Below are 144,179 nucleotides of genomic sequence, written 5' to 3'. Positions count from 1 at the left end.
TTTTTGGTTGGAGCATTTAACCCATTTACATTTAAGGTAATTATCAATATGTATGTTCCTATTACCATTTTCTTAATTGTTTTTGGGTTTCTTATTGTAGGTCTTTTCCTTCTCTTGTGTTTCCTGCCTAGAGAAGTTCATTTAGCATTTGTTGTAAAGCTAGTTTTGTGGTGCTTAATTCTCTCAGCTTTTGCTTTTCTGCAAAGGTTTTAATTTCTCCATCGAATCTGAATGACATCCTTGCTGGGTAGGGTAATCTTGGTTGTAGGTTTCTCCCTTTCATCATTTTAAATATGTCCTTCCACTCCCTTCTGGCTTGCAGAGTTTCTGCTGAAAGATCAGCTGTTAACCTTATGGGGATTCCCTTGTATGTTATTTGTTGTTTTTCCCTTGCTGCTTTTAATATTTTTTCTTTGTATTTAATGTTTGATAGTTTGATTTATACGTGTCTTGGTGTGTTTCTCCTTGGATTTATCTTGTATGGGACTCTCTGTGCTTCCTGGACTTGATTGAGTATTTCCTTTCCCATAAAAGGGAAGTTTTCAACTATAATCTCTTCAAATATTTTCTCAGTCCCTTTCTTTTGCTCTTCTTCTTCTGGGACCCCTCTAATTCGAATGTTGGTGTGTTTAATGTTGTTCCAGAGGTCTCTGAGACTGTCCTCAATTCTTTTCACTCTTTTTTCTTTATTGTGCTCTGCAGTAGTTATTTCCACTATTTTATCTTCCAGGTCACTTATCCATTCTTCTGCCTCAGTTATTCTGTTATTGATTCCTTCTAGAGAATCTTTAATTTCATTTATTGTGTTGTTCATCACTGCTTGTTTGCTCTTTCGTTCTTCTAGGTCCTTGTTAAACATTTCTTGTATTTTCTCCATTCTTTTTCCAAGATTTTGGATCATCTTTACTATCATTACTCTGAATTCTTTTTCAGGTAGACTGCCTATTTCCTCTTCATTTGATTGGTCTGGTGGGTTTTGCCTTCCTCCTTCATCTGCTGTGTATTTCTCTCTCCTCATTTTGCTTACTTTACTGTGCTTGGGGTCTCCTTTTTGCAGACTGCAGGTTTGTAGTTCCTGTTGTTTTTGGTGTCTGCTCCCAATGGCTAATGTTGGTTCAGTGTGTTGTGTAGGTTTCCTGGTGGAGGGGATTGGTGCCTGTGTTCAGGTGGATGAGGCTGGATCTTTTCTTTTTGGTGGGCAGGACCATGTCTGGTAGTGTGTTTTGGGGTGTCTGTGACCTTTTTATGATTTTAGGCAGCCTCTCTGCTAATGGGTGGGGCTGTGTTCCTGTCTTGCTAGTTGTTTGGCATAGGGTGTCCAGCACTGTAGCCTCCTGGTCGTTGAGTGGAGCTGGGTCTTAGCGTTGAGATGGAGATCTCTGGGAAAGCTTTTGCTGTTTCGTATTACATGGAGCCAGGAGGTTTCTGGTGGACCACTGTCCTGAACTCGGCCCTCCCACCTCAGAGGCACAGGCCTGACACCCGGCCAGAGCACCAAAACCCTGTCAGCCACATGGCTCAGAAGAAAAGGGTGAAAAAAAGAAACAAAGAAAAAAATAAAATAAAATAAAGTTATTAAAGTAAAAAATTATTAAAAATAAAAAAACAATTTTAAGTAATAAAAGAAAGAAGAGAGCAACCAAACCAATAAACAAATCCACCAATGATAACATGCACTAAAAACTATACTAAAACAAAACAAAAAAAACGGACAGACAGAACCATAGGACAAATGGTAAAAGCAAAGCTATAGAGACAAACTCACACAAAGAAGCATACACATACACAATCACAAAAAGAGAAAAAGAAGGAAAAAATATATATATTTTTTTTTTAAAATGAAGAGAGCAACCAAATCAGTAGACAAATCTACCAATGATAATAAACTCTAAATACTAAAGTAAGAGAAACATAAAACCAGAAACAAATTAGATGCAGAAAGCAAACCCCAAGTCTATATTTGCTCCAAAATCCACTGCCTCAATTTTGGGATGATTCATAGTCTATTTAGGTATTCCAGACATGCAAGGTACATAAAGTTGATTGTGGAGATTTAATCCACTGCTCCTGAGGCTGCTGGGAGAGATTTCCCTTTCTCTTCTTTGTTCGCACAGCTCCCTGGGTTCAGGTTTGGATTTGGCCCTGCCTCTGCATGTAGGTCGCCTGAGGGCGTCTCTTCCCCACCCAGACAGGACAGGGTTAAAGGAGCAGCTGATTCGGGGGCTCTGGCTCACTCACGCCAGGGATAGGGAGTGGTACGGAATGCAGGGAGAGCATGCAGTGGCAGAGGCCAGCGTGACATTGCAACAGCCTGAGGCACGCCCTGTTTTCTTCTGGGGAAGTTGTCCCTGGATCACGGAACCCTGGCAGTGGTGGGCTGCACAGGCTCCCAGGAGGGGAGGTGTGGATAGTGACCTGTGCTTGCACACAGGCTTATTGGTGGTGGCAGCAGCAGCCTTAGTGTTTCATGCCTGTCTCTGGTGTCCACGCTGATAGCCATGGCTCGCGCCCATCTCTACAGCTCATTTAGGTGGTGCTCTGCATCCCCTCTCCTCATGCACCCCAAAACCATGGTCTCTTGCCTCTTAGGCAGTTCCAGACTTTTTCCTGGACTCCCTCCTGGCTAGCTGTGGTGCACTAGCCCCCTTCAGGCTGTGTTCACACAGCCAACCCCAGTCAGAGCCTCAGCTCCCAGCCACAACCCATCTGGAGGGTGAGCAGACAAGTCTCTCAGACTGGTGAGTGCTGCTTGGCACTGATCCTCTGTGAGGGAATCTCTCTGCTTTGCCCTCTGCACCCCTCTTGCTGTGCTCTCCTCCGTGGCTCTGAAGCTTCCCCCTCCACCACCCCACCCCCCATCTCTGCCAGTGAAGGGACTTCCTAGTGTGTGGAAACTTTTCCTCTTTCACAGCTCCCTCCCCGAGGTGCAGGTCCTCTCCCTATTCTTTTGTCTCTGTTTTTTCTTTTTTCTTTTGCCCTACCCATGTACGTGGGGAGTTTCTTGGCTTTTGGGAAGTCTGAGATCTTCTGCCAGAGTTCAGTAGGTGTTCTGTAGGAGTTGTTCCACATGTAGATGCATTTATGATATATTTGTGGGGAGGAAGATGATCTCCACATTTTACTCCTCCACCATCTTGAAGGTCTCCCCTCTTTCTATTATATTATCTAAAGAACCACCAGTGTCATCTTTCCAAATTGTAATTGATGTCCTGCTCTAAAAATATAATGGCTCCACATTGCTCTCAGGAGCAAGTCCAAAGTCCTATAAGTTTTTTAAGTCCATGTTTAATCTGCCTTTACCTAACTCCCCATTATTATCTCATGTCCCTTTCTCTCTCCCTAACCATGTTGTTCTACTGTTGTTACCTCTTCTCAACTAGAGTCTGTGTACTAGCACTGCCAGAAATGCTTTTTCTAACCCACTTCCCCTCTTGCAACTAGCTGGTTGGTGCTGGCTACACAAATCACAGTTGTCTTCGTAGTTCTACATGTTCATGACAGGCCATGTTCTTTGTAACGAATATCATATATTTGTTAATACACTTTTTTTTCCTTGTGGTATATTCTTCTTCCTCTACAGGATATACATTCCACAAGGTCAGGGATTTATCCATTTGCTTATCTCTATGTTCCCATTGTCCCTGAACATAATAAACACAATAAATATTTATTGGGAAAATAAATGAAATGATGGTTTTTGAGGAAAAAATATGCTATGAGCCACTCATAATTAGTACAGTTTTAAGTGATTTTCAAGGATGAGGATCTAGGGTCATAGTGCAGAGAAAAAAATCCAATTCTTTTTCAGTCTCCCACACATGCAAGTCTGATGGTCAATATTGTGGTAAGAAAGTTAGGAAAATGAAATTTTGATTAAATGAAGTTCTCAATGTTCTCAAGTTAATGATCTTTTAAGGTTCAATGTTAAGTAAAGAACCAATTTTAATGTAACAATATTGGCATCCACCTCCACTAAATGTAACACAATCACAGGTTTTGTCCATTATATTATATAGGATTATATAACCACATATAAATTTCCAGAATATTTACAACTTCACAATTTTAATACTGAATAATAATAATTTATTTTTTTCTTGGTTGACCTTTTATTTATTTATTTTTATTTTTTTATTAAAGTATAGTTTATTTACAATGTTGTGTTAGTTACAGGTGTACAGCAAAGTAATTCAGATATACATATATTCTTCTTCAGATTCTTTTCCCTTATAGGTTATTACAAAATATTGAGTATAGTTCTCTGTGCTATATAGTAGGTCCTGGTTGGTTATCTATAATTATTTCTGTTTTGATGACTAGAAGTTTTAATCAGACTCTGGACCCTCAATCTGGATGTCAGAAATTGCAAACCATGTTATACTAAACAATCACGAAAATAAAATAATTGAATGTTACTTTCAACAGTGAGATTGGGACCACCCAAAGGATTTTTTTTTGTAAATTTCAATGAACCAGAAACTGACTGTTTCTGAAGATCCCATTCCCCCAATACTTTTTGTTGAGGTTATGGCAAAACATATAAAATAAAATTTACCATTTTATCCTCAAATTTTAAGGTTAAATAAAGATGTAATGTACATGGTAGAGACTACTTCGCTGTTCTCCAAATCTGTTTCTTCTCTTTCTTGTACTTAGTGCTATCGTTTATTTCCCAGCTGTGCTATTAGTTCAGTGTGGCCATATGGCTGGATGGTAGCCCATGGAATACGGGGTGTGAGCGGAAGCTAGTATGCTCCTCTTCCACACTTTCTCTATACAATACTTCCGTCCAGAGTTCCTCCATGCTTTTTCCTCATCTAGTGGTTGAATGAAAGGACTAAAAGGGCACAGAGGATTGTAAACTCACAAGAGGAAAGGATGTTGGTTTCCTAAATGATCACTTGGAAACTGAACTGACAAAACGGAGCATTTAATGCCATCACTTAATGTGGAGTGGAATTTGGAATTTTGATGGTCACAGATATAGAACCTGGCATTACCCTAACAAATACTATGTGCTCTCCATAGCAGATGCAAATATTGACTGATAGGTTTTCCAAGTATTAAACTAGCGAAACATACGATGGGTGCTTTTTCTTTTGTTTGTTTTCCTCTTAATTGACCAGCTTCCGGAAGTTGATGGTAGCAGTTGAAGAGACAAATAAAATGACCCTATATTACTAATAGCAGGAAGAAAGGCTACGATGAGCAGTACATCCTTTTGGGGATGGCACAATTCTCTATGGAATGCTTGAGGCAGACCTGAGTTCACATCAGAATGTAATGATGGTTGCCATGGCAACAGGGTGGTGGCATTTATTTCTGTTGAAAATATCTGAAACACTTGCAGCACCTTTTCCAAATTGAATGCTCTACTTTGAAGTTATTTGCCCAGATTCCATACCCTAAACTGCTACAATTCCCTGCTGAGCTCCACTCCTTACTATAAAGGGCAAAAAGCCTCAGCACACACTTGCCATGTCACTGTTCACTCATTTTTCAGCTCATTAGGAAGACTAGATGGGAATACAGAAGGATTCCTGTGACTGGGGAGAACTTGAACCATAAAGGTGATAAGGTATAAACTGCTCCCTGTGAGAGGAAGGGAGGAAGTTACTGACTTCCTTCTGAATCACTGTATTTGGATGGATCTGATAGTGAGCTCTGCTAGCGTAACTTAATAGAAAATATAGCTCACTTTCTCTTCTTAAAGAGTTAAAACAATACTCTTAGGAAGACCTGGGGGATGGGGAGATCTCTAGGTTAATGAAGCTCACCTAGAATGATTCTTTTGTAAAGCAGCCAATATTACCAGAGAAATCACTCCCTTGCTTAAAATACTTCAGTGGCTCCCCATTAAGATAAATGTTTAAATTCTTAAGAGGCTACAAATACCTTACTCACTGCTACATACTCATCTCAGGATAACCTCCCCATCTCTGCCTTTACTTCAGCTTTATTTCTTTCATTTCTCCAAAAGGTCATGCTTACTTGCATCTCATAACATTTCCATTTGCTGTTTGTACTGCATGGAATTTTCTCTGTGGACCACAGTTTGCAGTTAATTACATCTCATCCGTTAGAACAGCACTGTGACAGTGCTACCCTCAGGCTTTCCTTGCTTCCTCAACTAGGCTGAGGATCTCTTTCACATGTCTATTGTGGGTTGCATTATTTGTTTAAAATATCCTCGGTGGGACCCTTCTCTGGTGTTGCTCTTTATAGGAGGAGTGTATTTCCTTTCCCACTGATGCTTGATTTTACGATGAGGTTTGCTTTATACAATGAAATGAGAGTGAAAGTGCTGATGGCATGTTCATGAAGAGGCTTCAAGGCTGGTATAGCTAAGATAGGAGATGATCTTTTCTCCTGGATTCTGGAAAAAAAGGACATGGAGCAGAGTTGCAGCTGACCCACAAGGGACATTAATATGAGCTCTAAATAAGTAATTAAACCTTTATTGTTGTAGGTCACAGAGACTTGGGATATGTTTGTTATTTGAATATAATGTAATGAAAGCTGAGTAGTTCACTGTCATGGTTTACTTTTTTTTTTTTTTTTTTAAATAAGAGGAAGTATAGCATGGTAGTATTAGACAGGCTCTAAATTCAAACTCCTATATTCGATGTCCATTCTGCCACTTGGTATTTTGTGTTCTAAGATATCACATTATTTAATGTCTTTGGCTTCTGTTACTTTACTTGTGAAATGGAGATAATACTAGTATATACCTCATAAGGTGGTGGTCGGGATTAAATGAGTTAATATTAACATTAAATGTAATTAAATATTACACCAATGTCTGGCACAGAACAAGCCCTCAGTAAGTGTTAATTATTAGTATTCATAGGACTTAGCAAGTTTTTCCGTCACAAGTTTTCTATGATTATTTGATTAAGGTCTGTTTCCCCTATTAGACTGTTAGAATCCTGAGAGCAGAAACCTCACCAACTTGATTCACGTTTATATCACCAGTGACTAGCATAAACCTGACACATAATGAGCGCCTGACAAATATTTGTTCCTACAATGAATTTTTAAAAATAAATGAATAAAATAATAGCCCAAAGCTAACATCAGTCACTGTACTGAAAGGAATAAAGAATACTATTAATATTTAAAATTACTTGTAAGAGGAGTAATATTTCAAGCAATGCTAGCTTTGTCCACTGAAATTATATAAAATCTAGACTGATGGAAAAACCAGACTTTTTGGTTGAAATTTGCAGAGTAAAATTTCCTGTGGTAGATGGCACTGCTGGTCTGGTGTCAGCACCATTGCTATTCCAAAGGGCACAATTGTGTGAAATATGAGATGGCGATCATTTGTTAAGATGTTTCTCAAAAAAATACTTCAATAATGACACATCTAATTATTGAATTTTATGATGAATAAAACCAGTCCTAGTATCTATATAATGCTTGTTCTCAAATTCTCCCATTGCCATGTTCTGCCTATCTTAAAGGACATTTCCTGGTACCCCATGTTGGCCATCATTTTTCATATTGTCTGATGTGACTGCAACTTCATGCCCATCCCTCTCTGATAGCACCACCATCTCCCCATTTCCCCTAACCCTCAGCCCCTGACAACTATTCTACTCTCTGTTTCTGTGAGTTTGGCTTTTTTAGATTCCACATGTGAGATCATACAGTATTTGTCTTTCACTGACTTAGTTCACTTAGTATAATGCCCTCAAGCTCTATCCATGTTGTCACAAATGGCAGGATTTCCTTCTTTTTAATGGCTGAATATAATGGAGTATATATATCACATCTTCTTTATCCATTCATATATAGACAGTCACTTAGGTTGTTTCCATATCTGGTCCGTTGTGAATAATTCTGCAATGAACATGAGAGGGCAGATATCTCTTTGAAATCCTGATTTCATTCCCTTTGAATATATATACAGAAGCAGGATTCCTGGCTCACATGGCAGTTCTATTTTTAATTTTTTGAGGAACCTTCATACTGTTTTCCACAGTGGCTGTACCAATTTACATTCCCACCAACTGGGCCCTTTTTCTCCATATCCTTACCAACACTTATTTTTTAACTTTCTGCTAGCAAACAGGTGTGAGGTGATATCTCATTGTGGTTTTGATTTCTATTTCCCTGATGATTAGTGATATTGAGCATCTTTTCATATACCTATTGGCCATCTGTATGTCTTCTTTGGAAAAATGTCTATTCAGGTCCTCCGCTCATTTTTAGTTCGATTGTTTGATTTGTTGCTATTGAGTTGTATGTGTTCCTTATATATTTGGGGTGTTAACCTGTTATTAGATAGGCAGTTTGCAAATATTTTCTCCCATTCTGTATGTTGCCTTTATATTGTATTGATTGTTCCTTTTACTTTTAGTTTGCAGAACTAAAAAGTGCAGAAGCTTCTTAGTTTGATGTAGTCCCACTTATCGATTTTTGCTTTTATTGCTTGTACTTTTTGTGTCATATCCAGAAATTGCTGCCAAGACCAATGTGAAGGAGTTTTTTTCCCCTGTTTTCTTCTAGGAGTTTTACAGTTTCAAATCTTATGTTTAAGTCTTTAATTCATTTTGAGATTATTTTTGTGAGTGGTGTAAGATAGGAGTCCAATTTATTTTTTGCAGGTGGTAATCCAGTTTTTCCAGCAACATTTATTGAACAGACTATCATTTCTCCATTAAGTATTCTTGACTTCTTTGTCAAATATCAGTTGAAGTGTTCATTTCTAGGCTCTCTATTCTGTTCCATTGCTTTATTATGTTTTTTTTTTTGCCAGTACCATACTGTTTTAATTACTATAGCTTTGTAATAAGTTTGAAATCAGGAAGTAAGATGACTCCAGCTTTGTTCTTCTTTCTTAGGATTGCTTTGGCTAGTAGAGGCCTTCTGTGGTTCCATACAAATTTTAGAATATTTTTCTATTTCTGTGAAAAATGTCCAGACTTGTGGTTGCCAAGGAGGGGAGGTAGAGGGATGGACCGGAAATTTGGGGTTGGTAGATGAAAACTATTACATTTAGAAGGGATAAACAACAAAGTTCTACTGTATAGCACAGGGAATTAAATCCAATCTCCTGGGATAAATCGTAATGGAAAAGAACATTAAAAAAGAATGTCTGTATGTCTATGACTGAGTCACTTTGCTATACAGCAGAGATTAGCACAACATTGCAAATCAACTATATTTCAATAAAAAAAGAATATCCAAGAGAAATCTAAATGACTGAATAAAATTTATTCAAATTATTAAAGACTATATTCATTAGATAATAGATGAGATTCATGTGATGGTAAATGTTTTTCCTTGAGTAAAGAGCAGAGACAGTTTATAACAATGAATAGAAATATTTGATTTAAAGAAAGTTTAGAGGTGTAATAAGCTTTGGAGTCTAAATTTCTTGCCCTGTTATCCCTATAAATATAGATCTGACTTCCTTAGAAAAACTGGGTGCTTGTTTTCCTGTATCATATTTTCCTGTATCATATTTTTATCTCCCCAAAGAAAACTTTGATATCTCTGACATATAATACAAGCTTCCAGTGCTCCTCTTTCTGTGAGATGCTGTCTCTTATGGGCTTCATTCCATTGGTCCTGTGTGGATTGTGGGCACACTTAATCTGGGCAGGACACCGAAGGGACAAAAGCACATTCTTGAGCTTTTACATAAAGCCCTTCATTTGTCTAGCCCTGGCACCAAAGGGTGAAATATCAATTATTATAAACGCATTTTGGGCACTTAGAGGCATTACTCATTCTTCGATGTGGAATGGGAATTTGTGTTTCTAGGAGAAGAGAGGGAGTTGGCAGGTGCAATGAGAAGCACTGCAGTAAAAATATCCCTAAAAAGAGAGATGTTGTGTGTAGAGAGTGTGCGGGCAAGACCTCCTGCATTGCTTAATTCATTTCTCTTGGGTAGAGAAGCCAGTTTACATTTTCCAGTGAACCATAACCACTGATGATTGCTTTGATTTCACTGTACAGGAGGCTTAACAAACAGCCAACGGATTTACGTTTTAGTGGAAAGCATGGCATAACCTTCAGCAGAAAACCTCCTTCAGAAAGAACCAATGTACTTAGACTGCCAAATGCATTTAAGTGTTGCAACAGATTAAGAAAACAGGACATATGTGTGCCATGTTCACCAGGCTGAGTGTCCTCTGAATAATCCCCTTGGGAACAAGTCCACACACAATAGCACTCACATGCTTCTTGATCTTAGCAACATCTGCATCTCTCTAGTTGGTGCTATAGAGGTTGGAAAGAAACTATTTGATGGTAAGATTGTTTTATTCCATTTTAGGGATTTGTACCTTTAAGAGCTGTTCCTTTTTTTTAAAAAAATAAATTTATTTATTTATTTTTGGCTGCGTTGAGTCTTCCTTACTGTGCGTGGGCTTTCTCTAGTTGCAGCAAGCAGGGGCTACTCTTCATTGTGGTGCTCAGGCTTCTCATTGCAGTGCCTTCTCTTGTTGCAGAGCACGGGCTCTAGGCATGCAGGCATCAGTAGTTGTGGCACGCTGGCTCAGTAGGTGTGGCTCATGGGTTCTAGAGCACAGGCTCAGTAGTTGTGGTGCAAGGGCTTAGTTGCTCCGTGGCATGTAGGATCTTCCCAGACCAGGGATTGAACCCATGTCCCCTGCACTGGCAGGTGGATTCTTAACCACTGCGCCACGAGTAAAGTCCCAAGAGCTGCTCCTTTTTAATTCACACATTTTGCTCTCTGTTGAGGGCAAAAGCAAGATATGCTGGTTTTTTTTTTTAATTAATTAATTTATTTATGTATGGCTGTGTTGGGTCTTCGTTTCTGTGCGAGGGCTTTCTCTAGTTGTGGCAAGCAGGGGCCACTCTTCATCGCGGTGCGCGGGCCTCTCACTATCACGGCCTCTCCTGTTGCGGAGCACAAGCTCCAGACGCGCAGGCTCAGCAGTTGTGGCTCACGGGCCCAGTTGCTCCGCAGCATGTGGGATCCTCCCAGACCAGGGCTCGAACCCATGTCCCCTGCATTGGCAGGCAGACTCTCAACCACTGCGCCACCAGGGAAGCCCCAAGATATGCTGTTTTAAATGATATGTGTGGATAGTACAACATATCATTAAAATATCATTTTCCCTTGTAAAATTTGAATTGCAAACAATTACAATTTTAACTGCTTTACTGAGGTATGAGTAACAAATAAAAAGCTGTAAATATTTAATTTATACAACTTGATGTTTGGAGATAGGTATACACTCTTGAAACCATCAGCACTATTAGTGCCATAAATGTATCCATCACTTACAAAAGTTTCCTCTTGCCCCCCCCTTATGTTTTTTGTTTGTTTGTTTATATGTTTTCCCTTTTTGTGATCAGAGCACTTACTATAAGATCTAGCCTCTTCTCGAGTCTGTTGGGCCCTAATTGTCTTCAGCTAGAAATAACTCACTTACCAAAGTGGCACATTCTGGGGCAGCCTCCCCTGAACCCCATCACATCATAATAGTAGGCTTTATTTTTCAAGCAGGGATACTGCCTTTGGGGAAGTTTCAGGGAAAATTATGGGACCAAATATGATTTCTGTGGCTAGTTTCTATGTGGGTTAATAGAGAGACACATTATTTTATGCAGTATAGATGGAGGGAAGGAAGACTGAAGCAAAAAACTTGTTGGTCCTTGATTTACAAGCTTTCTCTCAAACAGGTCCTGCGAGCTTTATCCCAGCTCTATTTCATTAGTGGTTATAATTAGAAAGTAACTGTTCTCTGTTCCTATGGTATTCTGATATAAAATTTGGGGAGAGATGTGCTTTATTGATTTTATATTAGTGCAATGTATGAGACTTTTAAGAGAAAGGTTTTTTCCTTATTTGTAAATAATCTTTAAAATTATTTTTAAAGTCACTTATTGCTCACAAGCCAGCCTAGCATCTTCAACCTGTGCGGCACCATGCATTAGAACTTGGCCCCTGCTGTTCCATTTGTCCAGAACACATCTTCAAACCAGCTCAGGTCTTTCTCCCTTTCTTCACAATGTTGTTCAGATATCATCTGCTCAGTGAGGTCTTCCATGGTCACTCTATTCAAAGTGTCACCTCCATATCTATATTTCCTGTTCCCCTTCCTTGTTTTACTTTTCTCTCCAGAACTTAACACCTTATAGCAAAGTATATAATTTTTACATTGTTTATGTGATCTCCATCCACAAGGATGAAAGCTCCATGTGGGCAGAGGTTTTCAGCTGCTTTTTTACTAATACTAACCAGAACTTAGAACAGTCTTACATCTAATATATACATTTTTTTTTAAACATATTTATTTATTTATTTGGTTGTGCCGGGTCTTAGTTGCAGCATACGGGCTCCTTAGTTGTGGCATGCAAACTCTTAGTTGCAGCATGCATGTGGGATCTAGTTCCCTAACCAGGGATCAAATCCAGGCCCCCTGCATTGGGAGTGCGGAGTCTTATCCACTGCGCCACCAGGGAAGTCCCTACATATTTGTATATATACAAATATAGCATTAAAAGCTATTAATACAAGAAAATTTGAACAATATATAAATATAACTACATATATCTTATATTCATTTTAGTAAACTACACATAATCAGGGACTCTAATAGAAGCAATAACCAAGGATACTTGTCTAAATACTTATAATACTATGATTCCATATTTAGGGAATTATTTAAAAATTAAGAAGGCTGCATTAATTTTAAAAGGAATAATTTATCATGGATTTAGGCATCAGTTCCTGAAATCTTTCAAAATTTGTTTTGCAAGGTATATTTTAGCCTAAAGGATACTATTGCTTTCAAAATATTTTCCCAGTAACAAAAGAGGAACTTTTTTCCTTACATTTTAAAAGTGTCCATAAGAAATTATAATAGAGTTTTACCTAATTTCAATCATTAACTGAAAACTACTAAAACAAGAAAGACCAAAAGCAAAACAAAACAAAAATTACATCTTGAGAAAATAACAACATTGCAATCTCACATATTATGGACTTTTTTTTTCTCTTAGCACCATCTCTCCCACCTGTGTTTATCTGCCTGCATTTACTGGCAGTGGGTCCAGCTTCATAAGATCTGTTTTCAAAGAGACGTTAGCAATCAAACCTCATGTATGAGTTTGTTTTCCATGTTAAACCTGACTATGAATTAATTGCCAAATAAAGGATTACATATTAATTCATCATGCATTTATTCATTCAGTATGCATGTATGTGTGTGTGTATTTAGCAAAAGCCCACTATGTACAAAACATTAGGCTTTGTGCTACCTGCAAGAAGAACAAAACACAGTCTTGGTCTTCAAGCAACTTACATGCTATGGGAGATAACAACTTGAAAATCCAAGCTGTGTGTGGCGATACCCTGATGACTCCCCTGGGGGCCTTTGTAGTATTGCTCCCTCCGTGGGGATCCCTAGAACTGTGAAGTGCACAAGTGGTCATAAGGTCTGAAAGTGTAGGATGTGATGGAAACAATTTTATCGAAGGCAGGACAGCATAAGTGTTCTTCAGGAGGTGTAATCATTGTGCCATGGGAGTAGTTAATTCTGCCTCAAAGACTGGAGGGTGGGAAGCGGGTGGCAGGAGCTGCAAATGGTGTAATGTGATTTCTTCCAAAGTCAGGAAGATTACTTGGCTTAGGTAGACTGTTACAAGTAATTGGACATAAGAAATAGAAAACATTTTACAGATCACTTCTAGTTCAATATCTTTGTTTTATTGGTCAGGAAACTGAAGCTCAGAGAGAGGAAGTGACATGCCCAAAGTTACAGAGCTAGTTAAATGCAGTATGGAATACTAATCGCATTTATTAGCTGTTACTTACTATTAGATATTATTTTCAATTTAGAATTTTCCTTTACTTTTTTCAATGAAACTCATCTTTCTCTCAATCTCTTGATTATTGAAATGGTCTTGGATCAAATATTAAAGGAATTGTAAGGTGATATAGTATGGAAGACTTTTTGGATAAGATCATGTGTTAAAAATCTACTTCAGGGAAGAAAACTATTAAAAAACAACTTTGTACAGTTTTCCTTAACTAAATGCACTTAAACTTAAGATTCTATATTTTTTAGTTTCTTCTCATGCTTTAAAAAAACTGTGACCATAGCAGGAATAGCATGTCATGGCAATACTGAAGCGGATTTATATGTTATTTAGAGATTGTGAAAAACTCTTTCTAACAAAACTAGGAATTTCTTTAAATCCTTTAAGTCTACTGTGACTAAAAGAATTAGAGTTGGAAAAGTTTCCTCAGCAGAACATAAATTAGAAAGTGTATGGCCTCAGTGTGCGTTCCATTTCTCATTTCACTCCTACTTTCCTCCCGACACGGTGGCTCTACTGGTAAAAACAATTTCATTTAAATACTATTTACTTAAAATTGAAAAAATGCTTGTAAAATTAAACACAATTTAAATTATCTTTTAAATTAAAAAAAAAAATCTGTTCTAAAGCCTTTAGATAAATAGCCACTGAATCTTGAATTTACATTTACCTGTATTTGTAAAAGTTGAGAGTACTCATATTCTATAAGCACAGGAATTTAAGGGTAATGGTATAGTACCCTTATATACCCTTTATATATGTGTGTGTATATATATGTGGCTAATATATAAATAATATATATATTTTAGCCACAATGTGATAAGCATACAAAAAAATTTAAAAATGATGTTCTATACTTAATGATTTGTATTTTCCTTGGCAATTAGTTAGAAATTAGTGATTAAACTGAATTGAAAACACCATTTGAAAAGTACTAAATGGGACGGTTAACTAATCAAATAAATTTATATACTTGAAAAAATGTTATGAATTTGGAATATGAATGATAGTAACTAAATTTTTGAAAGACTCTAGTTCTGGTAAAATGTGCTTAAAATCCAGAGGCATTATGAAAATATTAATTAAATACAATCTTTAAATTGCTGCCATCCTAAATATAAATCTATCCCATTTATGGAATATTGGATTAACTTTAGTGCCAGGTTAATACTGATCACTAACTTGAATCTGGATTTCCAAAAGTGTTCATTATTTTACAGCATTTATGAAGAGGAAAAGAGAATAATGTTTATGTGTGGGTATTTATTTTTCCATGGACAACAAAAGTTAAAGAGAATGAGAGGTAAAATATTAATGGTACACATACTTGAACAATGAGATTATCATCACATTTTTCTATGCTTTAAATTTCTAAATTTTTCACTATTTTTGGTTTAGTATGTATTGTATCTGTCATTTGGAGAAACAACCATGACTTAAAAACAGACAAAACAACAACAAAACTAAAGCAAGTGATTTCTCATAAGATTCCTTGGTGGGGAAAGTGGTGGGGGGTGGTGGTGGTATGAATTGGGAGACTGGGATTGACATATATACACTAATACGTATAAAATAGATAACTAATAAGAACCTGCTGTATAAAAAATAAATCAAATACAATACAAAAAAAAAAAAAAGATTCCTTGGTAGATTTTTTTACCTATAGGTAATATAGAACCAGATAGAAAAGGCCTGAGGGTAACTTGTAAGAGAAAAACACCACAAAATAATTAAAAATCCATAAGTACTGAAACATTTGTTGAAGATGACTAATTTAGTGGCTTAATTGTACACTGAAAAAACGGCAGTGATCCGCCATGCCTTTGAGTTTTATGGAATATGGATGTACCACATGATCTTACTCTAGAGTTCGCTGTCTCCACATTATAATATAGGCCAGCTAGGAAACATAGGCAATAACTCAGCAGATGGCACTCCTATCCTTAGGTCTAGACTAAAACCAAATCTAAAGATGTTTGTTTCACACTTCAGTTTAGAAATGGCACTTAAAAACATGTAAAGACTATTTATCATAATACTAACATGGATCAATGCAATCCGCATCAAAAGCTCAGCAAGTCATTTTGTGGATATCAACAAACTGATTCTAAACTTTATATGGAGTGGCAAAACACCCAGAATAGTCAACACAATATTGAAGGAGAAGAACAAAGTTGGAGGACTGATACTACATGACCTCAAGTTTTACTATACACCTGTAGTAGGCAGTTCAGATCAGGATGGTGGAGCTAAAGGAGCGTGGCGCTCACTTTCCCCCATGAACACAACAAAAACGCATCTACAGGTGGAACACTCCTCACTGAAATCTAACTGGAAACTGTCAGAAGGGTTTCTGTACAACCAAGGCTGTAAGAAAGATACACACCTAATTGAGTAGGAAGGGAAGAAAGGCAATCGGGTCAGGACCTGTGCCCTTGGGAAGGGACACAGAGGAAAAAGGAGATAACACGGGCGGACTTCCACCCTGGGTAGTGTACAGTTTGAGCCACAGACTGGGCACCCGGATCCTGGGGCCCCATGAGAGGGAGACTATCCCCGTTGGCTGGCTGGAGGACCACTGGGCCTAACAGAAGGGCTGTGGGAAGCCTGGACTCCACTCATGAGGGGCCTACATGCTAGCTTGCCCCCGAGGCAGGGTGGAGAGAGGTCTGTTCTGAAGGCTACTGTATTTCCAGCAACTACTTCTCTGTGTATCCCAGTCTGAGCTGAGCAAACACTTCGGCCCCACTCACTCCACGTCACAGAGCAGCACTAGACCTGGGGTGGCTATGACAGGGGAAAAGACTGGACCATGGGACACAGAGGTGACCCGGTCCTGAGACAGAGCCTGAGTGGGACAGTGGCCATGGTCGGTGCTTATTCAAGCAGTGTCTCAGAAGCAGCCCAGATCTCTGACGGCGGCCGCACAACCACAGCTCCCCTCCTGAGGCATGCTGAGAGCCCACGTGGGCCCTGCCCACACTGCAAAGCAGCTCTACAATGGGGCAGGGGCAGCAGAGGCTGGGGTCAGCGATCAGCTGTGTTGGACAAAGGGGACTTGCATCCAAGGACACATCTGAGAGAAGGCACCAGTGCCTGCACACTGAACCTCTGTCTGTGGCTGACACAAGCTGAGAACCTTCCGGGGCCCCACTTACTTCAGCACTACCCTCGCCGGGGCAAAGGTCCCGGTGCTGGGAGAGGGAAAAACACACAGTTCAAGGGAACAGAGCCTGCTTGGGCTTCAGACCGCACCCTGATAGGGTGGTGATAGTCACTGAGCAGAGAGGAAGTCCCACCTCACACCTGGCTCCAGCTCTAGCCCCGCCACCTCCAACGCCACCTCCTACCAAGGTGATAGCTCTAGCACACCCTGAGGAAAGATGTGACTTGCATCTGCATCAAATCCAGCTCTCCCACCAAAGGCACTGGGCACACACGGTCTGTACAGGAATGCTCCCACATAAGACACACATTCAAGACCACAGTAAGTAGCTGTTTCACTCAAATTCATAGATGCAGAGAAAGTTAAGCAAAATGAAAAGGCAGAGGAACTACTCTCAAGTGAACAAGTATGAGAAAACTCCTGGAAAAAATAAATAATGAAACAGAAATAAACAATTTACCAGATAAATAATTCAAAGCATTGGGAATTAAAATGTTAACTGAATTAGGGAAAATAAGTGATGTAATCAGTGAATACTTTAACAAGAAACTAGAAGATAAAAAGACCCAACCAGAAATGAAGAATTCAATAGCGGAAATAAAAAACACACTAGAAGGAATGAATAGCAGACCAAGTGATACACTTTGCTTGATTCCCAAAACAGCAATGCTGTAAAATGGACTCAGTAACTACACATTTTAATCCGGGAGCACTCCAGTATTGTTTCTGGATTGGTGCTTGCTGACATTCTGTCTGCCCCTAATTTTACTTTACACCTAGTGTAAAGAGAAACATGGCATTGTCACTTTGCTAAAATGCCGTTTCTTAAGAAAGACAGAATTTTCTTGATCAAACTGTGGAAAACAGGCTCCACCCAAGTTATATCACTCCCGGAAATTGTAATATATATTTATAAACTGTAACTCCCATCGTCAATAATGTGGAGGTATTGTCTGCCTCAGGCACTGCTTAAACCCCGGTGTTTAGAACAGTGCCTGAATGAATGAATGAACCTGTGAATGCAAAACAGAATAAAGGAGGCTAAGAGAAATGTATTTTTAAGGAATTCATCCAAAGACTCACAACTTATAAGTTGTACAACCAGAATTTTAACTACAGATTTCAGTCCAAACCCTGTGGGCATTCCACTGGGCCAACTGTTTCCGTCTTGCTTCCAACGGTTAATGTCACCATGTCCGTGGAGAGCAGCATAATGTAGTAGTAGTTTGAGCCATATGGAATTTCCTTTCTGAGTTGAGTGCCATTTAATCTATAACATGAAGTATATAAAGGAGTCACTCTGCTAATAGGTAGGCTATGTTATGCAGAAGAATCAGTAAGTTCAAGGGCCCATATGTCAGGGAAGAGTACGGATTATTCCAGAAACTGACAAAAGGCCAACATAGTTGGAATTTGAGTGACTGACAAGGAAAGTGTTTGAAATGAGACTAAAGAGTAGGCAAAGTCTAGATCCTACATGGTCCTGTAGGTTATATAAAGGAATTCAGATTTTATTCTAAGCACAGCAGGAAGCCACTGCTTTTAAGTTAGAAGAGTGACATGATCTAATGTGAGTTTTTGAACAGTCACTCTGGCTATTGCATAGAGAAAGAACTAAGAATGGGTGAAATCTACACACATGCACTACACCTTCACACCCCACATGCCACCTGTGGAAGGGTGTAAAGGATGGGGAAAGAGTATTTTGCACAGCATTAGGTACATGGTGACAGTGGAGTTTATGATAGCATTCCACGTCTCTGAACACCAGATATAGGTGTGTCTCCCCCTCTCTCTGTCCAAGCTGCCTGCCCCTGCAGCAGTATGAGAAACCTCATGGGGAACGGGACCCTACCCTACAGATGGCAACTCTGATATGAATGGAACACTAAACTAGATATAATTTCATATGCGAAACATTCAGTGCGTAACAACTTACATATTTTCTATTGTTAAGGTGCATTTTATTCCTGAATGCTATCCAATTGTTAACGATGGTTTTCTTTAATTTTTTTCTATGGCCAGGTAATTCTTACCTCTAATTTTTTTTCTTTTTTTTTTTTACCAGCTCTCTGTTTTCTTTTATTTTCTAGGATAAAATTCAGGCATTTAAAGTTGCTCATGGAAAAGGGAACCTTCCTACACCGTTGCTGGGAATGTAAATTGGTGCAGCCATTATGGAGAACAGTATGGAGGTTCCTTAAGAAACTAAAAATAGAGCCACCATATGACCCAGCAATCCCACCCCTGAGCATATATCCAGAGAAAACCATAATTCAAAAAGAAACATGCACCCCAATGTTCATAGCAGCCCTATTCACAACAGCCAAGACATGGACGCAACCTAAATGCCCATCAACAGATGAATGGATAAGGAAGATGTGGTGCATATATACAATGGAATAATATTCAGCCATTAAAAAGAATGAAATATGCCATTTGCAGCTACATGGATGGACCTAGAGATTATCATACTAAGTGAAGTAATTCAGAGAAAGACAAATACCATATGATATCACTTATATGTAGAATCTAGAATATGACACTAATGAACTTATCTACAAAACAGAAACAGACTCATAGACGAAGAGAATAGACTTCTGTTTGCCAAGGGGTGGAGTGGGTGGGGAAGGGATGGACTGGGAATTTGGGATTAGCAGATGCAAACTATTATATATAGAATTGAGAAACAACAAGGTCCTACTGTGTAGCACAGGAAACTATATTCAATATCCTGTCATAAACCATAATGGAAAAGAATATGAAAAATAATATATATACGTATAACTAAATCACTTTGCTGTACAGCAGAAATTAACACATTATAAATCAACTATACTTCAGTAAAATAAATTTTTTTAAAAAGTTCCTCATGATCTGGTCCCTGTACCTTTCTCTATTCTCACCTTTATAAGCAATTCCCGTTCATCCATCACACACATACAAACATGCATACACACATACTTTGTGCTGAAGCAGTAATGAATATAGTCATTGCATTCTATGATTTTTTCCCATGCTTTTATATCTTTTGGGATGTTTGCTTTTTGATTTGACAAACTTGTATTCAATCTTAAAAGCTCATTTGCTGTCGTATTCCCAGAAAGCCATCCCTGGTACTCCTTTAACTGGAGGCAGTTATACTTTTCTCTAAATTTTCTCTACACCTTATTTATGGATATATTAATGAATTCACTTATCAAATTGGTATTTATTTATTACCAGAATGAATTTCCTGTTAAGGGATTACTTTTCATTTGTTTTATGCTTCTTGTGTCTAGCAGCATTGGGCTTGAGGCAGTTTGGCCATTCAAGGAATATGTTCTAGATTGAATTCTACTTTTCATCTATACAGATATTCTGAATAACTACTATGCATGTGCAAATAAAGTAAATTCAGATTATGAAGTAAAAGTGGAAACCAGGATAATTATTATTAGTCATTTGTCCAGTCCCCCTTGCAAAAAAGTATTGCAACTTGACAAAAGGAAACACAACATAAATTCTTAGTGAGATTGCAAACGTTCTTAGGCATTTTATTTTTTTTTCTTCGTGGTTTTGTAAGTCTATATTTATGAAAGAGATAATGAAGAATAAAGGATAAATTAAAAGTCCAAAACAAGCTTTACTATTTAAAAAAACTGAACTTGGAAGAAATATGTCAGTATACTGTGGATACCACCTTTTTATGGTTTTGATTTAAAGCACTTTAAAAATAATGTTTCCACTGAAGGCCTCTACCACAATTTATAAAGGTTTTTGGTCTTTACTCTTTTGTTCAGAATGCTGCTGACCTTTGAAATTCAAGGAACTGGGAGGGAATCAGTATTTATTATTTGAGGTGGCAGTGCACAACCCGGCTGATTTTAGCTCTGACAAAAGAGATCAGAGCTTGTGAAGGTACAGGAAAAGTTAAAAAAACAACCAAACCAAACAAACAAACAAAAAACCTCATCCATTCATAATCCTGGTAATAATAGAATATAACATACTTTCTAGACTCAAGATCCCAGAAATTAAAAAAGAGAATACGTTTGCCATAAAGAAGAGGTTTAGGTGGATAGAGTTTTCTGTTGAATGTTATTTCTTCCTCAGATTTCCTCGTCTCCTTTCACAAGGCCACTGGAATGTCTAAAAATAATATAAATAAAGATAATGTTCTAATGAATTAATTACTTCAGAAAAAGAATCACAGACCTCACATGGTTATGTGAATTCCACTAGATTCTAGATATTTGTGGGCAGGATCTTTGTTTATATCTTGCTCCCCCTATAGATCCTGTACCTAAAACAGCGGAACAAAGTGGAATCTCAGTATTTGTTGGACTAATGAATGATATATTGAACACCCAACTTAAATATAAATGGAGATAACTCTATTCTTTCCAATGGTCATGCAAATATATACATATATATGTATACATATATATTTTTTAAAGTTTTTTTGTTTTGGTTTTTAAATTTATTTTATTGAAGTATAGCTAATTTACAATGCTGTCTTAATTTATATTGCACAGCAAAGTGATTCAGTTATATATATTTATACATTCTTTTTCATATTCTTTTCCATTAAGGTGTATCACAGGATACTGAATAGAACTCCCTGTGCTATACAGTACGACCTTGTTGTTTATCCATGCTATATATTTATAATAGTTTGCATCTGCTAATTCCAAACTCCCAGTCCATCCCCCCACCATCAGTTGAATGATTCTTATCTCATCCCCCACATCTACTTTGTCACCAAATCTTGACTATGTCTTCCCGTTTCCATTGCTACCTTCTTCTTAACTCATCATCTCTCCACTGTAGGTCCTCCAACTGAACCTTTTCTTCCTACTGCTGAAAGAGTGTTTTTATTGAAAACAGCTCGGATATTTCTCTTACCCAATCCTCTGATTGTTAAGTTTTGCCACATTTTGTTCTATCGCCCAACCTATATATAAATATATAGCTATTATCTTTCATCTTTTCCTAAACTTTTCAAGAGTAAGATGTAGGCAGAATGTCCCCTCACTCCAAACAATACAGTATTTATGTTCCCTAAACAAGGATACTTTCTCGAATAAAAATCATATAACCCTCCCTCAATTTAAGTTCCTCAATCAGGAACCTAAAATTGGTACAAAATTCAAGCCCACATTCCCATTCAAATTTTATCAGCTGCCACAATTATGACTCCTTTCCCATTCTGGTTCTCATTCTTATCCAAGACACCATAGTGCACTAAATTGTCAGGTCTCTTCTGATTCCTCCATCCTGAATCAGTTCCTCAGTATTTTCATGTCTTTTTGTCTTTGATGGGTTTAAAGGGGACATGTCTTAAACTCTAAAGCATGACCCTCAACCTGGGTCCACCTGATGATTCTTCATGTCCTGACGGAGGTCATGCATTTTTGGTAGGAATTCCACAGAAATGATGTTACACACTTCTTGGTGCATCACTTCAGGAGACACTTGATGTGTAACAATCCTTCCTTTGGTCACTCTAACTACCTGGTAATACTGGCCTCTGCCAAGTTCTTCCCCTTTACAGTCATCATTTCCCCAGTTTAATTGATTAGTATTATATTGTAGGAAAGTATTTAAAAATAATTCCATAAACCCATTCATCAAACTACCACCAAATAATTTTGGTATCCATTAACAGCATCTTCTTAATTAACCATGATTTCTGATGTTTGCCAAATGGCAATTCTCTATTTCCATTATCCCTACAAAATTTGTTGGCAATCTATTGTAAGGAAGAATTTTATCTCTACATAGGTTTATTTATATAGCTATAACATAATATATAGGCTATCTATAATAGAACCCACAATTCTATTCATTCATTCATTCGTTCATATATTCTATCAGTATAATATCATGAGTTAACATCTGATTCAATGGGGTTGCAATCTATCATTATTGTTATTTATTTTGATGCCAAAATCATCCCAAACTGTCTCCTATGTGCTTTGACATGTCCCAACATTCACTGAGCATTACATTAATTTCAGGTACAATATGATGTTCAAGGCTTATCTCATCCTTTCCCTGCCTAGTCCTAGGAATAGTTAGTTCTCTCCAGGAAGCCCTGGTTCCTTTTAGTAAAGACATCATTGAGATGTCTTGGCACTCACTGTACTCATTGTTATAAGATTGCTGTTGCCCTATTAATTAATGGGCAGAGCTTGGAAATATATGTATATGACTCCATATACAACTACAATTACTTATATGTATAGTTGTATGTATATGTTACAAAATCATGAGTCCATAGTGAAATCTCCAGTTTTAGTCTAACACGTCATGCTTCTTTTCATGCTTTACTTTTCTTTGTTAATATCTTCTTTTGCTTCCAGAGGCTTCATATTATTCTCAATGCATGTATTTATTTGCTCAACGTAACCACACTCTAGCCATGCAGGTCATCTCTTCTGTCATCTCCAACCTTCTCACATCACTCCCATTCTTGGTCATCAAGTCTTCCAGTCTGCTGAGCAATGTGTATCTCTAGCCCTTCCCCAGTGCCCTGCCTCCCTGGTCACCATCAATCCTACCATCCCACAGCTCCATGCAGTTTTGCAACTCCCTCTCCCCTCACCACCTCACATGCTAGGTGACATATGTTCTCCTTTACACAGGGAAGAGAAGGAAAAGAAAAACTACACATGAATTTTTAATAGCATTTTTGTCCACTAATGAGTACTTCACAAAAGATTCATCATAGCTCACACTGTACATTCTTAGAATACCAACAGAAAGAGAAAGGAAAAGAAGAGGGAAAAAAAACATAGCTCTTTCTGTTTGCTTTTGGGGTTATATATGTAAATTTGAGTCAACTAAAGAAATAATTCTACAGTGGTACCTAAGACTTTGTCTCTTTGCAGTTCTATCCCCAGGGGAAAAAATTAAATTAAATTAAAAGGTGTTTATTTTAGAATTCAAGAACTCTATCACTTGTAAACCCTGAAATTAGAATAAAAAAGGTTGTGGTGCAACACTAATTATATAAACAATTCTAAGTTTCTTTATAGAGAATACTCACGTAAAATCTTATGATTTTAATTCAATAAAGGCAACTATATATATTATATGCAAAGTACAGCCCTTATATAAGACCATATGTAGGTAGGTCATATTTACTGTCACTATTCAACAATAGTTTTATAAGTTCTCAGAAGTATCAAATTCTCCCACTTTCACTATACCACGCAACTGACTTTAAGACAACATAAAATTACACTCAGAGTATTTTGCTCCTCTCTTCCAAAAATACACAGTATTGTGATAATATCTTGATGGATGACTTGAGCCATAAACAATAAAATATCCCATGTCTAGAAAACATCCTGACTACAGACCTACAAAATTAGTAAGAATCATGAAATCTCACAGATCCTGAGATGAATCAGTTTATGGAATGATGATTCTTAGAGGGCATTTAATCCAATGCCTGAAATTCACAATAAGGGGTAATCATTGGGGGATTATACTACTTCACACAGCAGGAAGCTTACTGTCAATAACTGTAAAGGGTCTGAGATTTTGCTCTACCTGTAAAAAAACTGGCCTGTAACAGTTTCATGAATGCAAGTGAACACAAGACTCTGGGTCAGAAACAGAAGGCTTTATTAATCACAGCAATAACACGGGCCACAGTATCAGCTTTTGCACCACTCCCATGAGTCCCACTTCCACAGGGAAAATCAAAGGGCTGGGTGATGCCTGTTCATAAAGTTGGTTGCATTACAGGAGAGAAATTCTAAGCTTAGGAAACCAGAATCTTTTTTAACAGGCTGTAATCTTGCCTAAGCTTTATCTTAGAGGTAAATATTATCTTCATCATACTGAAAAGTAAACAAACCAGCTCTTTGTTGCAGAAGGAGACTCAATTTCTATCTTCCAAGCCTGTTCATTATACAAACATCCTTGAAAAATTAATAAGAAACAAAGGCTGTCAGTACCACTGCTTGCAAGATAGGCAGAAATGCAGGAGACCCATGGGAAATTGTCTCTCAAAGCTTAGCTTCAGGTTGATTCCAGGATGGCTTTAGCAAGTCAGCAATAGCATCATGGACCCAGGGCCCAGAGAACTTTGGTTCTCTGTTATCCTTAGCAAGTTGATGTTTTTACTCATGGTTGTAAGATGTTTACAGCAGTTTCTTGGTATCATATTGATGTCTGGCCTGATATAGTGAAAAAGAGATGGTTCTACTCTTGCTTCTCTTTTACTGGTGAAGCCACATTGACAGATTTACATGCCTGTTCTTTTGGTCAAGATTGGGTCGCTCATTCATGCCTAATTAATGACTGCCAAGGGGTAGAAGACCATCAGAATTCTTCCCCTCTATTTCCTTTTGAGTCATATGAAGGGGAACATCCAATCAAATGGAGATTCTGCAGCAAAGAAATAGGCAGATGGGGCAACCAACTGAGACTGCCAGGCTCCTGGATTCCAGGAACATATCTACTTCTCTGCTTTATAAATTTTAAACTTTTTTTTTTCAGTGCAAAGGAGGAATGTGGTCTTTCTCTTCCATATAGAATAATAGGATATAAGCAATTGCAAAGTTTTTACATTTTGGGAAAATCATAATGGTGGAGCTAAGCAGAACACACACTTTCATCCTATTATCTGAGAATCTGTGATTCTTACTCAGTTTATGAGATTGTAATTCAGAGATTTCCTTTTTTTTACCCTGAGGATTAGAGACAATGAATATCAACGTTACTACACCTTTAAGGAACCCTTCTCAAGCTTCTATTCCAAAGTGTTTCTTCTTATTTACAACTTGAAAAAAATATGAGTAGGATTGCTCTTAAAAATTGAATTTTCTTAAATTCCTTTGAGAGCTTATCATTATTATCTTCATCAAGAAGTCATCTCCTGAATTACCAGAGAGCCAATTAGCATGATTATGAGAGCAATTTATATTTGAATGGTACCTAAATATGTATTTTATGGAAGGAAAGTGAAAAATATCTATTTGATTAATTTAATTACTAAAGGTGAAATTCAAGAAAAGAGAGTACTTTCCTTCCACTAGATTGGCTTTTCTTTTCCCCTAGGCTAAACTTTTACATCCAAGAGCTCTCAAACATGCACCCTGCTGTGATGTAATGGAATCTTATGAAACTGGATTACCAAGTACTTCTAGAAACCTAGGGAAGATTCTTTAATCTTTTAACTGGTGGAAGCTTAACTGAATATAATAAAGGCCTTTTTTAAATTATTATTATTTGAAGGAATGTGTTCTCATGTCTCCCTTCTTTAAGAGAAGTAATTACATACAGTGTTCTACCTAGTTTTTAAAATCTGATTTGAAATATGTCACATTTAGTTTCTAAACGGAGGACGCTTCAGTCTTTGATTTCTGACACTGGTTCAAATGTTGTTTCTTTAGTTGGTTTTAGTTAGTTTTTTTTTTCTTTTTTTAAACCAGGATTGTACCTTCTATCAAAAATTCAGGAAAATAAATGTATCCTAGTTCATACATACACCAGTCTACATGGTAGAAGGGGCAAAACTAGAGTCCTGGACCAGGGCTTTCCCCCTAGAATAAGTTGCCTGGGAGCACTTCACATAGTAATAAATTTGAAGTAAGGTTCAGGAAGCCCTAGTTAGCCTCTATTACTCTGTGACATTGGAAAATTTGCTTAACTGCCCTGGGATCTTTGTTTCCTTATTGTGAAGTTCAGGTACTGGATTAAATGCTCTCTAAGAATCATCATTGCATAAGCTGATTCATCTCAAGATCTGTGGGATTTCATGATTTTTACTAATTTTATAAAACTGTAGTCAGGATGTTTTCTAGACACAGGGAAATGCCTTTAATCCTTGAAAATTTTTGTTTTATAAATGTTTTAAAGGTTCAGTTCCATGATTTTTATCTCATTGTTTTCTTTTCCATTTGTGAAAAACAAACACTAAGCTTCCTGGCTCTTTATCTTCCTAATTTCCAAATTATCTAAATATTATTGTCTTTTTTTCTCATTGAATATATTTCTCTTATGGAAATAAAGAGATGAATTTAATTGATATAAAAGAGAAGCTTCTACCATGTGCAATAATGTCCTCTTCTTCTGAATTTGTGCTCTAGGACATCAGTAAAACTTTTAACAGAATAATGATAATAAAGCAGAGGCAGTGAACACCACAAGCCATGCCATATTCTCTTTGAGAACTAGGTGGAGTCCATATAAAAATAAACAAAACATAAGTAGACTATGTTCTTATATTATGTTCAATAAGTAGGCTACTTTCTTGAAATATATGTCTAATCTACCTAATCATTATTTTCTAGTTAAACTATTTATTTATTAAGTCCACTGGGTATGCAACAGCATGATGCAATTTTCCACTCACTCAGCCTCTGCCATAATCTGATGGAGGTTAGTGTTGCTTTCTGCCAAAAGGTTTGTGAGTAGTGGTTCTTGGATACATACTCTTGCATGAGGGTATGTATTTCATGAACTCAAAAGGAAAAAGTTTCCTAAGGGAATAATGTCAGAGGTAGAACTCTTTTTAAAGGAAGATAGATGGTAGGCGAAAGCAGCATTGATGAACTTGAGTTCTACTTCTTCATATGCTGACTGATTTCTCCCAGAAATCTAGCTGGCAGGGTGGATGGAGGTGATGAGAGTTGTGGATGGGATATAAATAATTGCAACATTGTTGTTTTAATTTTAGAAAGGCTAAGGGATCCTAAAAATGTTATTGTCTCCCAAGGAAATAATCATTTTCTCTGAAATTGGGACTGTGCAGATTTTTGTTGATGCTGTGGTCACTGGTTCATTAGCTTAAATGGTACTACTTCAGTGAAAAAACCCCTGGCTTCAGTCACAATGCTCAAATGCCACAGTGGCCTGTTTCTCAGCATCTTCTCAATACCAGGAATGGTGAGCCCTGGAAAAATGGAAGTCTCCTTGACTACAGATATGAAGAGATGCGTAGATTCTGTGCTCCTATCCTGGGATCATGGGAGGTCTGCAAAGTGGCAGAGAAATCAAACCCATCTTCAGCATGGAGCAAGCTGAGTGTTAGTGGGAGAACCAGTTTAGATCAAATAAGCATCAGCATTTTGTGCTCTTAAAAAAGAAAAAAAAGTGGTTCTTTAAAAAATTGGAGAATGGAATTTTTTTTAAACTTTTATTTCATAGAATCAGTTTCCTCAAACATGGGATTTCTATTGGTAAAATGAGTCAGCATGCCTTTTTCTCCTATGACTGTTGGTTAGGTTCATGGAACTGGCATTGCTCCATGAATAAATACTAGTGGCCTGTTACTAGCCCGTCAAAGAAGTTACTACTGCAGCGGTTTGTCCCCTCTTGATATCTGCTCTGGACCATTCCAGTAGATTCCAACTTGGCTTTCTAATATCTAGTTTCGTACCCCACCTCACTTACCTCCTCAAATTAGCCTCTCTTATGCATTCTTCACAGTGACATCAGAGAGGTCTTTCAAGAACACAAATTTGATCATGTTTCTTTTTGCCTAAAATTGCTTAAGAGTACCACATTGCCTAGAATATAAAGCCTAAGTTCCTTAGATTTGCATTAAAAGTCTTTCACAGTTTTGCCTTTGTCTACCTCTCTAAATGTGTAATTCTGTCCCAGGACCAGGTATCTACTTAAAGGCCAACTCACTTTTATTCTCTAGCTATAGCAAAGATGCTGAAGTTCTTGGGAAACACCATACTGCTGTCTCTTTTCACTTACTACATTTTCTACCCATCCTGTATTTCCATTTCTTCTCTACTTGCAAAATTCCTATTCAACCCTCAAAACTTAAGTGAGCTTCTTTTGGAAAAACTTCCACGACATACTCAGAGTCAAACATTCTCTCTTTTCCCACATCCTCAACATTCGCACAGTAGCCGGTACATGGTAATTTCTTTTTTTTTTTTTTTTAATTTTTATTTACTTATTTATTTTTGGCTGTGTTGGGTCTTCGTTTCTGTGCGAGGGTTTTCTCTAGTTGCAGCGAGCGGGGGCCACTCTTCATCGCGGTGCGTGGGCCTCTCATTATCGCGGCCTCTCTTGTTGCAGAGCACAGGCTCCAGACGCGCAGGCTCAGTAATTGTGGCTCATGGGTCTAGTTGCTCCACGGCATGTGGGATCTTCCCAGACCAGGGCTCGAACCCGTGTCCCCTGCATTGGCAGGCAGATTCTCAACCACTGCGCCACCAGGGAAGCCCGGTAATTTCTTAATAGTTGTTTTATTTATGTATGTAATGTTTATGACAGTAATTTTCAGGATCTTTAATAAACAAATGTGCCTGCAATCCTTTAAGAGGAGTGTGGAACGTACAGGGTGTATCAGGAATTGCATCCAATTGCTGGTAACAGAGACCTGGTTGGAATGGCTTAAACACATTAGGGATTTATATTCTCACTGAAATCAAGATAAGAGGTAGGGCTGATGTGGTAGTGTCACAAAGTAAACTGAAGTTTCATTTATAGAGTTTTGTAGAAAAGAAAAAACTCTGGCAGTTTTTCTTTTTGTAATGCAAGTGCGTGATTTAAAATCTGCCTAGGCATCCACTTCAATGATGGCTATCTGGAATGAACACAATGCCAACCACAGGGCCAGATAAAGAGCCAGGCCATGCCCCCTACCCGCTTTGTTTTAGAGGTATTGGTTAATTTCAATAACCGACTATTTGGGACATTGTTTTTCTCTTCCTGTGCCTTAAATTTCCACATTTAGGTTTTAAATTCACCAATACAGAATGAGCCTTTGAAACCATAGGCCCTCACCCTAGACCCCAATCAAGCTGAACTCCAAGTGCGCTGGCGCTCTCTCTCTCTCTCTCTCTCTCTCTCTCTCTCTCTCTCTGAGACCTGCCGTGGGGCCCTAAATGTGCCATGTAATTTCCATGACTTGTAAGTAACAAACATTTTTTTTCCCTCTAAAGTTTCCTGATGGTTATTGCTGGGGGTGTCTTGCGTAGGGAAGCAAAAGTGGCATGAGGATTTGCCTTTGACATGAGGATTATTTTAGGTTGATTATTTTTAAGAGAAAGAAGACTCAGGAAGTCTTTCTTTCTACTTCACCCTTAGCTGCCTAAAGAATTAGATAAAAGGGGCTGCAACAGGAATGGAACTATCACCAAAGATATCTACCAAGAACCGGGCTATGTGGGGAGAAGGAACTTGGCAGGGCCTGGAGAGTCCTTGGCAAAGTCCTGCCTGTGTCCCATTGTCTCTGCGTGGCCCAGCAAACATTTGTTTATCAAACATTTGTTTTTCCATCTCCATGTGAATCGCCTTCCTTCCCTTTGAAGTCCCAATCCAATACCCCCAAAGTTCCCTTTTGTCTTTAGCTGTAAATAGATGGTGTTTAAGGTGAGGGCTTTGGCCATTTTAGTGAGTTACTTGGTTTTCCTGGGTCTCTTGCATGTGAGAGACCCAGGAAATGAAATTAAAATTATTAAATTTTTTGCTCATTTTTCTCCTGTTAATCTGTCCCATGTCAATTTAATTCTTAGATCAGCCAGAAGAACCTGGAAGGGTAGAGGAAAGTTTTTTCCTCCCGCAAACTTGCAGTCATAATAAGAACCACAAGGGCTGGTCCAGCCACAACCCTGGTTATCAGTAGGCTGAGACTGGCACAAAACAGTGCTATCATGCTAACTTCTTGGATTTTATCCTAAAAACAACCCAATGTCACACGAGTGTGAACTACTGGAACTCCAGCCATCACATATAACTACCAACCAGAAAAGTAAAACAAGAAAATGGCAAAATGGATCCCTTCCAATCTTACTTACAGCCCTCTCTAAAGAACTTTTCTCATAACACAATCCAAAATTAGATTTACATTTCATTGGCCTCCTCAGTGAAATAGAGGCTGGGAAATATAGTCACCTGGTTTTAATATATATATATATATTACCCTAGTTCTACTCCTTCTTCAACTAAAACATAAAAAACAGTGTTCTGTTACTAAGAAGGAAGAGATGTGGATAAATAAATTCTGCTAGAGGTGTTTCAAACTATGAAACCCTAATTTCATAAAACACTAGCATTTCTAGAAACGTGCATTCTTTGCAACACAGTTTCAGAAACAATGGTCTAGATAATCTCTTTTAAACATTTTTCCCAGTGTAAAAACATGTCATTAATTACTAGGTACCCTAGGAGTGAATTTCAGATCCCCTCAGATTTGATATTCTACTCTTCTATTAGATCAAAACCTGCCTTTTTAGTTAAGATAAATTTTTGTGTTTCCTTTGGCTCTGTGCATTTGTGAAGCATTTTCTCTAGGATGATAATGATCTTTTCTCTTTACAGATATTTTCCAGAAATGCATCATTTTTCTTCCAAAGGACCATAGTCTAGAAGCACCTGGAATAAAGCATGGGTCAGCTATTTTCTTATGCTAGATGATCAGTTTTGGCACTTCTGCCCATCTTATTATGTAGACAATCTGTTGTCTGCTATGGCATCCACTGGAAGAAAAAATGTTATGTGCTGTATTTCAGCTGCTGTATAGAGCCAGGCTTTTCAAACAATGCAGATAAAAACCACCAATCATCTTGTCCCATGACTGAACCTAACAATCGTTGGGATACTACAATTCTCTACCAACTGATGACAAAGCTGCCTGCTTTATAAGGGAAGAAACATCTGCAGCATAAAAGATGCTGCATTAAAATACAGGCTGCTTATTCTGCAAATATCCTGGCTCTGGAGCCAGATTGTTCCAAGGTTCAAATCCTGGCTCAGGCATTGGATAGATGGAAAAATCTCAGGCAAAGAGCTTTACCTCTATGAGCCTGAATTTCCATCTCTGAAAGGAGCATCAAAGCATTTTGCAGAGTAATTTCAAGGTTTAGAAAAAAGCCAGTAAAGCATTGAGCATGGTTCTTGGCACACGTGCTCCTCCATAATTTGTTGTTTTCCTTGTCTTCTTATTCATTCCCCATCCCTTCTCATCCTTTTCCTCATCTTTAGATTATTTTTAGTAGCAGTAGAAGTATTAGTGTTTTAGTAGTAATAGAAAGTTAGTTGCAAATACACTTCATCCTGTTCTACAAACATTTCCAGGTAAAGGCATTTTTTTTCACACTCCGTACACCTGCATTCCACTGTGCAAATGTATTCCTTATTTTCAGAAAACTCATGGCATCAATAGACTTTGTGTCTTTTTAAAAATAATGAGGAACGTGAGCAAATTTAACTTCACAAAGGAACAGAGACAGCATCTATCCCACCTGACTGCCTACTGTAGTCTATAATTTTCAACAAGATCTGGCTCCTGCACAAATGGCTCAATTCATCCCGTATCCCTTTTCTAATCACTCATCATGTTCCAGCCACACTGCCTTTCCTTCTCTCTTTCAAGCTTCAGTGTTTACTCTTGCTGCTTCTCGCTCTCTCCCTCTATCTCTTTTTCCCTCCTTCTCACTCTCTCTCCCTCTCCTTTTCCCTGTCCTCCCGGAATGTTCTTTCCCCAAAACTCTACATGGCAGATCTTATCCTAAATGCTATCACTTCAGAAAGGCCTTCCCTGACCTCCCTAATTAAAGAAGCTGTCCTAGTGACATTATCCTTTTCATTTAGCTTCATAACATTTATAACCATCTGGGATTTTAAAATCTATTTATTCACCTATTTATATTTGTCCCTGCTCACTAGTAGGCATGCAGCGAGAGGAGGGATATTGTTAGCCATGGTTAGTGCTCTATTCCTGGTACCTAGAATAATACCTGTCACCCGCAATGTGCTTGATATACGCTTGAATCAATGAATTAATGCTAAGTAAACATTTATTAAGCATGAAGAAAGGGAATCACAGGGTATTGTTTGCTCTTTTATCCTGCCACAGTTCTTTTATATGCCGTATCTCTTTATTTTTCTATGTTCTGTCAAGAACCATGAAGTATCTAATACTTTATCCTACTTGTAAGCTACCACTTTATTCTGCTGCAGTTTCATGGATGCTGGCAGAAGACATAAGACTCCTAAATCAAAGATGAAGGACTTTATTATTCCAGGCACAGCAAGCAGCACGACCATCACGTTTGCATCAGTGCTCCATGCCCCAATTTCCACAGGGTGACACGAAGAGGGCCAGGTAACATCTGCAAATGGAATGGGGTGCATTATGGGAGAAGAACTTTCAACTTAGGGAACCCACATCTCTTACTATGAGAAGTGAGCATGCTTGCCCTTTGTTCCAGATGGAAACACTATCTCTACCTTCCAAGACTATAAGAAAATATGCTTTTTGCTCTGAAGAGAGACACTCTCTTATAAGGATGTTTACTAAAGAAACACCCAGGAAAAAATAATTTGGAATAAAGCAACGATTGTCCTCTGCTCATAAGATGTGCAGAAATGCTAGAAAACAACAGAGGATTGTCTCCCAACAAGTCCCTCTAACTCTTAACTCACATTTCACCCCAATGTCTATTTTGCTCTTCTAGCTTCTCTCTTGTATATGACTTGTTCAATCCATTTGTCTACTCTGAATGCTTCTGGTTCTCAGGGAGCTTATAGTCTAATATTAGTGAGTAAGGAAACTCTGGTTTTCCAGCTCCAAAACCAGTATTACCTACCCCACCCCATGAGTACAGCCCCCTAAATAGTTGAAGTGGCGGCCACTGTTTCTCAGGGCTATCTCCCAAGGTACTAGACAAAAAGTAGTCATGTAATGCTTTTCAGTGAGAATAGAAGGCTGGCTATCTTCTGAAGCACTTAGAAATATTAAACTCAGCAGGAGAAGTTTAAGAATGATTGCACTGAGGGAATACCCTGGCAGTCCAGTGGTTGGGACTTCGCCTTCCAATGCACGGGGTGTGGGTTCGATCCCTGGTTAGGGAGCTAAGACCCCCACATGCCTTGTGGCCAAAAAACCAAAACAGAAAACAGAAGCGATAGTGTAACAACTTCAATAAAGACTTTAAAAATGGTCCACATCAAAAAAAAAAAAAAAAAAAACGACAAAAAAGAACCGCTTCATTAAAAAAAAAATAATAGGGCTTCCCTGGTGGCGCAGTGGTTGAGAGTCCGCCTGCCGATGCAGGGGACACGGGTTCGAGCCCTGGTCTGGGAGGATCCCACATGCCGCGGAGCAGCTGGGCCCGAGAGCCACAACTGCTGAGCCTGCGCGTCTGGAGCCTGTGCTCCGCAACGGGAGAGGCCGCGATGGTGGGAGGCCCGTGCACCGTGATGAGGAGTGGCCCCCACTTGCCACAGCGAGGGAAGGCCCTCGCACAGAAACGAGGACCCAACACAGCCAAAAATAAATAAATAAATAAATAAATAAAAAAGCAAGCCACTAGTGTGTATTTGGACCAATTTAAAAATAATAATAATAATAATAATTGCACTGGAAAAATCCCCTCATGTGAATTGTTGATATTTGTAATAATCAGAATATCCCTAATCAGCATGGCTCCAATACTTTGGAGCTGGAAATATGCCTGTCATAGTTCGCAATGTAATCTGTCTATATTTGTAAGGACAGGATTAGGGGAGGAAGTTTTTAGTCCAGTAGAAGCCTAGGCACCAATACCTGAGTGTCAAGTTTTTGAAAAGTTTTTGAAAATGCTCTTTTGCCTTATACATAAGGGATACATGGGCTGATATATAGGAAAACAATCTTCTTGCCTAATAATTGCAATGAGGGACATAGCCTTTAGAATTCAAAAAGTAAAGAAGGGGATGGGGGCATATACAACTTGAAAACTGCAACATTAACATACTTTTACTTATGCACAGATTCATGGAGCCAAGGAGAAGCAATTGTGCATTCTGACTGATCTAACTTCAGTGTTTGTATGATCTTGATCTTTCTAAACATTTATCACTAGAGTGTAGTCTTTAAAATAGGGTTATCTAAAGCCTATGACTGCCCATGCTGATATACATTAGCATCACTTCTAGGAATCTTGAATTCATCCATTAAATCCTAAATTGTACAGTGCATTCAAAGAGACATGTGTTCCTTGACATGTGGCATTTGCATGCTTATTTTGTAAATTCTCAAGTGATGGTGACACAGCTGTGTTCCTTAAATAAAAATCTTATAGTGTCACTGTCTCCAGTAATGGTACCTATGGTGAAATTTCCCTCAGATTATTGATTTCTAACCTCACTGTGAGGAACAAATATTAATCTCAGTCTACAGAGAAACTGAGTCTCAGAAAGGTTTCTTATAGTAGTGATAATAATAATATTAATAAGAATAGAAATAATATCAGTTACCTTTTTTAAAATGTTTATTGAGCATTTATTATGTGCTAGGCACTGTGCTAAGCACTTTATCTATCCAATCTAGGCCTCATAGGAAAAAATTTGAAGTGGCTCTTATTCCTAATTATCAGGCAAATAATCAGAGACACAGGAAGGTTAAGTGACTTAGCTCAGTAATTAGCTGAGCCAAGACATGACCCCTGTTTCCCTGAAACTGCTCTGCTGTACCTCTACTTGGACATTTATTTCATGGAGTTTATTTTGAACAAAACCTCTAAGCCACCTTTATGCCCCTCCAAGATTGGACATGTAGCCCCTACCTGGAAACTCTACTCTATCTTCATCTGAAGAGCAGAAGGGAAGTCCTCTTTATAACCAGTCTGGAGACTGATGCACGCCTTACTTTCCTGGACCATGCTACTGTTGACTATCAAGCTAAGCTTTACTCACTTAAACTCTTTTGAAATGTAAATTTATTTAAGTTGGGTGGGAAATAAGAAATGCTAGTCTCATCTACCACGATGCAATAGTAAAATGTAATAGAGTTTTAAACTTAGAAGTGTTTCAATAAAATCCTGCAGATATATTTATCAATAATTAAGCCTGATCCTTTCATCCTTTAGACAGAAAGCTATGCTTTCAATCCATAGAAAATAGATGCCCAAAATGTAATGTATATGCATTATGGAAGAATTGTTTTCTTTCCTTGTACCAAGATGCAAAGCAGAATTATACTTTTCTCTTGACCATGAGGTTAACTTTTTAAAAATTTCCATAAGAAATGAACTTATGATGGTACATATTTTAGGAGTGAAAACAAAGAAACTTGAGACATTTAAATTTACTCTCTGTTTTAAAGCTTACTCTCTTTGCTGAGGCTATGTGAAAACAAAAACAAAAACAAAAATAAAACCTTCCATATGAGGGAAAAGAACATGCTTGATAGGGATTTGGAGTTGTTTACTCACATACCTGTTATGCAAAACCACAGAACCAAACTTACACATCTTTCAAAGTAAGGGATAAAAGGGGATTTATTTAACAATAAGCCTATGAGAATTACATACTAGTGAAGAGTTCCAAAGTCTGCAGACAGAGAACTAGGCGAAGAACTCTGGTTCCCATCAATGTGATGCTAACATATTTAAACATAATGCTCTCTAGGGTAAGTGGCAAGCACAAAATAAATTCTGCCTGAAACCCTGAAACCAAAAAAAAAAAAAAAAAAGAAAGAAAGGCTGGGGGGCTGTAAGTCTCCATATTGGTGATACTGTAAACTGATCTGGTATTTATAGCATGAACCCCAGCATCTTTCCTACTCAACCATGTCTGTTGGTTGATTGACAGCCTCTATCTTTCCATCATTTGTTATGGAGTTTACAGTAAACCTATAAGCACATTATTTGGAGCAGTGCCTAAGATTCTGAACAGGTTATCTTATTTCTGAAGGGAAGTGTTACTCCTGGATAACTAGGTAATTAGGAAAACGGAGAAAGTGAGTTTGAGCTTCTAGCACTAGGCTGCCACTTCCTCCTCAACTTCTAAGAGAAGTGAATGAAATCTCAGCAATTCTGAGAATCCAGCTCTTTCTGGGTGATAATTATAATAACAAACCTGTCTCTGTAAACACATAAGAGTCAGACTTCTGGGGTTTTAAGTGAACTCAGGTGTTGTTGACTTATTTCTTCTGTATCCAGGCATTTGTCTTACCCTTTTTCTTTTGGTTATTGTTTTATTAAAAATTTTACAAAAGATGTACACACTTACTTAAAAATTGTACTATGTGGAAAGGACAAAATAAAAAGGTGTGATCTCTGTTGATGGTTTTAGGTATCTGAAATGTGTGCCATTTCAGACCTATATTTTATCTTGTTTTTATATGTATTTTGCAAAACAGAAATCATACTATTTACATGTTTGCTTTTTGATTCAGCAATACATTGCAAGTATCTTTCTGTGTCAATGGGTAAAGATTTACTTAGTTCTTTTTAAACATTGCATATAATTTCATGATGTGAATACACCAAAATTTATTCAACCATTCCCCTATTTTTGAACTTTTAAGATGCTTCTAATTTCAGAGGTATTTACAGATGATTCTACATTAAATCTCCATCTACATTATACCCTTTCCCACTTGCACTAAAATATCTAAAGAATGAATTCCTAGAAATAGTATTATTTAAATTTTGTATATATGTACTTATCATTTGATATATACTAACAGAATGCTTCCAATTTTATTACCAGCAACTTTTCAGATGAACATTAAATAAGAACATCAAATTCTTTAAAACATTTTTATTAATCTGGTAACCAGGACATTATCTTGCTTTAGTTTGTATTTTCTTGATCACAATTGCAGTTAAATATCTGCTCTCATGTTTCTATTAGCAGAATTTCCATACTGATGTACCATTTCATCCTCTGTACTCATTTTTCTGAGGTGTTTGTGTTTTATTATTGATTTAATTGATTTATAGGATTTGTAGATTCCTCCCTTCACCAGGAATCCATTTTTATTTACAGCTGGAGGTGTAAATCTAATTTAAAGGTTTTTGTTTGATTTTAATGTATGATTCATAATCCTGTTCATGTATTAAATAATAAACGATTTCACTGATTAGGAATACTACCTTTTCATATAAAATTTCTCATATGTGCATGAATCTGTTTCTGGGCCAGAAATTTTGAGTTTATTTACTATAGCTATTCATGTATATTTTTCTATGTGGTAGAACAATCTCTATGCCTAGACTTTTTCTCCCCCCCAAAATTCTTGATGATTTTGTTCACATATACTCCTTCAGAAGAACTTGTGAATTGACTTCACCAGTTCTAAAAATAATCTGACTAACTATTTAGTACATTTGTGAAGATTTTATATGAAATAAACTCTGGAAAGTCCAAGGCAGTAATATATATAGATTGAATTCTGCAAATGGGCATGAGAAAGCAAAACTAGTAGTCCTAAGCAGATGTGTCCTTCAACAGAGTATGCTGTTAAATAAAGAAACCTCAAATTTGAATTTGGAAACTAAATAGAAATTATGATTTGTAAAAAGGGTGGTTACTGAAGCCTCTTCAGATAAAAATGGCATGAACAAGTCACTACTTAATATTGTCCAGGTGTCATTTTTTAAAATTTCATATAAAATTTTATTTTTCCATATATTTGATGTGTTTAGCTCTGAAGACATTACTTATCTTTATGTCTTAATCACTGTTTCAAAAGAGAAGGGATTTTAGCAACTTTAGAGTAAGAATGATATTTGAAAGGGCTACATTTTCAAATTTTGCAAACACTTTCTCTACCTGTATCCCTGCATTATAGTAGAGGAGTTACTGTAAGGTTTAAACAAATTTAGTCCTAAAATGTTTGGGTCTTTTTCCTCCTACATTTTCCTGGTGCCTCACAAGCACTTCTCAAGGAAGGTATTAGCCTGTCTCCTGTTTTTATTTTTTATTTTCCTTTGTTCTTATATATTGCTCAGGGCCAAGTTATACACTGATGTGGAGAAATGTGAGGGGAGGAGGCCACAGTTTGTAATGGATTTTTTTTCATAATTTATGGGGCCTCCCATGAGCATATATATGGGCTATAGATGCCGCTCTGTCTGAGAACAGGGCTTGTATTTGCATCCTCCTTAAGCCTTTGACAAAGACTTTCTGAACCCTGACTGACCTTCCCCAGCCCTCTTCTTCCAATGCCACGGGGCAGTTCTGAATTCGCTGACTTGCTTGGGAGCCTGACAAAAATTTCTCTAGGCAATGAAATCATGATTTAAACATATGGCTGTCAGACTAACTTAGGACAGTTCAATCCCTGAAATAGCTAGTTTTCCTAGAGGTATGGAGTCTCTCAAGGTCACCTAAAGTGTAACTATAGTATTTTTTTTTAAATTATTTATTTATTTTTGGCTGTGTTGGGTCTTCGTTTCTGTGCGAGGGCTTTCTCTAGTTGCGGCGAGCGGGGGCCACTCTTCATCGCGGTGCGCGGGCCTCTCACTATCGCGGCCTCTCTTGTTGCGGAGCACAGGCTCCAGACGCGCAGGCTCAGTAGTTGTGGCTCACGGGCCTAGTTGCTCCGCGGCATGTGGGATCTTCCCAGACCAGGGCCAGAACCCGTGTCCCCTGCATTGGCAGGCAGATTCTCAACCACTGTGCCACCACAGAAGCCCATAACTATAGTATTTTAACCTGGTTCACCGAACTAATAATGAAGGATAAGAACAGAACATCTGTCTAGTAAGCTGCTTTTCAGACACTGTTTCTATGTTCTGGCTTTATACCACTTGGCTCGTTTAGAAGCAATATAAGCACGCTTTTAATTCAGATGGATCTATTGAAAATTGTGAAACAAAACAAAATGTTTTGCATGATTTTCAATTCAATAATAGTTGATATTTGTGTTTAACTTGAATTTCAGAACATCAATATGATTTGTTTGGTTTATCAAGGAATGAACTTCCCTGCTGAAAGATTCCCACACACATAAATAAAAGAAAAAGCATGGTATAAAAATAGATCTTCATAAGAGTTTTCCCTGATTCCTTATTTGTCTAGTAAAGGTTGCTTTTCAATTTCAGAATTTGCTGAATCCATAATAGATGGCTTGTCCTTCAATGTTTCCTTCTAGAGTTTCTGAACTGCTTCCTACTTCAGCAGCATCTACTCCAATTATCAGACAAGAGTAAAACATAGCAAGAATAGATAATTTTCCTCAACCTTTTATTCATTAATTTTCACCCCATTTATTTTGTATTCCATTTCATCTAATTTCAATATTAAGCCATCTTATATTTTCACTAAACGTATATTGTCTTACTGGCAAAATAGTTGAGCAGAAGTTGGATGGGGAAGAATTTTTCATCTCCTGTTGTGGGGTTATGGCTGAGTCTTGCAGATGCTTCAGCCTTAAGCATTTTATGTCTCATGTCCTACCACCTACTGAGTCTAATTTCTCTGAAATAATGAATTCACTTTCCTTGCAAAGGCCAATGGTTTCTTACTACAGCCTCCAACTATATGAGGAAAAAGACTGAATGGTCAGTCTGGTATTTGATACACTTTGGCTGTACTGGTTCAACTGCAAAGCTTCCACTTAATTGTTTGCCATGTGCAAAACCTTAATTTCAATATTTGAAAAACTAAGTTACTGGAAAAGTCATATGTTATCACAGATTATTACATTGCAAAGACTGTGTTAACTACAACTACCAATTGTTGAAAATATTTTGTAGGTATTATATCATGAATGTTCCATGTAAAATAAAGTTATTAATCATTAATACAATAAAAATAAAGAAACTGAAGTTTAGAGAAGTTAGGTGACCAAACAGTAAGTCATTGACAGGGAATGAAAATGTCCGACTCCAAATTCTACTTTCTTTATATTATTCTGCTTCTCTATACCAAACATTTAAACATTTTACTTCATAAGAACTACATTTCACTGTCACAAACATTTGTGGTCAGAAATATTTTCATCAGTCTCTCATGACAGTTCTACCCCCAGGCTACACAGAAGGGACCTACCTTCATTGCCTTATAATTACGAATTTTTGGAAGCCACAAAATCTATGCCTCGGTTCAAATCCAGGCTCTGATTTATACCCCATGTGTCTCTGGGAAAGTCCCTTATTCTTTTTGAACCTAGGTTCTCTATCTGTAAACAGCATTATTGTGAGAATGCAGTTGCAAAGATTATGTTGAGGGGGGAGAAATTAGTACAGTGTCTTGTATATTATAGCTATTAAATAGGCGATAATCTCTATTGTGAGGGGAGAGAATAGTATTGTGGAGCTCATTATCTCATCTCCTTAAATGAAATTTATGAAAGGTCTACTTTATGTTGAAATTCTAACACTGAATATGAGTAGTGACAAACAGTAAGCCCACTCAACTGCTTTCAGAATCACACTTTACATCTTTCAAAGGCAATTAGGAGCTGTCATCTTTATAAGCAGTTGAAGTGTAAGACAAATAAATATTTCTTCATTTGTCATCTTGAGTCTTTAAGTTGGTATTGGACTATATGGTTTCTGATGTATCTTTTCACTCATCAAGAGCAATGCTCACTGGGCCAAGTATCTAGTTCTCATGGTGAACAGCCTACATTTACAAGATTTGCATGGGTTTTTTGTTTCATAAATACAATTACTCAAAAGTGTTTATCATTCTCCTTTAAAACTCCTTAGTTCCTCCCTACCCCTGCCCAAGCTCATATGTATACATGTGTATATACATACATATAACTGAATATATATAATTGAATATATGTATAATACAATATATATAACTGAATATATATTATATTACAAGAGTACATATAATTAAAGGAGGTTTTGAAATATTCTCTTAGAAAAAGCTTGGTGAATGTTATTTTAAGCAAAATGGAAACGGGTTAGGTTGAGATTCTTTAGTTGTAAACGATAGAAAAAAAAAGTCTAATTAGTTCTATTTTCTACATTTAATACAAGGACATAAGTTACATTTGGATACATTTATTAACAACCTAATAAAAATGCGTTCATATCTACAGACTCGTTTTCATTTCACTGTACAGAGCACAATTATTATAAACATCAAGAATTGGGAGCTATTGAACAGATGGGGCATTAGTGTCTTAATTCTTGATCTTTGTTCTAGTAAATCCTTCTGTTTCATATCCTTTCCACAAATCCTATGGCCATTCAGGGCATGATGAATGATTTTTTAAATGCTGCTTTAATGTTCATGTCACTTTTTGTGTTTTACAATTTCAAACAAATATGTAAACACAGGTGATCAAACAGGATAATGAGGACACATTAAAATCTTCAAATATTCCAAACTAGGCATATCCTAATCCTGCCAGAAGATTCTGCATAAACTAAATGCAGTTTCTTGGCACCAACATGTCTAATGTTTTTTATTATTTCTGATAACTAATATCTGAAAATTGATTCCTGACTCAGATCTTTATTTTTCCACGCTGCATGCTAGACACTTAATAAATGATACTGATTATCTATTCATTATGTTTATCTTAAAGAAAAATAGGAATATATGAACATACTAATGGTTTATAGGACATTACACAGAGACCCTGTGCACACATGCACACTCACAAAGCTTACTGAAGGAAACAGATAGACATCGCAAATGCCTTAATTTTGCCATAAAAATAGAGAATGCATGTTTCCTCAAGCAAGTCACATAGGATATAACATTTAAAAATATCGAATCGAGGGTTGTGACAGTATTTTAACAAACTATGTTTGTTTTCTTACTTCCCTCCTGGCTTACATTGCAATCTTCAAGCTGCAAATGGAATCTACAGACGCCAAAACCCTTGTTCAAAGTTTTAGAAATTATTGATACTTATATGACATTTGAAAATAATTTCTTTCAACTATCAGCATACTATAATTCCTCTTAACTTTGAATAAAACTGCAGTTTCCTGCTTGGATTGACGGGATTGACATCTATGCAAAGAAAAGACTTTGAAAGAAAATGGGTGAACCTAAGTTACACATGAGTTGCTGATAATTGAAAACTGCCACAGAAGAAAATTGGACAACGGTCGGTTCTATCTTGGACGATATTCTCGTCAAATCCTTCTGGTTTGGGTGAGAGCAGCCAGGATGATGGGGAAAGACTCTGAGCTCACCTCCTCTCACAAGCACACCAAAATCACAACTATGCAGAACAACCATCAATGAAAAAGACTGGAACCTACCAGAAAAGACCTTCTCCAACATAAAGAAGGAACCACAATGCGAAGGTAGGAGGAACAGACTCGCAAAGTAATCAAATCCCATCCCCTGCCCCCCAGGTGGGCGACACACGCACTGGAGAATAATTACATTGCAGAAGTTCTCCCACAGGAGTGAGAGTTCTGAGCCCCACGTCAGGCTCCCCAGCCCGGGGGTCCAGCCCGGGAAGGCGAGCTCCCAGAGCATTTGGCTTTGAAGGCCAGCGGGGCTTCACTGCAGGAGCGCACAGGACTGAGGGAAACAGAGACTTCACTTTTAAAGGCACACATAAAATCCGGGGGCAAGAGCAGTCATTTGATAGGAGCCTCGGCCAGACCTACCTGCTGGTCTGGGAGAGTCCCCTGGAGAGGCGGGTGGCTGTCCCTCACCCTGGGGCCGTTCATCCACGTGAACATGGCGGCTGCGTGTTGGCCTCGTCAGCACCGATACCGCACCTGGTCCCACCCAACAGCCTACAGGCGCCGGAGCTGGAAAGCCTCGGGGCCAAACAAGTAACGCGGGAACAGAGCCCAGCCCATCAGCAGGCAGGCTGCTTAAAGACTGAAGAGCGCCCCCCCCAACCCCCCACCCCGCTGTCTCTACAGGCGTCCCTAGACGCGGCCCAGCCCACGTGAGGGCCAAGGCCCGGCTCCACCCACCAGGGGGCAGACACCGGCCCCTCCCACCCGGAAGCCCGCGCAAACCTCAAAGCAGCCTCGCCCACCAGGCGGCAGACACCAGAAGCAAAAATTCTACACTCTTGCAATGCAGGTTAGACCCTACCCTGGGACCACCTGGGTCCTCACTCTGTCCACGATAAGACCAACGCAACCTTTGGGACACCCCCTACCCCTTACCCAACTGTGCAGGAACTGTCTCCCACCACCAATTATCTGAATCGAGCCCTGGGATCCCTGAGCCCTGCAGCCAGACTCCAGGAAGCAGCTCTGCCTGCCAGTAGACTGGCACTAACCCCAGGACGTAGCTCTACCTGCCACTGGGTGTGCAACAGCCTGAGTCTTCAGGACCCTGACTCTGCCCACCAGTGCGCCAGCACTAGCCCTGGGACTCCTAGGGTTCCTCAACCGGCCCCCTTGTGACCAGCCCCCACTAAACAGCAGCCGCACAAGGCAGGGCCTGGCAACCAACCAGACTAGGGGCCAAGCAAGCCTACCAGACAGCCCACATAGTCAGCCCCACAATAGAAGGACTCGTGCAGCCCTCTTAGGGGGAACCCCCAGAGCATAGAACTTGGGTGACTGCTGGGACTCATAGAACGCCTCCTACAGAGGGCCACTTCTCCAAGGCCGAGAAACATAACTAACCTACCACAGACATGAAAATACAAATAGCAACTTAGACAAAATGAGGTGGCAGAGGAACATGTTCCAGATGAAGGAATAAGATAAAACCCCAGAAGAAGAACTAAGTGAGAGGCTTCCCTGGTGGCACAGTGATTAAGAGTCCGCCTGCCAATGAAGGGGACACAGGTTCGACCCCTGGTCCGGGAAGATCCCACATGCCACGGAGCAACTAAGCCCGTGTGCCACAACTACTGAGCCTGTGCTCTGAAGCCCACGAGGCACAACTACTGAAGCCCGTGTGCCTAGAGCCCATGCTCTGCAACAAGAGAAGCCACCACAATGAGAAGCCAGCACCGCAGTGAAGAGTAGACCCGGCTCTCCGCAATTAGAGAAAGCCCGCACATAGCAACGAAGACCCAATGCAGCCAAAAATAAATAAATTAATTAATTAATTAAAAGAAAAAAAGAAAAGAGCTAAGTGATGGGGAGACAGGCAATCTACCCGAGAAAGAGTTCAGAGTAATGATAACAAAAATGATCAAAGAACATGGAAGGAGAATGGATGCATAGAGCGGGAAGTCAGAAGTTTTTAACAGAGAGAAAATAAGAACAACTGAGATGTATGGTTTGGATTGTGTATAAAATCCTCTATGCTTAGGGCAGGAGTAGCGAGAAGCATTCTTTTTCTCGGAATACCTTAGAATTAAGAATATGGGCCTAGGATTTAAGGTGGCATGTGAGCTAGCTTGCCATAGTAGCTTGTCTGATAACTGAGAATTTTATGGTTCCGTTAAAGCTTATGGAAAATGTGGATAAAATAATCAGTATTGCGAGTTATATGAACATGCTGTAGATAATGCACTAAAATGTTTGATAAATAATGAATTTGTGTTGAGATGAAAAAGAGAAGGAAACTGGCATTCACTGGATACCTACTAGATGCTATGCAAGAGGACTATGTGATTTGCATTTGTTTTCCCATATTATGCCACAACCAGCTAATAATAGTACCTCATTTTAAAACTTCAGAAAATGAGATTCAGGAAAGTTGAGTAACATACCAATGGTCACACATCTATTAGGGGTCAGTGACTTCAGATCTATATCCATGTATGAGCACTCACGGTGCCATCCTAACCTGGGTTCTTCTTCTGCAAAAATCTTGGGGGAAATTACATAATCTTTTGGATTTGTCAAAGAGGTTGGAACAAACAATCTCTACATTCCTTTAGAATGTCAAACATTTATGACTTAAGTATGAGAAAAGTTTGGTTTTCTTTTTACTGTACTCACCAAGTCTCTCACTATGCTGAGATGTCAAACTAGCTTTCCAGCCTGGGAAAAAGAATTTGTCTAACTAACCTGATGACAAAGAAGTCTTGCTTAAGGAATAAAAATTACTCTATTACTTATCACAGTTCTTTTCTTTTTATGAACTGAACTATTAGTTCAACATCAATTATAAGAGAAGGGCTAGCCCTCTGGACACGTGTATTAACAAGATGGTCTGTATTATATACAGGGAAATTAGAAAAAGGGGAGCTAGTTTAGTGGGTGAAAATATTCCACATAAATATCCAAATATATATATATATATATATATATATATATATATATATATATATATACATAAATTGGGGTGAAATCATATTTAACTGCCACGTGTACATTTCTTGTTACAGATTGATAACCATTAAAATATATTTTCAGTGTATATATCTGAGCCATGCAAACACATTTAAAAAGACCACTTTATCCTAGATTTCAGCTGAAGCTTATTTGGTATTTTATCATTTTACTTATCTCTTCTCCCTCATCTCAAATTATTGTGTAAATGTTAAAAAGCCACACTGAATTAATGAGAACATGCTTGCTATTTTTTTCTCATTTGGTTCACATTTAGTTGGATAAAGTAAAAACATTTCTGTTGAAAAGAATCCGTACACTTCTTCAATTAGGTCAGGGCTTCCTGCCATTTAAAATTGACAGAAAAAGCAAAATGTACCAGTCTGCAACACTGGAAATAGAGCTGTGAGGCCTCCCCAGGATCCCTGGTCCTAAGTTTGACCTCAAATCCCTTCTGCCCAAAACTAGTGACTGTTCAAAGGGCCTTCAAAACTGGCCTCATGAGACTGAAGGAAAACAGCAGGAAACTCCAAAATACTAAAGTCAGCCTGACACCCTGTTGCAGTTGGATGCACTAGATCATCAAATGGAAGAATCTCATCATGAATAAATACCTTTTTTAAATACTCAGAGGTAGGTTTTATGTGACTGCTATTAAGATAGTCGAACATAGATATAAGAAGAATAAAACGGATCTTAACATGAGCTCACAACCACATAGTAAGGAAATAAAGTAATGTAGAAACATGGTTAAGAGAATAAGCTTTGAAGTCAGAAGATCCGAGTTTGCATTCTAGCATAAACACTCACTTGCTGTGTCACCTTGACCAAATCTCTCGCTCTCTCTAATCCACAAATTATTGAGTGATTTGTAAAAGAGGGATATAAGACTATCACAGACTTGTTTTGAGAATTAAATGGAATGATTTATGCAAATTGTTAGCACATTACTTGGCACTCAGTAAGTATTTTAAGAATATTAAACATCATGGTTATTGTGATTTCAAAAACTTAATTCAATCAGATGCACACTTACTTTGAAGAGATTTATCAAGAATTTCAACAATTATATAAAAGAGTCAATTTAATAAGACAATATAAAAAAGTGATTTCCTTGCCATTAATTTCTTATGGTTTATTCCCTAGTGTTATGTGCATATGTTAATGATACCTTAGATGGAAAATAATAAGCATACTCATAATTTAGATTTGCAATTGCTGTTTTTGGAATAGTCAAATTACAATATTTTAAACACCCACAATTTATTTATTAAATTTATTTATTAAAAACATACATGTCCCAAAACAAATTATATATACATCATCTAGCAAAAACTACCTTGTGAATATTGTATCTTAAATAAAGAATCAGAATATGGAATTTTCATTTCCATATTTGTACCATAGTTTTAAGATAAACCCATAACTATTTATAAATATTCATTTGTTTTAAAATGTATGGAAATGCTGTGCAATTGTATCCTGTTGGATAGTCACATAACACTTTTAGTCTCAAGTAAGATGTGACTGGCATTGTTTTCAGAGATTATTTTTCAAATGATAAAGTTTCAGCGATTGTGCTCGAAAAAACAATCAGTAGCGTGATTTAGTTGTATGTCATTAGGTATAGGATATAAAGTCATTCTCAATTTGTAAAGGGAAGTCAAATGAGCTGTGAGAATTTAGTCAGGAGGAAAAAAAAGTCTAAAAGGTCACTTTTAGGACTATTAGTCTTTGTTGAATCAAAACAAAACTATGGAATTGCATTTTATATTGCCAGGTAAGAAAATAATGTTTTCTAATTAACTCAGGGTTTCAAAACCTTACCAATGTGAGCTTTATTCTCACAACTGCTCAATAAATAAGTAAATTAATGGATAAGCACATAAATAAATAAAAATTGGGTAATGTCACATAAGGAAGCTCTGATGTTCCTTCAATGGCTATCGTTAAGAATATATTACATGGGCTTCCCTGGTGGTGCAGTGGTTGGGAATCTGCCTGCCAGTGCAGGGGACATGGGTTCAAGCCCTGGTCCGGAAAGATTCCACATGCCCCGGAGCAACTTAGCCCGGGTGCCACAACTACTGAGCCTGCGCTCTAGAGCTTGCAAGCCACAACTACTGAGCCCACGAACCACAGCTACTGAAGCCCGTGTGCCTAGAGCCCTGCTCCACAACAAGAGAAGCCAGGACAATGAGAAGCCCGTGCACAGCAACGAAGAGTAGCCCCCGCTCGCCTCAACTAGAGAAAGCCCATGCCCAGCAACAAAGACCCAACACAGCCAAATATAAAAACAAACAAATAAATAAATTTATTTTAAAAAAATACATTACATTTGTTGTGTCTGAATAGAGTAGGCGACTAAACAAGGATATTATAAAATGATCTTCAAATCTCCCTTCCTTGAAGATTTATTTCTAAAATAATTTCCCAATGACACTTCCCTTTCAAAACTCAGAAGAAACAAGCCCAATTCTAAATGTGATCTTCAATTATATATTCCTTATTATTTCATTCACCTGTCTTAAGTTTTATTCATGTAAGCTGACTTCATTGCAGCACAAAGTCAACGAACGCTTGTAGAATCAAAAACGCATGAGTGGTATGGACTGGCCATTTAGATTGTTTTCTTCCCTTAGCCAAGATCTGACCCTATCTGAAATGTCTCCTCTGGTAGAAATCCACGGAAAATGACTAGGGAGCTCACCACAGTTCAGCCCTTATTCACCAGAAGCACTGCACAGAGGCACCCCATCTTTTCTTTTCAGCACCTGCTACGTAGTCCAGGGGAAAGTGCTAAAGGGACAATTCCCAGAGCCTCAGGTCATTTCAGTAAGCGCTCCCAGGAACACAGTACCCATCTCCTCTCTGCTACAAACACCCATTCACAAAATCTGAGGAGAGAACTACAGTCGTCCCTGATTCCTTGGAAATTTAGTTAGACTGATGTTGAAACACACCCTCCTTGCCTCAGTGTATAATTATTCGTGGGTGAAGAGCCACCAGGGAGGGTAACAGAAGAGGAAAGACGGAAAAAAAAAGTAAGAAGCGGGTTTTGACCTGACTTCTAAACGGCTTTCTGTTAATCTCTCGTCCCCCTCTCTCATTTTCCTAATCCCGAGGATGATGGAGTTATAGACAAGGGAATGGTTCCGGAAATGCAGATATGACTCTCAAACCTAGAAATGATCTGGGCGATTTATTTAAAGTTAAACCCTCCTCGTCCTAGGAACCCAGCACAAGTCATATTTAAAGGAGGCCGTGTTTTCTGTCTCATGACATAAACAAACAAACAGTTGCCTCCAAAGATGAAAAACCCGGTTCCGGAGCGCGTTCTTGCTGTCCTCTAAGCTGCAGACTGAGGGCCGATGGAGAGCGCTCACAACCTGTGAAAGTGTCGAAGACTCTCTCAACCCGGTGGCCAATTCCCCACCGGCCAGAACTCTTCTCTACCAGCCCTCATCATTCGTGACTCTGCAAGACGCAGGGACTCAGACGTGTGTGGGAGTGCGTGTGAGGGAGACAGGCGACAGGAGAGTGCGCTTTCCACATGTGGAACCCTGCATCTCCCTGTTTCAGAGCTTGCGCCCGTTCATATGCGTGCAGCGGTTAAATATCTGATCAAAGGTGGAATAGTTATACTCATCAGTTGTATTTTTAATAGGCACGCCTTAAAATAGAAGGTTCATCAATTGAAAGCGTGAAAAGATTCTGAGTATCGTCCCTGTGTCTCTAACCCTTTTCTACTCTTCCCTCCCCCATGTCTACTCCCCCCCCCAAAAAAGGAAAGCTTGCAGCAGATTGTAGAAGGATTTGAGTCTGCAGCTAGAGAGAAGGGGATTAGGGCCAGAGCGGTGCAAGTTAAATTGTGCTGCCTATAAAAAATGGGCGGATTGGTCTCCAGATCCAGAGGCTGGTACCACCTTCCTTTCTAAAATAAAATCTCTCTGGCATGAAGTCACCGCCTATTTCACATCCGGTTTGCCCTGGGACGTATTACTACTGTCTTGGTAAAGAAAAATCTTTTGTTGTATAGCTGCAGATTGGATACTGGGAAGCAAATTTGGGTGTGAAATCTTCAGCAAAGGAGCACGCAGAGTCCATGATGGCTCTGACCGCTCAGAGCGAGTGAGCGAGCGGCAGAGCGAGGACGCCCCTGCGCTGCCGGCGCGCCGGGACTCGCGGACTCGCGCTGGCTCCCAGCTCTCCACGATTTTCTCTCGCAGACTTTTCTCGGGTCTTGAGCCATCCTCTGCCCAGAGGGGGCCCGAGGTAAGTGCGGCATCGGACCGCCACACACAAGCTTTGAACGTGCCTTTTCCTTGCTGGAGGGACAGGAATGCAATAGAAAAAAAGAGAAGGAGGGAACAGGACAAGAGCCTGATCCCACAGCAGGTAGAAAGAACGAATGTTTTTCTTTCAGGGTGAAAACCGCAGCGATCTAGGAGCATTATTATTATTACTATTATTATTTTCTCCGTCTCTCTTCTTTCCCTCTTTCTTAGGCGGATTTGAATGTATTCCGCGGGGTGGGTGGTGACATGTTGTTTTGGTCTTTTTTTGTTTTTTTTGTTTTTTTGTTTTTTGCAAGAGGGAGCTGGGGTGAGGTGGGGAGGGGCGTTGGGTGCATCGTCTAAAGTTAAGACGCTGGGATAGAAAACCTATCTCAATGTTCCATCGTAGGGAAGGCACTCTCTCTTTCTGGCTGCAAAAATGCTTCTTTTCTCCTTTCCAGTGGACGCTGCTGTAATGCCGTCTGGTGTAGGGGTCTCTCTCATTCCGAACACGAAAAACTCAAGTTATCATTTGCTGTGGGTGGCACAGATATGGGTGTTCGGAGTGTGTGTTTGATGGGGCGAGGTTGAAGGTGGAAAGGGGTAAGGAGACAGCTTAGCGTTTCTTTTAAACTATTAGGTTTGCATTTGCAAGAAACTTTCTTACTCAACAACTCAAGTGCCATGATAGGCTTGTTTTTCTCTTTTTAAAATGTCAGAGGAGGACAAAAAGCTATGGTATCTTGCTTTGGGGTTTTGTTTTGTTTCATTTACCCCTTTGGGAATTACCCTTTTTTATAAAGACCAACAAATATTAAAACGGTACGAGAAGTTGTCTTTCCTTCATAACGGATGTTGAAGGTTAATAAAAGGGTGAATTATAATTATGCAATTTAGGTGCAATATTTTAACATAAGGATATTTACCCAATATTTCTTGTCGTATTCAACTCATCTACGTCAAAAGCAGTCACTAAATTAGGGAAAAACTATGAAGCTCACAGTTCCTACCTCTAGGTCTAGACCATTTCACTCTAAACACTTTATGTTTCATTGCTTACATGCCTGTTTGGAATGGTTTTTACTGATATAAATGATCCTGGAGAGTGCGGAAAGCATTTGTGTAGATGTATTTAAAGGCATACCACATTAAACTATAGAGTGCCTAATGAAAAATATGCTTTAAAAGACTTGCAATCCATTAATCACTGACCCAACTAAGGAGTACAGATTCAGGGAAGTGCTAACAAATTTTACCTTGAACATTTCTCATATTATGACTGGAATCAGTTATAGCACATTCAAATAGTGTTACCATGTCTGCTCTTTCACCAGGTAGTGCTCTGATTTTTAAGAAGTAATTACACAAATAGATTATAATTTTAAAAATTCTCTAAGCTTTCCATGCTCCTCCATTCCTCCAACATCCCACTACCAAATCTAAATTCAACAGAGGGTGATTGATTGCACTTTACCTAAGAGGGAAAAAAGATTCCCTTTTTCATGCAAAGCAAAGCACTCCAGCTTCCATCTGTTTGAGATAAAACATTTTCTAGCAGCAACCTGGCAGAACTGAGAGGGCTTAAAAGACATGTGTGGGCATGCTTGTGTGCATTTATGTGAGTGTGGTTTGTATGTGAGAGATCAGCACATGGCTTGACTATAAAGTGTGTCCTTTAGCCTCACAGAAGCATTAGCGAGCATATTTAACAAGGCAATCACAGACAGAGAATTACAAGCATGATTTCGGCATTCAACTGAGTGTTTCCTATGATTTTATTTTTTAAAAAAAAAGATAAATAGCAGTTGCTTCTGAAATCAAGGTGCATCCAGAATCCAAAGATGAATTCAGTCATCAAAGCATATTAACCTACCCCATCACAGCCTCCAAACATGCTCTCCCTGTTGTAGACACCAGCTGAAAATTTTCAGTGCACAGTTCAGTTGTGGGAACTCAAATCAGAAAGGTCAAATTTTTCAGATGATAACAAGAAGAGAGTAATTCAAACTATATTGTAAATATAAAACCTAGAGAAAGAACAACTCACAGTTTTTATGTTGAGCAATATTGTCACCTGAGAGAATTTCAACTTGTATTCTTTTACAGGAGAAATTTAGACACTGATATTTCTGAATGGAGAAATGGAAGTGAAAGTGGAGAATGGATGGTCCAGGTTTCCATTGCTTCCAGTGAGGTGTCATATCCCAGTGAGGTCATTTCCTGACTTCAAAGCGTTTATCTGAACTGCCTCAGTCAGCCCTAGTGGTTATAACCTGATGTTTCTTGCAAGAGACACTGATCTCTACTTGTTCTACTTTTCAGCTGCACAAGCCCGCAATGAAGAAAAGTCCGGGTCTCTCTGACTACATTTGGGGCTGGACCCTCCTTCTGAGCACATTGACTGGAAGAAGGTGGGGACCTTTATTTTAAATCTGCATGAGAATTTCTGTAACTTTTCATTTATTCTTTCAGGGGGAAGAAAATTGTCCTTGGATGAATTCATGACTAAGGGAATTCAAAAAACTTAACTGCAATAAAATTCCAGCTCATAAAGAAGAACAATATGAAAAAATAATCAACTTATTTGCATGTTGGTTAGAATACACTTAACACGCTTTTGTTAAGGAACATATTAATTCAACATTTAATTCTTAAATTGAACTTTTCACTGCTCAGTTGTAACTGAACAAAACATGTGGTTTCCTAATTTACAGAAAAAGTTACCCCAATTAATGTCAGCATACTGTGTGAGTTGATTTTCCAACAAGAAAAGTTCTAACCAGTTGCAAAGATCATAGAGTAACTTCTAACTATGTAGAAGTGGAAAGGTTAGAATAATATTTGTAATTTGAAAGTCATAAGTTTTTATAAATGCATGTGCATTATGTTTTGAAACTTTTATTTATATAACCAATAGAAGTAGAATATACTAGACACATATTTAAGAACGTTAGATAAAACTGAACTTCTCTATTTAAGTTTAACTACTGTGGAGACAAGTTATGAGAAAAAATGTAATAATATGATTAACCATATTCAAAATATTTGCTAATGATCCCATCAAATGTATAGACATATTATACTAGCAAAGATATAAATAACCAAATATTTCAGATTCTCCTTTATCTGCTTTTATATTTTTTTGTGCAGTCCACTCCTGTGGCCCCAAAGAAAGTCTTAGACATATTACAAAAATCTAAGATTCTCCATAATGTAATGAAAAGTGAACCCTTATGAGTTAAGGCAGAGAGATGGAATAGTCTGGAAAGATAAGGACTAAGGAGGATTTTTTAAATTGAGAAGTTGTCTATTTTTATTGTTTGTTATTGTGTATGACCTTTTAAAGCATATGTGTATTGGTAAATAATGACCGCCAGATGAACAGAAAATGCATTACTGCCAGATACTCTTAATCTGAGGAGTTAAATGTTCTTCACCGCTCTTGAAAAATTATATGAAGTGTTGCTATTGTAATGACCTGTAGATGGAGTTAGTGCACAATGTTTTATTATATAGTGGTTCATATGGAATCAAAATCACGTACTGTAACTGACATTTCTCTACAAATTATATATTCAGTTTAGGAAACATTACATTGGCATGAGTGTTTAATAGCAAATAAATAATCTTGATCTTTATCCTAGGGTCATTGTCTGACAATTACATAGTAAATTAGATTTAAAGATGAAGCATAACCTGATTAAGAAAAGCACATAAAAGAAAGATTATCATTCCAATTGGCAGAGCAGAACTGGTTCTCTGGGAGGGAGGGAAAAGTCTCTTTTGGCATTTGTATTCCAACGCAAACAATTGGTGAGTACAACATTTATAAATAAAACCAGGGGGAAAAAAAGCATTTCCTGAATTTGACATAAGCTATGAAAACAAAGAGAATGCAGGTAAAGGTAGTAGATCACCCCATATGTTGGGAATCATATTAACAATCTAGTTTGCTCTGTCATGTCACCCCACCTCATCTTTTTCTCCCTTCTTATTTTAGTGATTCTTCCTTAGACTACTTGGTCAGGCTCTCTTCACAACTCAAAGTGTGTTAGCATTTCTTTTCCACCTTTATCAAGATGACCTTCCAGTATCCTTGAAAGATGCATGCATGGCAGTAGGTTTTGTGACAAGGAGTTTTTATAAATAATTGTATTCAGAAAACTATTTTTGCTTTACTGCTATCATCTGCTAGCAAGACATCCTGGAAGACACAGCACTCGTTGAAAATTCGATTTCAAAAACTAGTAAGATCTTTAATTCTGCCAAAGGAGAGTAAACCCTCAATCTGCACAGTATTAATGTTGAATTTAGGAGAATGGAGAACTGTTTCATAGAGGTACATTTCATATATTTCATATCATGAATAACTTTTAGTTATAATAGCTTATTAAATTAAAATTTTATCAGAAAAGTTTTGCATTTTGCCAGTATAACATTATTTCCCAAACAATAGTGTTTGTTTTTGAATTGATACTTTGATTATATTTCTTGCTTCTGTCAAATCAGTGAACCCTGGTTTCAAATGTTATTATCTTTCTTAGATTGATCAGTAATATAAACACACAAGAGAGATGCCAAAAGCATATTAAATTGAAAGTATGAAAGTGACAGTCTTTTGTGTCAGTTTTTTAGTTTACACTCTATATTCTTTTTTTTTTTTTTTTTTTTGCTCAAGGTCAGAGCTATCATTGAAATATATCAGTAAGTGTGATCCCTCCTAAGACAGAAGACTCTTCTCTCAAAGGATTTTGGAGCTGTCATTCTAATAATTACATAAATATGATTTAAGGAGCATAGATAATAATGTGATTGATGTAATAAATACATAATATGTGAACTGCAGTCATTATGTGGTCAAAATTGAAAGACTAGTAATGATTGGTAAGGGATAAAAACTGGACCTTCACATAGAAAGACTTAAATAGGAACAATTACTCTGATATAGAAGAATGAAAATAAAGTTTTAGACTAAAAGTTAAAGAAAGCTGGATTCTAGTTCAAACTCTACAAATGGCTGTGTTTTCTTAAAACACTAATCCTACATTAGTTTAGTAAAACCATAAATTAAGAATACTGGACCATATCTTTTCCAAGGTATCTTTTACTTCTAAGACCAGAAATGACAAAATTCAATTAATTAGAGGTTTGAATAGACAAATTATAAAAATTAGTTCATAAACCTTAAGAGAATGGAAATTACACACTGATGTGAACATGTAATTATCCTCAGAAACAAGTTTTATCTATTTTTCTCATCTAAATACCAGAAAGAACATCAAAAACACAAAACATAGGTATATATGAAGTGGATAAAGGGACGGTTGTTGGTAGGTGAAATCTTAGGATTATGCTACGTGTTAAATTAAATGAAAACAAAGCTATTAAGTATTTTGGTAGCTCAGAAATACATTTTTTTTTAATTTGGGAAGAAGTTTCCCAGATTTAGGTTTTTTACTAAAGTACATTAATGTTCTTGCTTGCCCAGAGAAAACATTCATTACAACATTGTATACACGCTGAGAATTATAAATGTAAAGAGACAACTCATTTCCTGTAATTTTCCTTCCATAGTTAGAAATATTAGAATAAAGAGCATATCATCTATGAGAACAAATATGAGAAAATGGTAAGAATTAAACTATGACTTTTTTTTTTTACTTTACCAGAAGAAATTTTCAAATTAAGATTCAATAGAAAGGAAGTTGGAAAATTGCGGAAGGTTTTATTTGGAAAAAGGTTTTAGTAGAAATGTATAATTTAGATATTGCCTCCCTTTACTTTTTTTTTCAGCTATGGACAACCCTCATTACAAGATGAACTTAAAGACAACACCACTGTCTTCACTAGGATTTTGGACCGACTCCTAGATGGTTATGACAATCGCCTGAGACCAGGATTGGGAGGTGGGTAGCATTATTGTGTTTTTATTTTACAGAACAATATTGAACATTTACTATTAAAGTATTGCTTCCCTCTACATGTTAAAGTAATAAGAATGGAAGCATGTAGTGTAATGACATCCTATTTTTAGTATATTGCTCAACATTAATCCAATTTTCCACGGTCATCCCATGCACATACCCATACGTAGTAGAAGCAAGATTCAAACTTCTCATAATGTCATGAAATAAATGTTACATTTACTTGACAATCAATCTTTTCCATGTATGATTTGATTTTACGAAGGAAAAAGGGGGGTAATATTATCTCTTCCAGCCCAAATACTGCATCTCTGTTTCATTAGGCATAGCTATGTTTGCATTGAATTCAAGTAGAATATCTCTGAATCTATTACTCTAAACATTTATTTTGGAATATTACATATTGATCCACTATTTTGTGTTAGATTACCCCCACCTCTAGGATAAAAGGTGAATGAGATAGATGATAGTGTGTTTTTTTTTTTTGATTGTGAATTTAAAATTAAACCCTAATTTTCTATAGTTAAAATGTATTTTTTTTTTTTTTTGTATGTCAGTTCATTGGTTTTACTAATGAATTTCTACTCAGGGAGAAGTTAGCACTTAATAATACAGTATTTATAACAATAAGAGTAAATAGTGCAAGGCATTACACACTTGTTTAAATAATCCTTGAGTAAGATAATCAACCTATCTTATTTAGTTAAACAAAGACTAATGAAGCCAAAACAAAATATTGATCTCAGAGTAAAACAAGTGAAGCAAGGAAATAAATTATTGTTCAAAGTCACATAGGAAACCAAGGATAGAATCTATGACTCCCAACTATAACTTATGCTGCACTTTCTCCAGAGCATTTGTTGAAACTATTTAATAGCAATATTTAAATTACAATGAAATAACAATATTAAGAAATTTATCTCTTCTTCATCTAGACAGCAAAGTTATGCAAAGAATAAGAAGGTTAAGAATTCAATTTTTGATTTTAAAACAGAATGGTAACATGGATTTAGAGTCTTCCTGTTAATACTCTGGGCAGTGTAATGACACAGATATGGATCATAGGTCTGTTTTGAGGCTGCCAAATGTCATTAGTGTCTCAGAGGTTTAAGGGAAACTCCCTTATCGAAGACATGACTCAGATATATGTCAAAGGTCTTACCAGGTGTCCTTTCCTATCAATCTCAAGCATTCGTTCTAGGACACACTATACAAATTCCTCCAGGTTTGTATTCCACTTGGTTTCCTTTTACTAAGTTCTTTGAAAAAATATTAAGGAACAAAATGCATTGGTCACAAAATGGAGTGCATAAATGTGTATGTGATGTATTAATATAAGGTCTGTGTATATCTAAACCTCTGGAGTGGTTTCAGGAAAATTGTTCTTGGTTCATAAAATTTGAAATAAATTACAAAGACTGCAGGTAGGGGAGGAACGTACAAAAAGAAGAATTTCAGGACAGTGGTAATAACTTTTAAAAAGAAGACTTTTAAAGTACTAATGGGCATGCATCTGATTTCTTTACTTATTCTTCTTCCTTCTCCATGATATCAATCCTTAGAAAATCAGCAGAATTGTATAACACATCTAGAAAATCTTATCTTCATCCTAGTTTAGGAAATCCCATTTAATACTTTACCTTGTGAATGTGAGTACCCTCTATAAGTTCTGTGCATAGTTTTCAGTTTGTTAAACAATTTGACACACACACACACACACACACACCCCTTCTTTAATAATCAGCTGTTTGGTCGTATTGTTATTTGGAGTACAAATAACAAGTCCATGACTGCTCATTTACATTTAATTATGTGTAATAACTCTTTAATGAATGTATATATTAACTCTTTAATCAAATATTGTGTAAGCAGGAAGCATTTCACCTACTCCTCATATGCATACCTACGTCTTGGAGAGCCACAGACCTTGAGGATGTATAATATAGACTAAGAATGGGTCGAAAAGCTAATTTTCAAGACTCAAGATAATGGTGGATTTATTAACAGAAACAACTACATTAATTCAGGCTGCAGTTTTGGTGGAATCTACTTTATTACCTACTTAATCCCTCAAAATAACAAAAATAGATATTTAAAGAACAGAAATAGTAGTTGGCTAAATATAGACAGGATATATTCTTTTTAATTGAAATGGATATAATATGCTACAGTAATAGAGAATTCAAGGGCTCAGGAAAATCAAAGAGAATGGATATGCTTTAATTTTTGCTAAAGATGATTTTTCTGATATTTATGATTTCTGGAAACAGTGATTTTGAGATTATGATAGACATGAAAACAAATTAAAAAGTAGCCCAAATAGTTTCCTCTATTTCTATTTTATGTATCATCCTGGAGCATACTGCAATTAAATCTGATGGATTTGAGATTTATGAAAAAACTTTAATACTAACTAAATGTTTGTCATTTTTTTGGCATGCTTTTTCAGTCTTAAGGGATATAATGGCATGTGTTTATTACATATATAGCATGTGTTTACTACATATATCTCCAGAATCATTAACACGTTTAAATACATTTTGAGAATGTTTATCTGTCTTCAGAAAACATCTTAAATATTAAGCACAGATTTTAGATGTTTTATAAAACATAATCAGCTACAGAATAGAGAAAAATGTTAACACCATGATTTTTAGATGCTATAAACTGAAATTATCTAATATATATATTTCTGCAAAATTATTTAATTTTATTTCTTTATCATAGATTTCTGGTAAGCTAAGTATGACATGCATTCTAGTAGCTCTCCATTATAAAAATGGATTTTTTTACATGATCCATTTGCTTTCAGATGTTAAAAACTATGTAGAGGCAATACGTGAAAGATTATCATTAGCTTATAAGGCGGTAAAAATTTCCTCTTAGAAGGTTCATGATCACAGCTGGGATAATCTTCTCTCGCAAGAGATAGGAGCCCACTCTCTTCTTTATTGTGATAAAAGTCTGGTTTTATAAAAATAACAACATTGTGCAGAAGGCAGGGATATTTTGTTCTGAATGTCTTGAGAAAATATAGAAATGTGATAAGCTAAGACTTGAGACTAATGTAAGAAACTCTTGTACATGCAGATTCATCATGACCTGTTTTTCAGAAACACACACAGCATCCAAAAGTGTAACATTATTCTTTGGAGATGTACACCCTGGATCCAATAACTAAGAAAACAGATATATAACATGGTTCATCCAGATGATAGGAATCAGTTGCAGATATTGTAACACTATTTAAAAAGGCTATCTTTTCAGGGTCAAGAGCAATCCTGAGAAAGTAGAAAGAAAAGGGCAACATAAAGAGAGATATCCTGGAAGACACTTATCTTTTTAAATGAGATAAAAGAACTAAAAAGGATAGACTGTGTGGAATTCTAATAATATACTCTATTCAGGGATGTAAACAGAAAAATATGTTGGCAAGTTCATATTTTAAGTATAAAATTAATGAAGAAACCTTTAAATAGACTTGAATTGAAATAGTCAGTACTCAGAAAATACAAATCGAAACTGTCAGTGATTGTTGGATTCATTCTCATTTAATATCTCTTTCTTTGAGGGCAAGATGTGGAGGGCTGGTTCTTCCTTGCAACCAGGGCCTGAAGAATTTGAAAAGCTCTTGCCTAAAGCATGGTCACTAGAGAAGAATAAGATGGTTGAGGGAGGGGAGGAGGTAAAATCCAGAAAAAAAAAAAAGTGGCAAGAGAAGAAAGAAAAGGTTACAGAAGAAAGGAGAGCAAAAGAGGGTATTGAAAATAAGGAGAAAGAACAGAGAAAAGTGAGAGGGCTGGAGAAGGCGAAGGAGAGCAACTTAGAGAAAATGGAAAAGGCAGCTGTGGTAGGAGGATGGGTAGGCTCGGGTGTTCCTTGGTTAATCAAGATTCCTCTTTTCGTTTTAAATCAAGACCAAACCAACCACCTTCTGAGAAAATCCATTTCCTCAAGGTTTCTCCTTATTGACTCTGAATCTAATAAACGAAAGAAGCCTGAATTTTCTCCAACTTCCTAAAAAATTAAATGATGCTCCCCCTGAATTGCACCTATCTGGGTAAAATTTCAGCCACCATCATTTTGGCTTTCCCTGCACTCTGGGAGAGGGAGTAAGAAAAATCCAGAAACATAGATCCAAAACTACATTCTGAAGAAAGTTTTCAGATTTTTAAGAAGTAATGCCCTTCCAGTGACATCTTTCCCTTCCGTTCTGCCACACCATATATACAGGCTACATCTCTCTTTCTTTTGAAAGAGTGCATGTGTGTACTCATCATGTGACAAACCCAGATGGATGGGGGGAGAAGTAAATAAGTAAACAGGTAGGTAGGAATGTAGGTAGAGAATGGGCTTTATTCCTACTAGATGCTTAACACATTTAGTTAAGATTTTCTTCTTTCTCCTAGAAGTGTTATAGAATTGGGGGGAATTTTTTTGTTTGTTTTAGATTTTACTTAATTGAAGCTATCAGTTAGGTGAGTATTTGTGACTGGAATGTAGCTGGGATTTTTCTCTCAAGGTATTTTAGCAAGACATACTATTTAACAAACAATCTATGCTTCAAAGCAGACTTACTCCTTATCTTCTTAATTTTCCCAATTTTTGATTTTTTATGCCTGTATGAGACCTTTTAGACTTCATTTAGCCCAATTATTGCCAGAAATCTTAGCTTTAAGATATAAGCATCTCCAACAAGGCAAGGAGACTGGGTTGGATATGAGTGCTACTGGCAAGGCGGTACGGGCTCCTTGGGGAATTAGCTTGGGATATTGGGTTATGTTTCTTTAGGTCAAAATAAGTAAAGGTGGGAAACTAAGAGTGTTCTGGAGAAAAAAAATCAGATTAACTTGTGAAATTTTGTGCAACTCTAAACTTTAGGTGACTAGACTTTGTTCTATCTCCAGATGATACCTGATATTCATGTGATCTTTTATTATGTTTTTGTATCCTGTGTGATGTTGAGATCAGAGGCAACCATTTTATTCATGTTCACCTAACTTAAAACACACATTTTGTATTTATATTAAAAAGCCAGAATTTCTAAAATTTACAGGGCAAGATATCTGTGTCACAATGTGTTCGCCTTCAATAAAATAAAAAGATTCTAAATTACTGACAATACCCCCACCCAAATTTAAAAAGGTTAGATTTATCCAATATTTTTTTATTGTTGTTGTTACATTTTCTTTACCAGATAATGGCTTTTCGTATCAGCTTTTGAAATTCTACTCTGGAACTCTTCTTTTTGAATTTTCTATAGGTGTATCTGGTGCTTTTAATGCAAGGTGTGGAGCAGATGCTCAGACTTTGGCATAATGCAATCTATTTCCACTGAAATACTATATCTAGACATTCTATAATTCAGTTGAATTTTAGAGAAAAAGCAGTTACCAAAAACCCAAGAGGAATTGTTAAAATGAACAGAGAACACCTTTTAACCTTTACTGGCTGAGAAATCCAGTCAGCTCATGAAGCCAGCTCATCTAATGAATCCAACTGAGATGCCCAGAGGAATGTTCTAGCATATTTAGAAACTTTCTCCTTCCATCTTTTCCTATTGTATATAAATCATCTTGCCAAGCATTTCCTAAGATAAAATGTAGCCACTGAGATTTTGCTGAAGTTATAAAGGCCAAATTATTAGTAAACAGCTGCAGTTTATATTTTGTGCAGTTACTTTTGGACTTTTTATATAGTTTCCATTTCCTATCTTGATTCTAGAACCAATGTGAAATATTAAAAAATATACATATATATTTTTTCTGTATATGATTTTTTTTTGCAGCCTGAACTTGAGTTCTTTATTTGAAAAAGAGTGTTTGTAATGTTTCTGAGGTAAGAATCTCATTGTTAATAGTCATGGACTCTGCCATTTTGAAAAACTTAAAACCGAGTCCTAAGTGGATGCCATATCCCTCCATAATATATATATAATATATAATGATATTATATTATTATTCTCATATAATTAAAATTCAATAATAGGAACAGAAAGTAGGATACCTTAAAGCTACTGCAGGTTAGGCAATTTTGATCAAGACTTCTACAGACCAAAAGAAACCTATTCCTCCAACACAGCAATCACATTCTTCTCTACAGCTTTGCTCTCTCCCAATAGAAAATGCCATGATATAAGGAGGGAAGGAGGCAAATTCTCAATCGAGATGAAATAAATGTCTCCTGTAATAAACTTTACCTTTTTTTCCCTGGGAGATTCTTGTATCATCTGAGTTCTTGGAATCTGAAAACACAAAGGACCAGGAATTGGTTAGACACCTCGAAATGTGATTTTCTACCCCATATCCAGGTTTAGTAGCTGAATATCACCAACATTAAGTTGCTCTACGTTATCAGGGAGGGGAAAATTGCCAACTATTCTAAAGAATTAAGGGAATGGAAATGAAGGACAAGGAGCAAAAAATGTTGCTCCAGGCAGACTGGCAGGGAGCTGAGACATTGTCCCATCCAGGAGTATAAACTGATGGTTATGTAGGGAGCTCAGGATATTTTCAATTTCCAAACAGGACCATTTCAAAGCAGGGTTTTAAGAAATACTTTATTATGATGACTAATGTTAGCCAATTCATTCTCCATATAGTGACTGCCTCTGTGAATTAATAGAAGCAAAGTAGCTTGAAGGAGGCAATAAACCTCCTTCATAAGTTCTGAGTACACGGAACTGGGCCCAGTGAATATTATTCTGAGTTCCTCAATAGACAGCATTTCCAGTGAAAATAGGGCCAATGCCATATTAAATAAATTGTTGTAATAGGGATTCCTAAGAAAACACCACCTACCATTCTTCACTATTGATTCCCTCTTCCATTATTTTTAAAATTACAGTCACTCTTAAAATCCACCCTTCACACATCAGCTGTCCTCTTAAACTGCAAGTAACATTCCTTCACTTCATTACCCAAAGACTTCTTATTGCATTAGAACAAAGGTCAGCTGCTTCTATAAGAAGCTCTTTAGGTGTGGCCCCTCTTTCCTCTAGAGTGTCATCTTGTACCGTGATCATCAGGATCACCAAGCTCCAGATGTACTGGACTTTCTGTTTCTTAAGTCAAGCGCATCTATTCTCACCTCAGATCTTTGCCTTATTCTTTCCTCTCCCTGAAATGTCTTTCCCTGTCTCTGTTCATCCTTGAATTTTTCTCACCTTTTAGGTTGCAGTTCAAATGTCATCTCTTCAAAGACACTCTTTCAGAACATTTATAATGATCTGACATTAACTAGTATAGTTTGTGCATATGTGTTCGTACACAACTACGTATGTAATTCTTCCTATCTATCTATCTATCTACCTACCTATCTATGTTTCTAACCTATTTACCTAAAATATGTTTTACCTAAGATTGTGAGATATGCTACAGAAGAAAAGGAGCAATTGTACTTTTGCTCACCAATGTATCAATATTACTATTACCTAGAACAGTGCCTTCCTGGCACATAGAAAATGCTCAGTAAACATTTGTTGACTAAATTAATGTACCCAGTAAATACATCTCAAAGTGTTTTTCGCATTACAATCTTATTTGACCCTCACTCTAATGCAATGGAGTTGGCTTTGCGGGTATTATTTCTTCATTGAAGAAGTGATGAAACAGTCTCAGGGACATTAAAGGATTGTACCTAAAGTCACACAGCTTGTTCTCTAGGAAAATCAGAGTTAAAATCCAAGTGTTTTGACTCTTAATCCAATGTGCTTATTACTCACTATACTGCACTGCTTTTCTCATTTCTGCCTCAAGCACTAATCATCTTTTTGAATTATCACTTCAAAACATCTGTTACTTCAATACTTATCAGCAGGATATCAACATTGTAGGAAATCCCCAGTAAAAACAGATTTACTGCTGTCTAGCTGTTATAGAGGGATATAATATAGTGTGTATATATATGTATACATATATGTGTGTTTGTGTACATATATGTGTGTGTGCTCATATATGTTATATAAATTATATATATATATGTTGTATGTAAAACATGTCTTTGAAGAGTGTGCTTGTTCAAAGACTGATTTTAATTAATTTATCATCATAAACTTCATTTACATTGATGTACTATCTTAAGATATTCTTAGTCACTGCAATAACAACCATCATCATCATAATCTCATTTTATATAATTCCATTCTATCTTTATCCTTTGAAAACTTGAACATGTGTATTCAGTTATACTAATTTGGAAGAATCTTGATTTTTTTACATTGGACAGAGAAGGATTATTGTGATGAAAATATTTGATTGAAAAAAATTATTTGCTGATTAATCTACTCTCTGAACATTTCTTCCAACTGAGTTATTTTAATTGATTTCCACTTGCATACAATTTCCTCATTACATAAGAGGTTCATTCATGTTTAACTTTGGCTAGGTGTATAATCTTCCTAGCTGAACTTCATCAGAAGTTCCTGACTCATGCTGTATGCTCTTAAATAGAATATATCGAAGCATAAAAATATTTTGACTTTCCCTCATGTGACCCATAGAAAGGCCTTGAGTACTTTATAGGTATTTCTAATAACACTTCAGAGTCTAATGCTAAGTCAATAAAGTCTAGTATTAGAGCAGGTGATTTAAATTCTGTTTCAATGTTCCTTAAATAATAAATTATATATGTATATTATATATATATATCCCCCTACAACAGGGATTTCATGTTGGCGGGGGGGATGACAAAGTTTTTCTGGAATTGGGAAAAAATAAGTTTCCTCAGCAATTGCCCTAGCTCTCAGCCAAAGCACATAGGTATGAGCTCATCTTCCATTTAAGCCTGGTACACCTGAAGAGCACTTGATTTCAAACCACCATTTCTTTGTCAAAAAAGCAAGTTAACCATGCCTCTATTTACAGTTTGGTTGAAGTTGATTCACAACAACCCTCTATCTTGAACCTTTGCACTCCAGATTATAAACTTTCTATCTTAAAGCAGAACGACTTCACATGCCACTCACGGACTCCCTGGTGAGCTGGAGTGAAAGACACACTTTGGTCAAAGGATCCTATTCCTTGTCTCTGAGACTGTACTCAACTGAGTGAGAATGTGGTTTGAGGATAATCATTAAGTATATATTTGAATAGAAAAAAATATGTAAGGGAATACATCAAGATATTAACAGTGGATTTATGTGGAAGGTGGTATTTCAGGGAATTTAAATTTTTAAAAATATTTTTCTGAAGTTTCTGAACTTATACTACGAACTTTTAAAATTTTTTATAAACAACATAATATGTTATATGGGCCTCATGCTTACCCTAAAGCTTTTGCAATGTTTTAGAGTAGCATTCCCAAGTAAGTTTGGGAAACACAGGGGTAGATGATGTTGACCACATTTATTTAAAACATGGTTTCTTAGAGACATTAGCATGCTAATGTCCAAGACAAATCTTTCGGAGGCATACATAATAAGCAGAGTTTTACAGCAATGGAAACTTCTTGCTCCACTGCATACTTACTAACAGCTGATGACAAATCAAAGAAAACTGTTTGGATATGTGACAAGGGAAATATATTAGAAGGGAAAATATAGAAAGTGAGTGTTCTCCTCTTCTGATTATCTTACCCCCACAAGTTAAAGATGGAATCATCTGCTAACAATCTAAAATCAGCAGAGGGAAATAGTCCATATATTTGGCAAGTGGATAGCTCACTTCTTCAGAGCATTTTATCATGCTAGATAAAACAGATTTGTGGTGTGTATGTGTCAATCACAATCTCCCAATTTGTCCCTCCCCCACCTTACCCCCTGGTAACCATAAGTTTGTTTTCTACATCTGTAACTCTATTTCTGTTTTGTAAATAAGTTTGTTTGTACCCTATTTTTTAGATTCCACATATAGGTGATATATGGTATTTGTCTTTTTCTGTCTGACTTACTTCACTCAGTATGACAATCTGTAGGTCCATCCATGTTGCTGCAAATGGCATTATTTCATTCTTTTCATGGCTGAGTAATATTCCATTGTATATATGTACCACATCTTCTTTATCCACTCCTCTATTGATGGACATTTATGTTGCTTCCATGTCCTGGCTATTATAAATAGTGCTGCTATGAACATTGGGGTGCATGTATATTTTTGAATTATGGATTTCTCTGCTGGATCATATGGTAGCTCTATTTTTAGTTTTTTAAGGAACCTCCATACTGTTCTCCATAGTGGCTGTACCAATTTACATTCCCACCAACAGTGTAGGAGGGTTCCCTTTTCTTCACACCCTCTCCAGCATTTAAAAAAAAAAAAAAGAAAAGATTGGTTGCCCCTAAAACATCTGGTAAGCCAAGTTTTGTAAAGCTAGCTACCTTGGGGAGTTACCTTAAAGTGCAGAAATTATACGCTCCTTACACCCCCGAAATGGATAATAGTGATAAAGGAGTCCAAGAGAACCATCCCGCACCACCAAGCACTTGCAAGTGTGCAAACTGAGATTCGTGTATATTTCCCAAATGATTATGCATTTAATGACAGATCTCTGCCGTAAAAATAAAAATGAAAGAAAGGACATAATTTTAATTCCATAAGTGTCACTCAAATCTGTAAGATATTCACCATAAATCTTATAGTTTATAATCTGGAGAGAACCAAAACTCAAACTTGGGAACAAAATGAGGTTTTTTGCTTGATCTAGAAGGGGAAATCTTGAAAGAGAAAGATGAAAGTGAGCTCAATTAATAAGATAGATTCTAGCTTTTGTGACTAGATAGCATATATTTTCTTTTCATTATGGTTTTTAATTGAAAGTCATTCCTGACATTCTAATAAAGTGTGAGCTCTTGATGGAGTCTTAAGAAATAACAGATATTTAAACTAAGAAAAGAATCAGTCTAGTAAAAAAAATATATATATATGGAAAGAGAGTGTGCAGTAGAGAGATGTATACACTGGGGAAGTGACTGCTGGAAGGGGTGAGAAGGGGGACTGGTATGAGAGGCAAGTGGTTATTACAGCTGAGACTTATTGCTGACAGCTGCTCTTCTTAAGCGACGCAGTTGCTGCAGGATGTTGGATGTTAAAGCTGAGGTTGGAAATGAGTTCTAAAAACATATCTCTATTCTCTTTGTCTCAAACTACCTCCTCTATTTTGAAGCGTTAAACAGTAAACCCCACATAACTATTTTGTCAGGGGGCTCATTTAAGCATTTTGGAGCCAGTCAAACTGTTGGGGGGGAAATGGCCTAAAAATATTAGATTGGTTATTGAGGCGACTATCTCCACCTCAAAATTATTATATCATTTGTTGAGCCAAATTTATATTGAAAGTATTAACTGTTTACAAGTGAATTGCTAAGGGATAAAAGTTTTGATTTTCAAAAGAATTCTTATTGCATGTATTGGATCACCTTTTTAATGTCCTATACCAAAGATACAAATGTCCTGATAAATGAAATGAATTGCTTAAAATACTGGACTGTTATATCTCAGAGCTAAAGTTGAAAATTACGGAGTCATCTTTTTTCATTTTCACCTCTTAACAAAGTGTTTCCTTTTATACAGGCAAAATTTTTTTCTTTTTTTTTTTTTGGTGAGTGACTGTATTTCCTTGAAAATATCTGTGTTGAGTTGTCACCAAACTATAATACATATGTTTTATTGGTTGAAATATATGCCTCAGAGACCAATAACATAAAATCACATTGAGCTTGAAATGGAATCTATTAAATGAACTTTTGCTGTACCGTAATATGTTCTTCTCATCCTCAAAATTGAAGAAACTTATATAGGTTGTCAGATTTTTTTTTCCCAGGGAGTAATTTGGATAATTAAGTTATGATTTAGTGCCAGAAAGCAATCATTTATAAAACATACCCTTGAGTCCTTAAACAGTTAATAAAGCTCACTACAGTACACTATATACTTCCCAAGAGTAGCCGAAGTACCTGGAGCATCTGGAGAGCTGTATAAGACTATTTAAGCTCAAACCATATCCATACGCTAACATATTTTTATTATAATATGAAATGGCTTGGTATCATTCAGGAAAGTGTGTCCATTCTTAAAGAATTCATTAAGCATCATCTGACCTCTCCATAAAATCCGTCTCCCAAAGTGGCATATTTAGGCTCCGTTTTTCCATTGAAAGATATTCACTGTGAAATTTCATGTGTAAGCAGTAAATTATCAGGACTACACAGTGGACTAATTTTAGAAATAGCTAATCAAAGCCTATAAATTTCCCATTTGGGTGTGAGTTTGTGGTGGTGAGATCTAATAAGGGCTGTTGATAGACGTTCACTGTCCCAATTTCCTGCTTCATCAGAGCGTGTAACTGAAGTGAAGACTGACATCTTCGTCACCAGTTTCGGACCCGTTTCAGACCATGATATGGTAAGTGACTGCATTTTTGGTTTTTCTGGGGTATTTTCTAAATTTAACTTTTGAAAGAAAAAATATAGATTAGGTATTTAGGAAGCAGCTCGCGATGCCTTGGCTATATCTTTGTGTCTCTCTGTGTGCATAATATGTAACATGTAATACATATAATATTTATGTAATAGAAAATACCCATTTACTTTCCAGACCAGGCCTATTTATGGTTATCAACCACTGCAGTCTTCTTTTGTTCCATCCTGAAATTATTCCTTTGCCTTGGTTTATGTTCTGCGAGACAAGTACTGTGAATTACCTTATATTTTAGTTAGGAGGACATACTGATTGAAGGATGCTAGGTTTCTGGCTAGCCAGAGCTATTATAAAACAGCCATAAACACTGCAATTGCTGAATTATTTTTGGTTAAAAAGGAGAAATGTGTTTAAAAGCTGAGTGAATACTTGACCAGAATTAGACAGAGAATGAAATAACACCTGTGGGAAAGGTTCAGCTTCATTGCAAAAGGCAATCGTTAAATTATTACCAAGAGTGAGAATAAAATGAATACATACCTGTTCTCTCTTTTCCCAACCCAAATGAACTAACATGAATTTCTCTTCTGTCTGATGGGAGCTGGTAAATCCGTAGAGCTCTGCAGATATTGTATAATATTTCTGAACTCATAACAGCCAAGCTCCTGTATAAGCAAAAAATCATAAAGAGGCCATGAAGATACATCGTTATGGATATTTTGAAGATATATTAATTAAATACTATTTTTGAAATGCCTTTTTGTTGATACCACCTTAACATTAAAGTCTTCTGATTTCATAGTAGCTCAGATGATTCAGAATAAAAGTTACAGAAAATATCAATTTAGACCAGCATTTCCCAAAGGGTGGAAATTCACAGGGCACCCAGCTTGGCAGGGTTAAAGCTCTGACCAGCCCTGAGGTAAGGTAAACTGTTTAACTGCATTTAATCTAGTGTGTTCCAATCATATTTGTCCAAAACCCTTTCCTTCAAGTGATACTTGTTGACATTCTGTGAGTCATACATTGGGAAATGCTGGCTTAGGATAAGAGAGGTTATGAAATGCACCAACTGTACAAATTAGAGTCAGTGGAGCATACGAGAGACAGCAGAGTGCTAGGTAAGAAGACAGATCTCTGAACCAGAATGCCTGGGTTTATAATCCCAGCTCCTCCATTTACAAGAGCGTATCCTTGGGGAAGTTGCTTAATATGTCTCTGCCTCAATTTCTTCATATGTAAAATGGGAGTAATAATAATAATACTTCATGGGGTTATCACAAGTATTAAACAAATTAATACATGAAAAGCACTTAAAAATCATTGGCGTATCATGAGCACTCAACAAATGTCAGCCATTATTACTATGTAAGAAATAGAAATATAAAAGTTAGCCATAATTGTGGATTTATTCCTCTGGCAATTCATTTTGTTATTGTGGTCAGTCTGTAGACCACTTTATTGAAATACTGTGTGATACAATTATTTTTGCTAAATTGATTGCGGTCTGAGGACCTATTGTGATTCTCCCATATTGGAACTCAGTCTTCCCACCACCCTACTCTCTCATGCTACTTTTCTAATCAAGAACATTTAATAGATCCTAGTCAAGTTTAAGGTCAAATTTAAACTCCTCTTCCTGTATCCCATACAATCCATACACGATTTACCACTAGACCTCACTTGTTCCCAATATTTACTATTTAGTCATTTACGTTAGTACTACTTTCTGTGAGGCATAACACTGGGGGTTAGCAGGATTGGCTCTAGGATTCAGGCTGGCTGAATTCAAATTCATCACTAACAGCAGCATGACCTTGGGCAAATCAGTTAAGGTTGTAAGGCTCAAAGTCTCTAAAGTGGGTATATTATTATAATTACCTATCCTTGTAAGACTGTTAGGAATTTTAAATGAGATATGTAAATAATGGTCTATTGATGGTGCTCAATAAATAGTAGCTATTATTATTTTGCCTCTGAACCCTTTATCATGCCATGCACTCTTTGTGGAAATTTCCTCTATTCTCCACCCATCTAAATTCTGTATTTCCACAAAAGCCCTAATCAGGACCCAAATGTTTGATGAAAACTTTTTTTTTAATTAATCCAATAAGAAGTTAACTTTTCCTTTCTGCATTATAATCACATTTATTGACTGTAAAGTACAATTTAGCTTTTGCACACTGCTTTGTAAAGTTATTTATCTTACATAAATATCTTATTTTCCTAAAGTGATGCCAAAAAACATAAAGGCACTCTTGTTTTGCATCACTCACAGTAACAGTGCATTGCTGTTTTACAGTAAGTGTTGAATTTCTACTTATTTGGTGAAAGGCTTAGGAGTCTATATTATCTTTTAAAAATTAAGGTCTTCTGAAACTCAGTAAATAACACCCTCTTTCTTACCTGAATCCTGAACCTTTTGAGAAATAAGGGCACAGTGTAAGGGATATGGAAAATGAGAACATCATCTTTATTACTAATAATGATGGTATTGCAAAAGGTGGCTTCTATCTGCAGACAAGTGAGCTTCCAGAGAGTAAACATCAGTCAGATTAACCCACCCCATCAGCAGGCAGTGTTGGCTTCCCTCTGCGAGGGTGTAGACTGTCCATGTAAAACTTCTAGCATAGAGGAACACAGCTGCATTTGTGAGTCTAATGGACAGCCAGCATCCAAAATGCAGAAGACAAGAGGAAGAGGCTGAGATAGGCAAGATTGATTTCTCCTTCCAAATTCTGTCGAATTAAATTATTCCTCCTCTCTCCCCTCCCCAAATAGAAGAGTGTGAGATAAAGAAGAACTTTTGGAAGTTTTACACTGGTGAAGCTCTCTTCTCATAGATGGAAACACTGAGAGAGGGGATGAAGCATTACAAAGAGCACGTACTGATAATGATATTACTCCTAATAATAATAATAAATAACTTTTCTCTCTCTATCTCTGGCACCTAGCATGATGTCTCACAAAGAGTAGATGCTTGATAGAAGTTGTTAGGGACAGTGCCCAAATAAAGCCACATGCAATCAAAAAGTTTTCTCTTAAAAATATTTGGCATACCTTTGAGTTATTGGTTCAGATTAAGTATGATCTTAGGAACCAATGATGTCTTTTGTCTTAGAGAAAAGATGCACTCTAGGATTTTGGATACACCATTAACCCTAAGATTATCATGAATTACTTTTTATTTACGGCCTTTGATCAAATATCAGGTAGGAAGAAGGGAACAGAGTCTAAACCAGTGATACTGTTTTGCCAAAAACTCTTGAACAAGACAATATTTGAATTGTTCTATCAAGGGATCAAATTAGCCATAGGTCTGCAACTGGTTTCCTAAGTGACAAGCAGAAACTGTACCTTACCACTTTGAGAAGATTAATCATTTAAACTACATTACTGGGGAATTATCCGTAAGAAAGAGCAGTACGATTTAGAGGTTATCAAAATTAAAAGGCAGAATGACAAAGCTATTTTTCAAGACATGAAATGTAGTTTTTAAACTGAGTGCTAATAAAATATCTAATTAATAATAATAACCATAACAACATTCAACACTATTGAATGCTTACAATATGTTAGGCACTGTGCTAAGGGTTTTATTGATCATATTTCTTCTAATCCTCCTGCCAACATTTTAGCTAAGTGTTATTATTACCCACATTTTCCAGAGGAGAAAAGTGACCCAGCTAGGTAGCAACTTGAACTCGCCTTGTCCGTCCTTAGAGACTCCACAGCTCCCAAGGCATTTGACTTTATCTGGAATAGAAAACAAAATTAGGACAACTCCTTAACTTTATTTTAAAAACCATTAATTGGCAATCAAACCTCACATTCCCAGGGCACTAGGTTCTGACAGAAATATCCAGGCAGCACAGTCATACAGCCCTGTTTTCCATAGCGCTTAAAATGTATTAAATCAAAGCACACACAGACGGTAATAAATGGTACAAGCGGGAACGCTTCAGTACAATATTTATTTAGGAATATAACGGATGTTTTGTCCCAGTCTTCAGAAAAAGGCTCATATTCTCTAGGGTCCTACTCTATTGAACAGGGTAACTTGGAGAGAATTTTCACTCAAGTGGTGTGGGCTAGAACACTGAACCCTGAACAAAGTGTTCACCAGAGCTTCTTATTTGTTCAGGCACTTTTCTGTGGAGTCTTCTGTTTTGCCTTCTTCTTTTGTTTTGCTTAGTTATGACCACTTTCTCACTTTCTTCAGGTTTTCTGTCCTACCACCCTTCCAAAGAAATAGCACTTTTTCCATTCCCAGCTACCTAGAAATCTAATATAAATTTGTGTTGATAAAAAAAAAAAAGGGAGACAATAACTTTTAATGTTTACTGAGAACTTCTGTGCTCTAGACTAGGGGTCCCCAACCCCCGGGCAGCGGACCGATACCAGTCCGTGGCCTGTTAGGAACTAGGCCGCACAGCAGGAGGTGAGCAGCGGGCAAGCGAGCGAAACTTCATCTGCCGCTCCCCATCGCTCCAATTCCCGCCTGAACCATCGCTTGCGTTACCGCCTAAACTATCCCCCTGCCCCTCACCCACCATGGTCCGTGGAAAAATTGTCTTCCACGAAACCGGTCCCTGGGTGCCAAAAAGGTTGGAGACCACTGCTCTAGACATCTTGTAAGCTGTTCACTTGTGTTGACATTTCTCACAACAGGAAAGTGAAGTAAGTATTTCCATGATCCCCACTTTATAAATTGGCAACTAGGGCATTAGAGAAAATAAGAAAATGACCTAAGGCCATTCATCTGGCAGAGGGACGATTCAGTTCTAGTTAGCAGACTTAGAATTTACATTTGTAACCATTATGCTCTGGCTCTACCCTCTCCTTCTTGTTCCAGCTTCCTAAAGAAGGGGCTCTGGCCCATCTTGGTCTAATGAATTTCAACCATGGGGAGATGTCACACTATACAAGTAGCTGCTGGGAGCTGCATGCTGCTACCATGGCAATATTGCAGGGGCCATTCTCAGAATATGGGAGACCAAATACACTCTTTTTTAGGCAAGAGATGATCATGATCAACTGCTTTATATCAGTTTTCATTTCCACTTCTAACAGAGGAAATCATGGAAATGGAAGCTAATCTAGTTAATTTTGCCCCTTGTACTTGTGTATGTGTGTGTGTGCACATGCATGCTTGTGTAACTAGGACAGTATTCGAAAAGAGAGCATCTTAAATGAATTTGGGGATTTCATTGTCCACCATTATCACAGGTAAATAAAGCTAGCTGTAAATATGATAAACTTGTAAACCTTAGGACCTTGGCAAGTTTTGACATAAGTTTTTGGAATCTTTGCCTTTGGGATATATCTTGTCAAACACTTGATGATAAATATATTTTAAGTTTATTTTATATGTAACATTTATTTTATATTCAAAAATCTCCTTGGAGCAAGCAACAAGGGAACAAATGTTTCAGACTCATGGGAATATGGTCAGTTTAGACATCCTTGGAACCTTGGTTTACGAGAGACTGTTGCCTCCACTGCTGACCAGGCTAAAGTTGTTCAGGTTGTTCAGTTGGATAAACTATAGAGCACTGATTGCTGAGTAATAGAAATAGCATCATTATCATAGCCCTATCTCAGAAGCTTCTCTATTGTCCAGAGAAGAGAACATGCACAGCCCAGAGTAAACCCATCCGCTCTGCTTCCCTAGCAAGCACTGCTACTCTGGATCTTTTCCTGATATAATCCACAGGCACTCCCCTCATTTCTCTCCTCATGGAAAATACTATCCTAAACCCATTTTACTCCTCCACAAGTTTTTCCTATAGCTTCCAAGTCCAAACAGTTTCTCCCTCTGCCGAATTTAACAGATGCATAATAAATGTTTCTAAGTAAATTCCTGTGCCAGGTATCCCAGTGCCTCTCATCTGACACTTCCAGACAGAAAAAACAAACAAAGTAACTTCTCTTGCCTGCAAAGATAGACTGGTGTCCTGTTACACTTTTTTGTTTCTATCTCAATTGCATTTACCACTACGCCTGGTACATTACAGACTAACCAATAATAATTCTTAGTTACCTGATCAGTAAGGGCTCATCAATGTCAAATGTGTGCTTTGAAAATCGTCATTCAGTCTTTACCCAAACTTGCATTAACCCTGGGAAAGAGACAGGTAGTAAAATTCGTGCACAAAAAGCCTGAACACAGACACTATTGTGCATGTGCTAAAGACGATGTGTATAAAAGATTTTAAAAAACAGCTTTCTGATGCATCAGGGTTCAGGGGATTAAGAAAACGGAGCATGATGTTTTCAAGTTAGTCTTCCTTCCAGTCTGGAGCATTCTAAGATTAATGGAGAATGTGGTAATCTTTATTTCAAACCACTGACTTCCAATTTTAGTGTCAGTGTAGCAAGTCCTGCAAGGAAGATGGATATTATTACCCCTTTCAATTTTAGGAGCTGGTAAATCACATTGCTTGTTTTCAGATTAGCAGATGTTTGTCTCTGGGTCTTGCCATGAGGAATGCTGTGCTTATTCAAATAAATAGATTCCCTGGCTGTGAATGATGATGAGCTTCACACATTTCTCCTGTGTCTCATACACACACATATATATATATACTCACAAACACACACTCACACACACCCGCGTATTCTGCATTCTTTTCTTTTTTTCTTGGGAAGTATGCAAATTACCAGTGAATCAATTTCTTATTTTCATAATCTTCTTCACTGTGTAGAATTGAAAATCTATATACATTATTTGTGGAAAAAAATGTTCACTTAGCCAAAAAGAAGATGGGATTATCACATCCACATTAGCACCATGGATGTCTTGGGACTGGGTGTGGGGTTTTCAGAGACCGTGAGAGGGCCCCCACAAATGCTTTATTTTTATAACTATAATTGCCTAACTTAAACATTTTCCTGTATGTAATAATCTGTAACATGAGTTTTGTTTTCACTTGCAATATATTTTATCTCTTCGAGTACTGATGTGGTGGAGGTGGTGGTGGGAATAGGGTGCTAGTTTCCTTTCACATGTCTGAGGAGATACTCAGCAGAAGTTTTCTCACCAAAAAGTAATTCAGGCATTTAGATATGTTTAAAGTGATTATGTCAACCAACGATTCACCTGATACCATTATGTACAGGCCCCCACAAGTTTACTTCTAGGAACATCATCTAGGTCAAATTTTGCTTCTAAAGTTGCAAAAATTATGCATCGTCTGTGTAAGCCATTTGCATTGCAAAATACAGCACCGTGAACTCTTTGCCATTTTCCAAAATTACCTAGGAATATACAATAGATGTATTCTTCCGTCAAAGCTGGAAGGATGAAAGGTTAAAATTTAAAGGACCCATGACGGTACTCCGGTTAAATAACCTAATGGCAAGTAAAATCTGGACTCCGGATACCTTTTTCCACAATGGAAAGAAATCAGTGGCACACAACATGACCATGCCCAACAAGCTCTTACGGATCACGGAGGATGGGACCTTGTTGTACACCATGAGGTAAGGATGACTGTGCTTCCATTCGTGAATTTTTCTAGACCTTCTCTTCCATGTGTAGGCAATCATCAAGCTGATGGGCCATTGTAGAGCATCTGGTTTCCTGTTTTCCCTGTTTTTCAACTTTAATAATTACTCTACTATGAAAACTAAACTGGCTGAAATATTATGCAAGTATTAAAGTGTTAAGTAAAATGATTAGACAAAATGAAAAAAAAATGTTTACAATGTATAAGTAATGCAATATAAAAAAAAATATATATATATATATATATCTCCAATATGTTCTAATTCAATAGAGGAACTTCTCCCTACTATTAACCTCGTGGATTCCTGCATTCCAGTAAGGTCTAGATTAAATTTCTAGAAGCTATCTCATGGTATATATCTGAAAATGTTTCTATTTAAAAAGGAGAAAAAAACCAGAACATAGAAAAAGTTCAAAATTTTTAAACATAAATTCATGTGGAAGTATACATTTTGAGGAAGTATATTAATTCACAATGATGTTAATTAGACTGAGAATATAAATATTCTTAATTTTGCTCAAGTTGAAGACTACATATATATTTTTGCTCCATAAACATTTCCCCCATTTTGAGATTACTGTAAGCCCAGAATCTGGATACCACTCATTCATTTATGGATGAATGAAAGAAACATGAATTGAATAAAGGTTTGAATATTTTTAGAAAAAAAGTTGTTTAAAAATATTCCTAATTTATGAGAAATTAAGAATTATCCACGACCTGGGACTTCCCTGGTGGTCCAGTGGTAGAGAATCCGCCTTCCAATGCAGCGGACATGGGTTCGATCCCTGGTCGGAGAACTAACATCCCACATGCTGCGGGGCAACTAAACCCGTGCGCCACAACTACTGAGCTCGCGCACCTCAGCTAGAGAGCCTGTGTGTCGCAAACTACAGAGCCCGCACGCCGCAACTAGAGAGAAGCCCACGGACCGCAGCGAAAGATCCCACATGCCGCAACGAAGATCCTGTGTACCACAACTAAGACCTGACACGGCCAAAATATAAAATAAATAAATAAAATAAATATTAAAAAAAATTATGTAGGACTCATTCTGAAGAGCAGTTTTTTCATATCCAGATGACTTGTTGGAATGTTGTTTTTGTAGATCTGGCCAGCATTTGGTAATTTAGACCATCCAATTATTCCTTTGTTATGAAAAGGTAATGAAGGCAACCCCCAGACTTGGTGGATTGTGTTTCGAGTGGGAGTAGAGTGATATTTTGACTTTGGAGAAAGCTGCCAGAATTCCTAGCTTTTTATACCCAAATGAAAGAAAAACTGCTTTAAGGGCCACTTTAGATAGATGTTGGACTCAACTAGTAAAAGTGTAATAGGACTGAAAGAATGAAAAATCCAGGAAAGAGAGAAAGCAGAGGATCAGTGGACAGATGTGTTGAGAACGTTCCAGATCATCTAAGCAGGAATTATTTATATTTGAAATTTGAAATATTCTCCCCTTGTAAAATAACCTACACTTGTTTTTGAGCCTAAATCTAGTATCCTTCCCTGCCAGCTGGTAATTATCTAAGGAGGGATTTGTGTATACTGAAAAGTTTATCAGTTAATAGTTCCTGATATATGTAATATTCTTCATCAGTAACTAACCTATATCCCCCTTCTCCTACATTTCTCATCACCTTTGCTAATGTGTTACCACTTCCCTGAATAGTTTGACTTAAGTATATGAGTTTAATCATTAATTTACACATTTCATATTTACTTTAATTAATATTGTAATCACTTTATGATTTTGTTATAAAGCCATCTTGCCACATTAGAGTTACTTAATAGTATGGGTAAATATATTTTCTGAAAATTATGTGAGGAATTTGGGTGTAAATTCTCCATAGTTCCACCAAATGAGATCAAATATATTTCAGTGAATTCCTTTCTTGACTACCCTTTTTAAAACATAAATAGAATTCACATTCCCATTCCCATAACATAGGGACTAAAAAGAAGCTCAGCAGAGTCCTGGCTTCAATTAGGCAGTAGATTTGCAGGTAAAACTAAATGGTTGGAATATAGTGAAATCACTTATAAAGGAGACTTTAAGCAAATGTCAGCTTCACAGAACCTGAGGACAGTTCCTCCCTCACCTATTCCTTTGCTGTCTTATGCATTTGGTGCTATATTAGGGAAGGAGGTGGGGAGAGATGCACTTAGGAATGGAGAAATTTGCCTCTCTTCCTTGTTATCCATGTCTTCTCAACCAAGGGTGAATTAGTATTATTGCAAGTATTTATTTGCTTACATCCCATTTTATTCTCAAAGGATTTGCTCTGGTAGGTGGATTAGTTGATGATGCCTATTTTGGAAAACTTGGGCAATGCTTGCCCATCATACGAAATCAGGTGTCACCTATTTTCTCAAAACAGACCAAAAAATGGATAGAATCCAGTCATTGTTGTAAATAATTCTTTTTATTTTTTATTTTATTTTTAAAAATTTATTTATTTATTTTTGGCTGCATTGGGTCTTCGTTGCTGCGCACGGGCTTTCTCTTGTCGCGGTGAGCGGGGTCTACTCTTCATTGTGGTGCTGAGGCTTCTCATTGTGGTGGCTTGTCTTTGTTGCAGAGCATGGGCTCTAGGTGCGTGGGCTTCAGTAGTTGTGGCTCATGGGCTCCGTAGGTGTGGCTCGTGGGCTCTAGAGCGCAGGCTCAGTAGTTGTGGTGCACGGGCTTAGTTGCTCCGCGGCATGTGGGATCTTCCCGGACCAGGGCTCGAACCCATATCCCCTGCATTGGCAGGTGGATTCTTAACCACTGCACCACGAGGGAAGTCCAATAATTCTTTTTAGATAGTTTGATTATTAACAGCTCGGTATAGCATTGCCATTTGTGTTTGTCTCTCCTGCTTTCTTAATATATTTGCTATAGTTAATAACATCCCACTTGTATTTATCAGAAAGTATCTAATCTATAGGACTTTTGTCTGTATCCCATATTTCCCTTAATCGATAAGGCTGACGGTGAGAGCTGAATGTCCAATGCATTTGGAGGATTTCCCTATGGATGCCCATGCCTGCCCACTAAAATTTGGGAGCTGTGAGTAAATTTATTTTATTTTTATTTTTATGAGAGGCATGTCTTTAAGCAAGAAACCTCCAGTTAGTTATGAATGTTCAAGAGACAGATAAAGAACATCAAGAAAGTTTAAACAGTGATTTACTGCAAGTGCTTTCTATAAGTAATAATCTTTTACTTCACTTTTTAATATTTTTTTTAGGAAGGGGTTATTCCCTATCTGTTGAACTAGAAAGAATGGATTTAACTATTTAGTGGAAAAATTCTATTTTTGTTCAAGTAGTATTCATAAAAAACCAAATGGAGTATGAATGCTTATACCTCATAGATAATATCTTCTTTCCAATAAATGGAGATCACTGTGTTTATTTTATATCATTACTGACATTTGTTTGTTCTTAAGAATAATTTGACTTGTTGATCAAATGGAAATATTGGTAGGTGGCAAAGGACAATAATTAGGTTTTCTTAATAATGAAGCCTACACCCAAAGATGATGCTAGAAAAGAATTTACTCTAATTATTGTCTTAAAACAGTTCTAGATATATTTGAGTATCTCATGAAGTTCATGTATATATTAATGCTTTTGAAGCTATCTTAGAAATCACCTTTATGATAACTTCCAGGGTTTCTGCTACTTGAAAATATGCAGGCACACACGTTAGAGGAGCCCAGAGAACAGTGGTCAGCAGAGTTAGGTTCTCTTGTCTTCCTCTACTTTTCTGCTTTTGATTACTGTGCATGCATAAAGTGAGGAGGAATAATGTATTCCTGGTTTCCTGCAGGGGAGTTACGTATAAGGACTGAGTCAACCTCTGGACTAACCTAACCAGCTTTCTGTTCTCACTAGACACGCAATCTGAGCAACTATTTTGGTGAAGGTATGATTCACAGAAGAAAAATAGTGGTAGTGTAGGAAGACAGCAAGCAAAGAAAATAGCAAAGGGCCTTCGGGTCCCTAGCAGCGCTAGTCATGGAAAGACAACTTTCTCTATTTATAAATCTCATTCTATACTGAAACCCAAGGGTAAACTACTTTTAAAAATGTCAGCTAAACAGGCCTTTGATGATAACTCCCTCCTCTCCATTTTTTTCCCCAATTTAATGTATGTTCTATACCATGAACTATTATTTTTTTTCTGATTACCAGTTCCATTTTTAACAATGATATTATGTATTATGTGTTACTTGTATGCCAGGCAGTGTACTAAATATTTGTATATGCATCAGCTCATCTAATCTACAAAATAATCTTATAGTTAGGGATATCATACATCATAGTTTGCCTGAAACAGTACTGATTCATGCCTAAAATCTTGGTATAACTAATAGTGCCTCCTTTTGGCTTCAAAAATATCTTGTTTTAGACAATTAATTTTATGTTTAGTATATTAGTTAGCTCACTCACTTTTAAGCAGTGAGTATAGCTTAAAAAAGAGGAGTTTATATTTTTATATAAGATATATGAAGGTAAGTGACGGTTAATTGCTGGTTAGTTCAGCATCTTAACAAGGATGCTGTCTTAAGATGTCCTTAGAAGTTCTTCCTGATGACAGAATGTTTGTTGCAACTCCAGCCATTGCCTCTGCTTTCAAGATGAAGAGGAATAGTGGGAAAAGAAGAAAAGAGTAGTGCCCGTGTCAAAAAAGTAAAATCTTTCCCTAAAATCCTAACAGGTATCTTCTCACATCTTATTAATTAAAGCTGTGTCACATGACCAATGCTAACTGCAAAGGAGGCTGGGGAAAAATATTTTTAACTAGGCACATTGTCATCCTGAAGAAAATGGACAGTGAGGAGAAAACAAATAATGTCTCATATAAGAAAACTGAAATTTAAAGAAAAACATGTAAGCTGTTTTCCACCTCAGAGCCTTTGCACATGCTCTTTTCTCTGCCTGGGTTACTCTCCCCTTGGTTCTTAGCAGAGCTGGTTTTATTTTTTAAATATAGGATTTTTATTTATTTATTTTTTTGGCCATGCCTCGCAGCTTGTGGGATCTTAGTTCCCCAACCAGGGATCGAACCCTGGCCCTCGGCACTGAAAGTGCCGAGTCCTAACCACTGGACCGCCAGGGAATTCCCCGTGGCTGGTTTTATTTATCCCCTACATCTCAGCATAAATATCGGTTCCGAGGGCCTTCCTTGAAGCCCTTATCAAAATTGTAGGTGCTCCCATCAGTCTTCTTGATCACAATACACATTTATTTTATACTATTTATCACAGAAATAATTATTAGTTTTGTTAACATTGTTATTGTCTGGAGACTGTAAACTCCATGACAGCAGAATCTATTTTGTTCTACATTTCCTAGCACAGAGCCTAATACAATGTAGGCACTCAATAAATATTTATTGAATGGATAAAGATGATAATAATCAGGTTTTAAATGCCCCTTCAGTGTTTAAGCCTCAGAAATGATGGCCTCAGAAAAGAGGGTTTAAGAACTGTGGGGAATGAAACCTCAACATCAAAGACTTAATATTGAAGGACAGGCTCAGAAGGCACATGCTCAGTGGAAGAGAACACCATGGCGAATTACTGTTGCCTGCCAGTGGCATGGGAAGATGCAGCAGTGGTCCATTTATTGTGCAGTCATTTCTCAAACGTGGCCTAACTAGTGTATTTCAGAGATAAAGAAACTGAGGCAAAAGTGAGATAAAAATGCTTTGACCCAACTTTTAAAGCAAACACCTTGCCAAAGTATCAGAGAGAATAAGGAAAACATAAGCATGATGATTTTGCAATAATTTAGTAAAGCACTATGTAATAAATGTTTATGAGGTACGGAAGCAACTTCATCCATATGTTGATAAGAACCAAACCTGGAAAAGCAGATGTTTTCCTTACCACTCGCCATTAGATTCTGATTGTCAGTGCTATGTTATACTTTCTGCTTGTTAGGGATAACACCCTCTGTATAAGGCCAGATAACTCAAACACAGTATGCATAAGGCAGCTGACATCTTTTAACTGCTTTCTGAGGAATTTACAAAATAAGGCTTTGATTCTAGAAGAAGAGATTCAGATTATATTCTGACAATAAGATCTAGGCAAGTGCTAGATGTAGTCAGGATTTAATAAATGATCATTTCCTGACTGATTATCAAGCAGTGTCTTATAAACAAGGAAAAAGGGATAAATAGAGATGTAAACAATGAGTAATCTCTACCTTCACAACAATAGCATATTTATAGTAGATTTCATACACAATGGAGTTTCTAAGAAATTGCAAGAAATGAGACACTGAATTATATTAAATGAGAAATCGATGGTAACACATTTTTCTTTTCCCTCTACAAGTAAATTAGCAGCCCATTGGCAACACATGACAAGGTATAAAAGATAGGGTCCAGGCACTGTTGCTAATGACAGTGTGATAAAGTGGCATGAATTCTAATTTGTTATGAAATGACACAAGATCTAGAATTGGTTTCATCAATAGTTACATGACCACCAGTTATCTTTGCTTGGCTTTTGAGCATATATTAGAGAGTCTTTGCCTAGAAAATTCTTACTAACAGCAGTGGAATAGAATGAATGGCATTCTATGTTCTTATCTTGGTTTTCCCACTAAGTAACTATGCACCCTTAAACAAGTCATTTAATGTACCTGTGCCCCAGCTTGCCACTTGTAAAATGAAATAAACTATGTGACTCTAAAAGTTCTTCCACATTAACATTCAGTGATTCCAGGTCACCATAAACCCAGTATGTCCTCTTTGGTAAGACCCTTCCACTTGACAAACAAGGGTTTATCATGACCAGAAAAACATTTTACTGAATATAGGTACCTACAAATTTTAAGTGATATGGTTCTTTTCAAATGTGTGCTCTGGCCTCTCCAAAGGGATTTTCTTTTTTAATAAATAAAGTTTTAGACCCTCCTAACAAATGCAGTCATGCCACTATATACAATTCTGAAATGCTTAATTTTTTTTGTTTGTTTTTTTTTTAAGTCAATGAGTTGTGTTAAGTCAGTGGGAGAAATCCTTTCACAATGTATATGTATGATAAATCCTCACGTTGTACACTTTAAATATCTTACAGTTTTGTTAATTATACCTCAATAAAGCTGAAAATAAATTAATAAAAGATTACTGCAGTTAAAAAAATTTCATTGAGGACCACCACAATTAATAAAATAAAAAAGGCAATGACGATAAACTCTAAAATTATCCACTGTCACTCTTACATGTTTCTGAAAGAAGCCATAACCACTAAATTAATTCCTAGTATATTCTCTCAAACTTCTGAAAAAATTTGTTGAAAAAGCTATCAGACTGTAAGTTGGTTCAGGAATGATGCTGGAGCAGACAGGATACCCACATAAAATCTGGGGAATACTAGCTACATTTTTCTGCATCAATCACCCAGAAACAAGTGGTCACTCTAAAGAGAATGTGGTTCAGAGATTGAGGGGCACGGGCTCACATCTGGTTTTAGGCAGCCTGATGTTTGTGTGAAAAGGCCACCATTATTTTACATCTCATAGTATTGTAGCTTGGACAAATACAGATTTGGACAAAGTACCCAAGCCAGGTTACCATGGGGTGAGGGTTGTGTTGAGCAGGGACTCATTATGACTTCTGAGCCACAGGCATGTTTGCCTTTGAGGGCCGTTCCTCCAAACATATATATTAAAAATGTATTTTAATTTTTATTTTCTCTTTTAAATTTTTATATTTTATGATGATGTTAATAAAAAGTTGGATTATATTCATTTTTCCTTCTGATTTTAAAAGAAAGTGAAACATGTCTGTGCCTCCTAAAAGCATTGTAGGCCCCAGGTACGGAGCCTACTGTCCCTAATGGAGAAGTTGGCCAAGGGGTAAAGCTTTCACCATAGGGCTAACTTTTGCTATCATATCTCCCACTCAGAAGCCCTGGAAACTGTTTTTGCTAATGCGACATCCCTTCCATGTTTCTCTCTCTACATCTAAACAGAGGAGAATAGGTACCATCATTACAACCTAAATGACGTGGGTGTTCTGTGACTAGAGATCAGAAAAGCTATGGAATTCCTTCTCTTTCTCCTTCTCTGTCTCTCTCACTCTGTACATCTCCTCTTCTAACCTTCCTGAATTAAAGATCAGGATTATGACCTAACCTCTCCTATAGGAGGATGACTAGGTTAAAGTGTTACATGACAAATAAGAATGATTGAGAAGTGGAAAGAGCTATATGGTACTCCTCCTCCTCCTCTTCCTCATCATCATGATAGCAAATATCTATGAGAAGGATAATTAATTAAAAAGAAAGTAAAATCACACTTTCTTTAAAAATGGAGGTATCACCTCACACCAGTCAGAATGGCCATCAACTAAAAATCTACAAACAATAAATGCTGGAGAGGGTGTGGAGAAAAGGGAACCCTCTTGCACTGTTGGTGGGAATGTAAATTGATACAGCCACTATGGAGAACAGTATGGAAGTTCCTTAAAAAACTAAAAATAGAACTACCATATGACCCAGCAATCCCACTACTGGGCATATACCCTGAGAAAACCATAATTCAAAAAGAGTCATGTACCACAGTGTTCTTTGCAACACTATTTACAGTAGCCAGGACATCGAAGCAACCTAAGTATCCATCGACAGATGAATGGATAAAGAAGATGTGGCACATATATACAATGGAATATTACTCAGTCATAAAAAGAAATGAAATTGAGTTATTTGTAGTGAGGTGGATGGACCTAGAGTCTGTCATACAGAGTGAAGTCAGAAAGAGAAACCAACAAATACCGTATGCTAACACATATATATGGAATCAAAAAAAAAAAATGGTTCTGAAGAACCTAGGGGCAGGACAGGAATAAAGACGCAGATGTAGAGAATGGACTTGAGGACATGGGGAGGGGGAAGGGTAAGCTGGGATGAAGTGAGAGAGTGGCATGGACATATATACACTACCAAATGTAAAATAGATAGTTAGTGGGAAGCAGCCACATAGCACAGGGAGATCAGCTCGGTGCTTTGTGACCACCTAGAGGGGTGGGATAGGGAGGGTGGGAGGGAAACGCAAGAGGGAGGAGATATGGGGATATATGTATATGTATAGCTGATTCACTTTGTTATAAAGCAGAAACTAACACACCATTGTAAAGCAATTATATTCCAATAAAGATGTTAAAAAAAAAAAGGATGCTTAGTAAAATTTCCAGTGTTATCACATTTATCATGACCTTCCCCTGGCCTGATATAATCTGGACCCAGGCTACTGCCTCTAACCTCATTTCAACTCTTCATTCTGGCCACATTGGTCTTCTTGTTCTTCGTTAAATATGTCAAGCTTTTACCTGCCCTGGAGGAAGAAACTTGTTAGCTCATCTATCCAGCGTACTCTTCCCCAAGACTTACATGGCTCCCTCTCACATTTCTGTCATGTATTTGTATAAATATCATTTCCTCAGTGAACCTCTTTGAGTCCCTTACCTAGAATAGGCCCCATCCCCTTCATTCTCTATTCTCGTATCTGTTGTATATGGCTTTACTGCATTTAACACTACTTGAATTATGTATTCATTAGCTTCTCTGCTTTTGTCCCCACTACTGCAATGCATGTTCCACAAGATCAGGTGTTTGTTATGTTCACTGCTGTATCCTCAGCAAAGTACTTAGTCCTTTGTAGATGCTTAAATACCATTTGTTATGAGTGAACAGATAACTGAATGAATCAGGAAAATGTGTCTCAGTTTTCCTAAACTAAGGGATATGGGCTCTCCTTTCCTAGGCTGACCTCTGGAACCATGTGTTAGAAAATATGAAACTGATAGAACACACCAACTAACTAGGAGAAGCAAAGTAGCAAAACACATGGACCATCTTCCATTCTTTCCTTTTAGATGCTTACACGAGAGCGGAAGTTGTTTATGAGTGGACCAGAGAGCCGGCACGCTCAGTGGTTGTAGCAGAAGATGGGTCACGCCTAAACCAGTACGATCTTCTTGGACAAACGGTAGACTCTGGGATTGTTCAGTCTAGCACAGGTAAGTGCCATTTAGTTACTTTAGATAGGGGAGAAGGACCAGAAGAAGTTTTTGTAAGAATGTGCAAATTCAGTTTAGTCCTTCAATGACACAAGTAGAGAGAGTGAAAATTGCACTAAACTGGGAAACAGTTGGACTGGGAGCTAGTGTAAACTCTATAGACCCATGACCTTGAATTTGACATTTAATGCCTTTTGGTCTCTGGGGGGTTTTGTTGTTGTTGTTGTTTGTTTGTTTACAAAATGAAGAAGTAGTTCCATGTGATCAGGGTAGCATTGTATTTAGACATGTGAACTTCTGGAGAAGAATATGTGGGTTAAATCCTTATTCCCCCAGCTTGCCAGTTAATTGTGGTCACCTCACAGCGTTGTTGGAAGGAATGAACTAAATCCATGAAGAGTAATCATCACACTTCCTGGCACATAGAAAACTCTTAATAAATGTTAGCTATTAATATCATCTAGGCCCCATTTATTGTCATGATTCAATAAATCTTGGTAAATTTCTAGCGGCAATCATTACACATAGGATACCAAAAAGCCTTTTTTTCCCCATAAATCCATTTGTAACTCTAGCCAGGGATCTTCCACAGCTAAAATCTACACTGATCACTCCATACTGGAATTAAAAGTAGATGGACCACCATCCTTCTTGGTACTGTAACTGTTTTACCAATGAAATACTCAGAATTAGATCAGATACTATCAAGCAGCTGGATCTAAAATTTTAAACTTTTGAAGTTGTTTCAAGAAATAAGATGAGTTTAGTTATGCAGGTATCCCTTTTGTGACTAAGGGATATGTGATCATAGGGTCAGATAATTATAAATAAAATCTGGATTCTAACAATTAGGAAAATGTACTCCCTTAATCCCAATATTTTTAATTATGTTCAATTACTGAAAGCTTAGCAAGGATCAACAATTTTATGACTGTATTTAAAATTTGAAATTAGTTCATTCACTTTGATTTGTAATTCCTAAAAAAAAGACAATTAAGTGATATGTAAAGGCAGAACTGCTCTTTTTCTCAGGAAAATTCCTTCCTTACATTTCAGACTTTATATTAGTACCACGATCATTATAATCTGACCATTCTAAATTCAAGTAATAGGTCAATATATCTTACTCTGATTACTGGATAATCACTGCTTAACAGGATCTGTCTTTTGCTTACTTTATAGCATCCATGGCTACTATAGAAGTTGAAATATTTATGTTTCTTGTTTTGAAAAATGGAGAAGATTTTCTCTCAGCTTTGCCTACCTTAGAAATGCACATGGCGTAGTGGGAATGTCTTAGGCTTTGCAGTGAGAAAGATGTGGGCTCAAGTCCTAGTCCTGCCACTTAGAAGCCTGGTGACTTTGGGAAGGTCATTTATCCAATTAGAAACTCTGTTCTCTTCTAAGAATGGCGAGTCTGTAATTTTGCATTAAAGATGAGATAGTATAAAACACGAAGCAGAGTGTTATACAGCAGATGCTCAAAATGGTGTGCAGTAGCTGTTGTTATTGTCCTGAAAACATCCCAGAGCGTGGAAAATACCGAAAATTTTTCTTCTTCACCAAGTTATGTTGGAAAAGATACTAAAATGAGCAGTGCTTACTTTTTAAAACTTGAATGCTATCATAAACTGGGTATTGTGGCAGGCACTACAGTCAATGATAGACAAGACACATATCTTGCTCTCATGAAATCTGAAGTCTAAAGGAAGACAAACACAAACTATAGTTATCAAAATGGGTGGTAAGTGTTGTGATTAACATTTTTGGGAGGGCAAGTACGTGTCTGTCTTCCGTATCCCTATGATTTACTACAGTAGATGAAACAGGAGGCACTAAATAAATATTTTGAATTAATGAATAAAAAATAAATGAATCCAGCCTGGGTAATCAAGGAAGGATTGCTGCAGGGGTTGACTTTCATTTTGTCAATCTGTATTTATTGGGATCCAAGTAATCACTATTCTAGGCCCAGGACATTCAGAATAATAGACCAAGAACTTTCCCTCAAGAAATTCTCTCCCTACTATCATTAGAATGGAGGTTGGAGGATGTCAGGGAAATAGTATTTCAAGTGCAATAGCATGCATGCAATAGGACAAATATATACGATGGTTGCTGGGAGGAAGGAGTGCTTCCATTCTATTCTAATGCTAGTGACCTTGGTGTGTCACTGTATCCCTCTGTATATTCTAGTTCCCATGTCTGCAAAATGAGTGGCTTAGTTTGATGAACTTGGAGACCTTTTTCACTTTTGGTTTCCTAAATCAGCCTACCTACATTCTTGTTACTCAGAAAAGATATACAGTCCCAAAAGGGCAATAGGTGAGAAAGAGTGGTCCAACCCACCACCACCAAGCTGGCTGGACCTCATAAGTTGGGTTTATTAAAAGTCATCATTTCATGTTAGAGCTGCAAGTTTATCTGTACAAAATAAGATCTTTTCCTTGTCATTCCAATAATGGATATGGGGGGAGGGGGGAGGAGAATAAAGAGCAAATTCTCAAATGTGGGAGCTCAGTTTGATGTATGTTTTCCCCTCCACACTAAAACCCTGAACTACCCTTCCTCTGGGTCTCCTTTAGCTCATCAAAAATCCACCTTGATACATTTCTATGAGAAGAAACAAAGATCTTTTGTAAGGTCTTCAATCCCATATTTCACATCTCCTATAGAGCCTTGAAAACATTAAGATAAATGACATTGAGTGCTACTATCTCCCTGTTTCTGCCAGAAGACTAGGAATGGTGGCAGAAAAGTACACACACATTGAGAATGATTAGATAAAAAGCATCTTCTCCTACCTTAAAATTCTCTGTGGGAGAGAAGCAATTCAGATCACCTTCTAGAAGGTTAGAAGGTGTTTCCTCACTTGCATGTAACCAGCACATGTGTGGATACTCACTCACACACACTACCAGTGACCTCTTTCAGGTCAAATACCTCTAGATCACTTCAGTGCCATAGGAGGGAAGATATGAGGCTCAATCCAATACTTGGATTTTTCTCAGTGCAAACATATTAGAGGGACAGTCCCTTCATTGGAATCTGCCATCAGTTTGGGGGGAAAAATGAGTTGGAGACTTAGTTTGAAGTGGACTTATTCACCTGGCAGAGCAAACTTGTTACAAGGACACAGAAGGATGAGTCTAGTCAGCTTTCACATTCGATGCAATTCTCTGTTATCCATTCATTTATTCACTTATTCCTTCAACCATTTGCTCATTTACTCTGTTTGACACTGTGATTGGGCCTGGAGAAGAGAGATGAAGGACCCATAGTTCCTGAACTCAAGAAGCTCATGGTTGAGTGATATAAGTAGCTAATATGCATTGCGTTGTTCTAATCCTTACAACAGTCCGAGGTTGTAGGTATTATCATTATCTCCATTTTACAGGTGGGACGTAATTGAGGCCTAGAGAGGTTTAATAATTTTTCCAAGGTCACACAGCTAGGCAGTGGCAGAGCTGGGATTTGAACTTGGGAAGTCTAGCTATAGAGTGTGTGCTCTCAACCATATGACACACTAGTAATAGGCAAGATAGACATGTGAAAATGCAACAATGTGGTATAGCACAAAGCTTAAGGGGTGGATCCTGGAGATATACTGTGAGGTTTTGAATGCTGGTTTTACCACTTATTAACTGTGTGACCTTTATCTATTCATCCTTTCTCTTGTACTACTTGGAGATGATCAGAGGATCTACTTCATGAGTTACTGTGAAATTGAAATGAGAAAAATGCATGTAAACTGCTTACCAGAGTATCTGACATGTAAAAATTGTATAATAAATATTAGATATTACTATTAATAATAATGATGAAGTTAGTACAAGAAAGCTACATGATGACACCTAAGAAGAAGTCATTTCTTCTTGAAGTATGAGGGAGGGTGGTTTGAAACTAGACCGCAGCCATGGCCCCCTGACTCATTCTAATATACCACATTATGCTTCCTAAGGAATTCTTTAAGGAAAGCCCACACAAAAATTATAATTGTAATTAAGGGCCATGACAAAGTGACTTATACAGAGATGCAAAGTTGTTAAATTTGGCATTAGGTATAAGAATTATATCATGGCTATAAAATAAGAAGAATGTAATATAAAATGCTTTTTTAAAACACAACAATGATGACTGGAAAGTCGTCATATTTACCTAAGTCAATAGACAGGTGTGATCAAAGGAAACGTAGGTGAGTTTTGTCTAATAAGAATGTCTCTTTGTGAATGACTATTGTTTATTCTTAGAATGGATGACCAGGGAAAATTATAAGATCCTCTTTCCTAGAAACAGTCTTCTCTGGATGAGTTAAGGATGACTCTGCAGGGTTGAAATGAATGAGGAAAGCAACTGTTTTCACTGACCAGGGAGCAACAGTGGTGATCGACATTCACCAAAGGAGCCTCAGGACTTCTATTTTTGCAGCCTAATACATGATCTCCAGAGAAATAATATAACCATAAGATGTGAAAACAGGTTTGTAGGGTGGAAGGTGGAGAGGGAGATTTACATAGTCATCTGGTCAACCTAATCATATTTCAGATGAGGAGATAGGTCCAGAGGGGTTAAGTGGCCTAGAACTATAACCATTGTTTCCTTATTTCTATTTCAGTATTCTCTGAAGCAGATATTAAAATACCAGCCCCTCCCTCAATGACATTTTTTATTCCTCATTCCTTTGAAAAAGGTAGCATCTTAGAAAACACAAAATTTAGAATACTTGAAAGGAAAGTGATAGCTTTACATGGAATCAGTATCCACTACAATTTTGTTAAAGAAATGAATGGAGCTAGAGAATACATTTCTATCCTTTCTACTTTTACACTGTAAATCTGTATGTGACTCAGACTTTTTTAGAAGAACTTTCATATCTGTTATTTCATATTATCCTCACAGCATCCCAGGAAACAGTTAAGTAGCACACTATCCTTTTTACTGAATAAATGAGAAAACTGAAGTCAGATAAAGTTAAGCAAGGAATTTACTCTAAGTAACCAACATTTAAGAAAGTAAAGGATGGAAGCCAGATCTAAAGAAACCCTCAATGCTGCTTTACAAAATTATATTCCTACTTCTTTTCTTCTCTCTCTTTAATTTTGTATTGTGATGTATAAGAAATATTGTCACATCTAATTTACAAGCTTCCCTCAGGGTTACATGATGTGCAAGGATATTTGAATTACAATTCTTCTAGACTGTTAAATCAGAGGGAAATAATTTGACATGCTTAGTGCATAAGCACTTGATGTCTAGAGATACTCTTTCAATCCAATTTACATGACTTCTTTGTTGTGTTTTTCTTTCATTTTTAAACGATTAAAATGTGATTCTGATTTTGCCACCTTTTGCTTTCCTTATTTAAATGTTATTGATGGAAATAATCAATAAATAATATATAATAAGAATACATAAAAGTTTTATTTGAGCCAAACTGTGGACTATAGCCTGGGAGACACAGATTCAAGAAGTGCTCAAATTGTGCTCTGCCAGACTAAAAAATGGGGGAGGCTTATAAAGGCAAAAACTGCAAAATTACATAAGTTGTTTGTCAGAAATTATAGATGTAGCTGGCAAGAAGTAAGGATGTTTATTAAGCAAGGGTTGGTTGGGGTCCGAAATGGATGCATAGTTACATGGGGAGAACTTGAGACCATAAGGTTGCAGCCGGCAGCTGCTAGCAGATATTATTTTGAGAATGGCTAGAGGTGTCCTTGAGTCTGGTAGAGTTCAGAAAATTGAAATTCTCAGTGATATAGGAATATATCTGAAACCACATCCACAATGGCCACCCAGATCCATTTTGGATGCCTGAACCTCAGTTATTCCATTTAGATTTTTAAATGCATTCTTTTCTTTAATGGTTAAAGTAGACATACAATGCATGCTTGATAGGCCACAAGACAGGCTGTTCTGGTTAGCAATAAGTATCAACCAAATCATGTATAAGCCAGAATGACTTCCCCATACCTCAACATATGAAAATTTCTTCCATCAACATTTTGTACCAAAACTTCTTAGATTTTGTTTAATTCAGGAAGGTGACGTCAAAAGATTTGAAGTTTTCCTCTACTTTTTCTAATTTGTTAGTGAGGAAGTGGTTTATAAAACAAATATAATGTCACATGATAGCTTCTCCAAAAAAATAATCTTTGCAGAATCTTCCTAAAATGTCACATTGTGAACACAAAAGATGATAATGGAATATATATAGACACTCACCTTTCTGGCATTATATGAGAGATGGAATTTTTTCTTTGAGCTGATGACATTTTGCAGGCTACAATTGAATGAATGGTTAGGAATAATAATGTGTACTCCTGGGAGGTGAGATGTAACCTGACTATGTCTACCCAAGGCTACATTTTAGCAGAGTCCCAGGAAAAAATGTGTTTTTTTGCATTTTTCTCAAATTTGAATCACTTGTTTATTTCAGATGACCTTGGAGACATTATCCAATTTATCTACAGAAAATAGAAAAAAATTAGATAACATTTTATTTACCTTTCAAAAAAGAGATGCTAGTGGATGTTAATTGCAATGAGTATTCTTAAGCCTCATTCATCCCTTTTTACCATAGGCAGATGCTGAATATTTAGGATACGTAAAGCCATGCTATACTCAAAGAACTATCTCTCTTCTTAATTAGCTTTCAGTTTGGTGGAGGGGTATAAGTACATAAATAACTAAAATTAAAAGTATACAATATATTTATAAGTGTAAACAGAAGCTGTAAATAAATTTGAAGTTACTTAATATTGATCAGTAAATGGCAGGTGTTATCATGAAAACATAAATGAATATATCGATGATTTCCTACTATAGAGAGTATAGGGGTCATTTCTTCTACCAATAATTCTACCAATTCTGACTGGAGAAACGAGAGAAAAAAATGGAGAAAGGAACTAAAATTTATTTTAAAACTCTTATGTAGAATGATCTTAACTAGAGCTCTTATTCTTTATTCTCCAAACAATATACTTATCACTATTTTATAATGAGGAAACTGAGGATCAGAGAGTTTAAGAGCGTTTAAGGCTACACAGCAAGAAAATAGCATATCTGGGTTTTGAACCCAAATTCATTTGCTTCTAAAGCTAATAAAGTCTCCCCATACAGTACATTTCTTCCTCTTCTACTATGGACGGAGCCCAACCCATATATGAACAAAATATTCGGCTATAGAAGAGGTCAAGTAGGGAATTTTGTTGATCAGATTACTGAGATATGAAAATGTGTGGTGAGACATGAGATGTGATACTGAAACGCGTATCCGAGCTAGGATGTGGAGAGTGTTGAATACTGGTTAGGGAGTTTGCTTGTTAGTATGTAACACTGGAGACATTGTTGATTATCACATTGTGGGAAACGAGAGTGGCTACTAGTGGCATCTAGTGGGCAAGAGGCAAGGTATGTGGCTAAATATCCTACATTACACAAGACAGCTCCCACAATAAACAATTCTCTGTTCTGAAATGTCAGTAGTACTGAGGTTGAGAAACCCTGATGTGGATAATTGGAATCCATTAAGGTGTTTTAAGGTATGTACGTATGCTTTAAAACAATCACTCTGACCTCAAATTTAGGGAAAATTGTAGTTTAGGACCTGACTGGAGACAAACAAGACAGTTCACAGATTATGGTAGATTTACACTGTAAATCTGCAAAGGAGATAAGAGCAATGACCATGAGATAAGAGATAAACTGAAAGATACTGCACAGGTGAAATTAAAATTGTGATGATCACTGATTCCTTTCTCTCTCTTTTGGAAGTCCTACTTAACATCCAAGGATTAATTCCAGGTTTTTATCAATAGCCTGAGTGAATAGACAGATGAGAATGCCATGAATTTAGAAATGGACGCTAAGTGGAAAAGAAGCCCTGCTATATGCTAGTCATTATTTTTTATGGAAAAGTTTAAGTAATATCACTTTTGAACATATTTAGTTGGTGATATCAATGAAAAATCAGTAGCTATGAAATGTCTAGTAGATATTTGGAAATACAGTGGTTTTTGAGAGCAATGTCACTTAGAGATGTAGATTCCCGCAGCCATCTGGATAAAAATGACATTAAGAGCAGGGGTGAGAAGGAAAATTCCTTATTAGAGTCAAGATAAAAAAAATAGAGATGACAGCTAAAGACAGAACTATACCAGGAACCTCTACATTTGCTTTGCAGAAAGATGAATATTAGTGCCCAAGAGACAGGAAGAACTCATAACTCTCTGACTGAAATATCCAGTGAGTTAGCAAAAGAAACTGAAAATGAGAGCTAAAAGGAGAATGTGAGTTTAGAGAGTGCTATCAAGATGGTAGGGGCAGTCAGCATTGCTTAATTTTTAGTGCTACAAAGAAGGTGGTCAGTGGGCTTGAAGATTGAGATCTCCTTTAAGACTGAGATGTTCAGTTATGGATATTAAGAGATCATGAGCACTTTTAACCACATTATAGGGGCTGAAGCTGGATGGCCATGAGCTGAGACATAAATCACAGGTTGAAGAGAGAAAAGTTTGGAGTTGAAGGGAAGGAGGAAGATAGAGAAATGTGAATACCACAGAAAGCAATATTTTCTTAGTAAGAATACACCTATTTTTCTCCTACTCACACACAGATAACTAAGTATATATTCAGAGTGAGTAAAGCTAAAAACTTCTAAGACTTGCAATTAAGAAATAACATCAACTAAAAACAAAAAACACCTCCTACAATTTGGGTTGTGTGTTTATTTCTTTGGGCCTCTAATCAAATCAGACTTTGACATATATAAAGACCATGGAGAGTTCCTAGCTACTCCATTATTTCCCAGACTGGTCTAGGAATTGGGACAAGTTCAAAAGCTAGTGACAAATAGGATTTTTCTGCCCTCACCTTGAAGAATGGTTTGTGTGTACAGGTGGGACCTGAAGAGCTGCATGTTTTGAAACCTTCCCAGGTGATTGTGATGAAGGTGCTCCTCAAAACAAATTTTGAGAGTTCTATCACACTCTTCTCATTTTGATAATCAGGGTAAGCCAAATCCAAGGTCAGAGAGCCACCAAAAGAAAGTGCAGGAGCTGGAATTCAACTCCCCTGACTTGGACACCAAAGCTCCTCCATTAGACAGCCTGACTCTTTTCTGCAGAGGACAAACTGGGGATCTGGTGTCTTCTAATCCATGGGTGTACATCATCAGGATCTAGCACATTGCCTTCAGGGTTATTAAAGCCAATCTGTAAATATATGCTCAGATTTGTCTCTTAAATGTATCAGGTACCGGGATTAGGACATAAGAAAATCGATGAGATCTCTGGCACATCAATCTCATCCTCAGTGCCATTTTGGTGTTTGGTTTTTTTAAAAATTTTTATTGGAGTATAGTTGATTTACAATGTTGTGTTAGTTTCAGGTGTACAGCAAAGTGAATCAGTTATACATATACATATATCCACTCTTTATTTTTTTTTTAGATTCTTTTCCCATACAGGCCATTACAGAGTATTGAGTAGAGTTCCCTGTGCTGTACAGCAGGTTCTTATTAGTTATCTATTTTATATACAGTAATGTGTTATGGTGTGTTTTTTAAATGTCTCTTTTCTTCCCTGGATAAAAGCTTACCAGATGTCACGTGGAGAAAGGCTATGTCTAACCTCCAGGTTCTTGCTGCTGATGGAAAAACTCAGAGATAATTTCTTTTCAAGGTCAAATTGCTCACCTTACTGTCTGTTTCACCCTCCAGGAGAATATGTTGTTATGACCACTCATTTCCACCTGAAGAGAAAGATTGGCTATTTTGTTATTCAAACATACCTGCCATGCATAATGACGGTTATTCTCTCCCAAGTCTCGTTCTGGCTCAACAGAGAGTCTGTACCAGCAAGGACTGTCTTTGGTAAGTGCCAATCAAGACGCCCATGCAAGGGTCTGGAGGGCAAGTTGTATCATATCTGTGACATGGCAGATAGAATGAAAAAAATAATAATACATTAAAATCTGAAGTTAGTACAATAGGAATGTTCAAGGAATTACCATTCTCATTATGACATGATTGTAAAAAAATTCTTTTTTTAAAATAGCAAGCTGTTTCAGTGTATGTTAATCGATGGGATTAATGAACACTTTATTTGCTATTTTAGGAGAAAAATGGAATGAAGCAGGCATAAAATGCATGTGATAGATTAAAATGCAGACATAGAAACATGAATACTTACATCATACACTTAGAATCATTTAGAATCTAATGATTCTAAAACATTAACACTTAAATCATACATTTAGAATCATGTGTCAGGGTATTTTTTAAGAATCTGAGAAAATATAGTATCAGCAGAACTACTTCCTTACATATATGAAAGCAAGTGGTCCTTATGTAGAAAGAACTCATTGATGACCATGATACCAGTACAGGAATATCTCATTTTACCCAATGTGTGCACTTCTGAAGAGTTACAGATATTTTTTTCTATGAAAATATTTTAAATGCCTTAGATGCTTTAAGTCAGTCTAATGGAAAAATGTTTAAAGGGTAATAACTTTTTACTAATAGGAAAACTCACTCCCTAATTTATAATTTTAGAAGTTTGTATTTCATATAAACAGGTATTTCCTGCCTGTATCATAGTACACTGTCTTAAGTGTACTTTTCAGACTGATGAAAACAAGATTTCATCACCAAAAACTTACTGATTCATTCATTCACTCATTCAATCACTGACTTTTTCTTTGAAATCTACTATGAGGTCCTACTATGTTCTATGCATGGAATGTAGCTGTTACCCTAACATAAACCATTCTTTTCATGAATGTTAAATTCTGGAGCTTAAAATTTGAATAACAATAAAATCATGCAGAATACTCATTGAATGCTTTTATATCAGGCTTTGTTCTATGAAACAACCCTATATTATCTTATTTAACACTAAAAGAATCCTCTGTAATATTATCCCTGTGGTGTAGACAAGAAAGCTAAGGAGCGAGATATTAAGTAACTTGCCCAAGTTCAGAAGCTATGAGGTGAAGAAGTCTGGAGTAAGACCCAGCCTCTTAGCTCTAGAGTCTGTGCGCTTAATGATGATGAGGTACAACTACCCATGTACTGCCTCCTGCAATGACAAGGCATGGAACGGGGTTGTCGTGGGCAACATAATTCATCTGGAAATTATAACCACATATTTAATTGGTGAAAGGTACAATTGTCAAGGTTCATTCCAAAAATATCAACTAGGCACATGCTATGTTTAAAACCCTTTACTACAAAACAGAAGACTTCAGGTGCTTACAATCTAAACTGAGGATTATTCTTGTGCAGAGAATATGCACAATATGCCCTGTGGCATCAGTCATCTCAGGAAAAAAAGCAGGACTCTGTTACAAGGGCCCAGAAAAACATCTTTTCTTTTGAACTTAGCAAGGTGCTTCTGGGTTGGAAACCATGAAATCTTTGCTGTGACATTAGCCTAAGAACACAGCTAAATCAAGACCCAGAATGATTCCACCTGCAGAGCAAAAGAGTAGTTCATTTAAAACTCTTTTTTTCCCTTAACACAATTTGTAAATATTAACTAGTGCGTACGCCACTTATTAGAACTGAAGATTGAACTCTTGTCAGATGCTCAGTTCTATATGTGTATGTAGTTTGAGCCCTTTATTCACTTGAATTTTTTTTAAATGAGAACAAAAGACATGGACTTTATGTTTTATGTTTATTTTTGTAGAATGAGCCCAGCACTATAGTGAAAATGATTTTTTAAAATGCTCACTTCCCCCGCCTCGGCCCCCAACAAATCCTACCCTTCCTGTTTGGAAATCCCCTAAAGCACTTTGGAATGTTTTATAAGTCAAAAACCTTGTTCTTAACATTTTCAAAAGTCTGCTATCTCAGCCGACTCATGCCCTTTTGGTAAACATAACTGCATATCTGTAAACTCAACCATGGCAAGTGTTTCTGTGTATCAAGTTATATATTTCTAATGTTTTAAGTTCAATAAAATCACAAATACAATTTTCTGAGACCTTCAGCCTTCTAACATTTATTTAGTACACGTCTCTATTCCTTCTAGTGTGTGCTCAGCACATTCCTCTGAGCTGTGGGGAATGCCTGAGAGGGTCATGGGTATTTAAAGAAAAAATACCAAAGGGAAAAAATAAAGCAAAAGTTGTACCTTATAACAGTTTATTAAATGGCATCCAAAATGCAACAAAGCTGGAGCCATTTCATGTCTTAAAACATCATCTTCTTGACCTTCCATGCTCTTTCTCATTTGGAGGCTGTGGTCATGTAATTTTGCTGCCGGATAGACCCAAGTTTTAGGTTCAATCTTCAGTCTTCTAAGTGTCAGTTACCTATAAAATGCGAGTACAATTAAAATAAAATAGTGCCATTTAAAAGATTAGGTGAGAAAAATAAAATAAAATTTGGAAATTGTTGGGCTCAATACTTGAAACTTAATAGATACTCAACATATTTTTGGTTTTTTCCCTTTCCCTGTAGCAGGAATTGTAAGACAACACACACACACACACACACACACACACACACACACACACACACACACACCTCTCTTTATGTTATTCTTAACTGTTTTAAATTTATGGATACATTTTTTTTAAGAACACTCATTCCCCAATTACTTTTAACAGTTGGTTGCCCACATAAACCAAAATTCAAATAAAAAATGGAATTCACTTTAGCGGGGATTTATCCAAAAGGACTGAAGTTGTCAATAATAAGTTACTAACTTTGGGGCTTCCCTGGTGGCACAGTGGTTAAGAATCCGCCTGCCAATGCAGGCGACATGCGTTCGAGCCCTTGTCCGGGAAGATCCCACATGCCACGGAGCAACTAAGCCCATGCGCCACAACTACTGAGCCTGTACTCTAGAGCCCACAAGTCACAACTACTGAGCCCACGCTCTAGAGCCCGTAATCTGCAACAAGAGAAGCCACCGCAATGAGAAGCCCATGCACTGTAATGAAGAGTAGCCCCCGCTCACCGCAACTAGAGAAAGCCTGAGTGCAGCAGCGAAGACCCAACACAGCCAAAAACTAAAAAAATGTTATTAACTTTGTCCTTAGTAAGTATCAGGCTAAGTGCTAAACACTTTATTACATTATTTTATTTAATACTCACAATAGCCCTCTGAGTTAGACTTATTAAAATTAATTTATAAGGAAATAATTACAAAAAATCCAGAAGCTCAGAGCTGTGAGGCAATTTTCCCAACATCACTCAGCAGTTACAGAGCTGGGATTTGAAACTGGGTTGCTCTGTTCTCCAAATACTGACATTTAATTACCTTGCTCTTTGCTCAAGTTAATATTGATATGTAAATTTGGGGGCTATTTTCCCGCCAATATTCCTTAAACCATTTGTTGGTTACATAATATGGTTAATGCCCCAGAACTTTCTGCAACACCTCCAATGTTCATAGTAAGTCTACTTCCTACAACTGTGACCATGTATCAAAAATATGTTAATAAAAATCTCAGTGTTTCTTCTTAGTCCTATCACTTTCTAATAGACTTACAAAGATCATCTATCTTGATAATCGCGGAAACTAGGGAATATTGGATGGTTTAAAACAGCTTAGAAAAATTAGCCACCTACCAGCTGTGTAACCCTGCTGATTCTCTAAAATTAATCAAAAGGGGGAATCATAGGTATGAGTTTTAGACACATAGGATGACAATATCTTCTGTGGCAATAATTTACTTATCTTTAAAATGCTTTCACATATTATTATATTTAATCCTCAAATAATCTTGTAAATGTGCAGAACTTTTCCTCTCTTAGAATTTCAACAATGATGTAGACAATCAAGAGAATGAAGTTTAAATCATCACTTTTACAGTTATGGAGACTGAGGGCCCTAGAAGTTAACTCGCTTACTCAAGGCTATAGAGCTAAGAAGTAGTGAGGAACTAGTTACTGGAAGAGGTTAAGATTTTTTCAACACCATGCAACCTAAGCCACCCCCACTGGGTTCCTGTGATTTTTTTTCATACATTTTCAAATGGCTTAAAAGGGAACTTACAGTATTCTAACTAGTTTAGTGCATTACATAGAGTAGGTTGATAATATTAATTTGTTAAATGAACATTAATGGATGTCATCATTCACATACCAACTCATATAATAATCTAAGTAAACTAAAAGCAACTGACTTGAAAATTGCTTTGAATATAGGTGATTTTAATCAGTAGGGATAGATTCACAGAATAGGGAAGATAGGGCAGAGAGAGTAAGACTGTGGACATTTGAATCAGATGAATGTGTTCAAATTTGGTTTTGCTACTTCTGAGCTATGTGACCTCAAGCAAGTTACATGCAACTTATTTCAGGAACATCTTCAAAAGAGTAGCTATTTGAAGAATCAGGAAAATATAGTATAAAGGCCAAAGAGTTAATAATGTAACAAGATATTATCCTAAAATAATTTAATTATCTATCAATGATGAATTATCAAAAAGTTATTGGTTTCTTGGATTGTACATTCAAAGTACACAGGTAGAATATTAAACAGAGCTGAGATCCAGAGATTACTTATGGATCAAGGACAGTGAAGATACCTGCTTTCCTTTTCCTAGAGTTGGGGACAGTGAAGGAATATTATTTCCTTTCCTACCCAGGACACCATGTTCAAGACGCCTATTTACAGGAGTTCACTATCTTATTAACAGCTTCTCAACAGCAGAGGAGTTTATCCCTCCAAAAGCTCTCCATCAATACTGCCATACCATGAACTTCAAACTACACTGGGGTTAAATTAAAACTCATCCATCCCAAACCAAAATGGGATGAACTTGAAAACACACTCTGTCTGTGTTTCCCTTTACATAAGTAGGCTGACCTCAGTGATGAAAGTTTGTAGTATGAACCTACAAATTCACTTTCTTTCTTTACAGGAGTAACAACTGTGCTCACCATGACAACTTTGAGTATCAGTGCCAGAAATTCCCTCCCTAAGGTGGCTTATGCAACTGCTATGGATTGGTTTATTGCAGTGTGCTATGCCTTTGTATTCTCAGCTCTAATTGAGTTTGCCACAGTAAACTATTTCACCAAAAGAGGTTATGCATGGGATGGCAAAAGTGTGGTTCCAGAAAAGGTAAATGCTTTAATATTTCCTGTGATATAGCACTATTATGTCTTTTTGAACATATAGGATGGGATGTTTGGACTTGGGGGAATGGATGAAGAATGCAGAGAGAGGGTAAAGAGGATTCTTTGTTTCTTATGTCACAAATGATTAAGTGCTGTGAGAATTTTGTTATTGCTAAGGAAAGGTTGTTTCAGTGGATAGATGTTCAGAGTAGAAGGAATGAGATAAAGGAGAAACACAAAGGTAAACATCTCTCCTCAAATATGCTTTCCTATGGTCCCCATTGATGTGAGAACAGTTTTAACAAACCTGACATTAGGAGCAATTATGCCATTATAATTTTTGTAACTTGAAAATTATAGTCTTCTGGTTGTTTTCCAAGCCTAATAACTTTGGTCATAAATGTTATTACTTTAATGGCTCAATTGAATTGAGCTTGCAAAATGCATTATCTCTAATTTTCACTAAAGGGTAGGAAACACATTTTCTTTTTCCAAAATAGAGGTTTGCTTTAAGAAACATAGCACACAGAATTCACAGAAAAATTCTTCACTGTAGAAAATTATCAAGTCAAGAATATCATTGTTCTTCTCAATTAGAACCTACTTTAGAGTGGATTTTAAAGCATAGTTGGGAGGGACTTCCCCCATGGTCCGGTGGTTAAGACTCTTCCTTCCAATTCAGGTGGTGAGGGTTCCATCCCTGGTCAGGGAACTAAGGTCCTGCATGCTGCAGGGTGCAGCCAAAATAAATAAGTAAATAAATAAAGCACAGCTGGGGAGGATATTTCTACTTCTGAGGTTTGAAGGAAAAATATGTCAAAATGCAAGGGAGCCTTGGGATGGTGGAAAGAAGGGCAAAGTCAGAGACAAAGAGATTCTAAGACATCTAAAAGTAATCTAGGAGGAATCACTCTACAGCAAATATAGAATTCTAGTGTCTTGAGTCAGTCCCTAAATATACAGTTCTGTGGTCAAACACACTTGAATAATTCTGCATACTGTCACCAAGTCACAGTATATTAAAGAGTCTGAGAGGGTGTATAGTAAAGAAATCCATTTAATGATGTTTTTACCATAGCTCCACAAATATACTAGAAAAGAGGATCCTTTGTGTTGGAAACATCTACCACATTTAATAGAATCTAAAGTGTTACTGATTATACGATGTACCACTAATATACGTATACATAAGAAAGAAAATATGCTGCCAAGCAAAAGCTCTTTGAGCTTTACCTTTCAGCCACAGGTGAATCAGTTGAACACCTCGATGATCTTGTACACAAGCAACAGCAGAGAATGTTCTGTATCAGATGCACTATCACAACCAAAATGGGCCAGAACCAGTCCTCAAAATTCACCTTGCCTTGAAACATCCTTGCCCAGTATAAAAAAGTCTCTGAATTTTCAAATCAAGAGCCTTGGCTCAGGTTCAGTAAAGAGGAGACAAGACAAAAGGGACTGCATTTACCAGTTGGAGAAAGGGGTGACAGAGTGGAGACAGCATTTTGTCTAATACTTACCTTAGCCACTGATGGCCTCCATTTGTCCTAGAACAGAAGGGCAGTCCCAAAGGAAAGAGCACCAAAACTGAAGATGAGTGATCATAAGACACTACCAATTGTAAGACATAGCCCAAAGTCACAGATGTGGACATTTAAAAAATGCACATCTTAGAATCACTGGCATACTCTATTAAAGTTCTTCAGAATTAATTATATGCAAACATCGGTAACATGCAACTGAAAAATGAAATGCAAGCACTGGGAAAAGTTGCTTTTCTATCTTAATCCTTTCTTTCCATGCTGCAAGAGGCCAATGTCTTTCTGATTGTGGCTCATCAGTATCAGTTGTCAATGACTTGTTAGATGAATTGAACTTGATCTGGAAAGCACAGAATTTGGGTTGAGGCATTGGTGAGCTCATAGTTGAGTTTGTATTTCTCTCTTTCTGACCGTGTGTTAGTCTTTCAAGTGCTGTGTCTCAAACAAAATATTTCAATCTCTATCAATCTACAGTCCATGTTATTCAGTGTACATATATAGATATAGGTATGGTCATATCTACATCTCTCTCTCTGTATATATATATTTTTATGTATATATATAGATAGATAGATAGATGCATATACATAATGCCTATATCTGTCATCCTAATGAGAAAGAGAATATTTTTTATAATTTATCTATGTCTCTGTAAAAATCTTCCCCAGGGCTTTGCCAGTTTGATTAGCTTATAATAAGGAGATTGATCACGGTGTGATCCAGGTCTCATTTTGACATTCAGAGAGAATAAATAACATATTTCTCCTGTGACCAGGTGAGTGTTTTCAGGAGAGGTAAAATTTCAATCTCTGACATGGTATAACTTCAACAACAAAAAAAAGAAAATCCCCATAGGGCATCATGTTTTCAAGCAAGCATATAGTAGCCTTCTTAAGATCCATCCTCATATGTCTAATTGCTGAAAAAAATACCAACTTCTTGATGAATATGGGGGAGCTCAGTATTTTCAGAAATGAAAAAAACTATATTATTTCCTGAGAAACGAACCAGATATTTCTAAATATCCTTTTCAACATGATGCTGCAAAAAGAAAGAAAGAAAGAAAACACTTAAGTTGAGAAAACTTAGTATTAGGGTATTATGATAAATTGGCAGTGGGAGAGACGAAATCTACCAATAATACAAACTCTTCTCCAAGAATTGTTCCTGTGGCAGATTATTCATTTCAGTTTATCTAATAAGGTGTCTGTCACTCAACAAATTTTGTTTAGATTAGAACCCATTGCCTCTCTTAAACATCAGAGTGCATATACATTTTATCTAAAGGACATACATGCTTTTCAATGTATCCTTTAATATTAGATCTGCTATTTTCTAAGCAGTGGACTCTATACAAGTTCAGTCTGGCTGTTTGTGTTGAAATAATTCATATAAATTTTTGACTTGTAGTCATTTGGACCACATTCAGAGAGAATCAATTTTACTCATTTTATTTTTGTACAAATAATTATAGAAATTTCTGTCAATCCTCCTAAAGCTTAAGCAAATCTGCCTTCACTATGAAATGGGTGTACACTTGAACTAAGTGACCTTACTTTTAATGGTCTAATACTAGGAGAAAAAAAAATCTGGGCTTTTTTTTTTTAAGTCCCAGTGAATGTATGCTTAAGGATTTGGAGAGGAGAAAAGGTAGCAGATAGGTCATGGAGTTGGATAATAAAGAAATTAACCTGTTAAAATTGCACCTTGTGAGTGAGAAGTATCAGCTCTTCTAGAAGTAATATTTTATTCTGATTTGATGTTAAAAATACAGATTGTCCAGAGTATATCGAGGCTGGTTGGTCAAGTTTAGCTGCTCATGAACATTCTCTGTGTAGTTTTTTCACAATGTCAATAATCAGGCTTCACTTCCCTAGGAGTTCTGATTCAAAATGCAAGATTGTGCCCAAGACATTTACACTTAAAAAAATTTTTTTTTTTTTTTTAATTTATTTATTTATTTATTTATTTTTGGCAGTGTTGGGTCTTCGTTTCTGTGCGAGGGCTTTCTCTAGTTGCGGCGAGCGGGCGCCACTCTTCATCGCGGTGCGCGGGCCTCTCACTATCGCGGCCTCTCGTTGCGGAGCACAGGCTCCAGACGCGCAGGCTCAGTAGTTGTGGCGCACGGGCTTAGTTGCTCCACGGCATGTGGGATTTTCCCAGACCAGGGCTCGAACCCGTGTCCCCTGCATTGGCAGGCAGATTCTCAACCACTGCGCCACCAGGGAAGCCCAAAAAATTTTAACTGGTGATTTAGTGTGCACAAAAAAACAAGGCTCACTCTTCTAGACTAGTGCTATCCAGCAGGAATATAAGTGAGCCACAAATGTGAGCCATATATATAATTAACATATTTCTGGTAGCCTTATTTAAAAAGTACAAACCAGTGAAATTAAGTTTAATAATGTACTTTAGCCAATATATCAAAAATATCCTCTTTAAATATAAATAATTCTAAACATTATTTAGGAGAAATATTGTACTTTTTTTTATTTTTCATACTAAGCCTTCAAAATCCTATGTGTACTTTATACTTCCAGAACATCTCAAATTAGACTAGCCACATTACAAGTGCTCAATAGTCACAAGTTACTAATGGCAACTGTATCAGAGCACATAGCTCTAAACAATGATACACTTTATTTTTGAGAAATGTCTGTATGACAGAAACTCTAAGAAATACTGCACTTGTCAATTACTGCACAGATAACATTGATAAGCAGCTAACTCTGAGCAAGAATTGAATTCAGGATATCCTGACTACCCCTGCTTTGTCACTTCCCCATTGGAAACATGGGGAGAAGGAGCAAATAATAATTAGCTCAGCAATTTTTCACTGCAAAACAAAATACCCCAAACTTAGTGACCTAAAACAACCACCAAGCATTTTGGACTGGGAAAAACCTGATGGTATTTCTATTAGTCTGACCTGGGCTCATGCCAAAAAGTCCTTGATACGTGGTCATACTTGGTCCTGCCCAAAACATCCATAAGACGTTTGGTCCACACCAAAGGACTTTGTTATTTGATCCTGTCCAAAACCATTTGGCATGGACCCGATATGCTCATGGACATTTTGGATAGGAGCACATTTCAAGGACTTGGCGTAAACCAAATGTCTTACGGACCAACTGTCTTATGGACATTTTGGACAGGAACAAATGTCCTGCAAGGTCACTTGTCAATCTTATAACTAGATGTTTGTATCTGCGTTTTTCATTTTTCCCCAAAATGCAGTCGTAAATTACATTCCTTAAATTTTAAATAAAGCACATGTTTGAGTTCTAAAGTAAAGGTCACTTTGCTCAGCAACTTATAAACGTGCTTCCCACCATTTACTAAACAAAATACTTTTACTCTTTCCTTCTACAGCCAAAGAAAATGAAGGATCCTCTCATTAAGAAAAATAACACTTATGCTCCGACAGCAACCAGCTACACACCTAATTTGGCCAGGGGTGACCCCGGCTTAGCCACCATTGCTAAAAGTGCAACCATAGAACCAAAAGAAGTCAAGACGGAAACAAAACCACCAGAACCGAAGAAAACCTTTAACAGTGTCAGCAAAATTGACCGACTGTCAAGAATAGCCTTCCCGCTGTTATTCGGAATCTTTAACTTGGTCTATTGGGCTACATATTTAAACAGAGAGCCTCAGCTAAAAGCCCCTACCCCACATCAATAGGTCCTGTCATTCACATTCTGTTGTTCAGTCCTCTGCACTGGGAATTGCTCTCTGTTCTCAACGCAGTAATTCCCATCTGCTTTATTGCCTCTGTCTTAAAGAATTTGAAGATTTCCTTATTTCCATAATTCATATAAGAACAACAGACCCCTGTCTGGCAGTCCAGAGCAGAGCATACAGCTGAGAGACAGGATTCTGAAAGAGGGAGCAAGAGAGAAAAATCATGACAGAAGGAGACAGAAGGGAAGAGAGAGGAAAGGTGGGGGAAGTAGGTCCAAAGACATGAGGAAAATAGAAGAAAAATCAAACTTAACTCTATAACTCTGGGTCATTTGTAGATATATATTTCCAAATATTCTAGAAGAAAAGATACTGTATATGTCAAAAATATTTTTATGTGAAGGTGTTTAAAAGAATAAATTATAAATGTTTAATGAAGAAGCATTTTAAAAAATCTATGTCTCTATTGCACAAACTACAATGTGCTTCTTACATTTCTGTTTTGTTTTTTAAACCGATGTATAGCTTTAACATTCTGTTTCCAAAGCTAAAGATCCCCATTCTTTCTCCTTTTAAGAAATGCCTAATGCATTATTTTGTTGTTAAATGCTATTTTAAAATTTATGGAAATTGCATTGGCAAATGTGCAGTTACTCACTGTAGAGCACATTTAATCCAATGGAGACAAATGCTTTAAATAGGCTGCTTTACTATCATCTGAGCTTTTACCACTAGACTCAATGAGGAGTCATTTTAACAGATACACACTCAATAAAACTAAAAAAAGAAATAATAAATTTAAATAGAACAATTTTAAAAGATTTATTTTCCATCCTGTCTATATCCAGATAGCACATGCATCCAATAATCACTGGATTTTCATTCTGAAGATGTTTTTAGAGGGGCAAAAATATTTTGCAAGCTCTAGAATTGTTGAATGTATTATTTTATATAACAGTATATTAAAAGCTTTAGATTGAAATTTATGACTAGTAAACAAATATAGAATATATAAATTATATATGTAAATATACGGCATGAGATTGTACAATTTTTTACTTTTTTAAAGGTTGTGTTCTTAAAATATTGTGTAGGACTCACCGCTCTTAGCTGTTAGAATGTTGCTAAATGCTATGGAAATCCTTTTAGAGCCTGCATTTAAGACCAGAACAGCCTGAAGGAATCAGATGGAAGTTCCAATATATGGGTATAAAATCTACTTATGGAGAGAAAGCTTGTAATTCAAACTGTTGTCCAGTGTACAGCAGTAAATCAGTTGCTATCTGCTCAAGTCATCCCACATTTCCCTATTTTAGGCTCTTGTGATATAGAAAGAAAATGGAAAAGCATTAGTGGGAGCTAGAAAATCAACTGTATGTTATTGCTATCTTTGCTGATACCAACTATTTCAATAAGTGTTGTACCATATGTAGCATTAAATATAAAAATAAATGAAAGAATGTACAGGAAATGGCTTTTATTGAGTAATATTACATTTCATTTATACTGTAGCAATATATTTGTAGGCATACTACGTAAGGGCTTTAATGACAAGAGGTCCATTAATACTCCCTATGAAAATTCTAGTCTGTTTCATTACTTCCCAGATGTTTTAGAAATAAATATTTATGCAGAAGGTATTTTTGAAGCCTCCTTTTGTCTGACAGAATTTCAGAGATATTTAAAATTAGTGTCCAGAATCCACAGGTTATGATCTAACCGCATTTAGAATACTATGACATAAACCTGTCGTCATAATTACCAAATAAGACAGTTGGGATCCATACCCAAGTTTTGAGCAATGTTTGTCTCAAAAAGCTGCTATCCAATGATGCAGGAAAATACAGTTTGTGTTTTCCTCAGCAAACTCTGGTTTTCTTTTTAAATGTGCTTTATTGTTTGATATGGTCCTGCCTAAATTCAATGAGCTAGCCCAATAAAGGCTGAACCAAGGATATTTCATCCTTCGGTATCATGTGTAGATATCATGTATAGAAATAAAGTAAAATATGGCTCTAACTTCTGTGTTGCTGTTAATCTTGTTATTTTGGGGGCGTTAATCTAATGTGTTTATTAAGAGCATTTTATCTTCCAGACTCCTCATAGCTAACATTCGGTCTGTATTTTGCTCATTAGATGTGAATATTTCTTATTAGTCTGCTTTCTGCTATGCAATGACTGCATTTCTATCATTTCTTAGTTTGTTAGTATATGTGGACAGTATTCTATTGTATAAATTGATTGCACAACTTATCAAAGACAAATGATTCTATGTAGCTTTTCTACCGTGCTTTGCTAAACCATGTAATACTAGTTAAGTCTTCCTTGAAAATAAAGATACACTCTTATAGAGGACAGTTCCTGTAAACTCCCAGGAAAAATTTTTTAAAGATGACACTGAATGTTTATTGCACCTTAGTGCAGTGAAGTGGCAATAAAACCTAACATGAATCGAGGTTGTTTATGGCAGATGCATGTATTGCTTTACAGAGTTTAGCAAAAGCTCTTAATTTTATGTCATACTGTATTCTATTATAATAATAAAGCTAACATTATTCAGTAAAAAATGGAATGCTTGACTTTCTTTTCATGTTATCAATATGACCTACCGTTGCCTTGTTTTAAAATATTTTCAAGTAGTAGCACCTAAAAGTGCCAAGTGCTAATAAGAATCTAGGCTACTCAGAAGATTTTTGAAGATGCATCAATAGTATGATCCTAAACTATGATTTTAAATGAATCACTTTCAAAAAGGGGAATTGTTAAACACCTGGTATCTGGTGCTGCCAGTAGCACCTCAACTCAAAATTTATAAAGCATAAATAGAAAAGAGTCAACATACTGAAACAATAGTAGTTTGTTCATCTCTATTGTTAATACAGTCGATTTGTTTTCTGATCTACTCCCGGGAGACTGGTTTAATTGTTTTAGAGGAAGAGTCTGAGCATTATACTTTTAAAAGCTCCCGCAGAGCTATTACATTCCTTAATGTTTCTATAAGCACAAAGTTAAAGTACAAAACACTGAGAGGGACCTTCAAGATGGTGGAAAACTAAGACATGGAGATCACCTTCCTCCCCACAAATACATCAAAAATACATCTACATGTGGAACAGCTCCTACAGAACACCTACTGAACGCTGGCAGAAGACCTCAGCCTTCCTAAAAGGCAAGAAACTCCCACATACTTGGATAGGGCAAAAGAAAAAAGGAAAAACAGAGAAAAAAGAATAGGGACGGGACCTGCACCTCTGAGAGGGAGCTGTGACGTAGGAAAAGTTTCCACACACTAGGAAGCCCCTTCGTGGGCAGAGACCGGGGTGTGGGCGGCAGGGAAACATTGGAGCCACCAAAGAGAGTGCAGCAACAGGGGTGCAGAGGGCAAAGCAGAGAGATTCCTGCACAGAGGATCGGTGCCAACCAGCACTCACCAGCCCGAGAGGCTTGTCAGCCCCCCCGCCGGGGCGGGCGGGGGCTGGGAGCTGAGGCTCAGTCTTTGGTCGGATCGCAGGGAGAGGACTGGGGTTGGCGGCGTGAACACAGCCTGAAGGGGGCTAGAGCACCACAGCTGGCCAGGAGGGAGTCCGGGAGAAGGTCTGGAGCTGCCGAAGAGGCAAGAGACCATTGTTTCAGGGTGCACAAGGAGGGGGGATTCAGAGCGCCGCTTAAACGTGCTCCAGAGATGGGTGCCAGCCGTGGCTATCAGCGCGGACCCCAGAGATGGGCATGAAACGCTAAGGCTGCTGCTGCCGCCACCAAGAAGCCTGTGTGCAAGCACAGGTCACTCTCCACACCTCCCCTCCCGGGAGCCTGTGCAGCCCGCCACTGCCAGGGTCCCGTGATCCAGGGACAACTTCCCCGGAGAACGCACGGCGTGCCTCAGGCTGGTGCAACGTCACGCCGGCCTCTGCCACCGCAGGCTCGCCCCACATCCGTACTCCTCCCTCCCCCTGGCCTGAGTGAGTCAGAGCCCTCGAATCAGCTGCTCCTTTAACCCTGTCCTGTCTGGGTGGGGAACAGACGCCCTCAGGCAACCTACACGCAGAGGCAGGGCCAAATCCAAAGCTGAACACCGGGAGCTGTACGAACAAAGAAGAGAAAGGGAAAATTCTCCCAGCAGCCTCAGAAGCAGCAGATTAAATCTCCACAATCAACTTGAGGTACCCTGCATCTGTGGAATACCTGAATAGACAACGAATCATCCCAAATCTGAGGTGGTGGACTTTGGGAGGAACTGTAGACTTGGGGTTTGCTTTCTGCGTCTAATTTGTTTCTGGTTTTATGTTTATCTGAGTTTAGAATTTAGAGTTTATAATCATTGGTAGATTTCTTTATTGATTTGGTTGCTCTCTTCCTTTTTAAAATTTTTATATATATATATATTTTTTTTCCTTTTTCTCTTTTTGTGAGTATGTACATGTATGCTTCCTTGTTTGATTTTGTCTGTATAGCTTTGCTTTTACCATTTGTCCTAGGGTTCTCTCTGTTCATTTTTGTTTTTTGGTTTTTTTTTAAAATAGTTTTAAGCACTTGTTATCATTGGTGGATTTGGTTTTTGGTTTGGTTGCTCTCATCCTTCATTCTTTGTTTCTTTTCTTTTTATTACTTTTCTATTTTTAACAATTTTTTTTATTTTAGTAACTTTATTTTATTTTATTTATTTATTTTCTTTCTGTTTTTTCTCCCTTTTGTTCTGATCCATGAGGCTGACAGGGTCTTGGTGCTCCAGCCAGGTGTCAGGCCTGAGCCTCTGAGGTGGAAGAGCCGAGTTCAGGACGTTGGTCCACCACAGAACTCCCAGCAACATGTAATAACAAATGGTGAAAGCTCTCCCAGAGATCTCCATCTCAACACTAAAACCCAGCTCCACTCAACGACGAGCAAGCTACAGTGCTGGACACCCTATGCCAAAAAAACTAGCAAGACAGGAATACAACCTCACCCATTAGCAGAGAGGCTGCCTAAAATCAAAATAAGTTCACAGTCGCCCCAAAACACACTACCAGACGCGATTCTGCCAACAGAAAGACAAGATTCAGCCTTATTCACCAGAACACAGGCACCAGTCCCCTCCACCATGAAGCCTACACAACCCACTAAACCAAACTTAGCCACTGGGGGCAGACAGCAAAACAACAGGAATTACGAACCTGCGGTCTGCGAAAAGGAGACCCTAAACACAGTAAGTTAAGGAAAATGAGAAGACAGAGAAATACACAGCAGATGAAGGAGCAAGGGAAAAACCCACAAGGCCAAACAAATGAAGAGGAAATAGGCAGTCTACCTGAAAAAGAATTCAGAGTAATGATAGTAAAGGTGATCCCAAATCTTGGGAATACAATGGAGAAAATACAAGAAAAGTTTAACAAGGACCTAGAAGAATTAAAGAGCAAACAAACAATGATGGGCAACACAATAAATGAAATTAAAAATCCTCTAGAAGGAATCAATAACAGAAAACTGAGGCAAAGGAATGGATAAGTGACCTGGAAGATAAAATAGTGGAAATAGCTACTACAAGCAGAATAAAGAAAGAAGGATGAAAAGAATTGAGGACAGTCTCAGAGACCTCTAGGACAACATTAAACACACCAACATTCAAATTATAGGGGTCCCAGAAGATGAAGAGAAAAAGAAAGGGACTGAGAAAATATTTGAAGAGATTATAGTTGAAAACTTCCCTAATATGGGAAAGGAAATAATCAAGTCCAGGAAGCACAGAGAGTCCCATACAGGATAAATCCAAGGAGAAACACACCAAGACACATATTAATCAAACTATCAAAAATTAAATACAAAGAAAAAATACTAAAAGCAACAAGGGAAAAACAACAAATAACATACAACGGAATCCCCATAAGGTTAACAGCTGATCTTTCAGCAGAAACTCTGCAAGCCAGAAGGGTGTGGCAGGACATACTTAAAGTGATGAAACAGAAAAACCTTACAACCAAGATTACTCTACCAGCAAGGATCTCATTCAGATTCGACAGAGAAATTAAAACCTTTACAGACAAGCAAAAGCTAAGAGAATTCAGCATCACCAAACCAGCTTTACAGCAAATGCTAAAGGAACTTCTCTAGGCAGGAAACACAAGAGAAGGAAAACACATACAATAACAAACCCAAAACAATTAAGAAAATGGTAATAGGAACATACATATTGATAATTACCTTAAATGTAAATGGATGAAATGCTCCAACCAAAAGACATAGACCAGCTGAATGGATACATAAACAAGACCCATATATTTGCTGTCTGCAAGAGACCCACTTCAGACCTAGGGACACATGCAGACTGAAAGTGAGGGGACAGAGAAAGATATTCCATGCAAATGGAAATAAAAGAAAGCTGGAGTAGCAATTCTCATATCAGATAAGACAGACTTTAAAATAAAGACTATTACAAGAGACAAAGAAGGACACCACATAATGATCAAGGGATCAAGCCAAGAAGAAGATATAGCAATTGCAAACATTTATGTTACCAACATAGGAGCACCTCAATACATAAGGCAACGGCTAACAGCCATAAAAGGGGAAATCGACAGTAACACAATCATAGTAGGGAAATTTAACACCCCACTTTCACCAATGGACAGATCATCCAAAATGAAAATAAATAAGGAAACACAAGCATTAAATGATACATTAAACAAGATGGACTTAATTGATATTTCTAGGACATTCCATCAAAAAACAACAGAATACACTTTCTGCTCAAATGCTCATGGAACATTGTCCAGGAGAGATCACATCTTGGGTCACAAATCAAGCCTTGGTAAATTTAAGAATATTGAAATCGTATCAAATATCTTTTCCGACCACAACGCTATCAGACTAGATATCAATTACAGGAAAAAATCTGTAAGAAATAAAAACACATGGATGCTAAACAACACACTACTAAACAACCAAGAGATCACTGAAGAAATCAAAGAGAAAATCAAAAATACCTAGAAACAAATGACAATGAAAACACGACGACCCAAAACCTATGGGATGCAGCAAAAGCAGTTCTAAGAGGGAAGTTTATAGCAATACAATCCTACCTCATGAAACAAGAAACATCTCAAATAAATCACATACCTTACACCTAAACCAGTTAGAGAAAGAAGAACAAAAAAACCCAAAAGTTAGCAGAAGGAAAGAAATCATAAAGATCAGATCAGAAATAAATGAAATAGAAACAAAGAAAAAAAGAGCAAAGATCAATAAAACTAAAAGCTGGTTCTTTAAGAAGATAAACAAAAGTGATAAACAATTAGCCTGACTCATCAAGAAAAAAGGGGGAAGACTCAAATCAATAGAATTAGAAATGAAAAAGGAGAAGTAACAACTGACACAGCAGAAATACAAAGGATCATGAGAGATTACTACAAGCAACTCTATGCCAATAAAATGGATAACCTGGAAGAAATGGACAAATTCTTAGAAAAGCACAACCTTCCCACACTGAACCAGGAAGAAACAGAAAATATAAACAGACCAATCACAAGCACTGAAATTGAGACTGTGATTAAAAATCTTCCATCAAACAAAAGCCCAGCACCAGATGGCTTCACAGGTGAATTCTATCACACATTTAGAGAAGAGCTAACACCTATCCTTCTCAAACTCTTCCAAAATATAGCAGAGGGAGGAACACTCCCAAACTCATTCTTCACAGCCACCATCACCCTGATACCAAAACCAGAAAAAGATGTCACAAAAAAAGAAAACTACAGGCCAATATCACTGATGAACATAGATGTAAAATCTTCAACAAAATACTAGCAAACAGAATCCAATAGCACATTAAAAAGATCATACACCATGATCAAGTGGGGTTTATCCCAGGAATGCAAGGATTCTTCAGTATACACAAATCAATCAGTGTGAAAAACCATATTAAAAGTTGAAGGAGAAAAACCATATGATCATCTCAATAGATGCAGAAAAATCTTTCAACAAAATTCAACTCCCATTTATGATAAACACTCTCCAGAAAGTAGGCATAGAGGGAACTTACCTCAACATAATAAAGGCCATATATGACAAACCCACAGCCAGCATCATTCTCAATGGTGAAAAACTGAAACCATTTCCACTAAGATCAGGAACAAGACAATGGTGCCCACTCTCACCACTACTATTCAACATAGTTTTGGGAGTTTTAGCCACAGCAATCAGAGAAGAAAAAGAAATAAAGGGAATCCAAATCGGAAAAGAAAAAGTAAAACTGTCACTGTTTGCAGATGACATGATACTATACATAGAGAATCCTAAAGATGCTACCAGAAAACTACTAGAGCAAATCAATGAATTTGGTAAAGTAGCAGGATATACAATTAATGCACAGAAATCTCTTGCATTCCTAACATTAATGATGAAAAATCTGAAAGAGAAATTAAGGAAACACTCCCATTTACCATTGCAACAAAAGAATAAAATACCTAGGAATAGACCTACCTAAGGAGACAAAATATCTGTATGCACAAAACTATAAGACACTGATGAAAGAAATTAAAGATTATACAAACAGATGGAGAGATATACCATGTTCTTGGATTGGAAGAATCAACATTGTGAAAATGACTATACTACCCAAGGCAATCTACAGATTCAATACAATCCCTATCAAACTACCAACGGCATTTTTTGCAGAACTAGAACAAAAAATTTCACAATTTGTATGGAAACACAAAAGACCCCGAATAGCCAAAGCAATCTTGAGAAAGAAAAACGGAGCTGGAGGAATCAGGCCTGGCTTTAGGCTATACTTACAAAGCTACAGCAATCAAGACAGTATGGTACTGGCACAAAAACAGAAATATAAATCAATGGAACAGGATAGAAAGCCCAGAGATAAACCCACACACATATGGTAACCTTATCTTTGATAAAGGATGCAAGAATATACAATGGAGAGAAGACAGCCACTTCAATATGTGGTGCTGGGAAAACTGGACAGCTACATGTAAAAGAATGAAATTAGAACACTTTCTAACACCATACACAAAAATACACTCAAAATGGATTATAAACCTAAATGTAAGGCCAGAGACTATAAAACTCTTAGAGGAAAATATAGGGAGAACACTCTATGACATAAATCACAGCAAGATCCTTTTTGACCCACCTCCTAGAGAAATGGAAATAAAAACAAAAATTAAAAATGGGACCTAATGAAACTTAAAAGCATTTGCACAGCAAAGGAAACCATAAACGAGACGAAAAGAAAACCCTCAGAATGGGAGAAAATATTTGGAAATGAAGCAACAGACAAAGGATTAATCTCCAAAATATACAAGTAGTTCATGCAGCTCAATATCGAAGAAACAAACATCCCAGTCCAAAAATGGGCAGAAGATCTAAATAGTCATTTCTCCAAAGAAGATATACAGATTGCCAACAAGCACATGAAAGGATGCTCAACATCACTAATCATTAGAGAAATGAAAATCAAAACTACAGCGAGGCATCACGTCACACAAGTCACAGTGGTCATCATCAAAAAATCTACAAACAATAAATGCTGGAGAGGGTGTGGAGAAATGGGAACCCTCTTGCACTGTTGGTGGGAATGTAAATTGATACAGCCACATGGAGAACAATATGGAGGTTCCTTAAAAAACTAAAAATAGTACTACCATATGACCCATCCATCCCACTACTGGGCATATACCCTGAGAAAACCATAACTCAAAAAGAGTCATGTACCGCAATGTTCATTGCAGCTCTATTTACAATAGCCAGGACATGGAAGCAACCTAAGTGTCCATCAACAGATGATTGGATAAAGAAGATGTGGCACATATATACAATGGAATATTACTCAGTCATAAAAAGAAACGAGTTTGAGTTATTTGTAGTGAGGTGGATGGACCTAGGCACTGTCATACAGAATGAAGTAAGTCAGAAAGAGAAAAACAAATACCGTATGCTAACACATATATACGGAATGTAAAAAAAAAAAAAAAAAAAAAAGAATGGTTCTGAAGAATCTAGGGGCAGGGAAGGAATAAAGACACAGACATATAGAATGGCCTTCAGCCCACAGGGATGGGGAAGGGGAAGCTGAGATGAAGTGACAGAGTGGCATGGACATACATATACTACCAAATGTAAAATAGATAGCTATTGGAAAGCAGCCGCATAGCACATGGAGATCAGCTCGGTGCTTTGTGTTCACCTAGAGGGGTGGGATAGGGAGGGTGGGAGGGAGACACAAGAGGGAGGAGATATGGGGATATATGTATACATATAGCTGATTCACTTTCTAATACAGCAGAAACTAACACACCATTGTAAAGCAATTATACTCCAATAAAGTTGTTAAAAAAATAAAAATTACCTTTATAAAAAATAAAAGTACATAATACTTGTAATCGTTTGAAAGACAATGGAGAAATTTCAACAATAGGCACAAAACTGTACCTGCTTCCTACAGACAAGACTATGTGAGGCCAAATCTTTCTATGTCAGATGGTTGCCAGGTGAAAACAAAGTAAATTATATTTCTACAATAAAACATGCATCTTCTTAAAAAATGATTCAGGACTTAGAAAAATTAATACTTTTAAAATCCTCCAGTGAAATGACTTATTCAAGCCAAATAAAACTACCCATGTAAACTAGGTGAACCATAACATTCATTGATTTCTTGGCTTTCATAAAAATGAACGTAGTGAATGATGATTATTTTGCCTATCAAACTACATCCATGTCAAGGCTAACCATAACAATTATCAAAGGAATCAGAATAAGAATGGACTTGGCATTATAACCGACCATCTGTTTGAATTTAATTATACCTGTTCGTTAATCTCTTCTGTTGGAGTTTTCTAACATCCATCCAGCTCTTGTGACCAACAAGAGCAGTCATCTGACTTGATTATATTATAGCCATGATTTAGTCAAATAAATTAACTCCAAATGTTAATTTAATTAAACTAAATTCTACTAACATTTGCTGAGTCTCTACCCTGTGTTAAGTACTGTGCTAGTCAATAGGGATGTAGAGATAAATATTTCATGGCCTTTTTCCATTTGGAAATCAATGCTATCATTGGGGAGGAAAACAAAGAATTAGGCAAAAATAATGATAAAAATATTGTAAGAAAAGTAGAGGATGCAATGAAACACATAACAGGGGTTCCTTGCCACTCTTCATAAGGTTAGGTTATTGAATCTGTAGGAACTAATAATGTCTAAGATGAAACTTGAAATACAAGAGGAAATGAAGTAGTCATGCACCACAGGACAGTGGCCTTGGGATTTAAGGCCAACCTACGAGGTGTTAGCCATTTAACCACTGACTAAACAGTTGGGACATCTTAGAACCCTTCCGGTATTATAGTAGTTACTGAGATTACAGAGATGAAGATAACAGTATGGTCTTGGAAAGCTCATAACTTCATAGACAATCCAAGTGAACCTAAAGTTATAACAGTAAAAAAAGATGTAAAGGGACAAAGTACAGGGCATTTATACTTGGGAAGTGGTATGAGGGACGTCTTCAGATGAAAGTGTTAGCTGAGCTACGTTTTGAAAGATGATTCAACATTTATCAGGCACTTTAGTGTTGGGGAGGCTGCTGATGATAAGGGACATATTTTTTATTCAAAGATAATAACACGTTAAAACTTAACTCAGTCACAAAGTCTACTGCCAGGGAACTAACATGTATATGTAAAGCAGACAATATCACACCCAGGGAAGCTTTGGGGACTGTGAAAAACAGTACATGCCCCCAGTCTCTTTAGCCTCAGCTCCAGCTATTTGGTGCCATGTGGGGAAAGGGGCCTCATATTGCTATGTATTACAGTGTTACAATAAAAAAAACAAACACTTGATTCTGAATTTCTTTTTAACTCCAGTTTTGAAACTATTGTTTGTCACATGTAATGTATCAGCCAGTTGAATTTGGCTAACTCAGCTGATTAGTGATCTCTGTTTTTCAGAATACCTATACAAATCCACACATTCATTTGGTAATCATTAATTGAACAGCTATACTATGTTCGGTGTTAAGATTATTTCACAGAGAAAGGGAAGGCTGTCCTCTGTATTAGTTAGCAAGCATCAAAACTCTTTTTGAAAGAATGCTGATTTACTACATTTTCAAAAGCCACATTATTTTTCAATAAAACATTTATAGTCGAAAAAGAGATCAAAGCTTCCATAGGATTGTAAAATATTAAGATTCTTTTTGGTTTTGGTTGATAACTTACCTGTCCTTCTTTGTAACATGTAGCACATGTTATTATAGAAGAGATGATGTCCTAATTAATAGTCCATCAAAGTATAATTTATGCATATTACCTTCTCTGATCTTACCATAGAGTAGTTATAAAAGAAGAAATTCATATAGGTCTATTGATTCGTTTAAAACACTGTGTAAGTGATTTTGCCAGATTAAAAAAATAATTTGTACTTAATTATAAAGATACTTTCAAAACTCATCTTTAAAAATCTTACACTGGATCTCCTTGGTCTATGTTTTATTTGAAAAATTAATCATCATATAAAGTATGAGAAACAACATGAAAAAAATTGGCAGTTCAGGTCAAAAAGAAAAGTCATCCTAAACAAACTAGAGATGATGAGGATGGCCAGCACAAACACTTTGGTATCCATTGAAGCAGAAAGAGCATGGCCACTGGAGTCAGAGATCCCACTTTAAATATTGACTTGACCCATTGTACAGTTCCTTCTGAGCCTCATTTATGCAGAAAAAAGGAATAATAGTAGTTAACATAGACATTTCTAGAGTGGCGCAGTGAGGACCTGAACAATTCCTTTCCCCAAAAGCAATAATAAAACTTGACAGGTTTTCTAAAAACAATAATTTCCAGATTCTAGAAATCAACAACAATGTAAGGCGTATTTATTTTAAAAAAAAAAAAAAAAGCACTACTGAAACTTTTGTAAGAATGTTCATATGTAACATTTTAATTTGCAATTGCACTCATGGCCTCTTCAGCTCCATTTTTGCAATAATGCTACCAGTGAAGCACAAGCTATATAAAAATGCATCTTCACCACTGGGGGGGGATGGGGGCTCTTACTTAAATTGGAGCAAAGTATGCAAAAATTCTATACCCATGGAAATAGTAGTAATCTTGTAGGCAAATGAATAGGAAGGCCAGTACTGAAGGTAACCAGAAGTTACAATACTTATTAAAGCAAACAAAAGACTGGCAAAAGAGGCAGAAATGGAAATTTAACAGGAAGATAAGGAAAAAGAGTCATCTGTAGTGGGCTGATTTCAAATCAGTATAATATGCATGTTCAAAGGATGAAAAAAGTTATGTTCAAATAATAAAGAAAAGTATTATAGCAATGATACATTAAATATAGAATCTCAATAAAGAGAAGAAATCATTAAAAAAGTAAATCTACAGGGAGAATCTGGACTTGGAAATAAGAATAATTTAAGTGATTAAGTTACTAGAGGAGCTCAGAAGCAGATTTGAGATTTTATTTTATTATTTGCATATTGTATCAACATTACCCACAGCCTATGTTTACGGATTCATTGGTTTTATTTCAGAAACTAAAGTAACAATACTTGGGGGTGAGGAAGGAGGGAAGACTGGGGATTTAAGCAATAAAGTGTGGTGTTACTAAGGAAAATCTACACAGTTTGCTGTCAATGACAAGGAATTCAAAGTTTCATTAAAATAAATCTTGGAGATTTTGTCTCATTCAGTATAAAACCAGTAACTATAATAAATTCCCTCCATAAATGGAAGAGTGAGTATAAATTCAATGAAAAAATAAAATTCAATGGAACTGTTAAATCAGAGGGTTTTTTCTTTCATAATAAAACTCAAATATTTTTTGAAAATTAAATTGCTTTGTCCTTTAAAGAGGAAATTCAATTTCAGACATCATAAATAAGACTATACTCTCCCCTCTACATTATAGCACAGTTATTTGTAGGTCAAGCAGAAACATTTGTTCCTGCTGTTTGTAGCTATCTTTATTTTGCCCATTAGCTCTCATTTTCAACTAATATAAGAGCAGGGAGAAGTCTGTGGATATTATTACAAATTTTTATAATCTTGAAAGATGAAGTATAGTTTATGCTCAGAATGATCTAGTTTTAGAGCTTGGCATGAAATAATGAAACACTGCCTAGATGTTTATAACACTGATGGTTACAAAACGACATTGTTGAATATAATTTGGATTTCTGGCATCACAATTATCTCAAGGCGAAGGGTGCAATAGTGTCTCTTCAAAATATTGTTGAGTACTTTTCTTTAACAAAGTTATTCAACTATTAAAAGGTAAACATTTAAAATTGTTTTTATTAATATTGGCGAGTCTCTGTTCCTCAGCAGCCCTATTTCCGCACAGACCACCACTGGGAGTTGGTGAATTAACATGTGGAAACTGAATCCACACATAGGTAGGTTAGTTGTCCACATAAATTCAGCTTTTTTCCTTCATGGCCACCACGAAAAATAGAAAGAAACAGAAATATCAAAACTGTTTTTAAATTCAAGCCTTAGGTAGTATTCTCAGGAACATTTGTGATTCAAAAACTTTTTCTTGAGCAAAGGATTATTCAAAGGTAAGATTAAAGTGATATGTGGCCCAAAGAAAAGGGACTTTTTCTCCCCAACAAATTTTGGCCAGGGCACCCTTGAAAAGTTGAATCTTGATATTCAGTCATGTCTGTGTATTCTATGGATCCTAAACAAAACTTTCCATAGGAAAATAAACCACTGTATGATATAACAGGGATAATCATCACTAATTTATAGCTCCCAATAATGTATTGCTTTCTTAGTGACAGGGATTACACTGCATCATTTTCATGTATTATTTTATTTAATTCTCATATCCCTGTGATGTTGTGATGGCAATCCCATTTTACAGATGAGAAAACTGAGGTTTAAAAAGATGAATGAACTAACCCACTGCTGTGTAGCTATAAAATGCCAAACCACAATTCGAAACAGGATTGGAACTAGGTCACTTTTTATGAGTTTAAATGGGCTTAAATTTTCTCTAAATTAATTCCTTTTTATAAATAAAAAATAATGAAAGCCATAATGGATAAACTCCCTGCTAGAAGTAGATTCAAGATTATAGTGCACATTTTTTGAATGCCAATAAAAAAAAAAAATGACAAAAAAACTATTTTTCCAATTGGAAAAATAGTTGAAAAAACCCAACAATGAGATTATTGGGCCTGCCAACGAAATCTAATTTTCCTGGAACAATAACTTAAACAGTATGTCTTCTGCTTAGGTATGTTTTAACATGTGAATTTTATTCATATCCTATTGATTGCCTAATGCCAGGGGGTGATATAAGTAAGTGGTGGGGAGCGGAATGGAAATATGGAAAATTGTAAGTACAGATGGGAATTTGGTATAAGCTTTGTCTTTTTTAGTAAAGAAAGACTGCCACCAGTAAATTAGGAAGGGCCAGCTGTGGAGGTGAGATCAAGACGTTGGGCTAGAAAGATGCTGCGCTCACCTTGCCCCACGGACACATCACAACTACCACCGCGTATGGAGCCACTTTCTCTGAGAACTACGATAGCTCTTCTACAACCAAGGTTATAAAGAAACAACCACAGAGAGTCTGGTAGGAGGGAAGGAGACACAGTCTAGTCTAGACCCACACCCCTGGTGGGTGACCCAAAAGAGGAGGCGGGATATCACAGGCTAAAGAATCCTGCCTAAGGGCTGAGGAGCGGCTGGTTTGAAAACCAGTGGGGCTTATCAGAGGGTTGTAGGAAATAGAGACTCAGCTTCTTTCATTAATATTATCTTTTTCAGTTTTGTAGGCATTTGGGGGCCCCTACCTCGTCTACAACACTGCACATCTCAGTGGAAGCAGAGCTGTTAGACTTTTTGATGCAGTGCCTTCTTCATATATCTGGGTTTTTAACTTTCTCTCTCTTTCTTATATTTGGGAAAATAACAACTACGTATGTGTACATATATGTGTCATGCAGTATGTGTGTCTATTTATATCTTTCCCTCTCTTTCTCTCTCTCTTTCCATACGTAGAGAGAAAAATACAGAAGTAGAGAGATAAAAACATAGGCACACACAGATACATACACACACATACATATGTAGTTACTATCTCCCCAAATATTTCCTCCTATTTGCAGAATTTGGTGAAGAGAGGGTAAAAAGTATAACAAAGATGGTAACCACATGTGGGGATTTTTTTTGGTCTAGAAATATAACAAGCACATAGGTGATCTAGATTCTAAATGAAATTTCTCAAGAGCTAATGTCTTCCTGTGGGGTCAATGACACCTGCACTTTTTAAAACAAAGAAAGGGCAAATTCTCTGTACTGGCATCCTTGGGTTTCAGGTACCTGTTTGCTTTTGTTTTGCCAAAGGTTATTGGGACAAAGCAGAAACGACAGATTGTCTGGAGACCATAAGGCTGCTAGCAGCCCACAGCGGTCCAGGCATTGCCAGGGAGCAGCCTTCACAGACTGCCAGGCCCTGTGCTCTTTAATGAGGACTGCTAAACAAGGCAGGTGGCATGGAGATTGGGGCATCCTAGTATGACATGGGAGAAATAAGTGAATATTCCCTTGCCACCTGTTCCATTTGGCTTCTCTTCATTCAATACAAATGTCCTTGGGAGCAAAAGGGACCTGCTTTTAAGGACAGGTCTGATATCATTTTTTTTTTATTTGTAAGAATAAAAAATAAATACAAACCTAAGGGGAAAAATTTTAAAAAAACAACAAAAAGATCCTGTTTGTCAGAAGCAGACAAGGGCAGAGAGCCACAAGGCCAAAGATTTCTACAGATATTACAGATAGAATGTGTGGTTTTCACCTCTACCTGCCCTGGAGAGGACTGCCTCCTGCATGGGCTTGGTTAAGTCCCTGGGTTAAACCTAACTTCCCTGTGAATATCTGCATTATGGGTTACACCTAAACCACCCCAAAGTCTTCTCTAACCTCTATGGCAGGGATTTTGTTTTAGATCAATTTCTAATTCTTATATCTTCCCATTTAGTTGCAGGTCTGTCTTTTGTTATTCTCCTTATTCTCTTCACCAGCAACCCAACCTTCATTTGCCTTGCCAGGCATCCACAGCCTCACTAGCCGCTCACCCCTCCACTTGTCCCTGGATCCTGAGACTCTTACCGGCCCAGAGACTGACCATGGAGGGATCCGACACGTAAAATCAGTATTAACCCAACGGCAAAGCTAGTCTGCTTTGAGTCACCTACAAACTCAGCTTCGATTGACTGCAAACAGTCTCCTCTTAACCTCAACAGAATTTCACTAAAACCACAAGAAAAAGAGTAAATAGAAGAGACAAAATGCACTATGAGTTCAGAGGTGAGTATACCCATGCGAGCTCAAAACCATCAGGGAAGAATGCTCCTTCTTCCCAAGCGGCTAGGTTAGGTGTGAATAAGCAGATCAGAAGTTGAGAGCATCACGAAGAGGACTGCACAAGGACAAAGGTACCAAGTTAGAAACAGCCTGGGCATACTGTGAGAACGATGAGAAAAATGGGAAAGCAAGAGTGGAAGCCGACATTGTAAGACCATGTTCTAAAGTCATGTGTATTGATGCTTGCGTTATTTCCATTCATGAAGGGATCTAATAAAGTGCAGTGCTTATGATTATGGATTCTACTTTAGAGAAAACAAAATCCAAATTTCCTCTGTCAGTGTCTGTGTGAACAAAGGTAAACCCCATATCCTATCTAGGCTTAGTTTTTCTGATTTAGGGTGGAAATATTACTTAGCTTCCAGATTGACTGAAAAAATTGAATGAGGTAATGCATGGAAAAACTAAGTACATTGCCCAGCACATAGAATTATTCAGGAATTATATGATTATTATTAAGTTTTCAATCATGCAATACTTTTTTTGAGAATCTATTAGGTTCTCTTTGTTGTGTTGGGCACTAGGGATAGAATGAAAAGACAACCCACAGAACGGAAAAAAAATGTTTGCAAATGATGTGACTGACAAGGGATTAATCTCCAAAATATACAAACAGTTCATGCAGCTCAATATCAAAAAAACAAACAACCCAATCAAAAAATAGGCAGAAGATCTAAATAGATATTTCTCCAACGAAGACATACAAATGGCCAAAAGGCACATGAAAAGATGCTCAACATCACTAATTATTAGAAAAATGAAAATCAAAACTACAATGAGGTATCACCTCACACCAGTCAGAATGGCCAACATCAAAAAGTCTACTAATAATAAATGCTGGAGAGGGTGTGGAGAAAAAGGAACCCTCCTGCACTGTTGGTGGGAATGTAAATTGGTGCAGCCACTCTGGAGAATAGTATGGAGGTTCCTTAAAAACCTAAAAATAGAGCTATCATATGATCCTGCCATCCCACTCCTGAACATATAGCTGAAGAAAACCATAATTCGGAAAGATACATGCACCCCAGTGTTCATTGCAGCACAATTTACAATAGCCAAGACAAGGAAGCAAACTAAATGTCCATTAAAAGATGAATGAAAAAAGAAGATGTGGTATCTATCTATCTATCTATCTATCTACCTACCTACCTATCTACACACCACATTATATATATATATAAAATATATATATTTATATATAATATATATTTTATATATAATATACATAATGGAATATTACTCAGCCATAAAAAATGAAATAATGCCATTTGCAGAGACATGGGAGGACCTAGAGATTATCATACTAAGAGAAGTAAGTCAGATAGAGAAAGACAAATATATGCTATTGCTTATATGTGGAATCTAAAAAACTGATACAAATGAACTTACATACAAAACAGAAATAGACCCACAGACATAGAAAACAAACTTATGGTTACCAAAGGGGAAAGGGTGGGGGGAGGGATAAATTAGGAGTTTGGGATTAACATATACACACTACTATATATGAAATAGATAACCAACAAGGACCTACTGTATAGCACAGACAACTATACTCAATATTTTATAATAACCTATAAGGGAAAAGAATCTGAAAATATAAATAAATAAATAACTGAATTAGTTTGCTGTACACCTGAAACTAATACAACATTGTAAATCAACCATACTTCAATTAAAAAAATGTAGAATAAAATTGAGTTCCTGTTCTAATTTCACTATCTATGGAAGAAAGTGGGAAGTTAGCCAACAAATTCAGTACCATATCATACATAGTGTGATTAAGGTAAGTACAAAGGCCCTGGATCTGCTGAGGTGGAGTAAGCAGCCCCTGGGGCTGAGGGGTTGAAGAGTTTACCTGATTCATACCTGGGAGGTCAGGTAAGCTTTCCAAGATATAGAAATAACAAGTTGTCAAGATGGAGGAGGGATCTTCCCGGCAGAAGGAACAGCAGGTGCCAAGGCTTCACATGGTTCATAACGGCCCAGCCAAATGACGCACCTGGAGCACACCCAGGCAGGACAGGAGCTGGGACTGGAGAGCTTCCCAAGGATCTGCCTTTTGTTCCACCCTGATTGCCGTGGGGATGGTGCAGGCTCAGATGTTACCTTCTGTGTGCAAATCACAAGGAACGAGGAGGGAGGTAATGTGCTTCATACAATCTGCTGTGAAGGTTCAAAGCATGGACTTTGGAGACACGGCGGTTCTGTATTTTTATACTTGGTTGTTACCTTTGTGACTCTGGGCAAGTTAACTGCTGCAGATCTCATTTTCCTTATCCGTAAAATGGAGACAGTATTTCTCATAGAGTTACTATGGTGATTAACAATGATAATGTAAATAAGCAATTAGTACAGTGCCTGGCCTATAACCAGGACTCCATATTGGCTAGCTTTGCTTATCACAGACTATTTTATTAATGATAATAACTTTGGCTGCAGAATGTTAGACAGAGTTCCAAAGCCATGCCTGCTGCTGTCACCACCTCTGCTTGTACAAATAAAAGTATAATAATCCATAAAATTTATAGTGAGAAAAGGAAAACTTAACCTTGAAGGTGGAACTCCAGATTACAAACGAGATGGAATTAGAGAAAACCCGGCTTAAAATATCATAACTCTGGTTTCTCTTTCACATTTCCTCTTTCTCCAGACTTGCTATCCTCCAGTTGTCTTCACCACTTGCTTCCGTGACCTAAGTCCTAGCTACACTTTCCTAGACTTTCTTCATCACTGTGCTCTATGAAGTAGAGGAAAAGGTTTCATAACGAAGTCATAGTGGAATGGGTAGCCCTTTATAACATGGGGCCCTACTCCCTTAAACACAGCTGATTTTACCAAGACTTGAAAATCGATACCAAGTTCTTTCAAGAAATTTGGAAGTTGAGTCACTTAAATATTATGTTTGAACTGAAATATCACAATGAAAATATCAGCTAGCACTTAATTTCTTACTCTGTGCCAGGTACTGGCTAATAACTTTACATGTGATATGGTGTGATCCAACTGTTGACAAATTGTTACTTACTTAAACATGGAGAAGCGAAAATAAATTGGGCAGGTCATCACAACTAATAAGTGAACTTTGTTAATTCAGAGTCTTTGAATTTAAAAGAAAACTTAAATTTGCTTATGTAACCTGAAAACCCCAAACCAAGAAATAGAAAAAATAATTTCTTGCTGATCAACGGAAGGGCATTCTTGGGCAAGCCCTCTTATCCTCTCCAAACCTTGACTTCCAAATCTGTAAAATGAATAGATAGATTTGAGACATCTTAACAATTTTATGTTTCTATGATTTTACATGAGCCCTCAATACATTTCTCAAATGAGCACTTTCTACATCTCCATGGGAAATTTATGGGAACTTTTTTTCTTTTTTTTTTTTACTTATTTATTTATTTTTTGGCTGTGTTGGGTCTTCGTTTCTGTGCTAGGGCTTTCTGCAGTTGCAGCGAGCGTGGGCCACTCTTCATCGCGGTGCGCGGGCCTCTCACTATCGCGGCCTCTCTTGTTGCGGAGCACAGGCTCCAGACGCACAGGCTCAGTAGTTGTGGCTCACGGGCCTAGTTGCTCTGCGGCATGTGGGATCTTCCCAGACCAGGGCTCGAACCCATGTCCCCTGCATTGGCAAGCAAATTCTCAACCACTGCGCCACCAGGGAAGCCCTATGGGAACTTTTAATTCAAAAAGGTAACTAGATAATGGATTATACCAGCACATGAATGGAAAACACCTGTCACTCCTGTTCAAACTCCCTCATTCCTCTTCCAAGAGAGCTATTGCTATTCAATCACCATACTCATTCATGCCAAGACTGGCCTCATTATCCCACTAAAAATCAGAATTGACATGTGAAATAAAACTTATTTGTCAACACATCTACACAGTGATGAAAGGTTACCCTAGAAAAGTGCTGCAGGTTTCACAAACACCATTTTGAAGTACCAAGTCTGCAATGCTGGGGCCAAAATGTTCTCATTTTTTTCAACTCCTTGGATGCTATCTGTCTTCATGGACCATATCAAGCCCCATGTTGTTCCTGCATCCTTCCTTAGTAACCTCACCAGCACTAATTCATTCCTTCCTCTCCTTCCTTCCTTCCTTCCTTCCATCTGTTACCTTTTCTTTCTTTCTCTTTCTTCCTTTCTTTCTTTCCTTCTTTTCTTACTTTCTTTCTCTTTCTCTTTCTTTCTTTCTTTTTCTTGAATTTTATTTTATTATTTATTTTATACAGCAGGTTCTTATTAGTTATCTATTTTATACATATTAGTGTATATATGTCAATCCCAATCTCCCAATTCATCCCACCACCCGCCCCCCCTTGCTTTACCCACTTGGTGTCCATAAGTTGGTTCTCTACATCTGTGTCTCTAATTCTGCCTTGCAAACCTGTTCATCTGTACCATTTTTCTAGATTCCACATATATACATTAATATATGATATTTGTTTTTCTCTTTCTGACTTACTTCACTCTGCATGACAGTCTCTAGGTCCAGCCACGTCTCTACAAATGACCCAATTTCGTTCCCTTCTATGGCTGAGTAATATTCCATTGTATATATATACCACATCTTCTTTATCCATTCGTCTGTCAATGGGCATTTAGGTTGCTTCCATGACCTGGCTATTGTAAATAGTGCTGCAATGAACACTGGGGTGCATGTGTCTTTCTGAATTAGTGGGATTGCTGAGTCATATGGTAATTCTATTTTTAGTTTTTTAAGGAACCTCCATACTGTTCTCCATAGTGGCTGTATCAATTTACATTCTCACCAACAGTGCAAGAGGGTTCCCTTTTCTCCACACCCTCTCCAGCATTTGTTGTTTATAGATCTTCTGATGATGCCAATTCTAACTGGTGTGAGGTGACACCTCATTGTAGTTTTGATTTACATTTCTCTAATTATTAGTGACATTGAGCAGCTTTTCATGCATCTCTTGTCCATCTGTATACCTTGTTTGGAGAAATGTCTATTTAGGTCATCCACCCATTTTTTGATTGGGTTGTTTGTTTTTTTGATATTGAGCTGCATGAGCTGTTTATATATTTTGGAGATTAATCCTTTGCCAGTTGCTTCATTTGCAAATATTTTCTCCCATTCTGAGTGTTGTCTTTTCCTCTTGTTTATAGTTTCCTTTGCTGTGCAAAAGCTTTTAAGTTTCATTAGGTCCCATTTGTTTATTTTTGTTTTTATTTCCATTACTGTAGGAGGTGGGTCCAAAAAGATCTTGCTGCAATTTATGTCATAGAATGTTCTGCCTATGTTTTCCTCAAAGGGTTTTACAGTCCAGTCTTACATTTAGGTCTTTAATCCATTTTGAACTTATTTTTGTGTATGGTGTTAGAAAGTGTTCTAATTTCATTCTTTTACATGTAGCTGTCCAGTTTTCCCAGCACCACTTATTGGACAGACTGTCTTTTCTACATTGTATATCCTTGCCTCCTTTGTCATAGATTAGTTGACGATATGTGCGTGGGTTTATCTCTGGGCTTTCTATCCTGATCTGTTGATCTATATTTCTGTTTTTGTGCCAGTACCATATTGTCTTTACTGTAGCTTTGTAGTATAGTCTGAAGTCAGGGAGCCTGATTCCTCCAGCTCCGTTTTTCTTTCTCAAGATTGCTTTGGCTATTCAGGGTCTTTTGTGTTTCCATACAAACTGTGAAATTTTTTGTTCTAGTTCTGAAAAATGGAGTGGTAGTTTGATAGGGATTGCACTGAATCTGTAGATTGCTTTGGGTAGTATAGTCATTTTCACAGTGTTGATTCTTCCAATCCAAGAACATGGTATATCTCTCCATCTACTGGTATCCTCTTTAATTTCTTTCATCAGTGTCTTATAATTTTCTGCATACAGGTCTTTTGTCTCCTTAGGTAGGTTTATTCCTGGATATTTTATTCTTTTAGTTGCAATGGTAAATGGGAGTGTTTCCTTAATTTCTCTTTCAGATTTTTCATCATTAGTGTATAGGAATGCAAGAGATTTCTGTGCATTAATTGTGTATCCTGCTACTTTACCTAATTCATTGATTAGCTCTAGTAGTTTTCTGGTGGCATCTTTAGGATTCTCTATGTATAGTATCATGTCATCTGCAAACAGTGACAGTTTTACTTCTTCTTTTCCAATTTGTATTCCTTCTGTTTCTTTTTCTTCTCTGATTGCAGTGGCTAGGACTTCCAAAACTATGGTGAATAAGATTGGCAAGAATGGACATCCTTTTCTTGTGCCTGATCTTAGAGGAAATGCTTTCAGCTTTTTCTGAAAAAAACACCATTGAGAATGATGTTTCCTGTGGGTCTGTTGTATATGGCCTTTATTATGTTGAGGTAGGTTCCCTGTATGCCCACTTTCTGGAGGGTTTTTATCATAAATGGGTGTTGAATGCTGTCAAAAGCTTTTTCTGCATCTATTGAGATGATCATATGGTTTTTATTCTTCAATTTGTTAATATGGTGTATCACGTTGATTGATTTGCATATACTGAAGAACTTGCATCCCTGGGGTAAATCCCACTTGATCATGGTGTATGATCAAGTGTGTTATTGGATTAATGTGTTTAATGTGTTGTTGGATTCTGTTTGCTAGTATTTTGTTGAGGACTTTTGCATCTGTATTCATCAGTGATACTGGTCTCTAATTTTCTATTTTTGTAGTATCTTTGGTTTTGGTATCAGGGTGATGGTGGCCTCATAGAATGAGTTTGGGGTGTTCCTTCCTCTGCAATTTTTCAGAAGAGTTTGAGAAGGATGGATGTTAGCTCTTCTCTAAATGTTTGATAGAATCCACCTGTGAAGCCATCTGATACTGGACTTTTGTTTGTTGGAAGATTTTTAATCGCAGTTTCAATTTCATTACTTGTGATTGGTCTGTTCATATTTTCTATTTCTTCCTTGTTCAGTCCTGGAAGATGATACCTTTCTAAGAATTTGTCCATTTCTTCCAGCTTGTCCATTTTATTGGCATAGAGTTGCTTGTAATCTCTTATAATCCTTTGTATTTCTGCAGTGTCAGTTGTTACTTCTCCTTTTTCATTTCTAATTCTATTGAGTTGAGTCTTCTCCCTTTTTTTCTTTATGAGTCTGGCTAATGGTTTATCAATTTTGTTTACCTTCTCAAAGAACCAGCTTTTAGTTTTATTGATCTTTGCTATTGTTTCCTTCATTTCTTTTTCATTTATTTCTAATCTGATCTTTCTGGTTTCTTTCCTTCTACTAACCTTGGGTTTTGTTTGTTCTTCTTTCTCTAGTTCCTCTAGGTGTACTGTTAGGTTGTTTATTTGAGATTTTTCTTGTTTCTTGAGGTAGGATTGTATTGCTATAAATGTCCCTTTTAGCACTGCTTTTGCTGCATCCCATAGGATTTGGATCGTCATGTTTTCATGGTCATTTGTCTCTAGTTATTTTTTGATTTCCTCTTTGATTTCTTCAGTGATCTCTTGGTTATTTAGTAACATAGTGTTTAGCCTCCATGTGTTTGTGTTTTTTCCGTTTTTTTCCCCTGTAATTTATTTCCAATTGCATACCACTGTGGTCAGAAAAGATGCTTGATATAATTTCAGTTTTTTAAAATTTACCAAGGCTTCATTTGTGACCCAAGATGTGATCTATCCTGGACAAAGTTCTGTGTGCACTTGAGAAGAAAGTGTAATCTGCTGTTTTTAGATGGAATGTCCTATAAATATCAATTAAATCTATCTGGCCTATTGTGTCATTTAAAGCTTGTGTCCTTGTTAATTTTCTGTCTGATCTGTCCATTGGTGTAAGTGAGGTGTTAAAGTCCCCCACTATTATTGTGTTACTGTCGATTTCCTCTTTTATAGCTGTTAGCAGTTGCCTTATGTATTGAGGGGCTCCTATGTTAGGTGCATATGTAATTGTTATATCTTTTTCTTGGATTCATCCCTTGATCATTATGTAGTGTCCTTCCTTGTCTCTTGTAACATTCTTTATTTTAAAGTCCATTTTATCTGATATGAGGATTGCTACTCCAGCTTTCTTTTGATTTCCATTTGCATGGAATATCTTTCTCCGTCCCCTCAGTTTCAGTCTGTATGTATTCCTAGGTCTGAAGTAGGTCTCTTGTAGACAGCATATATATGGGTCTTGTTTTTGTATCCATTCAGCAAGCCTGTGTCTTTTGGTTGCAGCATTTAATCCATTCACATTTAAGGTAATTATTGATATGTATGTTCCTATTACCAATTTCTTAATTGTTTTGGATTTGTTTTTGTAGGTCCTTTTCTTCTCTTGTGTTTCCCACTTAGAGAAGTTCCTTTAGCATTTGTGGTAGAGCTGGTTTGGTGGTGCTGAATTCTCTTAGCTTTTGCTTGTCTGTAAAGCTTCTGATTTCTCTGTGGAATCTGAATGAGATCCTTGCAAGGTAGAGTAATCTTGGTTGTAGTTTCTTCCCTTTCATCACTTTAAATATATCGTGCCACTCCCTTCTGGCTTGTAGTGTTTCCACTGAGAAATCAGCTCTTCACCTTATGGGAGTTCCTTTGTGTGTTATTTGTCATTTTTCTCTTGTTGCTTTTAATAATTTTGCTTTGTCTTTAACTTTTGTCCATTTGATTACTATGTGTCTCGGCATGTTTCTCCTTGGGTTTTTTCCTGCCTGGGACTCTCTGCGCTTCCTGGACTTGGGTGGCTATTTCCTTTCCCATGTTAGGGAAGTTTATGACTATAATCTCTTCAAATATTTTCTAGGGTCCTTTCTCTCTCTCTTCTCCTTCTGGGACCCCTATAATGCAAATGTTCGTGCATTTAATATTGTCCCAGAGGCCTCTTAGGCTGTCTTCAGTTCTTTTCATTCTTTTTTCTTTATTCTGTTCCATGGTAGTGAATTCCACCATTCTGTCTTCCAGGTCACTTATCCATTCTTCTGCCTCAGGTATTCTGCTTTTGATTCCTTCTAGTGTATTTTTCATTTCAGTTATTGTATTGTTCATCTCTGTTCGTTTGTTCTTTAATTCTTCTAGGTGTTTGTTCTTTAATTCTTCTAGGTCTTTGTTAAACATTTCTTGCATCTCCTCAATCTTTGCCTCCATTCTTTTTCCGAGGTCCTGGATCATGCTCACTATCATTATTCTGAATTCTTTTTCTGGAAGGTTGCCTATCTCCACTTCATTTAGTTGTTTTTCTGGGGTTTTATGTTGTTCCTTCACCTGGTACATACTCCTCTGCCTTTTCATTTTGTCTGTCTCTTTGTGAATGTGGTTTTTTTTCCACAGGCTGCAGAATTGTAGTTCTTGCTTCTGCTGTGTGCCCTCTGGTGGATAAGGCTATCTAAGAGGATTGTGCAAGCTTTCTGATGGGAGGGACTGGTGGTGGGTAGAGCTGGGTGTTGCTCTGGTGGGCAGAGCTCAGTAAAACTTTAATCCGATTGTCTGCTGATGGGTGGGGCTGAGTTCCCTCCCTGTTGGTTGTTTGGTCTGAGGTGACCCAGCACTGGAGGCTACAGGCTCTTTGGTGGGGCTAATGGTGGACTCTGGGAGGGTGCATGCCAAGGAGTACTTCCCAGAACTTCTGCTGCTAGTGTCCTTGTCCCCACAATGAGCCACAGCCACCCCCTGCCTCGGCAGGAGACCCTCCAACACTAGCAGGTAGGTCTGGATCAGTCTTCTATGGGGTCACTGTTCCTCCCCCCGGGTTCTGATACACACACTACTTTGTGTGTGCCCTCCAAGAGTGGAGTCTCTGTTTCCCCAAGTCCTGTCGAAGTCCTACAGTCAAATCCTGCTAGTCTTCAAAGTCTGATACTCTGGGAAATCTTCCTCCCATTGCCAGACCCCCAGGTTGGGAAGCCTGAGGTGGGGCTCAGAACCTTCACTTCAGTGGGTGGACTTCTGTGGTATAATTGTTCTCCATTTTGTGAGTCACCCACCCAGTGGTTATGGGATTTGATTTTATTGTGATTGCAATCCTCCTACCATCTCACTGCAGCTTCTCCTTTGCCTTTGGATGTGGGATATCTTTTTTGGTGAGTTCCAGTGTCTTCCTGTTGATGATTGTTCAGCAGTTAGTTGTGATTCCAGTGCTCTTGCAAGAGGGAGTGAGCATACGTCCTTCTATTCCACCATCTTGAACCAATCTCCCTTCTTTCTTTTCTTTCTTTCTTTTCTTCCTCCCTTCCTTCCTTCCTTCCTTCCTCCTTCCCTCCTTTCCTTCCTTCCTTCCTTTCTTGCTTTCTATCTTGCCAGAAGCCTTACTGCCTCAACTTGGATTATATTTAATTTGGAGCATGATTATACAATGTTTTATAAAATTAAATAAGTTTTTCTTAGGTTCATTCATTTACACATTATTCAACAAATATTTGCAAATTTGTTTTTACATACTAGGCACTGAGCTAGGTAGTATGAATAAAATATAAATAAGATAGACATAGACTCTACACTTATGAAACTTCCTATTTCACAGCAGATAAGCAACAACTGAAAAGCATGTTAAACAAGATACAGGCACACATAGTAGCAGTAGCAGCATCTGGGACATGAAGGAAGTTTTCATACAGAAAATAAAGTTGAGTTCTAGAGAGTATGTAGAATTAGAGAAGTACAGATATGAGGAAGGGGGTTTCCATGGAAAGGGGGCATGAGGAGCAAATATCTAAAACCAGATGAGAAACAACTGTGGTATATTGTAAGAATAAGACAAAAAGGCTGGTAAATTAATAAAGAACACTGAATTCAGTAAGTCCCAGATGCAAGGTGGGGAATTTTAAGAGATAGGTTGAAGGTCTATGAAAGGGTCTACTAATAAATGTCCTTGAAAGCAATCAAAATCAACTATGGATAGCTTTTTAGAAAATGAAAGAACTTATTGAAATGGTTAAATCACAAAACTGATGGAAAAGCTATATAGCCAGTACACAAGAAATATAAGAACTATAATATTCCCAGGGAACTCAGTAGCAGGAATTTATGGCATTTTCTTTAATGCACAGTCATTGCATTGGTTCAACTACAACCACCTTAGGTCCTTTTTGGCACTCTACTCTGGACTCAATTCTTAGAAGATTTTGATTGGTCTAGTTTGGGTCAGGTACTCACTCCTTGGAGAGACACAGTTGGTGGTGGTTCTAATAGAACACTATGAAATGGGAGGGGCAGTATACCCCAAAACAAATATGCACAGGAGGGTGCTATGTTGGCGAAAGGAGTTGTAAGCAATAAAGTACAACAAACTCAAGAGACGCCTCCTATGTCATGATGAAACATTTGAATGCTAAACTGAGGGCAATGGATTGGCACTGAACTGAAGAATGCTCTGAGCAGGTCTGTATTTAAGGAAAAGTACAAGGAAGGATGGCTAAGGGGTGGACCTTCCTGGAGGCCTGCAGACATACAGGTGTGAGATGATGGACGGAAATTTGTACAAAGGAAGTCGTAGAAGGGACAGAGAAAAGAAAATTGGTTTAAGAGATATGAGTCCTGTAGAATGAAAAGGGCAAGGGGATAATATATGTATCATAGCAGCCAGTATATTTCCATGAACAAAGCAGGAGCTCAGCAAATATCTACTGACAAGACTTAAATGCAGAAATCTGGCTTAGAAGGTGCTTAGTACATTTTGACATTTGTATATATTCTGTGCATCACAATATCTGAATTTTTCAACTTGTTCTTCCTTTTTCACATCATTTATTGTATGACTCTTAATTCCACAATTTTATAGTTTTGCTGCCTAATTGTAAGTAGTACACAGTGGTTCATAGGGAGAATGAAATTATTTCATTTCAAAGAGAATCTCCATCTGAGAAGAAAAGGGAACATGTAGAAAAAAAAATAGTTTTCCAAACTTGCAGGTGTTGCTTAAAATTCAAGAAGGTATAAAACCTTGGTAAGTGGACATGTAAGAGTAATTGTGATAAATGTCCTAAAAATTTAGGTTTGGTACTGATAGCAGTTTTACAAAGCTTAGATTTCAGCTTCTCTCTCTTCCCCAACTATAACAAACACATCAGTGCTCTTTACCTGTTTCTGAGAAAATAGAAATAATTTCCTCTGCACATGGAATTTGACAGCAATTAATTGGAAGACACGGGTGTTAATAAATTTTGATATAATCTGATATAAATTAATTCAATAACTTTATATGTTAAGTTAGTATAACGGCAACCCAAATTTCAGATAACTTTGTGTTTTGGGAACAGAGAGGGATGAACAAGGTAAAAAGAAAATCACCAAATTTCCAAAAGAGAAGAAAAAGAAACATTCTAGAGAGAACGTTGCTGTAGCATACCAATGAGAGGAGGGATTTGGGAGTTACTCATGAAAATCTATAGTTATCACGTTATGCACCACTGTCACAAAAAAGGAAAATGAGAAAGCAGATCCCAGGCTCAAGAGTCATAGAATTGAAATGTAAATTAAATGTAATCATGCCATGTATTACCACCTCTGCTCCTGCACAGCTCAAAAACCTATTTCAGCATAAACATTGTGCTGTGCTGTTCCATCTTTAACAAGCTGACCTCAAAGGGGGAAAAAATGAGCTATTTTTACAACTGAAGCTTACTCTTGATTGAGGAAATCTGATTGTAAGGGCAGTTTTGACACACTGTTGCAATTTAAATGAACTCTTCAAATTTGAAAAAATATCATCTATCTATCTTCCAGTAAACCTCTCCTTTTCTTCCTCTCTTTGTCTCTCCTCCCCTCTCTCTATTTTCTTATTATTGAGATATAGTTAACATTTAACACAGTATAAGTTTAAAGCACACAATGGCTTATTTGATACATTTATATATTGTAATATGATTACCGCCATAGTGTTAATATCTCTATAAAGTCCCTTAGCATTTCTTTTGTGTGGTGAGAACATTTAAGATCTAGTCTCTTAGTAACTTTGAAGTATATAATTCAATGTTGTTGACTATAATCACTATACTGTACACTAGATCACTAGAACTTAACTCATTTTCTAGTTGCAAGTTTGTACCCTTTGGCCAACATCTCCCCAATTTCCCCACCTCTTGGCCCCTGGTAACCAACATTCTATTCTGCTCTCTGTTCACAGTCAATCTACTGAATATTAAGGTTAACAACATGATCTTAAAACCCAAGAAAAAGATAAGACAGATAAGAAGATATCAGAAAAAATACAAGAAGGTAGGGAACTATTATCTTCAAAATACTAAAAAAAAAAAATACCGATAAACTAAAATTTAATGTGCACATAAATTATCATTCTAAAGTGAGATGAAAACTAAATACATTTTCAGACTTATAAAGAATGTGAGAGTTTATCACCAAATTAAGTTTACAAAAGTAAGTACTGGGTCTGGGCAAGATGGCGGAAGAGCAAAATGCGGAGATCACCTTCCTTCCCACAGATACATTAGAAATACATCTACACGTGGAACTGCTCCTACAGAACACCCACTGAACGCTGGCAGAAGACGTCAGACCTCCCAAAAGGCAAGACACTCCCCACGTACTTGGGTAGGGCAAAAGAAAAAAGAAACAACAGAGACAAAAGAATAGGGACGGGACCTGCACCAGTGGGAGGGAGCCGTGAAGGAGGAAAGGTTTCCACACACGAGGAAGCCCCTTCGTGGGCAGAGACTGCGGGTGGCGGACGGGGGGAGCTTCGGAGCCACGGAGAAGAGCGCAGCCACAGGGGTGCGGAGGGCAAAGTGGAGAGATTCCCGCACAGAGGATCGGTGCCGAGCAGCACTCACCAGCCTGAGAGGCTTGTCTGCTCACCCGCCGGGGCGGGCAGGGGCTGGGAGCTGAGGCTCGGGCTTCGGTCGGATCGCAGGGAGAGGACTGGGGTTGGCAGCGTGGACACAGCCTGAAGGGGTTAGCGCACCACAGCTAGCCGGGAGGGAGTCCGGGAAAAAGTCTGCAGCTGCCGAAGAGGCAAGAAACATTTTCTTGCCTCTTTGTTTCACGGCGCGCAAGGAGAGGGGATTCACAGCACTGCCTAAATGAACTCCAGAGACAGGCGCGAGCCGTGGCTATCAGCGCAGACCCCAGAGACCGGCATGAGAGGCTAAGGCTGTTGCTGCCGCCACCAAGAAACCTGTGTGCGAGCACAGGTCGCTATCCACACCGCCCCTCCCAGGAGCCTGTGCAGCCCACCACGGCCAGGCTACCGTGAGCCAGGGACAACTTCCCGGGGAGAATGCACGGCGCGCCCCAGGCTGGTGCGACATCACGCCGGCCTCTGCCGCCGCAGGCTCGCCCCACATCCATACCCTTCCCTCCTCCCGGCCTGAGTGAGCCAGAGCCCCCAAAGCAGCTGCTCCTTTAACCCCGTCCTGTGTGAGCAAAGAACAGCCGCCCTCAAGCGACCTACATGCAGAGGTGGGTCCAAATCCAAAGCTGAACCCCGGGAGCTGTACGAACAAAGAAGAGAAAGGGAAATCTCTCCCAGCAGCCTCAGGAGCAGTGGATTAAAGCTCCACAAACAACTTGATGTACCTGCATCTGTTGAATACCTGAATAGACAACGAATCATCCCAAATTCAGGAGGTGGACTTTGGGAGCAGGATATATTAATTTTTCCCCTTTTCCCTTTTTTGTGAGTGTATATGTGTATGCTTCTGGGTGAGATATTGACTGTATAGCTTTCCCTTCACCATTTGTCCTAGGGTTCAGTCCGTCCGTTTTTGTTTTTGTTTTTTTCTTTTTTTTTACTTAAAAATTTTTTTTCTTAATAAATGTTTTCTTAATAATTTTTCCTTATTTTCTATTTTTAAAAATTAAAAAATCTTTTTTCTTAATAAGTTTTTGTATTTTTTATTTTCAAAAATTAAACATTTTTTTCATGATAAATTTTTTCTTAATAATTTTTTTATTTTTTTATTATAAAAAATTAATAAACTTATTTTAAAAAATTAAAAAATTTTTTTTCTTAATAAATTTTTTCTTAATAATTTTTTTTTCTTATTTTGTATTATAATAGCTTTGTTTTATTTTATTTTATTTTATTTTATTTTGTTCTCTTTCTTTCTTTCTTTCTATTTTTTCTCCCTTTTATTCTGAGCCGTGTGGATGAAAGGCTCTTGGTGCTCCAGCCAGGCATCAGGGCTGTGCCTCTGAGGTGGGAGAGCCAACTTCAGCACACTGGTCCACAAGAGACCTCCCAGCTCCACGTAATACCAAACGGCGAAAATCTCTCAGAGATCTCCATCTCAACATCAAGACCCAGCTTCACTCAACGACCAGCAAGCTACAGTGCTGGACACCCTATGCCAAACAACTAGCAAGACAGGAACACAACCCCATCCATTAGCAGAGAGGCTGCCTAAAATCATAATAAGGCCACAGACACCCCAAAACACACCACCAGACGTGGACGTGCCCACCAGAAAGGCAAGATCCAGCCTCATCCACCAGAACACAGGCACTAGTCCCCTTCACCAGGAAGCCTACACAACCCACTGAACCAACCTTAGACACTGGGGAAAGATACCAAAAACAACGGGAACTACGAACCTGCAGCCTGTGAAAAGGACACCCCAAACACAGTAAGATAAGCAAAATGAGACGACAGAAAAACACACAGCAGATGAAGGAGCAAGGTCAAAACACACCAGACCTAACAAATGAAGAGGAAATAGGCAGTCTACCTGAAAAAGAATTCAGAATAATGATAGTAAAGATGATCCAAAATCTTGGAAATAGAATAGACAAAATGCAAGAAACATTTAACAAGGATGTAGAAGAACTAAAGAGGAACCAAGCAATGATGAAAAACACAATAAATGAAATTAAAAATACTCTAGACGGGATCAATAGCAGAATAACTAAGGCAGAAGAACGGATAAGTGACTTGGAAGATAAAATAGTGGAAATAACTACTGCAGAGCAGAATAAAGAAAAAAGAATGAAAAGAAATGAGGACAGTCTCAGAGACCTCTGGGACAACATTAAACACACCAACGTTCGAATTATACGGGTCCCAGAAGAAGAAGAGAAAAAGAAAGGGACTGAGAAAATATTTGAAGAGATTATAGTTGAAAACTTCCCTAATATGGGAAAGGAAATAGTTAATCAAGTCCTGGAAGCACAGAGAGTCCCATACAGGATAAATCCAAGGAGAAACATGCCAAGACACATATTAATCAAACTATCAAAAATTAAATATAAAGAAAACATATTAAAAGCAGCAAGGGAAAAACAACAAATAACACACAAGGGAATCCCCATAAGGTTAACATCTGATCTTTCAGCAGAAACTCTGCAAACCAGAAGGGAGTGGCAGGATATACTTAAAGTGATGAAGGAGAAAAACCTACAACCAAGATTACTCTACCCAGCAAGGATCTCATTCAGATGTGATGGAGAAATTAAAATCTTTACAGACAAGCAAAAGCTGAGAGAGTTCAGCACCACCAAACCAGCTTTACAACAAATGCTAAAGGAACTTCCCTAGGCAAGAAACACAAGAGAAGGAAAACACCTACAATAACAAACCCAAAACATTTAAGAAAATGGGAATAGGAACATACATATTGATAATTACCTTAAATGTAAATGGATTAAATGCTCCCAGCAAAAGACACAGACTGGCTGAATGGATACAAAAACAAGACCCATATATATGCTGTCTACAAGAGACCCACTTCAGACCTAGAGACACATACAGACTGAAAGTGAGGGGATGGAAAAAGATATTCCATGCAAATGGAAATCAAAAGAAAGCTGGAGTAGCAATTCTCGTATCAGACAAAATAGACTTTAAAATAAAGACTATTACAAGAGACAAAGAAGGACACTATATAATGACCAAGGGATCAATCCAAGAAGAAGATATAACAATTGTAAATATTTATGCACCCAGCATAGAAACACCTCAATACATAAGGCAAATACTAACAGCCATAAAAGGGGAAATCGACAGTAACACAATCATAGTAGGGGACTTTAACACCCCACTTTCACCAATGGACAGATCATCCAAAATGAAAATAAATAAGGAAACACAAGCTTTAAATGATACATTAAACAAGATGGACTTAATTGATATTTATAGGACATTCCACCCAAAAACAACAGAATACACATTTTTCTCAAGTGTTCATGGAACATTCTCCAGGATAGATCATATCTTGGGTCACAAGTCAAGCCTTGGTTTATTTAAGAAAAATGAAATCGTATCAAGTATCTTTTCCAAACACAATGCTATGAGACTAGATATCAATCACAGGAAAAGATCTGTAAAAAATACAAACACATGGAGGCTACATAATACACTACTTAATAACGAAGTGATCACTGAAGAAATCAAAGGGGAAATCAAAAAATACCTAGAAACAAATGACAATGGAGACACGATGACCGAAAACCTATGGGATGCAGCAAAAGCAGTTCTAAGAGGGAAGTTTATAGCAATACAAGCCTACATCAAGAAACAGGAAACATCTCGAATAAACAACCTAACCTTGCACCTAAAGCAATTAGAGAAAGAAGAACAAAAAAACCCCAAAGCTAGCAGAAGGAAAGAAATCATAAAGATTAGATTAGAAAGAAATGAAAAAGAAATGAAGGAGACAATAGCAAAGATCAATAAAACTAAAAGCTGGTTCTTTGAGAAGATAAACAAAATTGATAAACCATTAGCCAGACTCATCAAGAGAAAAGGGGAGAAAACTCAAATCAATAGAATTAGAAATGAAAAAGGAGAAGTAACCACTGACACTGCAGAAATACAAATGATCATGAGAGATTACTACAAGCAACTCTATGCCAATAAAATGGACAACCTGGAAGAAATGGACAGATTCTTAGAAATGCACAACCTGCCGAGACTGAACCAGGAAGAAACAGAAAATATGAACAGACCAATCACAAGCACTGAAATTGAAACTGTGATTAAAAACCTTCCAACAAACAAAAGCCCAGGACCAGACGGCTTCACAGGCGAATTCTATCAAACATTTAGAGAAGAGCTAACACCTATCCTTCTCAAACTCTTCCAAAATGTTGCAGAGGGAGGAACACTCCCAAACTCATTCTACACAGCCACCATCACACTGATACCAAAACCAGACAAAGATGTCACAGAGAAAGAAAACTACAGGCCAATATCACTGATGAACATAGATGCAAAAATTCTCAACAAAATACTAGCAAACAGAATCCAACAGCACATTAAAAGGATCATACACCATGATCAAGTGGGGTTTATTCCAGGAATGCAAGGATTCTTCAATATATGCAAATCAATCAACGTGATACATCATATTAACAAATTGAAGGAGAAAAACCATATGATCATCTCAATAGATGCAGAGAAAGCTTTCGACAAAATTCAACACCCATTTATGATAAAAGCCCTGCAGAAAGTAGGCATAGAGGGAACTTTCCTCAACATAATAAAGGCCATATATGACAAATCCACAGCCAAGATTGTCCTCAATGGTGAAAAACTGAAACCATTTCCACTAAGATCAGGAACAAGACAAGGTTGCCCACTCTCACCACTATTATTCAACATAGTTTTGGAAGTGTTAGCCACAGCAATCAGAGAAGACAAAGAAATAAAAGGAATCCAAATCGGAAAAGAAGAAGTAAAGCTGTCACTGTTTGCAGATGACATGATACTATACATAGAGAATCCTAAAGATGCTACCAGAAAACTACTAGAGCTAATCAATGAATTTGGTAAAGTAGCAGGATACAAAATTAATGCACAGAAATCTCTTGCATTTCTATACACTAATGATGAGAAATCTGAAAGTGAAATTAAGAAAACACTCCCGTTTACCACTGCAACAAAAAGAATAAAATATCTAGGAATAAACCTACCTAAGGAGACAAAAGACCTGTATGCAGAAAATTATAAGACACTGATGAAAGAAATTAAAGATGATACAAATAGATGGAGAGATATACCATGTTCCTGGATTGGAAGAATCAACATTGTGAAAATGACTATACTACCCAAAGCAATCTACAGATTCAAAGCAATCCCTATCAAACTACCACTGGCATTTTTCACAGAACTAGAACAAAAAATTTCACAATTTGTATGGAAACACAAAAGACCCCGAATAGCCAAAGCAATCTTGAGAACGAAAAATGGAGCTGGAGGAATCAGGCTCCCTGACTTCAGACTATATTACAAAGCTACAGTAATCAAGACAGTTTGGTACTGGCACAAAAACAGAAACATAGATCAATGGAACAGGATAGAAAGCCCAGAGATAAACCCACGCACATATGTTCACCTTATCTCTGATAAAGGAAGCAAGCATATACAGTGGAGAAAAGACAGCCTCTTCAATAAGTGGTGCTGGGAATACTGGACAGGTACATGTAAAAGTATGAAATTAGAACACTCCCTGACACCATACACAAAAATAAACTCATAATGGATTAAAGACCTAAGTGTAAGGCCAGAAACTATCAAACTCTTAGAGGAAAACATAGTTAGAACACTCTATGACATAAATCACAGCAAGATCCTTTTTGACGCAGCTCCTAGAGAAATGGAAATAAAAACACAAATAAACAAATGGGACCTAATGAAACTTGAAAGCTTTTGCACAGCAAAGGAAACCATAAAGACCAAAAGACAACCCTCAGAATGGGAGAAAATATTTGCAAATGAAGCAACTGACAAAGGATTAATCTCCAAGATTTACAAGCAGCTCATGCAGCTCAATAACAAAAAACAAACAACCCAATCCAAAAATGGGCAGAAGACCTAAATAGACATTTCTCCAAAGAAGATATACAGATTGCCAACAGACATATGAAAGAATGCTCACATCATTAATCATTAGAGAAATGCAAATCAAAACTACAATGAGATATCATCTCACACCGGTCAGAATGGCCATCATCAAAAAATCTAGAAACAATAAATGCTATAAATGCTGGAGAGGGTGTGGAGAAAAGGGAACACTCTTGCACTCTTGATGGGAATGTAAATTGATACAGCCACTATGGAGAACAGTATGGAGGTTCCTTAAAAAACTACAAATAGAACTACCATACGACCCAGCAATCCCACTACTGGGCATATACCCTGAGAAAACCATAGTTCAAAAAGAGTCATGTACCAAAATGTTCATTGCAGCTCTATTTACAATAGCCAGGACATGGAAGCAACCTAAGTGTCCATCATCGGATGAATGGATAAAGAAGATGTGGCACATATATACAATGGAATATTACTCAGCCATAAAAAGAAATGAAATGGAGGTATTTGTAGTGAGGTGGATGGAGTTAGAATCTGTCATACAGAGTGAAGTTAGTCAGAAAGAGAAAAACAAACACAGTATGCTAACACATATATATGGAATCTAAGGAGAAAAAAAAAAAAAAGGTCATGAAGAACCTAGTGGCAAGACGGGAATAAAGACACAGACCTACTAGAGAATGGACTTGAGGATATGGGCAGGGGGAGGGGTAAGATGTGACAGGGTGAGAGAGTGGCATGGACATATATACACTACCAAATGTAAAATAAATAGCTAGTGGGAAGCAGCCGCATAGCACAGGGAGATCAGCTCGGTGCTTTGTGACCGCCTGGAGGGGTGGGATGGGGAGGGTGGGAGGGGGGGAGACACAGGAGGGAGGAGATGTTGGAACGTATGTA

The 144,179-nt window shown here is 37.3% G+C and overlaps 1 protein-coding gene across 2 annotated transcripts; it reads left to right on the top strand.

The window, feature by feature from the left end:
* The first annotated feature begins 49,400 nt into the window (after positions 1-49,400).
* On the top strand, positions 49,401-108,797 carry GABRA1 (gamma-aminobutyric acid type A receptor subunit alpha1). Of its 2 annotated transcripts, XM_036848863.1 has the most exons (11): positions 49,401-49,464; positions 49,874-50,109; positions 52,434-52,522; positions 55,905-56,017; positions 68,306-68,373; positions 75,653-75,873; positions 78,869-78,951; positions 85,780-85,923; positions 95,642-95,794; positions 100,807-101,009; positions 105,919-108,797. In XM_036848863.1, the coding sequence occupies exons 1-11, from the start codon at positions 49,434-49,436 to the stop codon at positions 106,228-106,230; spliced, it is 1,653 nt and encodes a 550-aa protein (XP_036704758.1). In that variant the 5' UTR covers positions 49,401-49,433; the 3' UTR covers positions 106,231-108,797. The 2 variants fall into 2 exon arrangements, with proteins under 2 accessions (XP_036704758.1, XP_036704759.1); XM_036848864.1 differs by lacking the exons at positions 49,401-49,464; positions 49,874-50,109 and adding an exon at positions 50,117-50,232 and having other exon boundaries at positions 105,919-106,591.
* The last annotated feature ends 35,382 nt before the right edge of the window (positions 108,798-144,179 follow it).

The sequence above is a fragment of the Balaenoptera musculus genome, chromosome 3 (genome assembly GCF_009873245.2).
Source record: "Balaenoptera musculus isolate JJ_BM4_2016_0621 chromosome 3, mBalMus1.pri.v3, whole genome shotgun sequence".
NCBI lineage: Eukaryota > Metazoa > Chordata > Mammalia > Artiodactyla > Balaenopteridae > Balaenoptera > Balaenoptera musculus.
The sequence above is the reverse complement of the archived record's forward strand: the minus strand, read 5'-3'. Positions and strand labels throughout refer to the sequence as shown.

Bases quoted from the DNA above. Each gene is read 5' to 3' on its own strand.
- GABRA1 (XM_036848863.1), top strand. From the start codon at position 49,434: ATGCGTGCAGCGGTTAAATATCTGATCAAAG. The intron at 49,465-49,873 runs GTGGAATAGTTA...TTTGTTGTATAG, and splicing joins GGTTAAATATCTGATCAAAG to CTGCAGATTGGATACTGGGA. The intron at 85,924-95,641 runs GTAAGTGCCATT...TTCACCCTCCAG, and splicing joins GATTGTTCAGTCTAGCACAG to GAGAATATGTTGTTATGACC.